Source organism: Setaria italica, chromosome I (genome assembly GCF_000263155.2).
Source record: "Setaria italica strain Yugu1 chromosome I, Setaria_italica_v2.0, whole genome shotgun sequence".
NCBI lineage: Eukaryota > Viridiplantae > Streptophyta > Magnoliopsida > Poales > Poaceae > Setaria > Setaria italica.
Window position 1 is genome coordinate 5,550,311 of NC_028450.1, and position 137,956 is coordinate 5,688,266.

General features: G+C 47.2%; 15 protein-coding genes and 1 pseudogene across 18 annotated transcripts; 6 read left to right on the top strand and 10 right to left on the bottom strand.

Annotated features, from left to right (window-relative positions):
- Positions 1-4,510: 4,510 nt before the first annotated feature.
- On the bottom strand, positions 4,511-6,461 carry LOC101774094 (premnaspirodiene oxygenase). The gene is made up of 2 exons (XM_004951584.2): positions 5,342-6,461; positions 4,511-5,217 (listed from the first exon to the last, which is right to left on the bottom strand). The coding sequence occupies exons 1-2, from the start codon at positions 6,257-6,259 to the stop codon at positions 4,600-4,602; spliced, it is 1,536 nt and encodes a 511-aa protein (XP_004951641.1). The 5' UTR covers positions 6,260-6,461; the 3' UTR covers positions 4,511-4,599.
- A 544-nt stretch (positions 6,462-7,005) lies between these two features.
- Positions 7,006-8,976, top strand: LOC101774500 (premnaspirodiene oxygenase). The gene is made up of 2 exons (XM_004951585.4): positions 7,006-8,100; positions 8,185-8,976. Exons 1-2 carry the CDS (start codon positions 7,195-7,197, stop codon positions 8,800-8,802), a joined length of 1,524 nt encoding a protein of 507 aa, XP_004951642.1. The 5' UTR covers positions 7,006-7,194; the 3' UTR covers positions 8,803-8,976.
- Positions 8,977-11,068: 2,092 nt separating this feature from the next.
- LOC101774897 lies at positions 11,069-13,250 on the bottom strand. Its single transcript, XM_004951586.3, has 5 exons — positions 13,039-13,250; positions 12,703-12,755; positions 11,755-11,943; positions 11,589-11,669; positions 11,069-11,513 (listed from the first exon to the last, which is right to left on the bottom strand). The coding sequence occupies exons 1-5, from the start codon at positions 13,090-13,092 to the stop codon at positions 11,348-11,350; spliced, it is 543 nt and encodes a 180-aa protein (XP_004951643.1). The 5' UTR covers positions 13,093-13,250; the 3' UTR covers positions 11,069-11,347.
- A 5,997-nt stretch (positions 13,251-19,247) lies between these two features.
- Positions 19,248-23,041, top strand: LOC101775307 (PTI1-like tyrosine-protein kinase At3g15890). The gene is made up of 4 exons (XM_004951587.3): positions 19,248-19,282; positions 19,999-20,158; positions 21,680-21,942; positions 22,020-23,041. The coding sequence occupies exons 1-4, from the start codon at positions 19,248-19,250 to the stop codon at positions 22,684-22,686; spliced, it is 1,125 nt and encodes a 374-aa protein (XP_004951644.1). The 3' UTR covers positions 22,687-23,041.
- A 799-nt stretch (positions 23,042-23,840) lies between these two features.
- LOC101775715 (putative F-box/FBD/LRR-repeat protein At1g66290) lies at positions 23,841-25,995 on the bottom strand. The gene is made up of 3 exons (XM_004951588.3): positions 24,820-25,995; positions 24,544-24,687; positions 23,841-24,396 (listed from the first exon to the last, which is right to left on the bottom strand). The coding sequence occupies exons 1-3, from the start codon at positions 25,882-25,884 to the stop codon at positions 24,013-24,015; spliced, it is 1,593 nt and encodes a 530-aa protein (XP_004951645.1). The 5' UTR covers positions 25,885-25,995; the 3' UTR covers positions 23,841-24,012.
- A 174-nt stretch (positions 25,996-26,169) lies between these two features.
- Positions 26,170-29,801, top strand: LOC101776380 (citron Rho-interacting kinase). The gene is made up of 2 exons (XM_004951590.4): positions 26,170-26,473; positions 27,020-29,801. Exons 1-2 carry the CDS (start codon positions 26,381-26,383, stop codon positions 29,252-29,254), a joined length of 2,328 nt encoding a protein of 775 aa, XP_004951647.1. The 5' UTR covers positions 26,170-26,380; the 3' UTR covers positions 29,255-29,801.
- A 926-nt stretch (positions 29,802-30,727) lies between these two features.
- LOC111257269 lies at positions 30,728-32,377 on the top strand. Its single transcript, XM_022826529.1, has 2 exons — positions 30,728-31,899; positions 31,987-32,377. The coding sequence occupies exons 1-2, from the start codon at positions 30,853-30,855 to the stop codon at positions 32,200-32,202; spliced, it is 1,263 nt and encodes a 420-aa protein (XP_022682264.1). The 5' UTR covers positions 30,728-30,852; the 3' UTR covers positions 32,203-32,377.
- Positions 32,378-35,552: 3,175 nt separating this feature from the next.
- LOC101778844 lies at positions 35,553-37,058 on the bottom strand (annotated as a pseudogene).
- A 3,017-nt stretch (positions 37,059-40,075) lies between these two features.
- On the bottom strand, positions 40,076-41,943 carry LOC101776783 (premnaspirodiene oxygenase). The gene is made up of 2 exons (XM_004951591.3): positions 40,972-41,943; positions 40,076-40,887 (listed from the first exon to the last, which is right to left on the bottom strand). The coding sequence occupies exons 1-2, from the start codon at positions 41,878-41,880 to the stop codon at positions 40,261-40,263; spliced, it is 1,536 nt and encodes a 511-aa protein (XP_004951648.1). The 5' UTR covers positions 41,881-41,943; the 3' UTR covers positions 40,076-40,260.
- A 3,471-nt stretch (positions 41,944-45,414) lies between these two features.
- Positions 45,415-47,065, bottom strand: LOC101779252 (premnaspirodiene oxygenase). The gene is made up of 3 exons (XM_022827847.1): positions 46,133-47,065; positions 45,785-46,041; positions 45,415-45,730 (listed from the first exon to the last, which is right to left on the bottom strand). The coding sequence occupies exons 1-3, from the start codon at positions 47,063-47,065 to the stop codon at positions 45,415-45,417; spliced, it is 1,506 nt and encodes a 501-aa protein (XP_022683582.1).
- Positions 47,066-70,597: 23,532 nt separating this feature from the next.
- LOC101777195 (BRCA1-associated protein) lies at positions 70,598-75,085 on the bottom strand. 2 transcript variants are annotated; one of them, XR_002678132.1, is made up of 13 exons: positions 74,811-75,085; positions 74,614-74,729; positions 74,220-74,328; positions 74,003-74,117; positions 73,156-73,253; positions 72,721-72,827; positions 72,393-72,639; positions 72,235-72,288; positions 71,967-72,110; positions 71,779-71,843; positions 71,363-71,417; positions 71,041-71,255; positions 70,598-70,968 (listed from the first exon to the last, which is right to left on the bottom strand). XR_002678132.1 is itself a non-coding variant. In XM_004951592.3 (12 exons), the coding sequence occupies exons 1-12, from the start codon at positions 74,985-74,987 to the stop codon at positions 71,042-71,044; spliced, it is 1,458 nt and encodes a 485-aa protein (XP_004951649.1). In that variant the 5' UTR covers positions 74,988-75,085; the 3' UTR covers positions 70,598-71,041. The 2 variants fall into 2 exon arrangements, 1 of the variants encoding a protein (XP_004951649.1); XM_004951592.3 differs by having other exon boundaries at positions 70,598-71,212.
- A 6,677-nt stretch (positions 75,086-81,762) lies between these two features.
- On the bottom strand, positions 81,763-83,338 carry LOC101778152. 2 transcript variants are annotated; one of them, XM_004951595.3, is made up of 4 exons: positions 83,209-83,338; positions 82,865-83,110; positions 82,621-82,761; positions 81,763-82,291 (listed from the first exon to the last, which is right to left on the bottom strand). In XM_004951595.3, the coding sequence occupies exons 1-4, from the start codon at positions 83,215-83,217 to the stop codon at positions 81,977-81,979; spliced, it is 711 nt and encodes a 236-aa protein (XP_004951652.2). In that variant the 5' UTR covers positions 83,218-83,338; the 3' UTR covers positions 81,763-81,976. The 2 variants fall into 2 exon arrangements, with proteins under 2 accessions (XP_004951652.2, XP_022679439.1); XM_022823704.1 differs by having other exon boundaries at positions 82,865-83,113.
- A 30,555-nt stretch (positions 83,339-113,893) lies between these two features.
- On the top strand, positions 113,894-117,230 carry LOC101778553. Its single transcript, XM_004951596.2, has 8 exons — positions 113,894-114,244; positions 114,340-114,470; positions 114,594-114,781; positions 114,886-115,170; positions 115,310-115,368; positions 115,746-115,782; positions 115,895-115,966; positions 116,241-117,230. The coding sequence occupies exons 1-8, from the start codon at positions 114,157-114,159 to the stop codon at positions 116,995-116,997; spliced, it is 1,617 nt and encodes a 538-aa protein (XP_004951653.1). The 5' UTR covers positions 113,894-114,156; the 3' UTR covers positions 116,998-117,230.
- Positions 117,231-118,414: 1,184 nt separating this feature from the next.
- Positions 118,415-124,915, bottom strand: LOC101778964 (protein S-acyltransferase 24). The gene is made up of 13 exons (XM_004951597.2): positions 124,519-124,915; positions 123,318-123,458; positions 122,621-122,733; positions 122,433-122,512; positions 122,154-122,317; positions 121,409-121,547; positions 121,233-121,332; positions 120,652-120,709; positions 120,434-120,511; positions 120,249-120,347; positions 119,918-119,996; positions 119,690-119,838; positions 118,415-119,392 (listed from the first exon to the last, which is right to left on the bottom strand). The coding sequence occupies exons 1-13, from the start codon at positions 124,810-124,812 to the stop codon at positions 118,967-118,969; spliced, it is 1,920 nt and encodes a 639-aa protein (XP_004951654.1). The 5' UTR covers positions 124,813-124,915; the 3' UTR covers positions 118,415-118,966.
- Positions 124,916-126,239: 1,324 nt separating this feature from the next.
- Positions 126,240-128,929, top strand: LOC101780164 (glutamic acid-rich protein). Its single transcript, XM_004951601.3, has 4 exons — positions 126,240-126,401; positions 126,743-126,881; positions 128,125-128,183; positions 128,317-128,929. The coding sequence occupies exons 2-4, from the start codon at positions 126,762-126,764 to the stop codon at positions 128,672-128,674; spliced, it is 537 nt and encodes a 178-aa protein (XP_004951658.1). The 5' UTR covers positions 126,240-126,401; positions 126,743-126,761; the 3' UTR covers positions 128,675-128,929.
- A 1,063-nt stretch (positions 128,930-129,992) lies between these two features.
- LOC101780838 (pyrophosphate-energized vacuolar membrane proton pump) lies at positions 129,993-136,123 on the bottom strand. 2 transcript variants are annotated; one of them, XM_004951605.3, is made up of 8 exons: positions 135,688-136,123; positions 132,706-133,280; positions 132,137-132,516; positions 131,865-131,951; positions 131,444-131,774; positions 130,782-131,192; positions 130,644-130,703; positions 129,993-130,519 (listed from the first exon to the last, which is right to left on the bottom strand). In XM_004951605.3, the coding sequence occupies exons 1-8, from the start codon at positions 135,932-135,934 to the stop codon at positions 130,313-130,315; spliced, it is 2,298 nt and encodes a 765-aa protein (XP_004951662.1). In that variant the 5' UTR covers positions 135,935-136,123; the 3' UTR covers positions 129,993-130,312. The 2 variants fall into 2 exon arrangements, with proteins under 2 accessions (XP_004951662.1, XP_012703369.1); XM_012847915.3 differs by lacking the exon at positions 135,688-136,123 and adding an exon at positions 135,036-135,257.
- Between the last annotated feature and the right edge of the window lie 1,833 nt (positions 136,124-137,956).

The following is a 137,956-nucleotide window of genomic DNA, read 5'->3' on the forward strand; positions in this document are numbered from 1 at the left end:
CTGAGCAGGTGCACCCTGACCTCTACAATGTTGTGATGCTGACCCCTGGCTTCTCTGAGGAGGCCCTCATCATTGTTTTTAGTCACCTCCTGGACAACAAGTCACAAGACAATGCCTTTATGAAGATGGGCGAGAACCACCGCATCCTCTAGCTCAGGACCTGGCTAGGCAAGTACTACTACATGTGTTGCTACTACCTTCTGGCTCAGGGAAAACAACTGAGCATGTCTCCATCCCTGATCACTCCCTTCTTTTGTGCAGATCTCTATATACGTAGGTCTGATCTAATAGGGTGTAGCCTCACTTGCACCTGGGTTTTTATGTTGGTTTTTGGATTCACATGGGGGGGTGGCTAATTACTAATTAAGTTCTATGGCAGCATGACAAGGTTAAGAACATTAGAACTAACTATTTGCTAAGGAACTTCATGGTAAGTATTGTAATATGATGGATCTAGCACTACTATATGCTTATGATGTGATGCCATGTATGCCTAAGATGCATGTTTGCTTTACTTTAGTAATTTGCCATCTTGATATTTTTCAGATCTGCTTTACTTGGTATTTGTTTTGTTTTCATGATCTTAGTCTATTTTTTGCCTTGTTGACATGTTACTGTTGCTGTTTAACTTGATATTTATCTTGGTGACAGTTCCTGCTATTATTTACCTACTTGTTTGGCATGATCACATGTTGGTTATGTTGTTTAATTTGCTATTTAACTTGTGATCATGTTCCTTTGTTGTTCAATTATGTGTTTAACTTGATACCATTTTCCTGCTGTTCTTGACCTATTTGACTTGTTACCTTGCTGCTGCTGTTGTTTCCCTCCTTCTTTGGCCTATGATGATTACTACTAGGTTGGGCAATGATGAAGTGGCATTTCTGTTATTGTTTTTGCACACAGTGTTCTCTGTTTGGTGTCTTTCAGCTTGAGAGATATGGGTACCCCATGGGTCCCTTCCGACCAGGATACTGGCCGGACCTGACAAGTGGACCCGCCCAACCAACGGGTGCGGGGTAAGGACGTGAAGATACTTGGAGTACACGCCAAGGAGCCGGACGATTCAAATCAGCCCAGATAGTGCGGGATACGTATTGTAGTCCGACTCAGATTACCTTCCATGTAACTACCAAGTTGATTAGATTCAAACCGACTTGTAACCCTAGGTCGTCAGCCTATATAAGGCGGCCAAGGGAGCCTCCCGAGGGCAACCCAACAATCACATCTCAACTCTCAAGCAATACAAGTCACCAAGCATACATGATGTAGGGTATTACTCTCCGGAGGCCCGAACCTATCTAAAACCGTCGTGTCCCTTCTGTTCTCACGATCACCTTCAAGTTCTTGGTTTCGCAATCCCCTCCACCTACAAATCAACCACTTGGGTAACCCCATGGTGGACTGCCGGGCTTATAAATCCAACACAGCTATATTACCTCTGTTCTTCTCTTTCTTTCTGCTCTTCCGCTACCACTTTGGAGTCCACCTGTCTGTATGGCAGTTTGCGGATATTTGACTTATGATCTGAGGCCCCTCATACTTTTTTCTATGACTGTGATGCACTTGTACTGAGGCAATCTCATGTTGCCTGCCAGTTCTGCTATGTTTGCTTATTTGGGGATGATGAGTTAAGTTATTTGTGCTCTGACCCAGCACATTCTTGATCTGACTTTGTGGTTTTTGATGATCGAATTACAGTTTTCAATCCAACTATTTCATGAACGATTTCAGACTGGTGAGGCAACTGCTTTCAGCATGGTGAGGCTCCTTTTTTTGCCACTTTCTTTGCATGTCTTACTCATGTGTGCGGATGATGATAGGATAGCTTGCGAGTGCCGAGGTAGGGTTGTATTTCCCAAGCTCGATGTGGACCTTGGTAATATTGCGTATGGTAACTTCACCAACATCCACTTGAGCTTGGTGAGTAGGACCTCTCGGTAGGACACAAGCAACCCTCTCTGACACCTCCGTGTTCCTTGTGGCAATGATGTAAAGGTGTGTAGCATGCATGCCGCAAGATGTTGCCTACATACTAAGCCAAACAAGGTATACCTGGTCGGTAGCATGCATGCCGCAAGATGCTGCCTACGTACTTAGGCAAATAAGGTATACTTTGCCTCGATTGCCTCACTATTAGGCAGCTCCTTGGTGCGTACATCTGCACCTAAGCTGAGCCTAAAGAAGAGGCCATGTCTCTTATTATGCTGCCTTGTTTGTTTTTCTTCAGTTGAGATGATTATGTCCATGGCGATGATGATGCACGGCGATAACCAAACGCATTAGCAACTGCAAGATCCTTGCAGGTGTTAGCTCCTAGTGATGCAGTCAGGGGTTCCTCTGACTGCCTCAATAGGAGGCAACTCCTGCATGTGTCATATTTCGTAGGCAAGTACTGAATTTCACCTGAGCCATGCTTTACTTTCTTCCCAATGATGGAAGAATTTTCTTTTCCCAAATGCATTCTGTCTAAGGCTTTTATTCACACATTCCCTGACTTGTGAATTTTGTTTTTGTTCCTTATGTTGGTGGTTTCGACTGGTAGCAATGGTGCTTGGAGATGTTGCCCGCTGCTGCCCCAAGTTCATGCCTCATCAGTTATTGGTTTCTTCTTGTTCTACTGTTCCTATTGGAGTTATGGGTGGGAGGCCTTCACAAGATCGGTTTCTTACTATTGTGGTTCTAATTTCGTTTCTCAAAGTCCTGTGTGCGAGATGAAAGCGTACATTGTTCCTTCTTGGTTCACATGCAACTATCATGCAATTCCTCTTCATGATGTTACCATACTTGTTAATTACTTTCTGAAACTGATGTAATTAGCTTTGTATGTAAATTTGTGTTATATTTGAACTGATGACCTCCCTAATTAGGTGTTTCGAACAAGAGTTTATGCAATCATACTTTGATGTGTGCATTTCTGGGCGCCTGTAGCTGGGTGGTAACCTTCACCAGCACCTGCACATGTTGAGGGCACCTGTCCCTTGTGCAGGCTACCAAACGCCATCTCTAGATGGTAGTTGGGGTAGTTATGGGGGCCAGAGCTGGCCCACCATAACAAATATAATCCCGATACAGCCAGTACCATGGGGTACAGATTTGCCAATCAACATCTCTACACCCTATGGGCTTGGCCCGCCTAGCTCAATCCGAGCTCATGGGCCCGGCTGAGGTTATACAGGCTTCCAAACGCACCCTCGTTGCCCAACTAGATCCCTACGCGCCGCGAGAATGGAGGAGGAAGTGGGAAGCGCACAACGCGTGGCTAACAGCTAACTGGCGCTATGTAACTCTGATTTGTGATTTTTGCGCTCATGATTCGTGATTCAGAAGCTCACCGCCTAGATGTCTAGATCGAGGATGCTCCTCCGGGCACATGACGCTTCTTCTGCTAGGGTAGAGTTCATGGACCTGCAATTCAACCTGGCTCCTCTTCGGCTCACATTAACCTTGGGATCCATGCATGGCCGTAGCATTATCAGAATCCCCAGCAACGCACACTCTGTTAGATCAGGAGCAGATCGAGCTTTTTCGTCCTCCAGCGTGCCCACTGCTGGGCATGAGATTACATCAACGGGAGCCGAAGCACCACCGGCTTGGCAAGCTTGATGGGGCGCTTTTGACGCTAGGATGGCGGCGAGAGATGCGGATTTCAAGAAGTTCACGAGGAATCAGAAGCTGCTGGTTGGTTTTGCTTGCGTCTCTTCTGTATTCGGATTTTTTGCGGAAGAGGTGATGCATCACGTACGTAAGGAACATCAAAGGCCAGAGCGTTGCGTGCGGTTGCTGCTCGGTTCTCCAGGCCTCTACGGGCTGCCGGTGGTGCAGCGTAGAAGCCCAAGGCGATGTAAGAGAGGAGCTCCAAGTTTGTGGCGAGCTTGGTTTGTTTAATATATACAATTTATTCAAGTATATGTGTATCTTTTTTATTTAATCTGTAAACACTATGGTAAATGGTTTGGCAAACATCCGTTTGGAGTATGAATTTTGTTTGGTTGAAGGGGAAAAAACACATTCAGCGTGTGTGAAACAAAAGTCAAGCCGTCCCTCATGCTATTATATATGTTAGTCATCCATGTCCGAAGTTGCTCCTTTCATTTCAAATTACTATTTCGTATCTAGACATAATATATATTTAGGTGCATAACAGAACTATGTACCTAAAAAAGTTAAAACGAATAATAATTTGAAGTTGCTCCTTTCATTCCAAATTACTATTTCGTATCTAGACATAATATATATTTAGGTGCATAACAGAATCTATGTACCTAAAAAAGTTAAAACGAATAATAATTTGAGACGAAGACAGTAATAATATACAACTTGGTGAAAAGCTTCCCTTCTTGATTTGGCCTTGCATCCATCTTTTCCTGGTCATTTGATTTGATTGGTGGCCGCCACTTTACCACCAATTTTTTTTTCTTCGCAACCTATCAACGGAGTTCAGTGCCAAGGTGATGTAAGTCGCCACTTTGACCAATTTCGCCAAGGGCAATCCTTGGTGTCGATCTTATTACTCTCGCCGACGATTTTAAATATAAGTCTATTTAATTTTTTATCATAAATCAAATTATTAATTTTAACCATCAAATATAGATCGAACTATAGGGCACGAGAGGTTGCGACAACCAAGAGGTCATAACGCCGAGGTGTTGCAATCCCGAACGCCTCGGTCATGTCGAGCTCCTCAGCCGCTACCCCACCCGGCAAGGCCCAATCGAAGTGGAACAGCAGCGCCGCGAGCGCGAGCTCGATATGAGCCAGCCCGAACGTCATGCCGGGGCAGATCCGCCGCCCGGCGCCGAACGGTATGAACTCGAAGTCCGCGCCCTTGAAGTCCTTCATGCTCCGCTCAAATCTCTCCGGCAAGAACCTCTCCGGATCGTCCCAGTGATCCGGGTCCCTGCCGACCGCCCACGCGTTCACGAGCACCGTGATGCCCGCCGGCACGTCGAACCCGAGCACCTGGCACGGGCTCTGGCACTGCCGTGGGACCAGCATCGTCGCCGGCGGGTGCAGCCGGAGCGTCTCCTTGACGACGAACCTCAGGTAGTGCAGGTCGCCCAGGCTATCCTCCGTTACCGTGTCGTGCCCGGCGACGGCGAGTGCTTCCCTGACCTCGCGCTGCGCCTTCTCCATGGCTCCCGGGTTCCGCAGGAGCTCCGCCATCGCCCAGTCCAGCGTCGTCGCCGACGTCTCCGTGCTCGCGCCGAATATATCCTGTGGTACACGATCAACGGCGACGTCGATATTTATATATCTGTGTGTGTGTGTGTGTGTGTGTGTGTGTGTGTGTGTGTGTGTGTGTGTGTGTGTGTGTGTGTGTGTGTGTGTGTTAGGTTACCAGCATGACGGTCTTGATGTTCTCGGTCGTGAGCGGGAACTGGGAGTCCACTTCCTTCTGAAGCCTGAGGAGCACGTCGACAAAGTCCTCCTCGTCGTCGCCGTCGCCGGCGGCCGCCGCCCTCTCCCGGTGCTCCTGGATGATGCCGTCCATGATCTGCCTCATGCGGCGGCGGTAGGCCTGGATCCGGGCGGGAGCGCGGCTGACGAGCATGGCGAGGCGCGAGGACGGGAAGAGGTCCGGCAGGCTCATCCCGGGCATGATGCCGAAGAGGCCCTTGAGCATCTGGAGGTACGCGTCGCGGTCCTTGAGCCGGCGGCTGCCGATGATGGCGCGCACCGTGGAGTCTGCGATGTAGGTGGAGATCGTCTCCGTCAGGTTGACCGGCCGGCCGGCCGCCGAGGCGGCTGCGACGGCGCGGAGGAGGCGGCGGAGCTCGTCCTCGCGAACGGGGCGGAAGGCCTGGACGCGTCGGGCGCTGAGGAGCTCCTGGGTGCAGACGCGGCGGAGCTGGCGCCAGGCGTCGCCGTAGGGCGCGAAGAGGATGCCGTCGGCTCCCTGGAACCAGAGCCGCGACATGGGGCCCATGGGCCGCGACGCGAACGCCGCGTCGTGGGTCCGCATGACCTCGCGCGCCGCGGCGGGGGACGAGGCCACCACGACGGGGACCTCGCCGAACCGGAGCATCATGAGCGGGCCGTGCCGCCGGGCCAGGTCGCGCATGGCGCGGTGCGGGAGCGCGCCGGCGAGGTGGTGCAGGTGGCCGATGACGGGGAGCGCCCACGGGCCCGGCGGGAGCCGGAGCGGCCGCGCGCCGCCGCGTGGCGTTCGTGCGCACTTGGTGGCGAAGAGGAAGAAGAGGGGGGCGGCGAGGAGGGCCGCGAGAAGCAGGAGGTACAGCGGGAGCTCGGAGGCCATGGCGGCTTGAATCGAGAATGGAGGATTCCTCCTCGTCCTCGGGGAGGTAGGAGATCGAATTGTAGAGAGCTTCAGTTCTTGAACCAAGCCGTGTACTCTTGAGTTATGCGTCGTTCAGTGATTCGGGAGGTTAGTTGCATTGTTTGGTTGTGTCCGGATCGGATCACGCAATTTCTATGCCATTCATGGCCCCTGAATCTCTCCTCAGAGTACCAGTGGATTGGATGATCTAGAACGCTTAGAAACTTGAAACTTTTCAAATTCTGAACTGAAAGGATGGTAAACTTCAGTGCCGACCGGCTCAGTCAGAGGTGCATGGCATCGCAACCAAAGCCGTTATCACCCTGAATGGTTTGGTCAGGTTATTTGTTAGCACGGTTATGCCTGGATGGCACATTTCTCGTGCATCCATGGTTCGAGCCAGCAGCACAAGGCCTTCCGATCAACACGCGCAGTGCCACGTCTCCGCCGCGAGTACGGGGCGGCGGAGATGACCTGGCCGGGAGACGGGTGACCTTGAGGAGAAGTCAACTCATTGCGATTTCGTCGTCTTCTCTACGCTCGCGCCGCAGCCGGCCGCAGAGTCAGCCGCCGGGATGGACTGCGACGGCGAGGCTGCAAGCCCAGGCGCTTCCCGTCGGTCGACGACGACCGGACGAGGGCCTGGCATGGTCCGTGGAGAGCTATCCTACAAAACAATCGATTGTACGGCTGCTAGAACACATAGACAAAAGATGCGTCACCAAACTCTTGTTGGACTTGACCACCGAAATCTTGGAACGGCGAAATTTCCAAGTGCTCATAACAAATTAAAGTCGCGAGCCGCACAGCGCGATCACAATCACAGACACTTTAAAGTCAGGCAACCACAACCACAAACTCTTCTTGCGTTCAAACCATCAGAGCAATAAACGGAGCAGCACCGAGAGACCGCCATGGCCGCCGACCTGCCGGTCTACCTGCTGCTCGCGGTCCTCCTCGCCATCCCGCTCGTCCTCTTCATCGCCAGAACACGCCCGGCGCCTCGCAGCCCAGGCGCCGGCGCGGGGCGGCTCCCGCCGGGCCCGTGGGCGCTGCCGGTCATCGGCCACCTGCACCACCTCGCCGGCGCGCTCCCGCACCGCGCCCTGCGCGACCTCGCGCGCCGCCACGGCCCGCTCATGGCGCTCCGCCTCGGCGAGCTCCCGGTCGCGGTGGCCTCGTCCCCGGACGCCGCCCGCGAGGTCATGCGGACCCACGACGCCGCGTTCGCGTCGCGGCCGCTGAGCCCCATGCAGGAGCTCGCGTACCAGGGCGCCGAGGGCGTCATCTTCGCGCCCTACGGCGAGGGGTGGCGCCGGCTCCGGAGCATTTGCACGCTGGAGCTCCTCAGCGCCCGCCGCGTCCAGTCCTTCCGCGCCGTCCGCGAGGACGAGGCCGGGCGCCTCCTCCGCGCCGTCGCGGCGGCCGCGGCGGCGGCGGCGCCGGTCAACCTGAGCGAGCGCGTGGCGGCGTACGTCGCGGACTCCACGGTGCGCGCCATCATCGGCAGCCGGTTCGAGCACCGCGACGCGTACCTGCGGATGCTGCAGGAGGGGCTCAAGATCGTGCCCGGGATGACCCTGCCGGACCTCTTCCCGTCCTCGCACCTCGCCCGGCTCCTCAGCCGCGTCCCAGCCCAGATCGAGGGCCATCGCCGTGGCATGCGGCAGTTCATCGACACCATCATCGCGGAGCACCGGGAGAGCAGGGCGTCCGGCAACGACAACGACGAGGACTTGCTCGACGTCCTCCTGAGACTCCAAAAGGAAGTCGACTCCCAGTATCCGTTGACTACCGAGAACATCAAGACCGTCATGCTTGTAATCTCCTCCTCCTGAATTCCTGATCAATCCCCAACTTCCAAATCTTGTTGCTGCAAAATCTGAAATCAATTTCATTTCCAGGACATGTTTGGCGCCGGTAGCGAGACGTCGGCGACGACACTGCAGTGGGCGATGGCGGAGCTGCTGCGAAACCCAAGAGTGATGCGGAAGGCGCAGGACGAGGTCCGGCGAGCCCTCGCCGGCCACGACAAGGTGACAGAGGACAAGCTAGCCAGCCTCCACTACCTCCCGCTCGTCATCAAGGAGACGCTCCGGCTGCACCCGCCGGCGCCACTACTCCTACCACGCAGATGCGGCAGCGCATGCCGGGTGCTCGGGTTCGACATCCCCGAGGGAACCATGGTGATCGTGAACGCATGGGCGATCGGCAGGTACCCAGGGCACTGGGACAGGCCCGACGAGTTCTCGCCGGAGAGGTTCGAGGAGAGTGGAAGGGACTTCAGAGGGACGGACTTCGAGTTCATACCGTTCGGCGCCGGGCGGCGGATGTGCCCCGGCATGGCGTTCGGGCTGGCGCACGTCGAGCTGGCCCTCGCGGCGCTGCTGTTCCACTTCGACTGGGAGCTACCGGGAGGGATGGCGGCCGAGGAGCTCGACATGACCGAAGCGTTCGGGGTCACGACGCAGCTGCGGTCTGACCTTGTGGTTGTACCTCGTGTCCCGGTGTCCACTGGGTGAACATAGATTTTTTTTTTCCAAGGAGGTTACAGAGTTAGCGTAGCTTTATTCGAGAAAATTTAGTGTCACGCTTGTGACAAAAAAGGAGAAGGAATTAGTTGTGGCGGGAAAAGCTGAATATTGGGTTAAAAAATTAGGTAGGGGTATACTTTCAAGGTTTTTTTTCCCGAAACATACGTACACGCACGCACACTTACCCTCTACGACACACATTCATGCAACCCAACCCCTAAAAACACCTAAAATACTGAACTGACAAATCTTCGAGATTGACAAAGTCACCACTAACGTCTCGCCGTCAACGGTATCTTGGAATAAATCCAATTTCGAGGATTTAGGCCTATTTGTTTGAGCTTTCTTGCAGCTTTTCAGCGTGAAAAGTCAGAAGCTCAAACAAACATCAAATTTCTCGTGCAACTTCCGAAAATCTGGAAGCCCAGAAAAGTTGAATTTATATAGAAAGCTGAAAAGCTCAGTTTTATGAGCTTTTCGTAGCTTTTTAAGCTCAGAAAACTAAACACATCTTCTAGAAGCTAGTATTGACTTTTCAGGAAAAAGAAGCTAGCAGCAGCTTTTCAGAAAAACTCAAAAGCTGCAGCTCAAACAAACAGACTCTTAGTCCTCAAGAATATCACATGGCCATGTCATCTCTAAGCCACAATGTAATAGGTTAAGGCAGTTTGCAAATTTTAGGAAAGCATGTTGAAAATTAGGCCTACAATCAGCATTCAAACTTGACGAAGTAACAGGAAGTCAAGAACGCCAAATGCCGTAGTCAAATATTGAAGAATGGGAACGATACAGAAGCATGATAGCTGGGAGCGGTGACGAGAATACGAGAATCATCCGAAGCCTATGACTAGGGGTCGTCCTCCCAAGTAACAGTAGCTCAACAACATTTTAGAAGTGTCAATGACTTTTAGTGGTCACACTAATGAATCAAGCAACGCAAGATGGATTCAGTTTTTTTTTTTAAAAAAAACGTGAATTTGGCTTGACGAACGTTAGTTCTAATTCTCCAATATTAACAACATTAATGCTTATTAGCTTAATAATTAGAGGTAATATCTAGCAAACGTGGGGGACCATTGCCCACCCCACCCCAACAAATAAACCACACCCATTTTACAAATCTAACATCTCTAGCGGATCTTTTTTTTTCCTTTCCTCTTTCTTTTTCCAACCATAAAAAGAGAACTGGGGAGAAAATTTTGCTCCAACATATCCCCTTTCCATTCCCCTTTTCCCTTATTTTTTGGAAGGCTCTACCTAACTGTCGACAGAAATTGGCCAAAAATCTGTCGCTTTTTCAACCTTCTAATAGACATCCAATGGCCCAAATCCTCTCCACCCCCCACCCCACCTCCACACACGCCTTATCCCTTCGGTTTCCATCTTCCCTTCCGACTAGACACCAGCACACTGCCCAGGCCGCCCAGCTCCGACAGCGCCGCCGCCGCCGGAGCTGCCGCCCCATGACCTCTCCCTCACTAACCCGAGCGAATCAATGCCCCCACCAGCGGCTTCACCCAACCGCCATCCCCATCACCACGGCAGGCGGCACCCCCGCCACCTCACCGTCCCGCCCGCCACCCGCCTCCACCGCCATGCCGGTGGCTCCCCGACGCCCCTCTACAGTCGGGAAGTTACAAGAACCTCCAAACCCTGCCATAGAGTGTCAGGGCTCGACAGAGCGTGATTAAAGAAATGAAAGCGTGGATCATGAATCATCGCCGATCTGATAAAAAAAATATTCTTCACGAAGCACGCGATATTATGATAGAAGACGACTTCGATGCTTATCTAAGTATAAGCTTCAACCATTAAATTTAAATCGAACAGGTCTGCTTTTCCTTTTATCCCTACCCATCATAAGGCGGCTTATATTTTTCCTTGAACACATTCTAATTTCTTTTGTGATATGGTACTGGCACTCAATAATCAGTCATAATATGGAATCGCTTCCTCTTTATTCCTTTTTAATACTGGAACAATTCTGCATTGTTCTGATCAAACATCTTCCTAACACATGGATAATTTTCCACAACCTTAAAGAACACCTTTGACACTTTGATTTGACACGTCCTGCTACAAACAGAACAAACGTGTTGTTGATGCGTAAGGAAATATGGAGTGCTATCGCCATGCTGAAAGCAATGCAAAATGCATACAACAGAGCATCAATTTCTCAGGTAAAATATTTCCTGAGGAATGTCAATAACAAAAAAAAAACATGCAATATGATATGACCTCTGTAGGTGTTACGTTGATATCAAAATTTGGAAATCTTTCAGGATTTTCTTTTAGAAGTTTGCAACACAAGATCCATAAAAAAAATACTCAAACACAACCAACATACAGACCTTGTAGTTCTTACAAGGAACAGGAGCAACAATTGTTACACATTTTCACACCAAGGATATGATGCATCACACCTCACATGCCAAGTCGATTCCTTTCAAACATATTGATCATAAGTCTCTTGACCACATCAGCTGTTGAGATGTCTACAGACAGATTCAGAAAATGTGCTATTCTATCACTCTTAACTTAGAAAGTTACCTTTCGAAGAAAGGAGACGCAAAGCCTTATTGGCATTCTTCAAAACTGCATTCGATCTTGGCACCTGGTTCTTCCTTTGCTCCAAGAAATCAAGGGCATTCTTCACGTGTTGAGTTGACCGGACATCCTTCAACAAAATAGTTTCAGGCCTGAAAACATTAACGAACACAGGCATAAGTGTCATTTCAGAAAGTTCATATTAGATGCTGAAACATTAAACATACCCAGAAGTTTCTGTTCTCTTCTTCTTTTTCTGAACCTTCTGCTTTACATTTTCTTCCTCAGAGTCAGATGAGAAGGTTTGCCTGGGGGAAAATGAAGCCAAAGTAACCAATGAAGTTCTGTCATAAAAAAATTGAATAGCTGATAGTGCAAGATAAGTGCACATACTTCTCACGAGCTGCTAGCATTTCAATTACACTACTGGGGAGCATGCCAGGCATAGTATGTGTCTCCTCATTCTCCTCACGCTGGTTGGTACCTTGATCTTCTATTTCCTCTGGCGCGGGGTTATCTGGTTTAGAGGATGTTCTCCGTTGGGCCCAACGTTTTCTCCGCTCCTTTCCCTCCCGTGTTACTCTGCAAGGACAGCACATGACATCATTATCTCAGAGATACTAAAATCTGAAGAAAAACTTATAGGACCCTGACGATCTTGAGACAAACAAGATTCAGACAGCTAATTCCTATTGATATATCAAGGAAAAAGGTAAGAAAGAAAAAGCCTGACCACAATTCCATAAAGATTATATATCATTTGATGACCGCAGAACACACCATGGGTTATACACAGAATTATATAAGCATCTAAAACAAAGATATTGAGCAAATGAAAGCTTTAAATGTAAGCATAAACATTACAAACGTATCTGTACTAAGAAACCAATTTCTCCAGATTAATCGAGCATTTTGAAGCCATTTGGTTATGGTCCTAACAGAATTTATGAGGTGCTTGCATGATTGCATCTAGTGAAGCTAAGGAGAACACATAAGTGTAGTTCAAGACAGGGCATAAGGTACTATCTAGCATAGTACTCCCTCCGTTTGAAATATAGGTCGTTTTGGCTTTTATAGATACATAGCATTTGATATGTATAGACATGATCTATACCTAGATGCACAGCAAAAAACTATGTATCTAGAAAAGCCAAAACGACCTACAATTTGGTCTGAAGGGAGTAGCTCACTAACACGAGCAGAAAGTCTCCACTTTGCAAGTAATGAATAGAAACTACTCGTCCACTCATGTAAAAACTACAGAAACAAAAATAGATTGAAGTAGCACATTAGGGAGCAGAGTGTCAATCCAGCCAGTCGTAGCATATTACAGAAACACACCTGATGGCACTGTCCTTCTCAACTTTACTGATCTTTTCGTGCTTCTCAACACCCTAAAGACAATAAAAAGGATATCACTTAGTACTTTCTGCATATTCCAATATGAAGCTTGAAGCGTGAGCAGCAAAACAAAATGAATAGCAAGGTTAAACTAATCCAACAAAATTAAGTCCTCGACTAACCAAATCGACGGCACATAGCAGTAAAATCCTCTTACGAGCTTATCTACGCGTCTATCTAGCATCTGCTTGAGCGGGATACACGACCGAAGCGTGCGGAATCGTGATCTGCTCTCGCGTGGGGGTGGGGTCCTCGAGCGGGGAGGACTAGATTTACCTGGACGGCGGTGAGTTCCTCCGGGGCGCTGTCGGAATCGCTTCCGCTGTCCATCTGACCCAGCTGCTCTCTGTATTCCCCCTTTTCCTTCGCTAGAGGAGAGCGCCGGGAGCTTCCGCTGGTGAAACCCGCCGCCGCCGCCGCCCAGAGGGTTTTAGCGTTTGGGGTGTGGAGACGAGATGATGCCCCAGGTCAGCCCTTCAGCTAACCGGGCATGTGCTGTGGGCTAGGCTTTGCTACTTTTCTCGGCTCTCTCTCTCTTCTCTAGCTAGGGCCGGGTTCCAAAAATTTGTGAATCGGGCCTGTTGGGCCTAGTGTAGATGCGGCTCGACTAGTAAAAGCCTGCTTTGGCCTTTTTGGCTAATGTGAAGAACAACAACCTATAATTTGTTTTCTTAGGGGCCTGTTTGGCAGAGCTCCACGCAGCTTCGAATCTAAAAAATAACTCCGCTCCTAATTTTTCCAGCCAAACGGTTTTAGCTCTAGCAACTCCACCGCAGATCTGCTTCACAAAAACGGTGGATCTACCCCAAATCCATGGATTTGGTGGAGCTCCTCAGGGCAAGTACATTGCTGCACGTCAGCAGTTTCATAGGTCGTCTCATGCAGTGCCACGTAGGATTTTTGATGATGCGGAGGAGAGAGAGCGAGGAGAGAGAAAGAGGTCGTTGCTTCGCGAAACAACCACCTCATGAGCTAAATTGTAGGACTACGAGATAACTTAACAACCATTGTACGAGTTATTGTTGCCATGCAACTCATAATATTTTATTTTTCTTATGCACAAATTAAGGAATTATATACCACTACCAAACAACTTATAGGACAACCCATTGTACAGGTTATCTGTTGAATCGTCTTAAGATTATGTGTCAATGCATGAGACCGTCTATTAGACGACACCAATGTACCAATGTACTTGCCCTCAGGGGGTGCTCCACGAAATCAAATTTGGTGGAGTTGGATAAAATTACCCACCACTGCCACTCTTAGAGGAAAATGACCGGTTCGTTCTATTTTTTTTCTTCTTCTCCGTGCAAAACGCTGCCGTCCTTCTCTTCCTCTGCTATGCCGCCGTTTGCCCCTGCACGCCGGAGCATCGCCCGCCCTTGCTCGCCCTTGCCCGCCCGAGCCCCGCTTGCCCTTGCCGCCGGAGCGCCACCCCTGCTCGCCTCTGCTCGCCCCGCCCGCCCCGCTCGCTCTGCCTGCCAGAGCTCCGTCGCGCCTGCCGCCGGAAGCAGGCGGCTAACGCCGGCGGGGGCTCAGAGCTGAACATCAACATCTAGCCCTTCTCCCGGAGCCGCTCGGCCGGCGGCGGGTCCGGGTCGTCGAAGCCGCGGCCGCCCGCGCGGAAGGTCAGCAGCGCGCCGTGCTCGGGCAGCGGCGTGCCGGTGGGCCGGTCCAGCCCGGTCTGGCAGATCCGGCGACCCGCGGCCAAGCCCGCCCCCGCGCCCTTGGCCTCGGAGCTGGCGTTTGCCGACAGGAGGGTGCCGCCACCGCAGACGCACAAGGACAGCAAGCCCACTGGCGCTGCCGGCGGCGGTAGGAAGCCCGGCCTGGGCGGCGGCGTCCAGGGCTTGAACCTGAGCGTGAACTCGTGCATCGGGTACCAGCACCAGGTGAGCTGCCGGCGGGCGGACGTTGGCGCCGCCTGCAGCCCCGACGGCGGCGGGCTATTCGGCATCAAGGAGCGCCGCCCCTGCTCGCCTCGGCGGTGGCGACGCTTGGCAGGGAAGTCAGTGGCGGCATGGAGAGGGTGCGGAGCCTGACCGTCGATGACCTGGAGGAGCTGAAGGGTTGCGTTGATCTGGGCTTCGGCTTCAACTACCACGAGATCCCCGAGCTCTGCGGCATGCTGCCTGCGCTCGAGCTCTGCTACTCCGTGAGCCGACGCCAGCGCGCGAGGTCACACTCGCGGCGACGAGGAAGGAGACGTTTTTTATTCTGATGCATGGGTCCAAATTGTCAGTGAGACAAAGATAAGAGTGGAGCTGAGCTATTTTTTCAGAGCTGAAGCTGTGCCAAACAGGCCCTATAGCCTCACTTACGAGAGTACTTGTAGTATCTGAACTTACATGTACACACATCCCACACGCATATGTACAAGTTAAAGCCTACATCCTACACTCACACTCACAAGCTTACCTTAAAGAGATGGTCTTGGACATTCAGGAAAAAATCCTGGAAAATCCCTCCAAAATCCGCTTCCTAAGGAATTTGAACCTAGGACCTCCTACTAACACCGGTGCTACTTGAGCTTATGGTGACCAACCGGTCCAGATCCGTTCTCACATGTCCTACTTTGCTTCGATGTGAGAATTTCTCTCGAAAATTCGGCGTGAGAATATAGTTATTAATTTATTATTGATGAAAAATAATAACTTATCCGAGTATTTCCCACATGTGACAACTATTGGCCTAACTTTGTGGGTCCCATGCGAAACAGCGTGTGTATCGTCGTTGGTCGAGGCCTCGAGGGAGTTCCCACAGGCGCCGGACAGTGGCATCATTCGGTAAAACACCGGGGGCACTGTAGCAATGCATTATCGCACTTATGCTCAGCTTATCCGAATGATGATTAGGCTCAAATCATGGAAACCTGTTCAATCAATCCGCCTAACATGGATGTAGCCATTAACACACGGGCGACGTGCCATTGGAATAACCCCCAGTAACATTCGGATTAGGTCAACAATAGATGCAAAGGATACGTATATAGTACTACGACGTACGTGGCAAAGTTCACCGGATCAGTTGAAAACAACAAACAGGGTGTCTCTTTCAGTCCGACAACGACATCACCTGTCATGTGCGGATGTGCCGTGTAATCGACTCATGTGAGAGCATGTGACGGCTGCGGCAAATGCTAGGATTGGTCAGAGCAGCACAGCCCGAGCTTCCGGCGGGACTTGGGGATTATTGCTTGATGCTACTTTTTTTAATCTACATGCACAGCAATAATATCGCGATCTGGATGATGGGTAGCGTCAAAGCACCAAGCGTGCAGATCATTTGCTTGATTGCTTTGTCACATTGATGTATCGTGATGGCGAAGGCTGGATTTTTAGTGGCGGGACACTCAGCTTCTCTGCTTCGTGTTCTTTTTTCCTAACCTTTCGCTTTGTGTGGGCAAAGACCAGTTAGCAAGCGAAAGCAATACTCACCAATTTCCCTATTCGTCACCGACACAGGCCGCCTTATAAATCATAAATCTAACTGTGGATTCTAAACGTTATCAACAAGTCTCAAAATTGTTTTGAAATTTGTACAATCTACGGATCCACGCTAGTATCCTCTTGGCTTGGGACGACATCTACGAACAGGTCATTTGGAGAAAATCCAATGAGGGAGCTCATTTTTTCCCCCGAAGCAAATGAGGGAGCTGATTGAAACGGTCAAGAACAGCACCTAACAGGGCGGGCGAGGTGGGGTGGCCGTCCTAGCTACCGGCATGCGCACCCCAGACCACCCTCTTCGTCGATCCGTGTATGCTCCTTGCCCCTTGGTTTCTCTGCCCAACTAACGCTCAGACTGCCATGGCTGCTGGCAAAGATTGAGATGAAGATGAGAATCAGCTACAGCCAGACATGGAAACTCATGGCTGTGTCTAGTGTGGCCAGCCTCCCACTAGCAGCAAAGGGTGAAAAATCCATACCTTCTCGTGAATTGTTTGGCTAAGAATACTTTCCATAAACAACCGAAGATAGAACTTGCCAAAGATTCCCTAATGATCTTTCTATTCTCAGTCCTTTGCTAGTGATTTTTTATATTCTCATATATTGACCAATGTTTGGGGGGCATACGATCACTTTACTATCACTCACTAGTCAAAATTGATCTAAAATTCAACTTAGTTTCATCCTTTTTATTTTTCTTTTCTATTTTCAACATATGGTACAAGTACTATCAATTCATTTTTCAAAATTAAGGTAGAGTAGCATCTAAAGACTTGTGATTCACATTCACCTTTTTCCTATAATTTGTGTGATTGCAATATGTGAATTTGGTATAAATCGGTTCACACTACATGATTTTTTTTTACTCTTGATTTAGTCTCTTCAATAAAATTTGCTCCACCTACATTTTTTTTCTAGCTCCACCACTGAGCACGTTGCTTACAAATCCATTAAAAACTCACTTGATTTTGTTTTCTAAATAGTATAGTACCGCATAGCCCACAATTTGTACTTATTTCAGCAAAGAAATTTATTATAATTTTCTTTTTCTTTCATGAAGGGTGTGAATGGTCACGGCATCCCACTTGGAAAAGGAAAATTATAATAGTATCGGTACCATGACCAAAAATTTGTGCGTTTTGCAGGAGATATGAATCCCCTGATGTGAAGAGAGGGCAAGGGTGAGAGGAGAATTGGTCAATGCATCCAACAAAACATCTTATTGCCTCACTGGTTCGTTAAAAAAAAAGTGGGCCTGTTCGCTTCAGCTTATAAGCCGGCTGAAAAGCTGAAACGGCTGATTTGTTGTGAGAGGAAAACACTGTTTGGTGGCTGATAAGCCGACTGAATAAGCTGAAGCGAACAGGCCGAGTGAGTACTGCTTGGACACTTTTGCGAGCGCAAGGATGAATCAATTCATGATGGATGGGGGCGTCGAGCGTGCAAACCATTTCTTGATTGCTTGGCAGCACATGCTTAGCTAAACCAAACGGGGCCAGCGAGAGTTGATCGTCGTGTTGCTAGCTGCTCGTGATGCCTTCCGTCCCTGGATTTTAGTGGGGGCACACTTGCATTGCATCCGCTCCTTGCTTTTCCCTTTTGCTTTGTGTAGAGATAAGACCAAGCAACGGACAAGAGTAATCAATCGCTAACCCGTTTCTAGACCATCACTTTTACCAACTCTGCTTAAAAGAAAACACGAAGTTACACCATGCAAGGCGCAGTGAATCTCACTGAAATGGAACCATTTTCTTTTATTTAATTGTATAATTAACCTCCTCAAATAAACTACGGGTTATAGAAATTCCACCTGTTATTCATGGTGAACCAAGTGACGCATCGGATGATCGGTCCATGCTGTTACGGAGGAATTTGAAAAGTCACACGGTTTCCCTCGTTTCCTCACTTCCATTCAGATTGATATCATTGACTACACAAACAATCCCCTGTTGCTAACACCAAGATACAGATTTTCTCGACGAAAACCTGTAGCGTCCTCACCCGTTTACCGTAGGGTACTTTGAAAATCCCAAGGAAGGAACTTTGAAATGGTCAAGAACAGCGAGCATTCAAAATTCGCATGAATTTCTGTCGTAGAGTATAGTGCTCACCCGCTATCTCAGCGAAGGGGGTGTTTGGATACGAGGTGCTAAACTTTAACAGTGTCACATCGGATGTTCGGATACTAATTAGGAGCACTAAACATAAGCTAATTCTAAAACTAATTGCAGAACCCTGTGCTAATTCGCGAGACGAATCTATTAAGCCTAATTAATCCATCATTAGCAAATGGTTACTGTAGCACCACATTGTCAAATCATGTACTAATTAGGCTTAATAGATTCGTCTCGCGAATTATACTCCATCTGTGCAATTAGTTTTGTAATTAGCCTATGTTTAATACTCCTAATTAGCATCCAAACATCCGATATGACAGGTGTTAAACTTTAATAGGGTGTTCCCAAACACCCCCGAAGTCTCCCGCAAGGATCTTTTCTTTTGGTCAAACGTAGCCATCACCCAACAACTGGGCCCGCAGAGGCGTCCGGGTCCGGCAGGACAAACCGCCGGGGAGGGGCCCTGGCCCGCACCGGCGCCAGGTCATCGCCACCGGGTCCACAGCTCAGTGGCCGCCGGACCCCGTCCCCGTCACCGGCCCCGTGACGTTACCCCGCCGGTTTAGAACCGACCGTTACCGCAGCCGGTTCAAAACCGGCCAAGCGCGCGCCGCCACGTGGGCGCGGCGGCCCCGGCGACCGGCAGCCCGCGGGTGACCCGACCGCGCCCGCATGGCTTTGCGTATGCGAGTGGGGGAGTGGTGGTGCGCTCAGCCGACAGACACAGACAAACCCCTGAGAAGGAAGACTCCTCTCCCCCCGCCCCGCTCCGCTACTCTATTCTTCCTCTCCTCTCCGTTCCTGTCCCGGGGGCCGTCGCCGGCGTCGAGAGGAAGGGCCGTCGGGCGAGCTAGTGGACGCGGCGGCTCGTGCTGATTTGGGGGTACTGGAGGCGCTGCAGGCTGTCGGACGGGCGATGGGGTGGGCTTCCTGCTGCAAGCGGTCGGACGGGTGAGTGGTTCAGGTCCTCAGGACAAGTGTTGCTCGCGATTTTTGGTCTTGGAATTGAGGTCTGGGTGCGGGTCTGGGGTGTGATCTTGGGTTGTTCGGTTTGGGGGAGAAGGGCGGGACGACTGAGAAATTGGGGTTTTGGGGGAGATGGTGAAATGGTCGTGTCATTTTTCTTCCTTGCTTATTTGGTTTGTGTTTCTCTGTTGGACATTGGGATTTAGGGGAGCTGGTACATGTGCCTCACTGCAACTTTACCTTTGCTTATTACACAGAAAATTTGGTGTATTTGGGCGATGACTTTGGTAGGAATTGATTTTGACATTTTTTGCATCGTGAAAGGCTGATTGTGAACTTGATGTGTTTTTCTGTGGGTTAGTTAGTACTTCGGTGAGGAGTTAAGTTATATTCAGTAATCACATCTCGATTGGACTGAATGGAAGGACAACAATTAGACATCTGAACTTTCATCAGTTCAAATTTCACTGTTTCCATTGCGCATATTGTCTCAGTTTTGCTTGGTGATCTGCAATCAGGTTGAAAATGGCATAATGTTAGATTTATGTAGTCCGTTCAGAATGTGCTGCTTTTAGGGGAAGGGGAAGAGTTGGGTTGGGTGAAGTGATGACCTTTAGGGGGCTCCATCAGTACCTTTCCTTTTATTACAGTACAGTCTGCTAGTAACTCAAAAGTTTTTCACTTCATTGTTGTGTTCTTAGGGCCGAACCGGGTAGGAAGAAGAAGAAGAAGGACACAGCATGGCGGGTTTTCTCGCTGAAGGAACTCCAGTTGGCGACGAACAATTTTAATTACGATAACAAGCTTGGCGAGGGTGGGTTCGGCAGCGTCTACTGGGGCCAGCTCTGGGACGGATCACAGGTGCTGTCTTTCTCTTGAACTATGAACCACAGGAATCCTGCATTCTGCTGTGTGCAACCTTTTTTCCCCTGCAGGCTGCAGTTTTAGCATCTGTTGTTTCTGTTATTGTTGTTAGGAACAGGACAATGCAATGCTGATGTTGATGATTGTATCTTAGCTGATTCAATTTCACCCTGTTGCGCCTTTTCTGTTTCTAGTAGTTTTCAGAGCCGTTCTATGAATATTCTTTTGAAGACGACAGAAATCCAAACTATAGCTTAGCTTGAGACCATGCCAAGCACGGGCGTCCTGGTTCTATGAATTTTCCTTTCTACAACTATTATAGCCACAGTCTTGTTGTAGATCACATTATCATTTAACTAGATAGTATCATAATTGTTAGGTGGAATACAATTGAGGGATATAATGAAACCACACGGACTGAAATAAGGCAATCAACACTCCACAACCAGCCAATACAGGGTCTCGACAAATTCAGACTACCCTACTTTTTTCTCTCTCTCTCAATGTTTGTTTCTATCCTCTTGATCACCTAATATTCTCGAAAGCAGGAAAGACAAATAACATGGTATGATATTTGGATGATAGATAAATAACTTGGGAACTGGGAAGGACTCGACCATTGAAGTCCCCCTGTTGGATTTATCTTCATATGAAAATAAATATGATAAACATGATAATATTTTTCATATTCATTATTGAGGAGGATGGAGTTGGGTTGTGCTGCACTAACAGTGATATCGCACCTAACTAGCTTTTGGTGTAATGGCATAACCTGAAACTGCTATAGTGTACTGGTTTGTGACTTCTTGTTTTCAAGGAAAAAAACATTCAGACATATTGTTGGTGTTATATACTTGTATATGCTTGAGCTATTTTAGTCAATTATATGGCTCCACTGCCAGATTGTAGCCAAGTAAACTACTATTGTACCTGGATGTGCCTGAACCTTGCTATTCCAAAGCTTAATTTTGTAGTCTATTCACATATGGGCCACTTCAGCTGGTTGTTTGTGCTCTATAGCAAACCTTGTGCTTGTAAAAGCTTGCATTGTTCTTGCTATATGCGCCGAGGCTATTTCCATTATGGGCATGGCTAGATAAATAATTGAGGTTCCTGACACATGGGTATGATCTGTTGCAACAATCTGTCTACTTGAAATTTCATTTGCACCTATTTGGTAGTCTAAATCAAAACAAAGCCTCTACATTGGAACTTTGATTCCTTCCATATTTTCAAAATTGCTTACAAATATAAGTGGTTTGTGCTGATTTGGACAATAGCATTCATGTGACAATAGTTTACTTACATGCTGTAACATAAGATTTATATTTTTTTTGGGTGAGATTTTGAGCTATGTGGTCCTTGTGGGCTCTTTGCATATTTGCCGTACACTTTGAATTCTTTGATCCATTAGAGGTTTCATTAAGGGACCAAGTAGGTTGTATTTACTTATTTACTCCATGAATGGGATTTCATTTTCTCCAACTAACGCTTCACTCATTAATGACACATGAACAGATTGCAGTAAAAAGGCTCAAGAGTTGGAGCAACAAGGCTGAAACTGAATTTGCTGTCGAGGTGAAGATTTTGGCACAAGTGAGGCACAAAAGCCTTTTGAGCTTGCGTGGATATTGTTCTGAAGGCCAAGAACGGTTGATAGTCTATGATTATATGCCAAACCTGAGCATACATTCTCAACTTCATGGACAGCATGCAGCCGAATGCAATCTGGGTTGGGAAAGAAGAATGAAGATTGCCATAGATTCTGCAGAAGGGATCGCGTAAGCCTCACAACATCAGTTTATCATGTTCATCAAACTGCAGTAACATTAACATTTAAAATTCTTTCATCTTGCAGTTATCTTCATCACTATGCAACACCGCACATCATTCACAGAGATGTCAAGGCAAGCAATGTCCTCCTAGACTCAAATTTCCAAGCTCGGGTCGCTGATTTCGGGTTCGCTAAGCTCATTCCAGATGGTGCAACACATGTCACCACAAAGGTAAAAGGCACACTGGGTTACCTTGCACCAGAGTATGCGATGCTTGGGAAGGCCTCCGAAAGCTGCGACGTCTTCAGCTTTGGAATCATGCTCCTAGAGCTCGCCAGCGGGAAGAAGCCAGTCGAAAAGCTAAACCCCACCACAAAAAGAACCATAGCCGAGTGGGCTCTTCCTCTAGCTCGCGACAAAAAGTTCAAGGAAATCGCCGATCCAAAGCTCAATGGTAACTTCATCGAGGATGAGCTGAAGCGAATGGTGCTTGTGGGACTCGCATGTTCTCAGAACAAGCCAGAGCAGAGACCGATAATGTCTGAAGTTGTTGAGTTGCTCAAAGGAGAATCTGCCGAGAAGTTGTCCAACCTGGAGAATGATGAGCTGTTCAAGCCTGAACAGACCAGCTCGTTCCAGGGCTCATCCGGGCCTGATAGCTCGGATTGCATCACCGAGGAGAAGAGCTCCAAAGCAGATGCCATAGAGGCAGCAGTTGATTCAAGTGAGACAGTTCCCTCGGCAAGGTAGTAGATGCATAGAGTGGTATTGTCAGCAGGCGTCCTGAGCTCCCTGCCTGGGAGAAATGTTTTTTTATATGAGTGCATCTTTATTACTAGGAGGTTAATTTGGGTGCTTCCTTGCCAGTTCACAGATATGCTTATCTGCGTACTGTCAATTTGTGTTGGTATGGTTTTCCTATGGCTTGTAAAATTCTGTACATCTGGGGCTGATTCTGACAGTAACAAACTGTTCACTGTACTGTCGTTAGCGTTTAGCTACCTCAATCCATGAATGATTTGTGTGCCACTGCCAATCCGTAATTCATCAGGTTATTTGGTACTTCCAAGGCATTCATATGTAAGGGAAAAAGTTTGAACTTTCATCATGTAGAACCTATCGTGACTTCCATATGTATTTAGATGTTAAAGTGCTTCTTTAGCAAACGATCATCGCCACAAATGAAAGACTGGTTTATTCACTCTTGGCAAGAAAACTGTGCAACAAATTAAGCAAACACAACAGCCCCCATGGCTGAAACAACCTGCCGCCAATCATGCTAGTCCACCCACCTTTCCCAGGCAAGATTCAGAAGCTGGAGAAACATGCTTGTCTCAAGAAACAATCAAAGAAGTATGCGTGGGCCATACCCATATGACAATAGACACCCATAACCATGTGGGTAGTGCAGTGGCATTTCCATGCATCTCCTAATGTGGTTAACCACAGACCTGAGAGAATTGTTGGAAGAAATGCTGTACATAACTTGATGCACAAGGTTTTCAATTACTGTTAGTATGAATGAAAAGGGCAGCAGCACAAAGAAACAGTTAACAAATAAGAAACAAAGCAATATAATTTGGCACAATCACCCGACATACATCTGCTAGAGCAAAAAGGACATTCTTGTGAATCGTCTTTGGAATAATCCTAGTGTCTATGCTACAAGAAAGCAGAAATGCATGCATGACACGAGTTCAATCATACGCAGATAAGATTTAAGGATAAATGTCACTCGCAGGGGCCTGGCATTTTAACCCACAAGGTCACAAACAAGCATTCCCTAGCTTGATCCAGCTCAATTAAGCCTCTGCTACAGAAATTAAAATGGATTCAGGGCAGAAATCATAATGCCCAAAGATGGATAGTTATGATAATTGTGTAAACAATCAGCAAACACACAATGAGAAAAAGTGCTGCCACATGGAAATATGGCACATTATAAAGCAACGGTAATTAAGTTATTAAATAACTAGCTGCAATATCTCTAGTTCAGATGTGCATCCAGGAATCTGCTTAACAGTGGCAAATTTAGCAGTTGTGTGCAACTTGATTGTTTATTTACTGGTTTGAGTTCTAAACAAGGCAGAGAAAAGGATCATTGCACTTAAAGTCAGAACCAGCCTTCAGACACCAAGCGCTGCCTCCTCCTACACCAGGCCGGGAAAGCAAGTACCCCGCTTTGTTGCTCCCGCTTGCCCATCTTGCAGTCTCCAGAGCCTTCATTTTGGCGGCAAGATCTTCTGGCGCAGAGGGCGTTCGAAGTTCCATCACAAGAACCATGTTCTCCAACACCCGGGCATTTTCCGCGATGAAAATAAGGAAGGCGAATTCATTTTCCTCACCATGAAACTCACGGAAAACTAGCCTCTTGAGTTGTGACTGGACACAGTTGATGGGACCGGTCTCCTGCCAGTACTTCAGGTTCCGCTTGTCACTAGGCTCACTTGTTTCTTCAGACTGCAGTTTTAAGGCAGTGGACATTTCAGCTATAAAGTGATGGAAGAAAATGGATTATGCAAGAAGAATGTAATGCTACAAAGTGTTTAGCAATGACGACAATGGCCATGCAAATGTCAAATGAAGGGAGAGGAGAGGTCAGTGTACCTGGATGCACAGCGTTTCTACATTGGGAAAGCACCTGAGGAAGCTTGGAAGCATTTTTACTTCATTGCAAAGTTTGAAATGCAGGTGCAGCGCCAACATCTGCACACTTGGAACAGTGGTCTTTGGACTCGGCCTGGTTCCAGACTGCAACACACAAAACAACAGATCCATGAAGCACCATCACGTTAAACTCCTCAGTCGGCCGATATTTCTAATGCATGCATGCCAATTATCGACAGAGAGAACGAACGAAAAAGGAAATTGACTAATTGAGACATTGATGACGGTGTTGCCAATCTCCAGTGCATGCACACCAGGCTGTAAGTAACCCAGCATGCTCAACCGAGGGGCACAGCCAATCTTGATCCTCCCGCCGCGACGTTGGTTCAGGCACCGCCAGAAGAAGAGCCGCTCAAGGGATGGGGCGTCCACTACCGCCACTTCTTCATGGGTAGCTAGGCAGAACTGTGCGCAGCGAAGGCTTTGGCTGGCAAGACGGGCGTTCAATTTGTGCACGCTTCCAATGATGGCGAGGATCTCAAGCACGGGGCTCGTAGCGAGCAGGAAGTCGAGGTCGCTGTCCTCCAGGGCGACGGCGCCGAGGACGAGCTCCTGCAGCCTGGGGAAGGAGGCACCGCGCGGGAGGGTGGAGGTGTCGACGAACCTCCACGCGCCGAGGTACAGGCGGCGGAGGGAGGCGCAGCTGAAGAGCGCGGCGGGGAGGCGCAGGCCGGCGAAGGGCGAGGGGCGGTTGACGAAGACGAGCTCGTCGACGCCCTTGGTGGCGAGGAGCTGGAACCAGCGAGCGAGCACGTCGCGGTCCCTGTCGACGGCTTTCATGAACCCGCAGGAGAGGCTGACGAAGGGGAACGGCCCGGGTGCGCGCGGAGGGCGGCGTCGACGGCGCGGCGCACGGCGCGAGGCGGGGCCGGGGCGAGGGGGCCGGCCCTCGGCGCCGCCGCGGGGGAGGAAGTGGGTGTCGACGAGGACGAGCGGCGCCGAGCGCCAGAGGCCGCGCCAGCGCGTGGAGAGGGTGGCGGTGCGGGCGCCGTCCTTGGCCGGGAGGCGGGCGAGGATGCGGCGGAGGAGGATGTCGGGGAGGCCGCTGATACGGTCGATCCCTTCGCCTCCCTCGGTGGCCGCCGCGCCGGAGAGGGCGGCGGCGGCGGAGACCGGCGGCTTGGGGAGGAAGGCGTAGAGGAAGCCGAGCACCGTGTCCTGGTAGACGTTTAGCGTCGCCGGGTCCAGCCCGTGGCGCATCGCCGCGGGCGTCATGCCGTCCGTGCTGAGGGTATTGCCGGGGGGCGGCCAGAAGAACTTGGCGGGGATGGTGGCCGCCATGTTCCTCCGCCGCGAGTGGGGGCCGCCGCGGAGTAGGTTTTCGACGCGTGGAAAAGGTTGCTGCAGCAGGCGGCCGCCGCACGCACCACTGCTCCGCCGATGGTGAGGACTGAGGAGGGAGGTTGTTGAGCTGCCAGCTAATTGGGCTCGACCCGTTCATGGGCTGGGCCTGACCAGAATAAGCAGGTCTCGGAACTGGAAAGCCCAGCCCTCTTGCCATTTCTCAAAAGAAAAGGAAATAAAAACCATTCACAGAAAAAGAAACGAAAAGAAAGGAAAAGAAAAAGAAAAAGCACAGGTCTCTCGTGCTCCTCGCGTCATCCGCGCTGCGCTCCACACGCGGCTGGGCACTCGACTACCCCGGTTCCACCACCTCTCATCCCTCCGCAGCCGCCGCTCTCGCGTCGCCCGCATCCACCCCGCGCGCTCGCGCGTCGCCATCCGTCCGATCGAGCCCGGGCGGCCGCGATCCCCGTCCCGCCCATGTTCCGCGGCCATGCCCCTCTCCTCCACCTCCTCGCCGGCGGCGCGGGCGGCCGCCGCTGCCGCTCTCCGCACGGCCTCCGCGCCTTGCCGCGCCGCCACTCACGTGAGCACCCTCTTACCTTTCCTGTCTCTCATCGCGATGTGTCTTGGTATCGGATGGCTTATGAGTTCAATGGCGAATCGGCGATTCGTGCTGTTGGAGAAGCGTTCCAGATTGCGGGGAAATCGTATACTGATTGCTAGCTCGTATTCTAGAACAGACATTGCTAGCTCATATTGCTGGAACTGATTTTATGGCGGTTAATTCGGGTTTTGTATCAGGTTAATGAAATCGTCATTTCAGTAATGTCTGTTGTTGCATTAACTACACATCATCTTCAAAATAAAAGATATTTATGCAGTAATAGATGTTATACCAACATACATTAATTATGACACTTCATCACTGCAAAATTAGCAGCTCTGGATTGTGATCTTTCAAGTAGATATAGTTGTGAATTTGTATGCAGTTCATTTGAGTTCTTCAGCACAAAGAGTAATAATTGTGATAGTTGTTTATGGTAACATCTAGATATAATTGTGATAATTTGTATCAGCTCTGGAAGCTCTTTCATTGTGATAACAAGCATTGTTTCACGCAACCTTTCAGGTTTTGTTCAGGCAGAAGCTGAGCTTCCTGGCAACTTTTCAGGCCCAACATATGAAATTTTCACACCCTTTGATCAGATCTGTTGTAAAAGGTGTTAGATCAGATATCACTAATGGTGACAATGAGACCGAGCCCGCTAGGGAACTATTGGAACGATTGTTCGCAAAGACAAAGAGCCTAGATCCAAGTGCTTCTCAGGATGGGGAGCTGAGCATGAGCATTGAGGTCCTGAAGACTGAATTTGAGGCTGCCCTATCAATCCTAAGGAAGAAAGAGAGAGACCTTTGGGATGCGGAGAAGAAAGTTTCCATTGATAGGTCAAGGCTGAACCAGACGAAGCAGGACCTTGATCAGAGAGAGGAAGACATCATCAAAGCGTATTCAAGACAACATGAAATGGAGAAAGCACTGATGAAGGCGAGTAGGGATTTATCTTTACAGGTTAGGCAGATCAATAACCTGAAGCTTCTGGTCGAGGAACAAGACAAGAAAATTATTAGTTCACAAGATGCGCTTTCTAAGAAGGTGATTGAAGTGGATAAGCTTAAACAAGATATGCTGAAGAAGAACGAGGAAGCAGACTTGATGCGCTCAGAGATTGAGTCCAAGGAACAAGAGCTTCTTGTAGCCAATCAGGCCCTTGCACGGCAAGAAGCAACAATTAGGGAGCTCCAAAGTGAAATTAAAAGAAAGGAAACTGAGATTGCCAGCTCAAATGAATTGAGGAAAGCTAATGAAGAGAAACTGAAGGTTGTAGAAAAGGAACTTGAGAAGCAGAATTTAGGATGGATAGCAGCACAGCAAGAGTTAAAGGAACTGGCACAAATGGCATCCAAGGATAAGGATAATATCAAGGATACTATCGATGACTTCAAACGCGTGAGGTCTTTGCTGGACGCTGTGCGTTCCGAACTAATGGCTTCAAAAGAGGCCTTCACCTTCTCGTGCAGGCAAATTGAAGACCAAGCGGCACAGTTGAGTAAGCAGGTGCAGGAACTCGCAGACCAAAAAGCATTGCTTATTTCTTATACTCAGAATCTGGAAGTTGCTCAACTGGAGATTCAAGGAAAGACAAATGAACTCAGTGGTGTACAATCTCGCTGTAGTGAACTCGAATCACAGTTACTTGAGAAAATGAAGAAGGTTGAGTCCCTAGAGGCTATGTTAACTAAAGAAAGGGAGAGCTTGGAACAAAAAACCAAGGAGGTAGACTTGCTTCAAGAGGAGCTAGCTCAGAAGGAAAATGAGTACTTCAATTCACAAAAGCTAGTCGATACAAAAGAGAGTGAGTTGTTAGAGGTCAGACACGAAGTCGAAGATATGAAACTGAAGGTGGACTCCATACAATTTGCGGTTCATAAGAAGGATTTGGAGCTTCTGGAGACACAACGAAGACTTGACGAAGTTAACAATGAAGTTGTTGAACTTCAGCAGATGATAAGTACCAAGGAGGATCAACTTGTTCAGGTTAGAACCAAACTACATGATAAAGAGCAACGTATACAATTAATGCAGGGTGAATTGGATAAGATGAGATTAGGATGCTCACAAGCTGAATCTGTGGTGCAAAAGATAGTTGAGCTCACTGGCAATCTTATAGGTTCTGTAGAAGGTCAAGAATTTGACATTTATAACTTGCTCGATAATGAAATTTTAAACACAGGTACAGCCCTTGAGTCCAATTTGCATAAACATAACCAACTGGAGGCTGACATCGACATGCTGAAAGAATCCTTACAACAGAAGGACATGGACTTAAGAGTTGCCTATAAAGCACTTGACTCAAAAGACCTAGAGCTGAAGGCAGTACTTAGAAGGTTAGATGTTAGGGACAAGGAACTAGACAAGCTGGATGAGCTATCCATAGATCCCAATGACGTCAGGAGATTGTCTAGCCTTGCTGATGAGGCGATGGCAACCAAAGACAACAATGTGGAAGAAGTGGAGCTCCAAAAGCATGAAATCGAGCCTGTGGAGGTGGAGGCACTAGCTGCTACTACTATGTTGAAGAAGCTTGCAAATATAGCTAAAGAATTCTTGAGAAGTGGCAGAACCGATTCTGGTACCAATTTGCTTCCATCTCGACATACAAATAGTAGTGAAGATGCTTCTGAAACGGAACCAAAGAAGAAAACGAATGTGATTCTCGAAGCTAAAAAGGAGATTGCTGGGCTATTTTCTTTGACAGAAGAACTCGTCGCCGATGCTGGAATAAATGATGCTGTGGGACCATAGCATCATAACCGAAACATTTCTGCATCATAAAAATGATGTATGCCAACGGGAATATGCAGCTGAAATTGTTACATTCGTTCTTTTCCTTCTGGGGCTCATGATTTCTTTTTGTTCCTTCGTTGTGGATGGGATATACAAGTATCATAAAAGAAAGGTCATAGATTGTTTGCCTTATCGGCAAAGGAAGACAGTTTTGTTGACAGACCTTGTGTGTTTACGTACATAATACGATACGCAATGGTGTTTACATCATATATTGCCCCGTAGCAAATCTGGAGGAAAATATTTCTTTTCTGGGTGGTTGACAAAAGATTTGGTAATAAGTGCATCATCAGCTGGTTATTGCACGGATCAAGCTGCGAGCACCTAGAGAAGGGTACAATTACAAAGGTAGCAGTAAACTTCTGTTTACGATGATATTCTGTTAGTGCCGAAAAATTTGGTCACGCGTGTTCTTATTTTCACATGATTGTTGAATGTAGACGGCCGGTGGCTGTTAGGCCATCAGCAATGGAATGCTCGATATGAAATCTGTCTCATTCATAGTGGTCTGTGGGTGCAAATTTATCAAGTAAAACTTTCCTTGCACAATATCTTATACTAGAGATCTGTAAGGTCCCGTTTGGATCCTTGGAATTGAATTCCATTCTAATAATCATAATTTAGACACAAATTAATTAAGCTAATATAGTTGAACATGGAATATATTTGTATATTATTATTGGCTACTCCCTCCGTACTCGCAAAGCAAGTCGTTTAGGACATAATTGTGCTTACCAAGGAGTAGTTAATTAGGGGTATTTTTCCTTGTTTGCCCCTATTAAAATCATGTTGCGGGTGCATTCCATACGAGAAACAATCATGGTTCAGATGGCTAGTGTAGCGAAGTGTTGATCTTGGCCCGAAGACCCGGGTTCGATATCGGGGGACGCCATTTTTTTTTTGTTCTCGCTTGATTTTGGCTGGGTGCTGCATGGCACTGTTTGGCTGGCGCTGAACGACATTCGTCCATTTTTTTCGCTTGGTGCTGGACGACATTTTTTCGCTTGGCGCTGGGTGCTGCATGGCAATTTTTTCGCTAGGCGTTGGTGCCGCATGGCACTATTTGGCTGGGCGCTGGGTCTGGGCGCCATTTTTTCGCTGGGCGCTGGATCTGGGCGCCAATTTTTTTTGGACGTTTTCGCTGTGCCTATTTCAACGGCGCCATTCCCCCTGCCTCTCTTCTGTTTCCATTAGAGTTTGCTGCTGCTCTTCTCCTTCCTCAGTTTCCCTCTCTTCTCTACACTACCGCAATGCAAATGGCTGATCCTAGAGTTGCTGCCTTTGATCTAAATGTTCGCTTAGAAGAAGATGACAACGACAATATTGCTTTCGATCTTAACGAGCCAATATTGGAGTCCAGCAACGACAATAGTAATCACCTCTCTTGTTTGAGTTTGTTGTTTCTCTCTAGCGTCAAATTTTCTGATTTTTTTTGTTTCATTTTATGGATAGGATTTGATTTGAATTTACCATTAGATGAATATGGTGCGGTTGACTTTGATTACATACAAAACCTCATTGAAGTTCCCGTTGAAGTGCACCATAGAAGGAAGGATATGACAGAAGAAGTCACAAGACAAGTGTACCCAGCATTGTTGGCTAGAAGCAAGAATGGGAGACTAGGCAAAAAGGATACAAGAATTGTTGCTGATCAATTTGGAGTGCACATTCGGTCAGTTCAGCGCTTATGGAAGCGAGGTAAACAACAACTTGCTCATAACATTCCTGTTGTGGTTGCAAGTAAAAAGAAGGGTAGATGTGGCCGCAAGTTAGTCCCTCTTGATTTGGAACAATTGCGCAATATTCCTCTCAAACAAAGAATGACCATAGAAGATGTGTCTAGTAAACTTGGTATGAGCAAAGCTAGGATACAAAGATACTTGAAAAAAGGTTTGCTTAGGCGGCACTCTAGTAGCATCAAACCATACCTCACAGATGCTAACAAGAAGACTAGGTTGAAGTGGTGCGTTGACATGATTGAGCACTGTTTGCTTGGTGAGCCAAGATTTAAGGATTTTTTTGATTTTGTGTTCATTGATGAAAAATGGTTCTACGTCTCTCAAAAATCTGAAAAGTATTACTTGCTACCCGAGGAAGATGAACCACATCGCACTTGTAAAAACAAGAATTACATCCCTAGGCTCATGTTCTTATGTGTTTGTGCTCGGCCAAGGTTTAGGAATGGAGAATGTGTTTTTCATGGAAAAATAGGTTGTTTTCCACTTGTCACTTATGAACATGCTGTTAGAAGAAGTCACAATCGTCTTCGTGGAGAACAAGTAATCAAGCCAATTACTTCAATCACAAGAGAGGTGATTAGAGATTTCATGGTAAACAATGTGTTGCCTGCCATTCGAGCCAAATGGCCAAGAGAAGATGTGAACAAGACAATTTTCATACAACAAGATAATGCACCTTCCCATTTAAAAGTGGATGATCCTATTTTTTGTGAGGCTGCTAAGCAAGAATGGTTTGACATTCGTCTTATTTGTCAACCGTCCAATTCTCCGGATTTTAACTTGGGATTTTTTCGAGCTATTCAAGCTATTCAATACAAGAAGGATGCAAAAACAATAAAAGAGCTAGTTCCAGTAGTCCAACAGGTAAACTGATCAGTTGTTCACTTGTTCCATTTTTTCTTGAACAACTAATATACTCATTGATTGGATTTTTTAACACATGTTTTGTAGGCATTCTTAGAGTACTCTCCATGGAAAGCAAATAGGATTTTTGTAACACTTCAGAGTGTGTTGAGGGAAGCCATGAAAGTTAAAGGGTGCAATAGGTTCAAGATTCCTCACATGCAAAAAGAAAAACTAGAAAAAGAAGATCGACTGCCATTGCAAATCTCTTGTGAATCTTCCTTGCTAGCCGAAGCAATTGCTAGCCTTCCTGCAGCAATTTAGAAGAAGCATGTTAGTCTTTGTAGCATGCTAGCCGAAGCAAAAATATTACTAGCAAATTAGTTTCTTTGCAAGTACCTTACTGTTCTTTCTTTCCATCTTCCAACTTCTTCATATTGTACATCTCGTCCAACTTCTTGATAACGTGCTCAGGAAGAAATATTGTGTCACCATCCATTTAAAGCTTCTCCACATCAGAAATGTAAAGCTCACAGTCAAATTTTTCTATACCATCAAGTATCCATGTTGTGAGATCGTAGTCTCTGTGTACAATACCGCAACGTGCACACCTGCTAGCTTCGCGGCGAGCTTGGTAGCATCCTTTGTCGTCGTTCTCGGCATGGAAGGTGCCGCAGCGAGCACACAGAGAGTCCGGCATCACGTCGACGGAGTCCGGCACCACGTCGGAGTCCGGCGCCGTCTCGACCGAGTCCGGCGCCACCTCGACCGAGTCCGGTGCCTCCTCCATGGCGCGAGCGACCTCCATGAAGCCGGACTCCATGGCGAGTGCGGGCGCGGCGCGTCACGAGGACGGGCGTGGGCGCGACTGCGGGCGCGGGCGCGAGGACGAGCGCGGGTGCGAGGGCAGGCACGGCGCGGCACGGAAGAGCAGCGCGAGCGGCGCGAGGGAGATGTGGAAGTTAGTGCGCGAGAGCTGAAACGCGAGATTAATGCGGACGGAAGCCGAAGCGCAGGGGCAAACGCGTCCGACTCTTCCCCTCCGAGCGTGCGACGACTTGCTTTGTGAAAACGGGCCTAGAGCCCAGAACGACCTGCTTTCCGAGTACGGAGGGAGTATATGGATACTTATATGCTGCACTTCTGCTACAGGGAAGCGAGTTGAAGAACGTGCTATAAGTTGCATATTCGAAACATAGCATGAGGATCTATATAATCAATTTACATCTCCCACCCCTATGAATTTAAGATAGACTTATATCTAAACTTTGGAAAGTTATGGAATACCACATTCCAAGAAAAATAGCCTACTCCATTAAGTAGATTCCAATTCCTTCAAAATGAAGGGATCCAAATTCTTTGTAAAGGATTCCATTTTACAGCTTTGCTCACTCCTCACTGCAGCTCACCGCACCTACAACCACTTCTAATCTGATCAAGGAAGCATTCCTTCATTCTATCATCACTAGACGAGGCGATGGCGACGGCTGCGGCGGCGGGCACTGCGGGTTGCACCGGGGGCAACGGGCCTGGCACTCCTTGAGCGTTACGTAGCACGGCGGCTCCGGCACCGGCAGTCGGCTGTTCTGGCAGCAATGGCAGAACACCAGGACGAGCTTGGTCGCATCCAATGGCGACGAAGCCGGGCTGACTGCTGCAGTGGCGTTTTTAGCACTTCGGGCACGAGTAGCCACTAGATGAGGGCGACGACCTGCTGCAAATAGTGTGTGTTAGTCATCACTAGGCTACAAAATATCTGTACTAGTGGGTAAAAATTGGTCGGTGCTAGCGGGCCGAGCACCTGCCAGCAACCTTGAGCTAGCACAAATGGCATCTGTGCTAGTGGGTGCTTACATCACCCGCTATCATATATGGTTTCTATGTTGGCGGGTGCTTATGCCACCCGTCAGGAATATGTATTTTCCCATTCAATATATTATTTCCTATGAATTATTTTTAGCCGCTAAATTTAAATATGTATCTCCAATAATAAATATTTCACATTATTAAAAACTGAACGCACATAATAGATAATTCACATTATTCAACAAACTTGAATAATAAATAATTCACATAATTCAACATTTGGAATAGAGCTATTCATTGCCACGTTAATATTAAAACTACACAAAGACCTTTGCATTCGTCCGCCATCAACATGCCATCTTTATCAAAAAATATTCCATCCTCATGACAAATCTCACGTTGGATGAATTTCGCCATATCCCTACAAATGTTGTCGATGCCTTTGTCTTCGAGCGCCGCATCGCGAGTGTCGATTCTAGACGTCTGCAGGTATACAATAAATGAAGATTAGAATGTATTACCATTAGGAAGTTAGCACATGGTAGTATATAAGAGACTTACATGTTCGGGGTTCGTTCGGTACCTCCCATTATTTCCGAGGAACTCGCACACGTAATATCCATATAGCATAGAGCCGGGAGGTTGCCTGTGGTACTGTAATCAAATAGAAAAATGATGAGTTGTTATTAATGACAAGTCTACATTATATGAAAAAAAACCAAGTTTTATGTTCTTACGAATCTATGATATATTATTTTTATAGCTTTCTTTTTGTTTTCAGGGCACTCCCTGAAAAGCTTGTACGCACTTTGAGGATATAAAGCCAAGAGTTAGTAATACAAGTTAGGTGTATAGAATTTCAACATGCATTTAAGTACTGCCAAGAAATATCTTACTTTTGTATAATGCCTATGATTTCCTTGTAACTATCTCTACTAAATCTGGCTGAGTCGAGAACCACTGCTTCTCCATGCTTGGGTAAAATAATGATGCAAATGATGGATAGAAGTTGAAAAAGAAGGTTGGAATGGCACAAACTCACCTTATATAGCCACCTCCTCCAAAAAAATCAAGAGCAAAACCTTCCCACTTAGATTTGGTGTTTTTGGGGCTTTTCCCGAGCTCCTCTCGGGCAAGCTCTAAATGGAAGGTTGCCTGGAGAAGAAGATGAACAGGAGCATCTGTACTGACGGGTGCATCTGTACGGGCCACTGTGCTGGCGAGTGCTCCCCCGCCGGCTCAAGGAAGCTTTGTGCTGGCTAGTGCTAATCACGCCCGCCAGCACGCTAATTTACCTGTGCCAGCACAAATCAAATCTGGCGTAGTCAATCATCATTTAACAAAGTTTTTTTTCATACAGGAGATTAGTGTATATGATTGACAAGAAGGAAAATGTTGATGCCGCACACATATGCTTACATTTTGCAGGCGAGGCGAGGAATCCAAAGATGATGAACAAGAAGACGGTCACCGCGTACGCTTGGGCACCACCATGGCCACTGCTCCTCATATTGGAGGACTTTTGCCTCCTACTAGCTAGGTCGACTCCACTAGAGTCTTGGATGGGATCTGAGTGGTGACCATGGCTTCCTCGAGAGCATGAATATATAGTAGAGGGTACAATTTTGATTGCATGCTATGTGTGCTGATTTGGAAACGTATCTGGTAAATTTCCAGTGGTGATAGAAAAGAATGGCACGTATTTATGATGGGCATTGATATATGCGACCAACAGCCCAGATACGTTCATTGATCGCAACTGAATGCCAGTTGTGTGATTATCCTTTCCAGTAAAGAAATGAATAAATGGTATGTACAAGCTTCAAATTCTTGGGTAAATATTAAAGGAAAAAAAAGTGAAAGGACCTCTAGCCTATGGTGGCTTGCGCAAACGTCATGCCGGGGCAAATCCTTCGTCCTGCTCCAAACGGCGTGAACTCAAAATCCCTGCCTTTTAAATCGACGGTCGTAGACTCAAACCGCTCCGGTCTGAACGTCTCAGCGTCGTCCCAGTACTTGGGGTCCCTGCTGATGGCCCAAACGTTCACCAAGACGGTGGTGCCCTTGGGTACATCGTACCCCATGACCTTGCACGACTCATGGCACTCCCTTGGAAGAAGCAACGGCACTGCCGGGTGCAACCTCATGGTCTCTCTGATGATGAGCTTCAGGTACTTGAGATCAGCCATGTCGTCTTCGGTCACCGTCGGCTTGCCATGGAGGCTGTCACGCAGCTCGGCTTGCGCCTTGTGCATCACCCTTGGGTTCCTCATGAGCTCGGACATGGCCCATTGAAGCGTATTTGCCGATGTCTCGCTCCCCGCTCCGAAGAGATCCTATCAAATGTTACAAGAAGATGCAAATGATAAATCTCTAAGAATCATGTGTAGACTAAAGCAAACTATGTGCAAACGTGTCATGGTTACTTACTAGGATGACAGCCTTGATGATACTCATGGTGAGGGGCACCTCGAGGCCACCTTCCTTCTGTACCCTTAGGAGCACGTCCATCAGGTCCTCCTCTTCTTCCCCGGCGCTGTCTGCGGCAGCGGCCATGGCCGCCCTCCGCTGCTCGTGCTGCTTGATGGCGTAGTCCATGAGCTCGAAGTTCTTGCGGTGGTTCGCCTCCGCTCGGCGCGCCGTGCCGCCGACGAGCCTCGCGAGCCTCGACGACGGGAACATGTCGCTGAGGTTGAACCCGGAGGTGATCTTTATCGCCTCGTCCAGGCCCTCCAGGAACTCCTCCCGCCTCTCGAACCGGTCGCCGATCATGATGCGCATCACCGAGTCCGTGACGAGCATGGCGACCCGCTCGCTGACGTTCACGGCGGCCTCGCCGCCACCATTCGCCGCCGCCGCCGCGACGGAGGCGACGAGGCGGCGGACCTCCTCCTCCCGGACGCGGCGGAAGGACTGGACGCGGCGGGCGCTGAGGAGCTCGAGGATGGTGATCTTGCGCATCTGCCGCCACAGCGCGCCGTAGCGGGCGAACAACAGGCCCTGCCCGTCGACCATCATGGTCCGGACGGTGGAGCTCCACGGTCGCGAGGCGAAGTTGGCGTCGTGCGTCTTGAGGAACGCGCGGGCGGCGTCCCGGGACGACGCCACGACCACCGGGACCTCCCCGAGACGGAGGTAGATGAGCGGCGGCGCGCCGAGCCGCCGCGCGATGCCGGCCATGGCGCGGTGGGGGAGCGAGCGGTTGCGGAGGAGGAGGTGGTGGAGGCTGCCGATGACCGGCAGCTGCCACGGGCCCGGCGGCAGAGCCTCGGGCCATCGTTGTTGCCGCGCTTCTTGGTCAGCTTGCGTGCTGCGAGAGGGAGGAGGAGGAGAGCCAATAAGAGGCACATGCAGTAGAATGTGAGCTGCTCCATGCTGGCGTCAAATTGCTAGCTAGTAGCAACCAAGAACAACCGATGGCCAGGTCTTGGAATTGTATGTGGATAATGGTGATCATATGCTGGGAGCTTGGGACGAAAGGATGTGTAATGATGCACATATATAGCCAGAGAAGATGATCGAGAAGCCAATTTCCATCAAACAGCTCGTATTAAATTTGGCGTCATGCCCATGGTGCCGTGCGTTCCGAAGTGCCTAATGCTAAGGAAACAGGACATCTGGGGTTTGAAGCAAACACAGTAGCACACGCACGCACGTACGCACCGTGCGCTGATACTTAAATGTCCCAGGATAAGAACCGTGTAAACCTCTAAGGACGAAGATAGTGTAATGCCATAGGACATCAAATCCTAGGAGGCGAAACAGCGGCAGGTAGCGTCAGAGGCTCAGAGAGCTCTGTCCCGGAAGCACAGTACGTAGAGAGCACGAACGGAGAGCCGCTGCAGCTGGGCAGGCAGCAGAGAGCAGCGGAGCTGTGGTGATGATGCATCTGCAGAGCGTGCGGAATCCGACCAGAGTGACCAGGATGTCGAGGCCGGCGACGGGGAAGAAGGGCCATGGCGAGCTGTTCGCCGGAGTCTCATCAGTTCAGGGAGCATCTGTCGAAGCAATTTCGGCTCGGCACCAGCACGGCCTGGCTCGCCGTTACACGGGTCCGTGTCGGCACGGCCTGACGCAGCAGGCCAAACCTGGGCCGAAGAGGCGGCACGTCGGGCGGCCTGGCATAGCCTGTGTAACAGTCGTGCCGACCGAGGCCCGTATAACCCCCCGCGGCCCACCCACCGGCCACCAGGCCACCACTAACCCTAATCCCCTTTCCCCTCTCTAGCTCCCTCGGTCCCTCTTCCCTCTCCGCCGCAACCCGCAGGCCGCCATCGCCACTCGCCGTCTCACCCTCTCGCCTTCACCCATCCTCTCTGCCTCCCTCCCTCACCACCGCCACCGGCCCACCGTCGGCCGTGGCCCCTCGCATTGGCTCGCATCGCCGGCCGCAGGGCCTCCGGCCTCCCCACCTTCGCGTCGTCCTCGGCTCCTCGCTCGCCGGCTGCACCTTCGCGGTCATGGGCCCTGCGCCCCTGCCAGCCCCGTCCCATCCTCGCCGGCCTGGGCCTGAGCTCGCCGGCGCTCCACGCCTCCACCCCGCCTTCTCCCCTTCCCCTCCGGCCCCTCCCCCTCCCTGGCTCCCTCCCTCACCGGGCACCACCAGTTATTGGCGCTGCCCCGCCTCTGCCATCCACCTCCTTCCTCTCCTTCTCTCTAGCTCTCTCCCTCACCACCAGGCACCGACCACCGCCAGTCCTTCACCGGTCACCGGAGCCGCGCCACCGACCTCCGCCTATCCTCCTTCCCCTTCTCGGGCCGATGGGCGGCCCGACCTATCTGGGCTGTTGGGCTACCTTGCCGACCCGGCCCGTATAAGGTTTAAAGAGGCCGAACCTGGGCCTCTAAGCCGGCACGGCAAACGGCCCAGCTTGGCCCGACACTGTAGTTGGGCCGATACAGGCCGGGCCAGGACGGGCGCATGCTAGGCTGGGCCAGGCAGCCCGTTTGGCCATGTATAGTTGGGGAACGAGGCACCGACCGCCCCCTTCGCTGGGGTCACCGCCACTCCGGCTGCTGTTAGCTAGCTGCACTGTTGGAGCCGCGCTGCGCCGTGGGTTAGAGGACGGGGTGCTCCGCGCGAGGAAGACCGGCCTCGCGCAGCCGCCTGCCAGCTGCGCGGGGCGCCGCTCGCGCCCTTGCATGCACTGACGGCAGCCCGCACAACAACAAGCCGCGCATCGGGCCTCTGCCTGCTTCAGGGCGGCGAAGCGCCACGGCCGCGCACTCCGGACTCCGAAGCAGAAGCCTATCTCTCCCCTCGGTCACGCGCCTCCTGCTCCGGCAGCTCCAGCCGTGGCGGTCTGGCGGGTGGAACCGACGCGTGCACTGATCGAGCCACTGACTGGCTGCTGAATCGCTGACCGAGCTGCGTCAACAAGATTACAAGACCGACGTCGAGCAAGCTAGTTACACACTGGAGATGTCAGGATGATAAAGAATTCATCGTAGACTTCATGGTCGCCTCGCTATCCCTTTGTGTGACGGAATGTGAAACATTTATCTGTCGAGATCATGATTTGGCTCGCCAGTTTGATGCAATTGCTCGTGGAGATGCTTCAGTTTTGAAACGAATGCACTTTGGTTTCCAAGAATGCTCAATGAGATGGTAGAAAGAAACAACGACCCGATATCGAGAACGAGAACCTGAGACTGCTGAAGCCTATTAGCAGGATGGTCATACCAATGATGAAGCACGAGATCGCCACTGATGAGATGCGTGTGGAACAGGTACGGAACCTTTTCTTCACTCGTCAAAGAAGCTCGGAAACTCATGGGAGAAGAAGGTGCAAAAATCGGCGTCTGTAGTGGGTATAGCTCTTCAAGGGAATCCTGTCACTCATGCTGGCTGAGTGTACCTGTGACTGAACCGCTCACTTGAATCTTCATGGATGCCGCAGATAAAGTTTTGATGAGCATATGGCACATTTTGGTTATTCTACCCTTAAAAATAGTTAAAACGCACTGAGGTTGCCCTCTGTCAAAGCAAGAGAAGTCTGCTGCCGGAGCATTTATCAGCATCAATTTTTTTGTTATTTGTTTTTTTCTTTCTTTTACATTTGAGGTTTGGACATCTTTGTATACTGGCTAGTTTAGTAAAATGATGTCGGGATGTTTTTTAGCCTTTATTAATAATGGTAAGATCCTTTTTAATTACCGTGAAGGGAAGGAGTCCATTCATCAGCGTCATTCGTCGGCGGTGTGCAGGCCCCTAGCTTTGCACACACACACTCCCTCCCTCCCTCCCTTCATCGACCATCATGTCGCATCCAATGCAAGCAACTACACATGATGAGCGTTCTCCACCATACTCACTTGTCACTTCATAAACCATCAACATCTTCTGTTGGTTCTAAAATAAACACGCAATGCCATGCATCACTCTGATCCATTAACGACATTACTCATGGCACTTCAACACACAACATGTCTCCTCATCATCAGTGTTTCACAAAGGAAAACAATATCATGCTGCGTGTACTTATTAGTCAAGTCACAGCCAGCTCGCAAACTCCTCCTGCACGTACATGGCGTGAAAAGCAAGAGAGGCTACGGTGACAAAGACGTGTAACGCATCTATGGTGCCACATGTGGTGGCACACGGACAATTGGACGCAGGTAAAGGTCGTGCTTCCTTCGGACGGTGATGCCCATCTCCTCCGCCATGTCCAACTCGCTCGGCAGCATCTCACCCGGCAGCTCCCAGTCGAAATGGTACAAGAGTGCGGCGAGCACAAGCTCCATGCTTGCCTGTGCAAACGCCATGCCGGGGCACATCCTCCGTCCTGCCCCAAATGGCGTGTACTCAAAGTCTGTACCCTTAAAATCAACTGTACCAGCCTCAAATCGTTCCGGTCTGAACGTCATAGGATTGTCCCAGTATTTGGGGTCTCTGTTGATCGCCCAAACGTTCACGAACACGGTGGTTCCCTTGGGGACATCGTACCCCATGACCTTGCATGACTCGCGGCACTCCCTTGGGAGAAGCAATGGCACCACCGGATGCAGCCTTAGGGTCTCCTTGATGATGAGCTTGATGTACCTCAAGTCGGCCAAGTCATCTTCGGTCACCGTTGGCTTCCCTTGAAGCTTCTCGCGTACCTCGGCTTGTGCCTTCTGCATCACCTTTGGGTTTCTGACGAGCTCCGACATGGCCCATTGGAGCGTATTTGCCGATGTCTCGCTCCCAGCACCGAAAAGATCCTGTACATACAACAAGGGTACCAATGAGCTCATGAGTCATGCGACTAATCAGTTAGCTCTAGATGTTATATGTTTAGTACTTACAAGGATGACGGCCTTGATCATTCCCATGGTGAGCGGCACCTCGAGTCCACCTTCCTTCTGAACCCTCAGGAGCACGTCCACCAGGTCCTCCCCTTCCACGGTGCCGTCCGCAGACGCGGCCATGGTCGCCCTCCGCTGCTCGTGCTGCTTGATGGCGTAGTCCATGAGCTCAGTGTTCTTGCGGTGGTTCGCCGCCGCCCGGCGTTCCGAGCCGCCGACGAGCCTCGCGAGCCTCGAGGACGGGAACAGGTCGCAGAGGTTGAACCCGGAGCTGATCTTTATCCCCTCCGCGAGGTTCTCCAGGAACTCCTCCCGCCTCTCGAACCTGTCGCCGATCATGGAGCGCACGGCCGTGTCCGTTATGACCACGGCGATCCGCTCGCTGACGTTCACGGCGGCCTCGCCGGCGGCTGCGGCGGTGGCGACGAGGCGGCGGACCTCCTCCTCCCGGACGCCGCGGAACGACTGGACGCGGCGGGCGCTGAGGAGCTCGAGGATGCTGATCTTGCGGAGCTGCCGCCACAGCGCGCCGTAGCGCGCGAACACGAGCCCCTCCCCGTCGACGACGAAGACCTTCATCGTCGGGGTCCATGGGCGCGTGGCGAAGTTGACGTCGTGCGTCTTCATGATCTCGCGGGCGGCGTCCGGGGACGACGCCACGACGACGGGGACCTCCCCGAGCTTGAGGTAGACGAGGGGCGCGTCGTCGAGCCGGCGCGCGATGTCGGCCATGGCGCGGTGGGGAAGCGGGCTGCGGAGCAGGTGGTGGAGGCTGCCGATGACCGGCAGCCGCCACGGGCCCGGCGGCAGCCTCAGGCCGTTGTCGCCGTCGCGCCTCTTGAGCTTGAGAAGCAAGAGAGGGAGGAGGAGGACACAGAAGAGGTGCAGGTAGTACGTGAGCTGCTCCATGGCAATGGAGTCGATCTACTAGGGATCAATGGCTAGCTGTTGAGGCTAACCAAGAACTGAATGGTTTTTGAATCAGAGTTTAGAGGAGGCATATATATATATACATACATACATACATATATATATTATTAGTAAATCTATATATATATATATATTATAGTAAATCTATATATTTTTTTCTGGAACAGGGGAAAATCCCCTGGTGGTTATATTATATATTTAAAAGGGAAACCACGTCAGAAATTAGGAAACAAGAACGAAAAGAAGATAAACAAAAAGATTTTCCATCGTAAATAGGAGTTTTTAATTTGCTTCGGCGTTTAGCATATGGCAAGGAATTCTCCATCGTAATTCGTAAGCAGCTCGTTTGGCGCCATGCGTGTGGTCGTCTCGAACTTTTCGTAGCGACCACTACCAAGTACCAAGGCTCCCGAGGCAAGAGATAGATGTTGGCGCAAATAGGGTCAACACACGAACACACTCGAACATGCGGTGTGTGGAAGGGCTCCTTGCTCCACATAGGTTGGTTAGACTAGTTCGATAGACCGGTCAAGTCGGTTCACCGGGGCAACCCGATGATGAACCAACGAACGCTCGTCCGGGAAGGATCCTGTCGGGGTAAGCGCACACAGGGTTGCTCTAGGATCGGCAGGCCACCTAGAGCGCCCTCAATCGACGTAGAGATAAAGGAGGAATAACAAGTAATAGGTTGGAAAAGTTAGGGCAAAGGGAAAAGGTAAAAAAGATAAAAGATGTGTTTTTAATCGATTGGATACCCTCAATCGACCATGTCCTTTTATATTTATAGAGGGGGGAGGTCTTGCCCCATGAGGAGTCGAAACCCTTACAAATCTCGTGCAAAAATACAACTCCTACTCGGACTGTATATACCCAAACTGGTCTGACCAGTTTGCAGGGGATAGGTCTTCCTGAGGTCATAACTCTCTCATCCGAACTTCAAATTGTATGTTCTACATATGCATTTTGATCTACTCGATGAGAACTACACAATGGTAAAGTCTAATTTGCATTTTGAGCACCTTGATCAAACCGGTCTGACCTGTTTGGTGACCAGTCTGCACTGGCGGATCAGCTACAGGGCCACCACCCGGTCAGACCGCTTCAACAGACCGGTCAGACCGGTTGGCCTCGCCAAATTAGCCAGATCTGCCAATTTTAATTGTCAACAATACTGCGATATTTTTTTACAGCAGAGTGTCTACCCGTGGATTGGTCTTTGTGACGATATCACACCGTCAAATATAATGAGTGCATTGTGGATGCATAATGTGCAGCTTGTTTCTTAGAAAGCCACCCAGGGGTGAAGCACAGGTCAGCTACTAAGGGGCTCATCTACGCCCCCATCTTTCTTATTCTTCCTCCTCTCGTTCCTCTTCCTCTTCTTTTCTTCTTCCTCTCCTCAATCTATGAGAAAAATTGTTGGAGAAGTTAAGGGGGTATCCATAGGCTGTGAACTGGTAAAGGGGCAAGAGCCCCCCTATGTATCCGCCCCTGGCTGCACCGGTGCTGGAGAGTGAACGACGTGAAGGGGTGGTGGTGGGGTCTGATGCGCCAAGTCTCGAAGGAGGCCGGTGGTTAGGGTACCTAGACCGTTCAGTCCCCAATTCTTCATCCAATTAATGGTGGACAAATTTGTCAAAATTGGAATGGGTTAGATCTGTGAATCAAATAACTTTGTATTAGACCATGCAACATCAGTTGGTTAACTCCATTCCCCTAACCAAATGTAGGGCGAGAGCAGGACAATTACATCAGCACACCTCCTATGCTTCAGATCACTAAATTACGAGTTTTTCAGCCGGCATTGCACTACCCCAGTAACCACACACACTCCAAGTAGTGACATTCGATCGTGATGTTTTGGATCTAAGGTCCAGCCAATTGTCTTGAAAAACCACATATACTGATATACGTGCTCAAAGGTTCTTCCAGCGTCATCGGTGAGACAGCGCGAAGACGACAATAAGAAGCTTTGATATGCGTGAGCGTCGGATTCATCGTTTAATAATGTGTTTGTTCCGGAACTATACGAGGCAGGGCCGGGATCTACCTCAAGAAGGCCTGAATTGGTGTCGCTGTACTTCTCAGCTGGAAAGCTGCCTTTTTCATGTCGATGGTACAACCTCCCTGCCAAACACATCAGCGTCGCGGTCGCCGTCGAAGGGGAACAGGGGATCATACCTCAGCCAGCCGCCGGCCGCCGGCTGCGCATGTATGATGCTGCCGCTCCTGCCGGCCGGCCCTGCGACAGCGGCAGCGTTGACGATGATGGTGCACGTCATCTCATCATCGATGATCGCCATCTCGCCCGTCGGACGTACACCATGGGGCATGGGTGATGGGTGTATCATGTATGTGGATCCAGTTGGCGGGCCTTGCATATATACGTCACTCGGGTCCACGTGTCAGCAGGTGACTTTTTCAGTTTTATATTTTCCATCGATTGTTCATTATATGGTCAATTGCTACATTATCAGCATCAAAATCTTAACAATAGTTCTGCTAAAAAAAATCTTAACAATAGTTCGAATACTAATAATCAAGGAATGCAAATTTTGTACACCGAGCATAGTTTGGCCAACTGCAGACCAAAACAGTAAATTTTGGCCTTTCAAAACAAAATACACTGCATTGATGAAATAAGGAAGTACATCACAAGTCAAATTTATGTATAGCATATGATCGAACGTTGTTGTTAGGAACAAACAACACTTTGCAATTGGTAACTACTTCCTCTGTTGCTGTTTATAAGGTGTGCACACATATCAAGATTCAAACTCTGCAATCTCTAACTAATAATTTACCCAACAATTTTTTATTTTTTAATATAAATTTGACATGGTTGGATTTGTAATTAAATGTACTTTTCCATGATTATAAGTTTATAACCATAAATAATATAATATAAGATAAATGAATGGTCAACATGCCATGTCACATTGGGCCTTATAAACAGGAATGGAGGGAGTATTGCTAAAATTTTCAATTTCATTTTCATTTCATTCTAAAATATATTAAAAACTTGAGAGCAAGCTCCAGGAAACAATAGTTTCTGTCCTCACTGTTACCCCTTGGAGCCAAGAACTCCGCTCCATCACGACCATTTTGCCACTGCGTGGGAGTGCGCAGCGCGTTTGGTTGCACCGGGTGCAGTTTAATTGGGACGCAGAAGTATTAGCTTTTCTAAATATAAAATTTTTACTATGCATTTTATATTTTAAAACGGAGGAAGTGATTCATTATATGTTTATATGGCACTTGATAATGAGAGATGATAGAGGTTTCATCTAGATAAATTAGGTGTGTGCAACTTTTTTCATAATCAAACTACTCCACACCAGCGTTGGGGCAAAATTTTCATTTAGTCCGACGATCCACTTATCTCGTGTGTCGTGCATTAAATGCCATAGCTAGCCCAATACTCGACCGTAGCTATCAATACATATAATAGTTTAATTATTTAAATTGCATATCAACCATAGCTAGGCACATACTGTTACATGCTTTAAGAAGCTAGTCTGTTGATTGGAGTGGCACACGAACAATGGGATGCAGAAGCAAGTCGTTCTTCTTCCGGACAGTGATGCCAATGTCCTCAGCCATGTCCAACTCACTCGGCTTCAACCCATCTGCGAGCTTCCAGTCGAAGTGGTAGAGCAAGGCTGCGAGTGCGAGCTCTATGTTGGTTTGCGCAAACACCATTCCCGGGCATATTCTTCTCCCCGCACCAAATGGTATGTACTCAAAGTCCAGGCCCTTGAAATCGATCGTGCCGGACTCAAATCGCTCCGGCTTGAACTCTTCCGGGTCATCCCAATATCTAGGATCCCTGCAAATCGCCCACGCGTTCACCAACACCGTGGTGCCCTCTGGCACGTCGTACCCAAGAATCTTGCATGACTCCCTAGCCTCCCTTGGGAGAAGCAATGGTGCCGCCGGATGCAACCTCAATGTTTCCTTGATGACCAGCTTCAAGTACTTCATCTGTGCCAAGTCATCTTCGGTCACTTTCGGCTTCCCGTTAAGAGCGCCACGTAGCTCGTCTTGTGCCTTCTTCATCGCATCCGGGTTCCTCATAAGCTCCGCCATGGCCCATTGCAGAGTTGTTGCTGATGTCTCGCTTCCAGCGCTAAACAGGTCCTACCCAAAGTTTCAACAAGCCATATAAGGAAACATAATTGATGAAATGGAAACAATTAAACGAACTCCCTTGTTGATTAAATGCACTTACGAGGATAACGGCTTTGATGATTCCCATGGTGAGAGGCACGTCGAGGCCACCTTCCCTTTGTACTCTCAAGAGCACGTCCACCAGGTCCTCCTCCTCCTGGTCAGTGACAGTGCCGCTCGCCGCCGCCATGGATCTCCGCTCCTCGTGCTGCTTGATGACGCATTCCATGAGCTCAAAGTTCTTCCGGTGGTTCTCTTTCGCACGCCGCGCCGCGCCGGTGAGGAAGTTCACGAGCGGCGACGACGGGAACAGGTCGCCGAGGTTGAACCCGGAGACGAGCTTGAGCCCCTCCTCGAGCAACGCCAGGAACTCGTCCCGCCTGTTGAACCTGTCCCCGATCATGGCCCGCACCGCAGAGTCGGCGACCAGCACGGCGATCCGGTGGCTAACGTTGACGGCCTCGCCCGGCGGGGCGGCCGCCGCCGCAACGGCGGCGACGAGGCGCGCGACCTCGTCCTCCCGGACGCGGCGGAACGACTGGACGCGGCGGGCGCTGAGGAGCTCGAGGACGCTGATCCTCCGGAGTTGACGCCACAGGTCGCCGTAGGGCGCGAACACCAGGCCCACCCCGTCCTCCATCATGATCTGGATGGTGGGGCTCCAGGGCCGCGTCGCGAACGCGACGTCGTGCGCCCGCATGACCTCGCGCGCGGCGTCCCGGGACGTGGCCACCACGACGGGGACCTCGCCGAGCTTGAGGTACATGAGCGGCGGCGCGCCCAGCCGGCGCGCGAGGTCGGCGAACGCGCGGTGCACGAGCGGCTTGCCGACGAGGTGGTGCAGGCTGCCGATCACCGGCAGCCGCCACGGGCCTGGCGGCAGCCTGATGCCGCCGTTGACGTCGACGTCGCGCTTCCTGAGCTGCCTGAGGAGCAGGAGAGGGAGGAGCAGGACCAGGAAGAGGCAAAGGTGGTAGAACGCCGCTTGCTCCATGGAAATGAACTGGCTGCCTAGCTTCTGCAGGCTTCGCGATGCAGAACGGATCAGGTTTGGTCGGAGGACGCAAAGTTTATAGCAGCTGCGAACGGACAAAACTTTCGGTCTGGGGGCGCTGCAGCGAATATGCCCCTTCTCTGTGGAGCACGTCTTAAAAAAATGTTATTTTTTCATATAAACTTGATGGAAATAGAATTTATATATATGAAAATTGTAGAGCTTTCACGAGGTTTACTAATTCACAACCTTTTTCTTTGAAAGCATATTGATCCCGAAATAATCGATATAATACCATATCTATAATTGCAGATACAAACAATATATCGATTATTTCAACACAAAGATAGTTCAAGCAAAAAACAATCTTTGAGCTATAAAGTTGTACTAGAAATGACGTCGATGAGAAATGTAGTGGCGGTTATAGATACCTGGGTACCCTTATGGAGGGCCCAACCAACCGATGGGCCGGTCCGACTTGATGAAGAAGGCAGAAAATAGAGTTCAGCTAGTGCTCCCTACGTGTTGTAATCCGACTAAGATCTCATCTATAGTAACCGACTAGGGGTCCTACCATGTAATCCTACATCTCGGAGTATATAAGGGGAGGTAGGGGTACCCCTAGGAGGAGAACCGATCCAATCCCTCAACACAACAACCAATAACCGAGCGCAGGGTGCAATACAATTCCCAAAACAGGACATATGGTATTACGCTACGCGTTGATGGCCCACGGGCACCAGGCGCGGTCGGGGTTGGGGCGGTCGGGGCGGCGTCCAGTTCCCCCCCACGTGTTGACGGCCCACGGGCGCCAGGTGCGGTCGGAGCCTGGACTTCAGCTGCGGGCGCGGGCGTTGTTGAGGGTGCCGTCACGATGGCTGGTGGCGTGGAGGGGGCGCCCAGTGCGGCGCCAAAGGCCGGCGCAGGGCGGGGGACTGGCGCATGGGCCCGCGCAGGCGGCACCTAGGGAGCGGCAGGGGCCGGCGCGGCAGCGCTAGAAGCCGGCACGACGGCGCCAGGGGTTGGCGATGCGCCTGACGAGGAGGCGGCCGCATGTGGCAATGCAGCGGTGGAACCTGCACATGAAGAAAACGGTGACATACTAGCAGAAGTCGGCACCGGGTTAGTAGAATCGTCCAGGAAGTCGAACGCCGCAGGTGAGAGTGGAGAGGTTGCGGAGGTGAACGGGAAGATGGACTCGTCGAAGACGACGTGTCGAGAGATGATGAGACGATTTGAAGAGAGGTCAAGGCAACGGTATCCCTTGTGATGCGCCGAATAGCTGAGGAAGACACACAGCGTGGAGCGAGGTGCGAGCTTGTGCATGGCTGTGGCGGATAGGTTGGGGTAGCAGGCTGACCCGAAGACTCTAAGGTGATCGCACATGGGTTCGAAACCAAAAAGTGCAAGGTGTGGTGTACAAAACTGAAGAGTCGAAGTGGGTAGAATGTTGAGGAGGTGGGTGGCAGTGTGGAGAGCCTCAACCCAGTAGGACGGAGGGGCACTAGGCTGGAATAGGAGGGTTCGGATGACGTTATTGATGGAGTGGATCATACGCTCAATGTGGCCATTCTGGGAGGAGGTGTAGGGGCACAACATGCGAAGGTGAACTCCATGGGAGAGGAAGAACGTGCGCGTGCTGGAGTTGTCGAACTCACGGCCGTTGTCGCACTGAACAACCTTGATGGTAGTGCCAAACTGGGTGGAGACAAAAGCGAAAAAGTTAGACAACGTGGAGAACGTGTCAGACTTAAGACACAAAGGAAAAGTCCACAAGTAGTGTGAGCAATCATCGAGGATGACAAGATAGTACTTGTAACCAGAGACACTAAGAATAGGAGATGTCCATAAATCACAATGTATAATGTCAAACTTCGAGAAGTGGACACAGCAAAGGGTAGGCGAACATGTTTGCCTAACTTACACGCATGACATAAGGAGGCGCCTGGTGAGGGAGCAGCAGCAATCGACGACTAGGTGAGTCTCGAGAGGATGGCGGCGCCAGGGTGACCGAGACGTCGGTGCCAGGCAGACGCAGAGGGAGGCCCAACATGGAGGGCGGTGGCAGCAGGGACGCACAGCGGGTACAGGGGTCCGGAGCTATTGCACCGAACGATCTCTCTTCGGGACGGAAGATCCTTCACAGAACAACCAACGGGATCAAATTCCACATAGACATTATTGTCAGCAGTGAACTTGCGCACAGATATAAGATTCTTAATAATGTGGGAGGAAACCAAAACATTGTTAAGACGAAAAGGACCAGGAAGATGTGCAGTGCCAGTGAGAGAGACGGGAAGCAACGTGATGTTGCCGACAACGGTGGAGGAAGGAGTGGGATACCGCGGAGGGGAGGGATGGGAGAGAGTACCAGGGTCGGAGGACACATGGGAGGAGGCACCTGAGTCGAAGTACCACTTCTGCTGCTGCTGAGGCTGTTGAAGTGTCATGGTGTGAAAGGAGTTGGTAAGCGATTGCTGATCCCATGACGGCGCGGTGGAGAACCCTGGAGGTGGCTGTCTCCAGGTGTAGAGGGCCTACGGCTGTAGCTGAGCTGCAGGCTGGGATGCCGGGTGCAGGAGAAGCGCCAAGGGGGGGGGGGCAAAGGGACCCAGGCCACATCTGGATCGTCCCCGTCCACGGATTGTAGAAGGAGGACCAGGTGTCGGTGGGATGAGGTGCAGTGCCAGACCCGAGCACGGCTTGCTGCTGGTGGTGCGACTGCTTGCCCTTGTTGCGGTCGCGGCCGCCTCGGTTGTTGCGGGGCTGCTGACTGCTCTTGGACGGCTGGTCGACCGAGCCTGCTTGGCCCTGGCTAGCGCCTCCCTGCGCAGGCCAGGAGGAGGCAGAGCCCGAGGATGCAGAGTCATGGCCGCTAGATGAGGTGGTGGCGAGAGCAGTGGCTGCCGCGGTCTTGGACACGGTGAGCTCCTCTAGGAGCAGGTCTGCGCGAGCCTCCAGGAAGGAGGGGAACGGACGGGCGCGACGAAGGTGCATGACGATGGAGGAGAAGCGATCAACGAGCCCATGGATGAGGTTGAGGATGAGGGTGCGGTCGGAGATTGCCTCGCCGAGGTCACCGAGGGCGTCGGCCATGCTCTTCATGCGGCGGCAGTAGTCGGTGACGCTGAGATCACCCCGGCAAAAAGTGCGAAACTCGATTTCCAGAAGAAGAGCACGAGTCTCGCGGTTACCGATGAACTGTTCGTCCAGGGCCAACCAGCATACGCAGCCAGTGGTGTGCGGGGAGACGGCAGCTTCCTCCAGGTTGGCGGAGATGGTGCCGAAGAGCCACGTGAGGACAATGTAGTCCATCCGGACCCAGTAGGGATGGGTGCTGACGGTGTCGATGAGGACGTGGCCAGACAGCGAGTACTTGCCGAGGGTGAGAAGGAACTGGCTGCGCCACCGTGTGTAATTGCCGGTCCTAATGTTGAGATGACGGTGACAAGGGCACAGATATTCTGGACAGCCACCGTCTAAGCATGGAGCGCCAGGAGGTGGGCGGCTTCCTGGTGGAGGAGGGTGTTGTCGATATCGTCGCCGAAGATGGCGTCGTTGGGAAGAGGGGGACCGAGAGAGCGTTTCAGTGCCTCATGCTCACGGGCAGCGGTGGTGATGGCGGCCTGCTCACGAGTGGTAGCCTCCTCGCGGGTAGCGACGATGGTGGTGAGGGCGTGCTCGGCGGCCTGCTCAAGAGTGGTAGCCTCCTTCCGGGCAGCGACGACGGTGGCGAGGGCATGCTCGGCGGCCTCCACGCGAGCGCGGGTGTTGGCAGCCGTGTTGGAGGTATGCCCTAGAGGCAATCATAGAGATGATGATATTCCATTTGTATCCATGATTTATATTGTGCTCCTTGAATATCCATTAAAGGCTACTTGAATTGATTTGCATTTATGTGAATTGTGTGTGAAACTCTTTACTTGTATGGTTATTCTAAAATTGTGCCTAGTCGGAGTTCATGTGAGGACACACATGAATATTAGACTAGCACATGTATTAGTTGATGACTATGTTTCACAAGTCATGGACATGGAGATGTTGAACTAATAATGTGGGCACATGTGGAGACATGTGCTAGGACTGACCCAACAAGAGAAGTAGTTCTCTCTTTAAACAACATATACGCTTTGTCCTTAGACCTGAGATTGTCGCATGTATTCAAGATGTGGATCGACCTACTTAGGGGCTATCAAACGCTACGCCGTAACAAGGTAGTATAAAGGTAGCTTTCGGGTTTGTCAAGAAGCATGCTATGAGACATGGTCAATCAAGATGGGATTTGCCCCCCTCTGATTAAGAGTGATATCTCTGGGCCCCTCGAGTGATCGGATTCGAAAATGCATGGCCATGCTACGTACGGTTAAGAGTTAACCTATAAAGGGATTCCGAATCACAAGATCGAGAAAGAGCGGTCGGCTTGAAGCTAGACCAAATATCGTGAGGCAAAGGGAATAGCATGTATATAATGTTGTGATGGTTCGTCTGATATGATCTTCGTGTGCATATAGGAGTTGGCACGTGTTGCTAGAGGCCGCTACCGACTATTGGGCCGAGCAGAAGTACTCGGGCCATGTCTATATGTATCCGAACCCATAGGGTCACACACATAAGGGGCTGGAAGCCCAATTCGGATGTGATCCGAGTTGGATTAGGTTTAGAAGTACTAATGGGCCTCGGACCCAGAGGCCCGTTAGGAACCTCTATAAATAGAGGGGTGGGAGCGCCCTAGGGTTCACACCCTTTTGGCGAAACACATCTGCCGCGCCGCCCATGCCCTTGCCTGTTGCAACTCGTGGATCTAGCAATCCGGCTTGCGACGCTTCCTCCCTGCACGTGTGGATACCTTGGAGGTGTTGCGCCTGCAGCACTTGGACGAGCCGCCGATGAGCCACGACGAGCCGCCGACGAGCCGCGGCACGAGGGAGATCTTGCTGCACGTGGACGAGGTTCTGAGGAGCTGCTGTACGTCGACGTGATCGACTACGTACGACTACGCTGATCCACTTCGCTGCATCGACGCGAATCTACATCTTCCGCACCAGTAGTGCGTCGAGTGGTAATCCCGTGATCCTTATACGACAGTTTTCCTGGTTTACACAGTAGAAATTTTTGTTTTGCGCTAGTGTAGCCTACCTCGTATTCCAACAGTGGTATCAGAGCTGTAGCTGCTTTGTTTTGGATTCGGGATGTGTGCATATGGAGATATGCGAGTTTTCAGTTTGATCTATGTCCTGGTTTTGTGTTCTTGCTGCAATGGTAGTGTAACGACATACTCCTACCGGTCGGTTTCCGCCGTCGGAGTTAAGTGATACACGTAATTACAGTTGCAGTGAGCGAAGATCAATGTGATTGGTCGAATCGAAATCCAGGTTCATACACCAGGCGCATGAGATGTGCAATAGTAGATGAGATCTACTACCGGGGTGGGATTTTTGCCGTGTGCGTATGCTTCGGTAAATCAGCCGTAACTTTTCGGTACGATCTCGGATTGGGGCGAATTTTATATGAAAATTAATCTACAAAAAAAGTTACACATGAAATTTAATTGCTTCGCCATTTTCGGCGAAATTAGATTTCCCAAATTCGGCTTGAAAGATGGAGTTTCGGGCCTCCGAAGTTTGGAACGTTAGGATGCTTAACTCGTTTTGCAGGATGTATGTATCTTGTGATCAGTATGGCCCCTTTATGTATGTGATGCATGTGTGTAACTCATTCGTGACCTGCGTGTCGCGCGTACGGCAACACGGCAGGAGCCATATGTGTTGTCACTTTAATGTATTTAGTGGTCTGCGTACCAATTTGTGATGATCCAAGCAACTATGTAATCTTCATTACTAGCTTTTTACTAGCTATTAGGCGTAATAGCATGTTCTAGTTCTTGGAGGACTCATCACCAGGAGGATGGCGCACATGAAACATGGAGATGGAGATCACCATGGTGAACAGGTTCTATGGAGATGGAGATCACCATAAGAAAACGGGTCATACTGTGTCACATCTGTGTGAATGTTATTCTGTTTATGTTTTACTTTCTACATGCTGTGATGTTAGTAGTAGAACGATCCCTCACAAAGTTGAAGTTAGTATGCCCTCCCAACTAAAACTTGCACCGTCCCATGTCTTGTACAATTAGTGGTGGGTCTATGAAATTAGGGTGCCACTAATTTTCCTTGGTTAGACAGGTTTGTGTCGGACACTTACACGCATAAGGGTTGGTTTGCTTAACAAGGTTAACTTAACGGTTAATGACCTTGGGGCATAAATGTTGGGCGCCGAGACATGGAGATGTCACCCAACAACAGGAGTCATATGTGATATGATTAGCAAAAGTTGCTTACCGATCTACCTTGTTTGCTAGCGGTGATGCTAAAGCTCACTAGTAGACTTGTTAGTTGTGGATTCTGAATCACTAAGTATCGATAGAGGGATATTGATTTTAGTGGGAGCAGATTCTGTTAAAATAGTTTAATGTGATTTGCTCTATCATGGATACGTTTGTCTTAGTGTATTTTGCATTACTTTTGTTGTAGATTAAACGGCACCTAGCAACACCACACCGTTTGCTTTGCGTTCGGTCCTTGAGAAGGACAAGTTGAATGGAACAAACTACTCGGATTGAATCCGTAACCTGAGAATTGTTCTCAGGGCCGATAAAAAGGAAGATGTTCTAGACACCCCACTACCACCAGTACATGCTGATGATGCATCTGCTGCCGTTAAGGCTGCTTACAAGAAGGCATTTGATCCTAATCTTGAGGTAAGCTGCCTTATGCTTGCTTGCATGGAACCCGAGCTGCAGATGCAGTTCGAAACAAATCATGAGGCACACGATATGATCGTGGCGCTCAAGGACATGTTCCAGACACAGGCTAGGACTGAAAGGTTCAATGTGTCCAAAGCCTTTCTAGAGTGCAAGCTAGCAGAAGGCGCAGCAGTAGGACCACATGTAATCAAGATGGTTGGTTACACTCAGCGATTGGAGAAGCTGGGCTTCCCAATGGGCAAAGAGTTGGCCACTGACTTTATTCTTTCATCTCTTCCGCCTAGCTATGGGAACTTCATCTCGAACTACCATATGTATGGGACGGAGAAGGGTCTGAATGAACTGTGTGGTATGCTCAAGACAGAAGAGGTAGACATTAAGAAAAGCGCTAGTACCAGCCATGTGATGGCTGTACAGAACAAGCCTACCTTCAAGAAGAAGGACAATTCTTGGAAGAAGAAGGGTAAGGCTGGAGTGTCCAAGCCAAACCCAGCGCCCAAGGCTAAAGCTGGACCTGCTCCAAATAAAGAGTGCTTTTATTGTCACAAACCTGGTCACTGGAAGAGAAACTGCAAGCAGTACCTAGCTTCGTTGAAGAATGGCGGAAGTAAGAGTACTTCTACCTCAGGTACGCTTGTTGTTAATGTTATAGACAACATATTTCTCGCTGATACAATTATTAATTCTTGGGTATTTGATACCGGATCGGTTGCTCATATTTGCAATTCGATGCAGGGAATGATAAGAAGTAGAAGCGTGGAAAGAGGAGAAGTTGATTTCCGCGTGGGCAATAATACAAGAGTTGCTGCGTTGATCGTCGGGACGATGCAACTCCACCTCCCGTCAGGATTTATTATGGAGTTGAATAATTGTTATTTCGTTCCTAGTTTAAGTCGAAACATTTTGTCTCCTTCATGCTTGATGAAGGATGGTTACATTTGCGAGTGAAAACAATTGTTGTGTGATCTCTAAGAATGATATGTTTATCGCTTTTGCACCCATTGTGAATGGATTATTTGTTTTAAATCTTGATGGTTCACCTGTCTGTAATGTAAGTGCTAAAAGGCCTCGGCCTAATGATTTAAGTCCTACCTACTTATGGCATTGTCGTTTGGGTCATATAAGTGAAAAACACATGAAGAAGCTCCATTCTGATGGACTTCTAACTTCGTTTAGTTTTGAATCATACGAGACATGTGAGGCTTGCTTGCTAGGCAAGATGACCAAGACGCCTTTCACAGGATTTCCTGAGAGAGCAGTAGACTTTTTGGAACTCGTACATAGTGATGTATGCGGACCAATGAGCACGACGGCTAGAGGAGGATTCCAATACTTCATAACTTTCACTGATGATTTTAGTAGATATGGCTGTCTACTTGATGAGGCACAAGTCCGAAACCTTTTAAAAGTTCAAGGAATTTCAGAATGAAGTTGAAAATCAGCGTGGCAAGAAAATTAAGGCCTTACGATCTGATCGTGGAGGCGAGTATTTGAGCCACGAGTTTAGCAATCATCTAAAGAGTTGCGGAATTGTTCCACAACTTACGCCGCCTGGAACACCTCAGAGAAACGGTGTATCCGAGCGACGTAATCGAACTTTGTTAGACATGGTTCGATCAATGATGAGCCAGTCGGACCTACCGTTGTCGTTTTGGGATACGCTCTAGAAACAGCAGCTTTCACACTTAATAGGGTACCATCTAAATCCGTAGTTAAGACACCATATGAGATGTGGACTGGAAAGGTTCCCAGTTTGTCTTTTCTAAAGATTTGGGGATGTGAAGTGTTTGTCAAGCGACTTCAGTCGAACAAGATCACACCCAAGTCGGATAAGTGCATTTTTGTGGGATATCCAAAGGAAACTTTGGGATATTATTTCTACAACCGGTCAGAGGGTAAAGTGTTTGTTGCTCGGAACGGGGTTTTCCTAGAGAAAAAGTTTCTCAAAGGAGAAAAGAGTGGAAAGACAGTGCATCTTAAAGAAGTTCAAGATGAGCCGATCGGGCAAGAATCAATGAGTGATGCTAACGTAGCAGAACAAATTGAGATACCCATGGCAAGAGAAGCACCGCCACAACCACGAAGGTCAGCAAGGCTCCGCGAAATGCGGGAAATATTATTGTTGGACAATGATGAGCCTACAACATATGCAGAAGCAATGATGGACCCAGACTCCGAAAAATGGTAGAGTGCCATGCAATCCGAAATAGAGTCCATGGGAGACAATCAAGTTTGGAACTTGGTTGACCCGCCTGATGGTGTTAAAGCCATAGAGTGCAAGTGGATCTATAAGAAGAAAAAGGACATGGATGCAAATGTTCACATCTATAAAGCATGACTTGTCGCAAAAGGTTTTCGACAAGTTCAAGGAGTTGACTATGACGAGACTTTCTCGCCCGTAGTGATGCTTAAGTCCATTCGGATTATTCTAGCTATAGCTGCATATTTCGATTATGAGATATGGCAGATGGATGTCAAGACAGCTTTCCTGAATGGAAACCTAGCTGAGGATGTGTATATGATACAGCCTGAGGGTTTTGTCGATCCGAAAAATGCTGGAAAGGTATGCAAGTTTCAAAGATCCATTTATGGATTGAAGCAAGCATCTAGGAGTTGGAACATTCGTTTTGATGAAGTGGTCAAAGGGTTTGACTTCACCAAAAACGAAGAAGAGTCTTGTGTTTACAAGAAGGTTAGTGGGAGCTCTGTAGTATTTCTAATCTTATATGTGGATGACATATTACTGATTGGAAATAACATTCCTATGCTTGAGTCCGTAAAGACTTCACTAAAAAATAGTTTTTCGATGAAGGACTTAGGGGAAGCGGCATATATTCTGGGCATTAAGATCTATAGAGATAGATCGAGAAGGCTTATAGGTTTAAGCCAAGATACTTACATTGACAAAGTGTTGAAGCGGTTCAGCATGGAAGAGGCAAAGAAAGGGTTCTTGCCTATGTCACATGGCATACATCTCAGCAAGACTCAGTGTCCTTTGACTGCTGATGAGCGGGATCGCATGAGTAGAGTGCCATATGCCTCGGCTATTGGATCTATCATGTATGCAATGATAAGTACTCGCCCAGATGTTTCATATGCGCTAAGTATGACAAGCAGACACCAGTCTAATCCAGGTGAGAGTCACTGGACAGCGGTGAAAAATATTCTTAAGTACTTGAGAAGGACTAAAGATATGTTCCTCGTCTATGGAGGTGAGGAGGAGCTCGTTGTAACAGGTTACACCGATGCCAGTTTCCAAACCGACAGAGATGATTCAAAGTCACAATCAGGATTTGTGTTCACGCTAAATGGTGGTGCTGTTAGTTGGAAGAGTTCCAAGCAGGAGACGGTGGCCGATTCTACGACAGAAGCCGAGTACATCGCGGCTTCGGAAGCCGCGAAGGAGGGTGTTTGGATAAGGAATTTCCTCATTCAGCTTGGTGTGTTCCCGAATGCATTCAGCCCATTGAATCTCTACTGTGATAACAATGGGGCAATTGCGCAAGCAAAGGAGCCAAGGAACCACCAGAAGAACAAGATGCGCATTCGTTGACCGGGGTGAGATCAAGATATGCAAAATACACACGGATCTGAACATTTCTGATCCGTTGACAAAACCACTCCCGCAGGCTAAGCATGATGCGCATGTAAGAGCTATGAGTATTAGGTACCTTCTAGATTGACTCTAGTGCAAGTGGGAGATTGTTAGAGGTATGCCCTAGAGGCAATCATAGAGATGATGATATTACATTTGTATCCATGATTTATATTGTGCTCCTTGAATATCCATTAAAGGCTACTTGAATTGATTTGCATTTATGTGAATTGTGTGTGAAACTCTTTACTTGTATGGTTATTCTAAAATTGTGCCTAGTCGGAGTTCATGTGAGGACACACATGAATATTAGACTAGCACATGTATTAGTTGATGACTATGTTTCACAAGTCATGGACATGGAGATGTTGAACTAATAATGTGGGCACATGTGGAGACATGTGCTAGGACTGACCCAACACGAGAAGTAGTTCTCTCTTTAAACAACATATACGCTTTGTCCTTAGACCTGAGATTGTCGCATGTATTCAAAATGTGGATCGACCTACTTAGGGGCTATCAAACGCTACGCCGTAACAGGGTAGTTATAAAGGTAGCTTTCGGGTTTGTCAAGAAGCATGCTATGAGACATGGTCAATCAAGATGGGATTTGCCCCTCTCTGATTAAGAGTGATATCTCTGGGCCCCTCGAGTGATCGGATCCGAAAATGCATGGCCATGCTACGTACGGTTAAGAGTTAACCTATAAAGGGATTCCGAATCACAGGATCGAGAAAGAGCGGTCGGCTTGAAGGCAGACCAAATATCGTGAGGCAAAGGGAATAGCATGTGTATAATGTTGTGATGGTTCGTCTCATATGATCTTCATGTGCATATAGGAGTTGGCACGTCTTGCTAGAGGCCGCTACCGACTATTGGGCCGAGTAGAAGTACTCAGGCCATGTCTATACGTATCCGAACCCATAGGGTCACACACTTAAGGGGCTGGAAGCCCAATTCGGATGTGATCTGAGTTGGATTAGGTTTAGAAGTACTAATGGGCCTCGGACCCAGAGGCCCGTTAGGAACCTCTATAAATAGAGGGGTGGGGGCGCCCTAGGGTTCACACCCTTTTGGCGAAACACATCTGCCGCGCCTCCTACGCCCTCGCCTGTTGCAACTCGCGGATCTAGCAATCTGGCTTGCGATGCTTCCTCCCTGCACGTGTGGATACCTTGGAGGTGTTGCGCCTGCAGCACTTGGACGAGCCGTCGACGAGCCACGACGAGCCGACGACGAGCCACGACGAGCCGACGACGAGCCGCCGACGAGCCGACGACGAGCTGCCGACGAGCCGACGACGAGCCGCGGCACGAGGGAGATCTTGCTGCACGTGGACGAGGTTCTGAGGAGCTGTTGGACGTCGACGTGATCGACTACGTACGACTACGCTGATCCACTTTGCTGCATCGACGCGAATCTACATCTTCCGCACCAGTAGTGCGTCGAGTGGTAATCCCGTGATCCTTATACGACAGTTTTCCTGGTTTACGCGGTAGAAATTTTTGTTTTGCGCTAGTGTAGCCTACCTCGTATTCCAACAAGCCGCGGCGGCCACAGCCTCATGCTGCGCCGAATCGTGCTTAGAGGCAGCAGGGGTGGAGACAACGGCGCCGCTAGGGGCACCAAGAGTGGCGGCAGGGGCGCCCGAGGCGCCAGCAGGGGTGGCGACAGGAGCGCCAAGAGAGCCAGCCATGGGAGAGAAGGCGCAGATGTCGCGCGAGAAGCGGAAGCTGGAGATCTAGGGATGAAACCTAGACGCGTGATACCATGAAAGAGATATTTAGGCGAGGAAAGATTAGATTAATTATACAGGAGCATAGGCTACAACTATATATAGGCCTGGGAGACCAGGCGTAGGGGGGACTCGCTAGGGTTAGGAACCGTAGCCGGCACCTATGACTCGCCAGGGCCAACGGCACCTATAGGCAGGCTGCCAGCCGACCCATACACATAACAGGGCTTGTGGGCCCATAGATAATTACAATCTAACACTGTGTAATAAACAAGGTACCCACCACACGCATAGGGGGGGTGGAGAGAGACCGGAATGCTCTCTCCTAGCTAGTCACTCCTCATTACCAACCGCGGCTCACTCCTGCCAAAACATGGTAAGGGATCACACTCACCCAAAACACACGTGAGAGTATACAAGGAATCCCGTCACCAAATCCATGGCAACTGCCCATCCATAACTCAAAAGCATGTATATGGATATAAGTAAGGTGGACTAGCTAGGGGTCTATAGCTAGTCCACAAGTAGGTAACAAGGAAAGCAGGATAAACAATTATCGAGGCATGGCTAGAATCATAGGCTATGCAATTAATCATCATCTAAGAATCATAAATAAAGCGCTAGCAACTAAGCACGCATAGGATCTATATGTTTGGGAGTGACATGACACCTTGTCCGTTGTCGTAGATGTCCTCCTTGTTGTAGTTGGGATCTTGAGAGTCCTCCTGGTCGTAGCTTGGGTTCTGGATAAACGAGATACAACACAATATAAATTATCATCACTATATCTAGGCAAAAACTCTAATAAAACCAAATTTATAAGATCCATATAACTCCAAACTAACTATAAACAGCACGAGCTCGATTTTACAAATTTAATGTAACTGGTTTCATATTTTTCTAAGCTTTAACAAAATAGTTATGAATTATTTAAGATTAAAGGATTTATTTAAATATTTAATTAATTCTAGAAATTTATTAATTAAAGGGACACGTGTCAGCCCTTGGATGCGCCATGTGGCAGCACCAGGACATGCCATGTGTCTGCTGATGCCAGCGTTGACCTGGTCAATAGTCAATTGGGCCTCACCAGTCCACCGGTGGGCCCCACAGGGTTAGTGGGCCCGTCTGTCGGTTAGTGGGCCCACACGTGGGCTCAGCCCTTGCCACATCAGCGCCACATGGCAGCCATGTGGGTAACTATCCTATGTGGCACTGCCACGTGTCGCCCACGTGGTGTACACGTGACGGCTCGAGGTTGGTCAGGACCCGGTGTGCCGGCTGGATCCCGTGTGCCACGCCCGTGTAGCCGGGCGTGTGGCGCGTGTCCGGATGGCTGCGGCGGCACGCAGCGGTGGCGCGCCGTGGCATGGCGAGGGCTGGAGCGCGGCGAGGCTGCGGGTGGCGTGGCGCAGCCGGCACGGACGGTGGGGACCGCACCCACGACGTCGCGACACAGCGCGACGTTGTGGCGCGGCGTGGCTAGCGTGCGGCGAGTGGCTGCGAATGGCACGGCGCATCGCGCCATGGCGCAGGATGGCGCGCCAAGGCAAGGCTGCGAGTAGTGCGGTGGCCCAACCTGGCCGCGGCAAGGCTGGCGCGGGGCATCATGACTGCACGTGCGCGCGGGCAAGAGTACTCAATAATTTTGAAATTAATTTAGGATTTAATTCTTAGGGAGTTGAGATAAGGGTAGCATCTGTATTCTAATTTCACAAGAGCACACATCACAATACAAAAAGTTTTAAATTTTTTTGAAAACTCACCCATGCTAATATTCTAAATTTTAGGAATATTACTGTCTCCCCCCATATGGGAATCTCGTCCTCGAGATTATGCTCCAATCTCCTCCTCGAACAAGTGGGGAAACTCTTTCTTCAGATCGGACTCCTTCTGCCAAGTCACTTCTCTCTCAGTATGGTTGCTCCAAAGAATCTTGCAGTAGGGAATAGTGGTCCTTCTTGTCTCCTTGGCTGCGCGATCCAGAATCTTGATTGGGCATTCAGCATACTTGAGGGTGTCTTGCAAATCCAAAGCCTCGGCGTGAACTTTCTCCTTGGGTACTCTCAAACATTTCCTTAGCTGAGAAACGTGGAATACTGGATGTACTCCGGTCATTTGTTCCAATAGGGCGAGCTTGTAAGCAAGCTCCAACCTCAAAAGACAAGTCTCTCCCCCTCTTCTCTGCGTAGCTTTTCTAGCGACTCCGAGCAATCCTTAGGTTCTCTTAACCTTGCTCACATTCTCTTCAGCCTCTTTAATAGTAGCTGGCTTGAAGAGTGTCCTCTCTCCAACCCTAGACCACATCAGAGGTGTTCTGCACTTTCTTCTATAGAGGGCCTCAAAAGGCAACATCTGCAGACTGGCTTGATAGCCGTTATTGGAGGAAAACTCAACAAACGACAGACTACTCTCCCAGTCGGTGCTGTGAGTAAGAACACAAGCTCTCACCATATTCTCCAAGATCTGGTTCACTCTTTCAGTCTGTCCATCTATCTGGGGGTGAAACGTTGTGCTGTAGTCGAGGGTAGTACCCATAGCCTTTTGGAAGCTCTTCAAAAACTTAGCAATAAACTGTGGACCTCTGTCTGACACAATGCTCTTGGGCACTCCATGTAGCCTTAGGATGTTGTCAACGTATAAGTCTGCAAGCTTCTCGGTGCGATAGTTGCTTCTTACGGGTATGAAATGAGCGACCTTGGTTAGCCTATCCACAATAACCCAAATGGAGTCGTTTCCTTTCTAGGTTTTGGGCAAACCCACAATGAAATCCATGGAGATGTCCTCCCACTTCCAAACTGGTAACTCCAAGGGTTAATGTAATCCTACCATTTTGTGGTGTTCTGCCTTCACTCGCTTGCAAATATCACAACAGACGATGTGGTTGGCTATGTCTACCTTCATATCCTTCCACCAAAATCTCCCTTTCAAGTCTTGGTACATCTTGGTACATCCTGGGTGGATAGAGTACCTAGAATCATGGGCTTCCTTCAGGATGGTCTCCCGTATAGTCTGATCCTTGGGTACACAAATCCTGTCTTTCAACTAGACGGTGCCTTGGTCGTCCATACGGTAGTTGGTTGCCTTGCCTTTCTTCATCAGTTCTCGTAGGGCCTCAATCTCCGAGCATCGGCCTTGTGCCTGTTTAATTCGTTCATCCAGATCGTAGGTCACTTGTAATTTATTTATCTACCCTAGCTCAACAATCTCCAGCCTTAGCTTCTCCAATTCCTTATGCAAGGTTGGTTTTCCTTCTTTCACCATTAAGTTGTTGCAGTAGGCCTTCCTGCTCAGGGCATCTGCCACCACGTTAGTTCAAACTTGTTACTGATTAGGTAGTGCCTCTAAATCTTGAGAGCATGCACTACAGCTACCAACTCCAGGTCGTGCGTCGGGTAATTCTCTTCGTGCTTCTTTAGTTGTCTCGACGCATAGGCCACGACCTTTCCTTCCTGCATCAATACACACCCTAGCCCTTGCTTGGAAGCATCATAGTAAACCACAAAATCCTTCTTGATATCCAGTAGGGTGAGTACTGGGGTAGTGGTGAGCTTCGACTTAAGCTCCTGGAAGCTCTTCTCACAAGCTTCTAACCACACAAACTTCATGTTATTCTTAAGCAGCTCGGTCATGGGCTTGGCAATCTTGGAAAAGTTCTCAATGAATCTCCGATAGTACCCAGCCAATGCATAGCTACCAAATGATTAAAAGGCTTAGATTATTTGTCTGAGGAGATGTGATTTGAAAAATCCCATGACCGACGGGTCGAACTAAAATTTAGGAATGTCCTTCAGCAAACTTTCTACTATAACTACAAAAAGCTATCCACCAAACTGTTTGAGCACAATATTATAAACTGGGATCATATGCACATGGCCGTGGGAGGAGAGGATATTAAGGGATACTTCGATCAACATGACGGATTGGCTGGTTTGGTCTCAGGGCATCATCAGTATATTTAGGATTGGGTCCGAATTTTGTATGCTACGGTGTACAATCCTGAGAATAGACAGTACATTCAGGTCATGTTTCAGGGACCTCCACATAGAATTTGGCGACACCAAATTGCTAATTGTCTTGGAGTTGGAGACAACTCTTACATAGTTTGCTTGGTGGATCATTCCCTTCTGACGAGGATATGGCTGAACTTTCTGTGGAGGTGTTCCCTTCTAGCCAAGCATATCGCACGCTTGAGATGCTTACCCCTGAGGCCAATGTGGTTCACTGGGCACTAAGGAAGATATTGTTACCACGGATTGGCAATGCAGAGTCCATCACTAGTCTTCAGCAGTGGCTTCTTCTTCACATCATGACTGACCGGGAGTTTGACATCATGGACTTTATTCTTTGTGAGATTCAAGATGTTATCCATGACGGGTTGACCGTGGCCTAACATATGCCGTGTGCTCACTAGATCTCCGTCATCCTGAGTCATCTTACTAAAAAAGATGAGAATGGTAGAGAGGTGCAAACCGGACCCAAAAATTGGCGACATGAGTAAGTAATGCCAACACACAATTCAAGGTATACAAGCCAGAGAGACCAGGAGACAGACGTCGTGGCCTAAGGGCTAGGAATGAGCCATCTCCTGATGAGCATAGAAATGAGAACGATTGCTTAGACAGCGAAGGTAGTAAGGAGGAAAATACGTATGTACCTTGTCTCCAAGTCACTCATGACACGGAGGCAGGTGCATCACGATCCACTAAAGAAACAATACCGGTCACTCCAACAACAGCCAGTCAACCGACCGAGCTTGCCTTAATTCTTCAGGGACTGGTTGATAGTCAGGCAAAACAAGCAGAAAGTAATCTCCGATTGGTCGAGCTACAGAAACGGTTGGATGAGAGACTGGCTCATCACGAGGAGAGACAATTTGCATGGCTAGAGTAGGTGGCATAGAGGGCAGACCAGAACATCAACACTGTGATCACAACCTTCTCTCTTGCACTCAATCAGGTGTGCCAGCAGGCCGAGTTAGCAGCACTGTAAATTTAACTCCCACATGCTGGTCAGACCCCCTTGCTAATCATGCCTCCTACTGAACAGGGTAAATCCTCTGAAGCCTCTGAGCCGCATCACAATTTAGTTGTTTATCCACAATTGTTGACATCAACGACGATCCTGACAGAAAAAGATTCCACACTTGTTCCTACAAAGAAGGGTGGCAACGGTGAGGAAGCAGATGCATCAATACTCATGGTTCTATCTGATATTGCAGCCGCCTCGCAACAAAAAAAGGAAGATCCTGTGGCGGAAACAGCTACAGATCCGGATGATCGTGAAGTATCTACCACTACTACTCCAGATGATCCTGGTTTCACTACATTGCAAGCTAAGGATGATCCTGGTCTCACTACTTTGCAAGCTCAAGAAGATCCTGTGGAGGCTCCTGCTCCTAGTCTTGCTATGTTGGAAGGGTCTCATGCAGCTGCTCCTTGTCTCGCTACGTCGGAAGGCTCTCCTGCACCGGCTCCTGCTCCAACTACGTTGGAAGGCTCTACTACACCGGCTCCTATTCCAACTACGTCGGAAGGCTCTGCTGCACCTACTCCTAGTGCTTCTCCTCCAAATAATCATGTATCTCTAGCTCTCGATGACCATCTTCTATCAACCAATCTTGCTACGTCGGCACCTTCTTCGAACCCCGATGACAAAGAGGTAGAATGTTAAACAACCCCGATTGCCATTCATTGTTGTATTCGATTTGAACAATAAATGCTTCATTGTCATGTACAAACCAACAATAAATATTTTGTTGAGCCATGTGATAATATTTGCTTGGGCTTTGTGCTCAGGGTTTTACAATTAGTGATGTGGCGGAATTTGTACCGAAGTTGGACGAGTCTTTTAACTAGTCTGGTGCCAATGGGGTGCAGAATGAGGAAGCGGATAGGCTGGCACGTCGTCTTCAAGTTGCGAATGAAGCTAGATCATCAAATTGCTCTAGGGGCCTTCAAGACTTGGAGTTCCATGTGTTTGAGTCACCGGAGTGGATTAAGATGATGGATACATGCGGGAGTACAAGCGTGGTAGGGTCTAGTTTTACACCACCCAAAAAGGAGACTTCTCCGACCTCGCCATCATATAATCCATGAGTGATGCTATCATGTGGATCTTTGATTGGAGGAAGGGATGTGTTGATCTCCAATGTGCGCATGATTGAGTAGTTATATTAGCAAATCCAATCGGGAAAAGGGCTAGTATGTGGATGTCCGGAGCTACTTAATCCATGGGAGCACATCCAATTGGGATAAATGATGTTAATGTGCGCATGAATAAGTAGTAAGCTACCCAATCGAAGGCAGATTTCTTTGGTTTCCAATGTTGACATGTAAGTAAGCACATGAAACTAAAGGGAGGGTTGTTTGATTTTCAATGTGCACATGATTAAGTAGTAAACAAATTCAATGGAAGGCATGGTACAAGGATTTCCAATATTACCGGGATGGTGAAAGGATTTCCAATAGTAAGCACACCAAATAGACGGAAGGTTTCTTTGGTTTCCAATGTTGACATGTAAGTAAGCACATGCAACCAAAGGGAGGGTTGTTTGATTTCCAATATCGAACGCTGTTTGGCTAGCTGTTTATCCGGTTCGTTGTATTATCAAACACTGGAACATCCTGTGACGACTTCCAAAATCTTCGAACGCCCATTTGCCTGGCTGTTATCCGGTTTAGTGTATTGTTTAATTTCCAATGTGCACATGATTAAGTAGTATACACATCCAACAGAAGGTATGGTACAAGGATTTCCAGTGTTGCCGGTATGGTACAAAGATTTCCAATCGTTGTAAGCACACCAAATAGATGGGAGGTTTCTTTGGTTTGCCAATGTAAAACTCAATATTTATAGTAGTTCTCCATCCTAAATACACCCTCTGTTCTTGTTTATAAGACGTGATATGATATGACACTGTCTCCTTATTATACTTATGCGCATACGCCTTATAAAAGGAGGGATTAGTACCTAACAACGGACTTCAATATAAGCAGAGCAGTACATAAACGGAGGGAGTGGTACCATATAATGGAATATCCGGATGTTTTAAGGTGTTCTCATGATATACCAAACATTTCGAATGATAATTTGTTGAATCTGGGTCCAAATTCTCCTGATTCTACCAATAAAGTTTTGGGACAGATTACACTGATTGTACCAAGAATAAGAAACATCCAATGAATAGACTACTAGATAGACATTCCACTAATTGGATTTTTTGTCTGGCATATTCTATTAAGTGAAACATCCTTTATCGCCATTACCTGGTGCGGACCAGCCCCAAAATTGAATCGGCGCACTATTCAAATATTCGGACGCCCGGACCAAGCCGTGTGACAGATGTGAAATGTCAATTTTTCTTCTCGTTCCCAACAGCACCCCGTTTCATCCACCACCATAGTAAAAGGGTATATTGGAAATGTCACAGGGCCATCCACCCAATTGGCCAAATACCCCCGTCCCTTCCCTCCCTCCGCCCAAATCTTCAGCATCCAAAAACTTTTCACCATTAGTTCCCCTTCCCTCCCTCCGCAGTCCGCACAAATCTTCACCTTCTCCTCGCCCCCATCCCAAATCTTCACCTCCTCCTCACCGCCATCCACAATCTTCCCCTCATAGCTGCCGACCCTTTCCCATCTCCCTCCGTAGGACCAGCGGCAACACAATGGCACCAGGCGGGAAGGTCGTACAAAGGAAACATCCACAATCAAGTACAATGTTTTTCTCCACAGTTAAGCTTTCTCGGTGATGCGATTAAAGTGTTTCCTTTTTTGGTTTTGTTACTGCTTTTACTTTGTTGTTTGTTTTAGATCTGGCACTTCCCATGTATACACTAGTTTGTTTCTTTTACTAGTTTCTCCTTTGGGCATACAAGGTTGGGTAGGAATATCCTATCTTGAATCTTGTTTTGAGGGGCAGTACCTTTACGATTTTACATTAATTTATTTCTTTTACAGTAATTTGACCTTTCGACTCATATAAGGATGGGTAGAAACATCCTTTCTTGGATCTTGTTTTGGCTAGGAACATCCTATATTGGATCTTGTTTTGGTGCGCTCTACCTTTAGATTTTGCAGCAGTTTGTTTCATTTGCAGTGGTTGAAAAAGTTTACAGAAGTTTCGTTCTTTTTCTAACATAAAGTACCAAAGGTCACTCCTTACGAGCACCAAAGGGCTGCAAATATCCTAAGGAACAACAATGTACTATCTTCCCTCGGCGTTGGAAAACTCGCAACCATATTTAAAGAGCCTACAAACTGAAAAAGAAAGGATACCGATGAAACAAGAAGTAGAAGAAGAAGTGAAGATCTATATCCGGAGTATGACCCATCTCAAGAACAGCATGAATCTGACCAAGAGACATGCCAACAAAGAGGTATCTACTGTTGCCTACCAAATTTCTTATATCAATTATGTAGGATTGCTTCTCAGAATCTTTTTTTATGCATTTTGTCCAATCAGATCAGTGCTAGCATACCTGTCAGCGGGGAAAGAGGGTTATCCAAGAGAATTCGAGCACCTAATGCCTCTACCAGTATGCCTCCTAGAGTGACTAGGACCAAGGCAAAGGAATTGACTTTAGCTCAGGCTAGATTTTCGGATGGGATGACTCCTGATTCACAAGAATTGCCAACTGAAGGTCAAGCAACAACCACCCACATTGAGGACATCATCGACATGATGACTGGCGAAGGCAAGTCATTTGATCTCTTTTTCCCAAAAGCCAAAAATTTGGAATGCCGCAATTAGCAACCAAATAATTATTAACACACACCACCTATATGACCATAATAAAATTGTTAGGTGAGGCACGCCCTTCCAGAAGAGCACAAGTACCACAGGATTCAAGAAGGTTGGGCAGAGATCTGGATAGGATAAGCAAAGGGTTACACAGCAAGGTTTCGATCTATGTTTGAGAAGGGCTCAAATGGACAGAGGCACCAATGCAAGCTGCAAAGTTTGCATCAGAAGTTGGGATCATAGTGCGTGGGCATATACCGATCCTTACTCACTGGAAGGACTACAAGACCAAAGATAATGAAGACCATCTCAAGAACTACATTGGTAAACTGGCGGTGTGTATATATCGACTCATCTACTACTATAGTTCTTTGCATCCTTTCTTTCCATCCATTTTTCTGACTACTCTTGTGTTGTGCTTAATAGAGACAATTGGACATTGACACCACCAGTGAACCTGCCATAGTGGCATGCACTGACATGCTCAAGTCGCAACAGAGACAGGGGAGGTACCGGCTCAAGAAAAAGTTCTTCAATAATGTTCCAGCAAATGAAGTCCCAACCAAATCTCCTGTGACCAATGTGAATGACGACCAATGGAAAGCTCTAGTTACGCTATGGTGTAGCCCATCTCACAGGGTATGATAGAACTTCAACTTGCCACTACCACATTTCCATGTACTGATCTGTTACTCTTATTCATGTATCTTACACGAGTTTTTATTATTGTAAAGGAGAGGTGTACTACAAACACCAGTAATCAAGGACAGGTCAAGTTTCCTCAGTGTACAGGATCTCAAAGCTACATTGCACATGCTCATGTTGTGGTAAGTAACTGAACAAGTCATGTTTTTGCTCTGTACTTTATTTGATCAACCTGCTCATGCTCCTTGTTCAAGGCTAACACGTTATGCCTATTTTAACATCATATTAGAGGCAGAAGTATGTTGAAGGAGACCCAACTCCAATTGATCTTTTCAAGAACTTCCACTGCAGCAAGAATGGCTACACCGCTCCAGCACAGGTAGCCATTGTAAGTACTTGTTTACTTTCCATTCTTCTTTGCAACAACAACACTAGAAACATTTTGTAAGTACTTTTGTAAAACCTTTCATTTTCTTTATTTTGAAACATTTGTAAGTACTTTTGTGAGACCTTCTATTTTCTTTCTTTTATTAGGCTCAGACGGAACAAATTGTTGCCCAACTTGGAGACGACCAACAACCAAAGATTGCTGCTGAAGCAATGGCTGAAGTTGTCCAATCTAGGATATTTCGGGAGGTTGCTGGCATTCACCCACCCTTCAAGAAAAGGATTAGGGTTGGTACTACGCTGCAGGTTGAAGAAATACAAGCTGATCTTGAGAATGAGAAATAAGAAGGGGCACAACTTCGGCAAAAGATTGCTGAACAGGAGTTTTGAGATGGGCGCACTGAGATTGACGGCTGAAACACAAGAGACAACATTGAAGTCTCAGACAGAAGAGCTCCAAGCTTTGAAGAGAACCACAAACCAGTTGCATTCTCTGATTTCTAACCTGCTAAACTTCAGCACCAGTCAGAGCCAGGTGAATCCTTCCCTCAACTGAAGTGTGTTCCTAGTGAACTTGTTTGTTGCTGATGAACTTTTGTTGTATGTTGCATAATTGTTGCTGGTGAACTATTCAATGATTGTGATGTGAATTATATGGAAGTTGGAAAAGAGCAGTTTTTATGTATATGATTGTGTGATGGTGATCAGCAGCCAAAATTGAATATATGACACTGTGAAATGCAATAATGGCTAGGGCTCGGAAAAAAAAGGCCCAATATGGTACTGCAAAATGCAATAAGAGCTCTTCGTTAGATGGGCTAGGGCCCAGAATAAAACGACCCAATATAGCGTGCAACAAACATTTCTCGGCCCAAAAAATACCGCGGAAAAAATGGCACAACAAAATTGGACTCATAAAGGCTCTTACATGGACCGGACTTCAATTTGTGACGAACCAAAATTGTCATAACCCCCTACCACGTCGGAGCCACGTTGGATACCTGCCCAACGTCGCGCAACCTCCGAAACAGTTTTATGACAACATGTGGGATGAATTTTCATTCGTCATTATCTTAGTGACACCCGAAATAAGAAACGTCACTATTATCTCCGGTGCACACTACTGCTTCCGCACCGTAATAAGAAATTTCCTTTCATTATTATTTTAGTGACGCACCGAAATAAGATAGCGGTGCGGAGGCAATAGTGTGCGGCGAAGGTGGCGGGGGAGGCTGGCATGGCCAGAGGCGGCGGCACGGGACACCTGTTCGGATCGAACAGCTACGAGACCCGCGCGAATCTCAAGTACCGAAAGCACAATGAATCTCAAATACCGAAAGCACAATAGCTATTGGACTTCCGGAAGTTGTATAGGAAACCCGATGGCCCAATGGCAACCCAGTTATACAGTCGCGGAATAGTAGCGTCTTCATGAGCCTCCTGGCGTGGGCTTTGTTTCATTTCGCCATGACGTGGCTGAAGATATTTGGAAGCAGTCAATTCCACCGGGCTTCCTACGTAATTTTCGAAAGCCCGATTGTTATTAGACTTCAGGTGTCTAATGGCTCAGCCCGTCTGGGTCTTGTACATTAGTGTCAGCGATCTTATGCATTGACATATATTTTTGGATGATTCAACTAACATGTGTAATAGTTATCCTTTAAGTTATGTTGTAGTAATTCTATTTTCTCAATTTGTGTGTAAAAAATATTACAAGTTGCATGACAACCACAATTCATACAATAGTATGATTCATACAATAGTGTAGTAGCCTCATATTACTAATATTTAGCTTATAAGTCAGTTATTTTGCGAAACATCTTTCTCTCTCCTCTACATTAGCAAAATTCTATGCAGTATGAAACAAGCTATGAGACCCTGACGTGTAACAATTTATTTGCTACATTGGTCAGCCTTAGAATTCGGCGCCCGCTGGATTGGTTGTTTAAGCTTCAGAAAATTCTCCGCCCTCTTTTGAGTCTTGAACCGGGGGGGTGGGGGTGGGAATTCCTACTATACTGTCCTGTAGTCTGCGAACAAACGAAAGAAATCAATTCTCACTGGTTCACAGCGTTGCAGCTTGCAGCGGGTGCAGATCTCACTTCAGCTTCCCATTTTCATCGTGCCAGGAATAGGGCTGCTGCTGTCGCTGTTGCTTGAGGATGTCGAAGATGCTACAGGAAGAATAGTGCCCCCTTGTATGTCGCCTGAGATCGAGTCAGGAGCTTGTGCAATGGCATATTGGCACTCGAGATGAGCTATCAGGTCTCTTGTCTATCGCAGGAGAACAGCAGATCAGTTAGCCGCAAACCAGAATCTATATCACACATTGCATAGCAGAGCATTGGCTAGGATGACGGAAAACAGAACATGAATATATCACATATTCTGAAAAGAAACAAACATTACTTTCAACACACTAACCTCTTCGTTCAGTTTTTCAATCTTTTCATCTTTTAATTTAAGGGCAGCTTGCTCCCTGAAATAAAAGCATGCCATCTTAGATGAAAACCAAAATAAGTGTAAGTTCTAATTTGTAAATTGCTTTAAAATCATTGTGTTCAACACCGGCAACAGTGGCTAAAGAACAGAACACAATCCAACAAATGACCGCTCATGACTCGTGAGATATGGAAGCTCGTGGGCCTATACCAAATTGAGCTGTCCATGGCATTTCTGGCGAGAAATATGAGATCAATTATTGTGAAGGCAACGAAAACAAAGATGTTTAATCCTGTTGATCCATATACTATAGTAGCTCGAATAATGTCAGGATTGCATCAAACAAGAAGCAACGATTAACAGATTGATTCTGTATTTATTTGAAACACAACAATTACCTTGCTTGTGCTTTTCGTATCGTTTCAATCCACTTCTCCTGATTCCTGACAAGATTCTCATGAACCTGAGGAAAAGGATACAACCCAAGCAACTATGAGCACAAATGAAAGGCCCCAGATAACACCAGTTTTTAAGCGCTAACATTCAGATTTAGCTTTAGCAAATAGCCAAGTACTCAAGTGCTTACTTCATCAAGAAACCTTTTCTCTTCCATGCACTTCTCGATCTTTGCTTCCAACTTTTGGATTTTTATGCTCAAAGCTTTCTCAACAGCAGCAGAAATTTCCTCAGTTTCCTCTTTGTCTTCTACTAGTAGACGTGACTCATAGTACTGCATTAGCACGGAAACCAAATAAGAAACATGGCTTAATATAAAGTAATCTTCTAGGTACAAAAACACCATCAACAGAATAATAAACATCATTAAAGAAAAGCAAATCAACGTATTAACTTACATTTCTTTGCTTTTCAAGCTGAGATGTGACGAGATCATTGTACTCTTCAACAATCTAAAAGAAGGGAAAATCAATGTTGTAATGCAAGGCACACAGAAGTCTATCAAGATGGTATTGGATAACAATCAACAAAATAAATTATTTACTTAACACATTACAGCTTCAAATTTACTGTTCAGTAGAGCTTCACTCATTGCGGCATCACCACTACATAGTGAACACGTGTTCTCTGCTGTGTGACCACCATGGCAATTGTACTCAACTAGCTTTCCATCTGTTTTTGACTGAATAAGACGATGGACATAGTTGTCCCCAGCATAATCCCAAACTTTCTGTGTCTCTAATTCAAGTGAATAGCAATGTTGAGTTTCCTTCCAGTGTTCAATAGCATGGCCGCCTTTGTACCTGTGCACATCCCCAGCAATCAAATTAAATATGTGATTTAGTAAAATTCACAATTTCCAGAATGAACATGAAATATTTTACCTTCCACAGCCAACATGGCCACAAATTACACATATCCAAAGATTCTCCAAAGTTCCGCAAATAGAACACATGGACTTCTCTGGTTGTTGCTGACAAAATCTACAGACCTGAAAGAGACTTTCAATGTAAACACAACCTTCACATGATGCCTGTGTGCCTAAAAGAATGGCATAATATGCTTTTCTTTTCTTAAAGCCAGGGAAAACAGATTAGCAACAAAGTTCAAATCCAATTCATTTTCTAGCAAATGCAACTTTGCGATACTGCTAATTTGGAGATAAAAGATATTCCCAAAGGCACCGATAGCATAATTGAGTTTCACATTTCCATTTTGAATTTAAATGTAGAAACGTTCATGGCACAATCAGTATAATACTGAAGTTAGTAAATTAATCTAGAAAAAACACTACTAAGTATTTCATCTTACTCTCTTACCGGGCATGAGGAGTCTGTCCATTTTGATATGCACGAGCAGTGGAAAGAATGATTGCAGATTGTTGTGAGAATGCCTCCAGGATCTTGGTCAAGTCGTTCTATTTAAAGATAGAAAAAATAGATGCTGTGACCAACATAAACATTAAAGAACACCCTGTTTAGACTCAAATATACTAGTGAGCTGATGAAATGCATGGCAATGAGCTTCTGTATTGTGAAGTGAACATAAAAAAAATAATGGATTTATTACATGTAACAGCTACAAAGTTGCATGTACTGCGCACTGCCAAACCAACAAAAAAGGGAAATGTAAAAAAAAAAACCTAGCCTCCTACATTATAGTAAGCATGTTTAAAACATGATATGCATGAAAACCCTAAATTTACATATTTCTAAGCATGGATAAACCTTCTGTTATCAATTAAATATAGGACAGCGACACAGAGGCTATAAATCACAACTGGAATGAGGGTCTGAAATTCAACAGCCACATCATCATGCAAAAACTTAAAATATGGCCCAAGTTTTCTTTATGGAATAAAGAGATAGCAAATGCATGTGTCAAAATCAGGTTTCACTTAGCCAAATTTACATCTAACTGGACACGATCGCAAATGTTTTCTTTCCCATTAACCAGTGAATACACACACACACACACACACACACTGTACAAGCAGGAATCATGATTAAATGTGTAGGTACTGAAAAATTCTAATCATTTCAATGCAATACAAAAGAAAATTCAACAAGAGGCTACAAGCTTTCAAAGTTTCAATCAAACAGAACAGAACACTCCGCCTTTTTTTTTTGAAAAACTGATAGAGTTGTTTAAGACAACTAGACATACCAAGACATACTGGACATGTAGGTTGCTCAGCCAAGCTTGTAACCGAGCTATGTGCATGCTCAATCAATTGAGTGTAGTGCACATCTTCCACAAAACGGACATGGCAAACATCCCCCTGCACCATATCAACCTCCAATCAATTATCATTGTAAAATTTAACCACAGCACCAGGAGAAAAACACAATACTAAATTCAGCAGATTCAAAACAATAAACACCTCCAGCGAAGAAAACTGCTTCCCATTGAAGTGCTTATAGAAGTTGTCTGTTGAGTTCTGAGTGTCGAAATTTATAAGAACACTATACTGGTCCTCTGCACCATCAGTCCTGCAACATAACCATCAATTAACACCCCAACCCTCATCCATGTAAATCACACAAGAACATCAAGTTGGCCAATTCGTTTCTTTGACAGGATTATAAGTTGGCCAATTTGGAGGTTCAGTACTATAAATACAACAGAACACAGCATCGAGGAAACTAAACCAACAAATTAACTCGAACCAACTATGGAGACTACTCAGATTCCATCGGCTGGACTGATTGGACTCTACGGAAGCGCAGCAGCATGAAGGGTAAGCAAAGCATAGTAGTAGCGATCAGGCGAGGCACCTGACAATGCGCATCTCGAGCGTGTGGGGGACGAAGGCGCCGCAGAAGCGGCAGAAGTCGGCGTAGGTCATGTGATTGGGCACGGCGAGCACGCACACCCGCGGCTTCCTCCCCACCTACAAACACACGCACGCGAGCCAGATGTCAGGTCACCAACACTACTATACCAGTACGGAACCCTTGAAGGCGTTGCTTACCGGGAGACGAGACGAGGAGGCGGCGGCGGGCGGTTCCGGGTGGAGGAGGACGACGCCGCGGGTCTCCTCGATGCGGGGGTTCCCCGAGGAGAAGTGGACCGAATCGAGCGCGTGTGCTGAGGTGGAGGGCGCGGCGGCAGGGGGCAGAGAGGCGGCGGGCTTGCCGGCGGTCGCCATGGCCGGAGGAGAGCGGCGACGGGCGACGGGCGACGGGCGACGGCGAAGATGAAATCAGCGAGGGTATTTTCGACAGCTTCCAAGGGACCCAGGGACAACGCCTGGGGGGAGGGGTCTTTTCTTTTTATGAAAACATGGAGGGGTCTTTTCTGAAAACGTGTTCCTTTGGTTTCCTTGTTCGCCCGGCGCCCCACGGTCCCACCTGATCGACGGGTTTAGGTGGGCCCCACTTGTCAGTACCGAAAGGACGACGCGCACGCGATCATGAGAGGCAGAACCGCCGCCATGGCGGGCACGCGGCCTCGCCTTCTGCCGCCGCCGCCGCCGCCGCCACCGCCTCCTACTGGGGCAGCCTCTTCCGGAAGCTGCGCCCCAGAGCGGCGATCGTGTTGGGAACGTTGGTGAGGGTGAGCACTGCTCTAAACTTTTTGCTGCCTGCCAAGTGTTCGATGTAATGCCACCGCGCGGCGGACGGGAGGACTAGGATTGGATGTTTTGGATGTGCATCCTCTGGGTCCGGGATTGAACTAGCGATTATTCATGTTGGTGTCCTCGACTCGTTGTGTTGAAACACGCTGAGACGTTGAGATGATGAGCTCATTTCCGACTTCAGAGGAGTTGCTGTTTGTCTTGCGGCTTCTCATGGTGAAGAATTGTTTCATCTTTGCACGCGCGTCTGTGCACCATTCACTGGATTGTGATTTATTCTTGATGAATCCTTTCATCTTTGCACGCGCGTCTGTGCACCATTCACTGGATTGTGATTTATTCTTGATGAATCCTTGACACTTCTCTTTTAGGATTCACGGTCTTGCTCTGGAAAAAGCAAGGAGGCTGATCTCTGCAGGATAGGGCTTTGAAATGCCAGTGTGTTGTTCACATCTCCAGCTTTCTAGGATCACTGACATGGACAGGTCCATTGGGCTTGGACCTCCAGGTTGATAATCTACGTCTCGTTTCTTATGTGCAGACTTTGCTTAATCATCTTCTATCTACCTGTGACTTTGTGCATGCTCCAGGTAAGAAATTCCAGTGTTCAAAGTGGAACAAGGTTTTTACCTATAAAAGCATTTTAATCTTGACCCCTGAGACGGGCAAATCGACCAATAACAAAAAACCACACATTTTTTTACAGGAAGTACTGAGCTAATATATTTTTGTGCAAAGCTCTAATTTCTGAAGCTATAATATTTTTTCTTGAACAACGCAGGAGAGCTGCATGTCATTTCATTAAGAAGATGAAGCTATAATATTTGAATGCAATTTGCACGCATATTGTCCAGTTTCCTGGAACCAGTACTTTATCTACTACTGCCATTAACCCCCGCTTAGAACTTTTGCATCCTTGCTAGTTATATTGCATTGATCTCTGTTGTGATAAAGAAGTTGTTGGCGGGAAATGGTTAAATAGATCCCATGTAAAAGAAACTCGGTCAACACTGTAATCTTCATACCTGTCTGGGATCAGATGATAGATGGTATGCCAGGTCTTGACTTTGCGATTCCTTAGTGGAAAATTAATTTACTTGGTTTTAATATTTACAATACATCAGCTTATTACCACAGCCAGTTTATTTTAAATCAGAATATCTGGAGATCTTCACCAATCTTCTTTGGACCATCATCTGTCATATGGCATTAGTTGACTGTGCATCCCTAGAACAGAAAATGGTAGAACTTCTTAATTTAGTTGACTATTTGAGTTCACTCATGAGCTTGTATGGAATAAATGCATTTCGTTGACTTCACCTGATGTGAGTTGCTGAGACCTTCAGTTCTCAATCTCTTCCCATGACTATGGGAAGGACTGATAGTTAGACTCGTTACTCCTTGGCAGAGATGCCCCAGCCGAGGAAATTACTGTACAGTAATATTTTCTGCTCAAATAAATTATTAGTTCATTTGGGAATCGAAATTATAGATTTATAGGGACTCGAGGAATAGGGCGTGTGCCATGCTGGACTCGTGTAGGACGAGAAATCTGAGGTTGACAAGGCTTATGCAACAGTCTTGCTTGTTAGACAATATGTTTAGGCCGGCCCTTTGGGCTGTTGGGCTGGGTGCCGCACAGGCCCATGGCCGTGCGCCTCCCCCTCCCTGGGATGACTTGATTGCCTGGGTCTTCAGATTAGGCAAGGATCTCCGTTAATTGGGTGTTACTATAAACCCTAGGACGTCCTTGCCTATATAATCTGTACCTGTGCTTTGCACATCAATCAATCTATTATCCCGAGCCAACATTGCTTTCATGGTATCACGAGTCCAGGTTCCCACGCTGCCGATGCCAAGGCGCGCGACGCCGCCACCGCCGACGAGGCTGAGCGCGAGGAGCGCACTCCCCATGCCGCGGCCAAGCGCGACGCCGTCACTGTAGAAAAGTAGGCGGCTGATGCCTCCCAAGCCCGCGACGCCGCCACCAAGCGCGCCCGCGAAGCCCTAGCACGCGCTGCCGCCGAGGCCGTCCCTGATCCAGATGCGGAGGACCACAGCAACGGTGATGGCTCCCACGTCTCCGATCAGGACCGCGGCGCCGTCCACGACGCCATGCTTCTCCATGAAGCCGCCGCCATCCTCAACCTCCACGCCCAAGCCGTCACCGTCCAAAACATCCGGAGCCTCATCCACAACGTCCTCGATGTGAACTCAGGCAACTACGCACAGTGGTGTGAGCAATTCCTCCTGGCCGTCGCGAAGTACTCGCTCCAGGACCATGTCCTGCGCGACGATCCCGCCCCTGCCGTGCCCGACTGGGTACGAATGGACTACGTCGTCCGCTCCTGGATCGTCGGATCCATCTCCAACGACCTCGCCGACGCCGTCCTCGAGCGCGACTCCACCGCGCACTCCGCCTAGCTTGCCATCGAGACCCAATTCCTTGGGAATCGGGAGACGCGCGCCCTCTTCCTCGACGCCCAGTTCCGAATTTCATCCGAGGTGATTTGTCCATCACCGATTACTGCAGGCACTTCAAGCAGATGGCGAACTCGCTTCGTGAGCTCGACGAGTGTGTCACCGATCGCACCCTCGTGCTGAACGTGATACGCGGCCTCAACGAACGCTATGCCACCCTGGGTCTTCATCTCCGTCGCGGCCGCTTGTTCCCCTCGTTCCTGGAGGTCAGGAACGACCTCCTCCTGGAGGATCTCACCGTTGCGCACCGCCCTCCGCGCCCTCCTCTATCCTCGTCGCCTCAGCCCCGTCACGCTCTCCCACGCCAGCCCAGCAGCAGCCCAAGTCTCACGGCGGCTCCCGCGGTGGCTCAGGTGGCTCCACCGGCTCCTCCAAGTCGCGTCGTAGCAAGGGCGGCAAGAAGTCCGGCGGCGGCGGCGCCGGCGCCCAATCCTCAATGTCCGGTGGCGGCGACGGCAGCAGGACAAGCGGTCCCGCACGCGCCCCTGCGCCTGGCATCAGCGTGCAGGCTCCCATCGGCGGCTGGCCATCCCTGCTCAATCCCTGGACAAGGTCCATTTAGATGTAGCCCGGCCCGCACGGAACAGCACCACGGCCTGGCCTGCAGCCGCAGCAGGCCATGCTAGCCCAGCACGCCCAGCTGCAGGCGTAGGCTCACCTTCAGGCCCAGGCACAGCAGGCCCACCTCCTCGCCCAGGCGCAGCAGCAGGCCCACCTCCAGGCGCAGGAGGCCATGCCACCCCAGACTGCTTTATGGGCTGCGCCCGGCTTCTACAACCCAATCGCGAGCCTGCCTTCATGGGACCAGAAATTCAGCACCATGACATTGAACCCTCCACAGAACAACGAATGGTATTTTGATTGAGGTGCCTCCTCTCACATGACCTCCGACCCTAGCACCTTGTCTCATGCATCCTCCGCGTGGTATCCCTCTCCTTCATCAATCGTTGTTGGTAACGGGTCCTTACTTCCTGTCACCGCCACTGGCACAACACGTCTTACTCGGTCTTTCTCTCTTAATAATGTTCTTGTCTCTCCAAGTCATATTAAGAATCTTATTTCCGTGTGCCAGTTTACTTCTGACAACAATTGCTCTGTTGAATTTGATCTCGTTGGTTGTTCTGTTAAGGATCTTCAGTCCCGGAGAGTGATCATCAGGTGCAATAGCTCTGGTCCGCTATACCCCCTACAGCTGCCTGTCACCTCCTCTTTTGTTGTCGGCGCCCCTCATCCATTTGGCACCGCCGCCTGGGTCACCCTGGTCATGAAGCTCTCGCCAAGCTAGCTCCTGTTATTCCTTCATGTAATAAAGACATTAGCAATTCTCTTTGTCATGTGTGTCAGCTAGGCCGTCGCCTACCCTTTTACAATTCCACTTCGCATGCTTCAAACAATCTTGATCTTATACATTGTGATCTGCTTATTGGGTAGAAGCGCTCGCCACTATGACCTATCCTCACCCACCAAAACGCTGAAGTTCGCTACCCCACACCTTGCTCTCCACGGCACAACACCATCCTATGAGCATCTTCGCGTTTTCGGTTGTAAGTGCTACCCCAATTTATCTGCCACCGCTAGCCACAAACTCGCATCGCGTTCTGCCCTCTGCGTTTTTCTTGGCTACTCTGCTCATCACAAGGGATACCGCTGTCTTGTATATGAGGAGCGCGGATCATCTGTAACAGGCACTTTGCTCTACAATTTTCAGAATGATCAAATCAAAGGGCATAGGCCACAAATTAGTTCTGAGACACTGATTATGCAAAGCTTCTAATTCATTCTAAGTTATGAGACTATAAAGTTGAGGCCTGAGGTATCTGATTAGACTGTACAGCTCATCTTGAAATGGGTCTGCAAGAGGAAAAACCATCCTTTTCAGATTACACTTGAGTCCTCCATGCTCGCCACCTCTATCAGAAGCCTCGATTCTGAGTTTTCCAAGACCCACCCAGGATAATTAAATTCTGGTGCAAGTTTTCATCTGTCATGTTCATTAGAAGACCATGGAATGAAGCATATTTGGCCGAGTTACCATGATTACTAGTTGGAGCCATCGCATTAGTAAATTAGTTTTTTATGAGTATATGGTCACTGCAAAACTGTTGTGGTTCAAAGGCAAATAACTTAAGTTGCATATTTCATCCTTGAAGGTTTAAGACGTAAAGATATGGCAGTTTTTCTCCATCCAAAATACTCAACAGTACGGTTCTTTAAATGTCATGTCTTTCTTATCTTTGCTGCCAGTAGCTATTCCTTTTCCCATCACAGGATTTTATATTAGTATTGCCGCTTTTTACTATTAGACTACTGTCTTGTTTTGCGCACCTGATTTGTCCAAACATGACTAAATATGTTTAACTCTGTTGTTTGATGCTAACTTGAACTCAGAAAGAGTAAAGCACCCATTTGGTCTGATCAAAGTGGTTTATTAGTGATCCTAGATTAACATCCCAACATGACATGATCAACTGCCACTTAGCTTTTTCCCCTTCCCAAATGAATACACCAGACACATATAACCATATTTGGTGATATTTGAATGTAACATCTGAATTTTTTCTTTTGTAATTGTTATTTACTTTTGACGATACTAATTTGCATGAATTTGAGATCTGCCATGGAACTAGATAATGCATGCATCTGGATTATAAAAGCGAGAACACATTCGACGCTGCTAAGAAATTACAGGGGTTGAAACTTGAAATGCAAATGCTTACAGAAAATTCAAGGGAAAAAACAGTTCGGTCCCAGTCAAAGTCAAGGGGGAGAGGGTACCTACAACTAAGCAGATCCTTTTTAATAATCATCATCATGAGAGGATGACAAAGATTTCACTGTTTTAATCAACACTAGATTATCTTAATGCGCTTATAATATTTAGTCGATGACGCGCACGAGTGCACTTCCCGAGCTTTCCAGCTATATGTGTCGAATCATATCACGAGCTGCATGGGAAAAATATTAGTCTCACGTTCTGATCTCGAGATGATCTGAGTAGGCATCACTGAGGCCTTCATTAGTTAAAGCTAGAATTGCTCAGCTTCCAATGGTTGAAGTTTATTTTAACTTTGTGTTGTTAACGCTTCCCTGCAAAGCAAAATGTAATCAACAAGATCCAACCGTGTTGTCTTGCTACAGTACTATTGCTTTCATGGAAACTGCTGTATCTCAAGAAGTTTGTATCCTTTTCCTCTAAACATTGGGTTGTAGGAAATTAGGAATGATAGTGGGCATTTTTTTTTTATTTTCTACTACATTGCAGCATGAACTTTTGAGATAATAGAAGATGTTTTCTGAAACAAGGAATAGTGGGAAATTCTTACTTTGTCATAGTTACTTCATGACTTTTCATTTTTACTAAACCTGCTATGCATAATTTCACTAATATTCTTTCCTCTTATTTATGTTTTAAGTGTAACAGCCAGTAACGTTCTGAACGTGCTAGCAGTATTTTCTGCTAGAGTTGAGGCTATAGTAAAATGTTTCGCTTTCACTGATCTTATTGCTGATTATAACTGACAAAATACTAACTATATATGCTTTCACATTCCTTTGAAAACATTAAACCCATTCAGAGAACCCCTCTATTTTGTCCACAAATTCAGGTTGTGAATGCAAAAGGGAAAAAATATAAACTCTTTCCTTGTTAAGATGCAAAATTACATCTTGAGACTTGGCTATTGAATTTATATACAAACCAATATTTTTATTACTGGACGTAGTTGTAGGCATGTCAAGCATTAAGAAAAATGACATAATGGATACCATGTCTAGATATTAATCATAGTTAATGATCTACTAAAAAACTATGGACAGCATTTGGTTTTCTGAACAATAAGAACAGCATACTTTAAGAATTTGGGAAAAGGAGATAACATGAACTATGTTAAAACGTACATATATATGAACTGGTGCACCTACTTGAAGAATTTGAGTACAATTGCCTCTAGTGATGTACATTAAAATCACATGGTTCCATTGAGACAAAATTCTGTCAGTATTGCACCAGCTTAGTCCAACAGATAAAGAACATGAAAGAAGTAATAAAGAAAAGGAAAAAGAATTAATTATTGATTTTATTAGCACAAAGGCGATCTATGAGGAACCCCTTTCCTTCTGCTCATATTTGTGGCCATGTCTTCATCAGACACTCTATTCGCAGATCGTGCACAAATATATGGTCCACTCCTTTTTTTTCGAACAAAATTTGTGCATGGGGCACTCAAATTCTCAGAGTCTGATGATCCCATAGGCTCATCAACATCAACGAGGGTTGAGTGAGTTGTGTCATCATCAGCATCATGAGGAATGAAGAAGTCAGGTCCAAGCTGCAAGATCTTGCATGGGCGCAAGTATGCTGACAAATTTTTCTTCTGCCGTAGTATATACTCTACCTGAGAAAGATGCAGATTGTCAAATAATTTTCATAGCATGTGTAGAAATTTCATGGTGAGCTTCATCGCATGTCATATCTCTCCAAAATATTTTTTTTATAAATTTACTGATATAATATCCAAACTTGTGTTTGTAGTGCTATCCTAATTCCCTGGGAAAATTCCACAGATAGAAGCATACTTCTCTTGCTGAGTACCTTTTAGATCATAATTGTTCTGCTCCTCTCATTTAGCATGAATTATACTGTATCATTTTCTCAACCACTATAATTCAATTATATAAAGTCACATAGAACAACTATGCTTATTTCTTCGAGCTAAGTAATCACCTTGCAATCCAGAGAGCAGTGGAAATAGGGTTCTTGAAGGCTCCTGTCGCAGGAGGTGCAAATATTCCCTGACCCCTTGAATTGCCTATTCTGTGGTCTCTTCTTCAGGAAAACAACCTTAGAGCTGTTAATGGTATAAGACTGCACCATGTTGATACAGAATTGTAAGTCTTCTTGCATATTGAACCTCAGACATCGATTCTCAGACTCGCATGCATGCACGAACTATGCATAATTGATGTACCTGGACGCTGGAACAATCAATAAGCTTCTCAAGGTCCTCCAGCCGAACGACGTCGTGGTAGACATACCGCCGCACCTGCAGCAGCCGGTGTACACGGTGTGCTGACACACAGTGTGGGCAGATGCTGGTGCAGCAATCAAGGCAACAGATGTTCTTTTCATTCTTTTTGGCATGCTCATGGAAGGAGCATGCTACAAAGAACTTCTGTGTGTTGAGTGCCTCTAACCATGCCGGCTTCCACATTGCCTGCTGATGTTGCGAAATCCCAAACAGTTTTTGCATCAGTAAATGGTGAATTCATCTGAGAATTCGCAGGAGAGCATGAAGAAGGTTAGAGTCCTTACCATGATCATGTATGTAGGTGAAAAACCCTCTGGTGCTGTGTGTGTTCTGGGTTGGATGAGGCAGGGAGTTTTGAAGAAGAGAGAGACGCTTATGAGAGCTTATGAAAGATGGAGGGTGGGGTGTTTAGTGGGCTAAGAAGTATTAATGAGACAACCAGGAGAGGGGTCTATATATCTGCATCAGTATGGCTTTTGACAATTGACTCCTTAATCTATGGCACTATCATGGAATGCACCTTGCTTTATGACAGAGTTTTAGGCATTTGTAGTTACTTTTTGAATCAAATTTAAGACATGTTCCGTAATTGCTGTTGTAGGTGCTGGGATGCTATACTTCAAAAAGGGGAGCTGATTTTGTAATTTCATTGGAAGGGGCTGCAACATCAGTTTGTACCAGGTTTGCCTTTCATCGAACTTGCTGGAGTCGATCCTATTAAAATTTCAATAGCTGTTCTGAGATCAATCAATAATTGTGACAGAAAGTGCCTTTCCGTTCTCATAGAAAAGTCTGCCGATTTCGGTGATAATTTCATCAGTTTAATCCTGAAACAAACAATACCTTTTTAAAAATAATTTTACAGTTGAAAACTCTGTTTCAAAATTGGTACGAGTGAATTGGCAGCATAAATATTTAGTTTTGCATGACCACAATCATGAATCCTGATGCCCAATGTGATAACATGGCCAAGTGGTTATTACTGTTTACAACATAAATTTATGTGGTATAATGGTTTTGAGTATCAAAACAAATTACTATGCAAAGCAGATTATTATAGCTAAAACCTTATTCATTCCAGTAAACTCCTGATGTGGAATTCTAAAGACAATGTGATAACATTTCCCCTTTCCTTCAACAAATAGAAAAGGAAATATTTCACAAGTTCAACACTTCAATTGTGTTGACATTGGAACATGGCAAGGCCAGAAGTTTTACCGTATAGATCCTTTGCATCTCTTGGAGATTGGGCTAATGTGACATGTACATAGTGAGCCAACAAAACGTACAAAAACAATTCTGGAGGAAGGAAAGGGGAGGTGGGGAGGTGAGGAGAACGTGGATGCTGTTTCTAGTGTTTCCCAACCCTTGTGCCAACTTTTTAACTTATGACTAAAGCTCAAATCTCTAGCCTTGGCACCAGAGCTCACCTCTCTTAAACAAAAAAAGAAATGCAGTGCCCAAGGAGCCCCTTTGATTCCTTGTTTGGAGCCTTATGTGTGGGGGCGAGTACGGCCTTTCCTGGGCAACACATGCATACAATACAAATCGACAGCCTCCACTAACAAATTACTGCCTTGGGCTTTGCCCCATCGTGTTTGCTACAGGATAGGTTCTGTTTTACTCGAGTTTTAAACTTCAAATGGTACACTACAAAATCTGCTTGAGTAGTGTGTTCTGTGAATTTATTTGGGGAATCTGCATTCTTTTTCACCCTTCAGCTGTTTTTGTTTTTTGCTTTGAATACAAATTTGTATGGTTTTGAATTTATATGTTTGAGTGGAATTGCTAAAGTGAAATTACAGTTACTTTCTCTGTGTTTAGACTTTAGAGTCCGTTGTTATACAATGTAGAGTATAGACTACTGCTAACCTTCAACATTGATACCATTTTGAACTAGTTACTACAATTGCCATGCCGTGGGGGCGGTCTTTCCCCTGGTCGAGTTTTTTTACTACAATTGCAATAAATGAATAAGTTGTCTCTATTTGACCTTTATAAGTATGTATTCTAGATTCCAAAAGATGAATATTGGTTGAATCTAACAGTTAGTGATCTGGTTCTGACTTGTTCCAGGTGTGGATCTGATAGATAGGTTTTGTAATGGCTTATCTCAGGTTGGGTGTGATATGGTTTGTAAATGATGAATCTCTTCACCTAGATGCATTGAGGCACACTTTTTTTCCCCCTGTACTGCCTCATGGTTACACTCTAGAAGCTTTGACATGGCACTGTACCATCCATCAAACTGTTGATGAGATGTTTCTGATGATACATCGAAAAAGCCTAGACTGTTTTGCAGAGAATTGTCCAGTCCCTGGGAAGGGTGGAGTTGATGGACAGGAAATCCCTAATAAACCGTCTGATTGGCTCCAGCTCTGGAAGTCAAACAGACATGAAGCAGTAACATGATCTAACAAACGCAATTGCTCGGTTTCATATCTGAACTGTTTTTTATTAGGATCTTGACCATGATTGCATTTATTCTTGCCTCTTGTACCTGGTCTTAGACAGGCTTTTTTAGTTCTATAGTTTGGTCAAATTATGATGAATTTCAGGGAAAGACATTTTGCCATCCTTTTCTTATACGTAACGATGATACTGAATGACCATAAAGTGAGATTAGAGGAGAGTGGTTGAGCATGACGTGGCTGAGGTCGGTGTAGGGTATTTTTGGCATGCATGGATGAACAGAAACCTACAGTAAGATTCTCATTCTGTTCGCTTCAGTGTTGCCATTCTTTAGAGACTTCAGGTTTAGTAGTACTTTTATATATAATTCCCTAAACCAAAAAAAGCTGACGTGTTACGCTGTGTGTACTAAACTTTCTAGCGTGTTTGGACGAGGGAACTGCTCTAGGGATTTTCGCAATTTGGCGTCACAGGTGGGAATTTGAGCTGTGCTCAACCTGAAACTTCACATATCAGGTTGAAAGTTTATTTCTCCCGGCCTTGAGAACATTTTCTCAAGGAAACATCGCTATAATACAAGTCCTCAAATTGCTGCACTCGAAGCATTCCTCATTCTCGAGATACTGAAGTGTAATAGCAAAACTCCAAGCCTAATAAACCCGGCCTTAATAAGCCCTTATAAGCTCTAAAAAAGCATCAACTTGATCGTAGGATTTGACCCAAGGACGGCGGCTTAGCTTGGTGACGAATTAGGATTACCAGCTAGTAATATTTAGCATTTTTTTTCTAGACGTGTTAGGACACTACTCCTAATCTAGTAGCCAAGAGTAGTGTCGAAGCAATGGATGTCTTCTCTTGTTTGTAGCTGTAGGTGACCTATAATCATGAACCTAGCTTGGGTCACACAATACCCAAGTAGACTCTGCCTGATTTTATATCGCTGAAGCTCTAGCAAAAGGAGCTTTGCTGCTGGAGTACCAGAATAATCTTTCATGGTTCTAACTCCGCTTTGTCGGTCTCATGAGCTTAATCTCTGGTCAAATCGCTCTCCACCCAGTTAACAAAAGCCGTTCACGCCGTACGGAAGCCGAACCGGACTCATCACACCAACCTTTACCATGACGTCTGGATCCCACAACTTGGCACCCAGATGTCAGTGAGCGAGCGGCTGCATCGTGACGTGGACAACGAAGCAAACGAGATGCCCTGGTCCACGACGAGATCGCCTGGCTTTTGCCTTTCGCCACAGCCGGACAGGAAGCAGGGCCGGCGGTGCATGTGCACGGCCGCCGCACGTGTGCGCGCACGCCCTTTGCGTAGACAATCCGGGGGCACGCACACGTGGCGTAGTGGGGGCGGGGGGCCGGGTTGGTGCCCGCCACGTGAGGGGCGTCTGACACAAGGTTAATGCGGGGAGGCCGCCTCACGTGCCGCGCATCGGAGGACGCGTTGGGTGGGATGCGCTGTGGCGGTTTTCCCTGTGGACCTCTCTGCCGGTTGCGGCCGCTGATACAAAGCTTCGGGGGGTAAAATGCAAAATGGGTCGCCTCGCTCTATTTTCTCTTCTTTTTTTTTTCCCATCTCTCTCTCCTAGGAGATTTGGACGGCGTATTATTGAAATATGCAGGTACTTGACGAAGGTATATACTATATGATAGTATTATATATTCTAAGCATACGGTTAAACCAGTGTTCGGCCGGCCCAAGTAGTGTACTGTCCAAACGAAAAGTTCTTCGAGGCACAATAGTTTGTGTCACGAACCTCGATCAATGTTTAATTCAACTAAACAAACTACAGCAGCGATCAAACTAGTTTTTATAACGCTCTAGGTACAAGGGATAGTAGTTTTGGGAGGAAGAAGATTGTTCAGCCCATGCTACCTTCAAGGCCCATTCCAAGTCCAGCCCATGCTACCTTCAAGGCCCATTAGTTGTTCCATGGCGCCAAATAGTTCTCCCCGATCAAGGGGCTCGAGGGCACGAAGCCACAGAAACCTCATCTTAGCAAGCTCTTTTGCACTCCGTAGATGGAGGAGTCGAGTCATGCTGAACGACTTGTATGCTTGGATCACTATGCAAAGTTCTTCGAGTACGTGGTCTCTTTAATTTCTTCACCAATCCTCCCTTCATTCTAAATTAATTTGTCACTATAGTTTTGTTATAAGTCGAGGTTGTCTAGTTTTGACCAAATTCCTAAAATATATATCAACATCTCAGATAATATACGAAGTGTTCATCTAGAAATGGATTGAAAGTGTAATTTGATAAGCTAACTCTCATGTTGCGGCAATGCTCTTTGGTAACTTTCATCCTACTAGCTTGAATTTAAAGGCAGATACAAAAAAAAAACTTTCCTTGATATTTATGAATTTTTATAAGATAAATTTCTTTGTTCTAAATTAGATATTTTTCTATAGGTTTAATATCCTACAAATTTTTCGACTTCTTTGTCTTGAAGGGGTTTATTGGTAGGTGCATATATGTGTAAATTGAAATCCAATGAACTTTCTTGAAAATTATAGTTCTGTAGGATCTCTGGTTGCGCATAGCTAGAGCAACTCCAAGAGAGTTGCTACCTGACTCCCCAAGTCAAAATTTGGCAAGTTAGTAAGAAAATCGTGGTTCGACCAGTGATAAAATTTCGGCTGAAATTTTGTGAATTTCGTGAAATTTCGATCTTTTTCAGTGGCGACCAAAATTACTGTTCACCGAAAGGTCATCTTTTTAACCTGGATTTCAGCTGAAATTTTGTGAATTTCGATGATTTTGATGGGGACCGAAAAAAGAGTGAAAACAAAATTGAGAACCCTGGGTCCAACAGAGTTGTTATCTAGCTCTTCATCCCATCCGACTTGCCAAACTTCCCCTCACACTTGCCAAACTTGGCAAGCCAATTTGCCTTGCCAAAGTGTGGGTCCCACGTGCAATAATTGTCAAAATGGAAGTGCAAAATAGGGAGGCTGTTGTAGTCCGAAATGGAGAGGTTGTTGGAGTGGATGGAGAGTATATATTTTTGAAAGGAAACTAGCTGTTGAGATTTGGAGAGTGAGAAATGGATAGTCTGTTGGAATAAGCAACTCAATATGCAGAGGAATCTTTTTACCAACTTAGATAAAAAAATAAAATAAAGAGTTAAAATGGATAGTCTCTTGGAGTTGGAGTTGGAGTTGCTCTTGCTCTGCTTGACAGGCCTCCCGCTACCTTCTTGAGGTCCGCTGATGAGGGGTGGACCCTCTAACCTGGAAGCCGAGCAGCGAGGCGAGCAGCGGGGGTCGACGACTTTCTCTCCAACGAGCAAGCGGCCCAGCAAAATGCACCATGGATCCAGGCCGGAACCATTGTAGCTAGGTTGCAGCCCAACGGCATGTTTACACCTGGCGCGCGGTGGTGGTTGGTAACTAGGTTACGTGCCGGTCGCCCAGACGCCGCCGTTGTTGACCGTTCGCTTAATGCTGCAGCCGGGCCGAGGACCGAGGGGCACCTTGTCCCGGATCGTGCCTAGGATCGGATGAACGGACCAGGCACGTATGCTAGCTAGCTTGGCGCAAAGAGCTTTGGCACAGCCACCACTACTAGCACAAATCATAATATAAATGTGTAGTTGTAGTCTTGTAGAGTATCGGTTCTGATCGATCCAAAGCTCGACGTCGTAACGACCTCGAACGAACAAGGCGATCGATCGATCGAGCACCGGCAGTTTTGTACGGTGGCCTGGGGTCTGCTAATTTGCAGTTGGTGTGAGATTGTTATATTTGTTTTCTTTTTCATGGAGAAAGAGAGAAAGAGGCTGATGGTGTCGTTGTTGCGTGGTGGACACAACCAACGACGGTTAGACATGGTTCTATCTCTAAGACTATAGATATCATCTAAAAGACCCTGCATACTAACTACTAAGACTATTTTTTCAATAAACTATCTCCAAAATTGTCTCTTGTTGCTTTTACTTAACGACGACTACATGCGTATATATAGAAAGAAGATGATGAAGAGTCAGCGAAAAGTTAGCAGTCGGCATCTTGGAGCCTTGTTTTTCTAAGTGAGACCGGCCAGCGTGGGAATAGGAGATAGCTCAATTGTTTTCCTTCTTTCTTGTCCTTACACATAGGACATAAAGATGATATGTACTTGTATATGCTAAGAGATAGTAAAGCATGCACATTTGAAGGAGTTCCTAAAACACAAAAAGTAATCTTGCGCACACTCGGAGACAAAAAAAAAGAAGAAGAAGAAGAAGAAGCGTGTGCGCCATGCTGCTACAGTGTCACAAACGCTATATTTATCGTGAAGCTACCGGAGCGCTCATGCAACGCCGCTCGGTGCTAGAAGAAGAAACTGACGAACCGGGCTGCTTGGGAGGAATTCTTCCAAAATGGCTTCACTAGTGAAGCCAAAAATAGTGGTTTTATCTAACTTCTAGGTCATTTTAACCTCAGCTTACAAAACGGCTTCACACTACAATACCTCATTTTGCGTAAAATAGGTGAAGCTGAAGCCGAAGCTGAAATAAGCTCTCCCAAATGGAGCCTTAGTGTTTTTGGGTGTTTGGAGAGGGCTTCACGGTTTAAAAGGCTTAAAGGGATATCTAGCTGTGGATCAAGAGCGGTGAGGTGAGATGATGGAGGCATCATTTGCCAAGTGGTAAGTGACCACTGGTGAATAGTGTTAGCGATATGAGTTAACAATAGAAGCAGTAATGGTAGATAAAATGGAAGTCATGGGTGGTCATGGTGCGGATGTCTATAGAGACGCCATCGGATGAGGAGGGAGACGAGTTATGGGGGTGGTAGATTGAAGCTTCGGTGATCAGAGGTGGATCTAGATCTGGAACAAAATGGGAGAGTCATCTTTTTTTCGAGGAAAAAGAGTGCATTCCATTAATTAATCAAATATAGGATTACAATCAAGTTTGAGAAGCTCATTTACACAACTAGGGGCCCTCATTCTCCAGACAGCACAATTTGTTATAAGTTTTGCTAATTGAGCTAACTCATAAGCCACTCTATTGCACTCTCTCCCAATTTTTCTAACTCTCACCTGCAGCAATAGTGTCATACTTGCCTTCAGCTCCTTAACTATGTTGGTGATGCCTGACCTGTTAACACCCATCTCATGCAGCACTTTCACAATGGTCAAGCAGTCTGATTCAATGATCGTAGGCTTGTTGATCCATTCAGCGGCTAACTGGATACCCTCCAGGCATGCTTCTACTTATGCTACTTCCACTAATGCACAATTTTAGATGATCTTCCATGCCGAGAGCAATGGCTATCCCATATGGTCCCTAATGATGACACCGACTGAGGGATATGGGTACCCCATGGGTCCCTACCGACCAGGATACTGGCCGGACTTGATAAGTGGGCCCGTCCAACCAGGGCGTGCGGGTCGAGCACATGAAGATACTTGGAGTCATGTCAAGGCAACAAGACAGTTGTTGACGCCAGATTTCGTCACTAGTAGAATCGGCGCCAAGAAGAGAGGGAATCGGAGAAGCACAGTTGGGAATCGGCCGAATGGTGCTACAGTGTGAGATCGGCCGGTGACTTCTGTCTCGCTTCGGGTCAAGTATACCAGAGTCCCAATCGGTAGCCTTTTGCCGATAAGGAATCGGTCGATTAGGAGGATGGGCTAATTGGGCCTGTATGGGCTCGGAAAGGGATAGGAGGATAAGGTGGAAGTCAGCCCACGAAGCGTGGAGTAACCAACTTAGCACGAATTGTGCTTGTAGATATTCGTTTTCTGTTTGAATTAGGGATAGAATTCTAGTCGGTTAAGAAGATATCTGAACGGGGCTATAAATAGCTGCCTTTGTAAATCTGTAAGCATCAACCAATCAATACAACAAACTACTTTTTCTTCGTACTTACTTTCAAGCAGGCGACTTCGCCATTACTTTTCTCTTCTCACGAGTTCGTGCGGGTTGGCAGGGCTGCATCATCTTGATCTCCGGCCGATTCTGTAAGTTCCGTTTATCGAGTAATATCTAAGCTTTAACTTCGGGCGTATCGCTGTTGTTTCGTTTAGATTTATTCACTAGTTATCGATATTTGCTAGATCCATAGGTTTTACCTGTTTTCTAGTCTTTATCACCAGTTATCCAACTAGGAATCGGTAGCCTCGGCTCTTTCCATATTCTGTTATTAAATTTATCTATTGCCGATTAGATCTGTTCCTAGTGTCGTTATCATAGCTTTGTACCGATTACTTCAGCAATTTCCTGTCTACAAAGCTACAGAAATCAGGCTGTCTTATAGCCGATTTCATTACTACAGTAAATCGGCCGATTCGCTGATAAACTCTCTCGAGATCGGAAAACTTAGCCGATCGTGATTTCTGGACCTGACACGTATTCTTCCTTGCCAATCAACAGGTCAGATTGGCTGGCACGCCGCGTGAACCGCACCAGGGCATTCACCCGAACAGGAGCTAAGCAGATTCTCCCGGGTCGTGTGTCGGTCGTTGGGATTCGGTTGACCGGTTTCTAGCGCCAACAACAGTTCAAATCTACTCGGTTATCGTGGAACGCGTGTTGTAATTCGACTCAGATTACCTTCCATGTAACTACCGAGTAGATTAGATTTAGACCGACTTGTAACCTAAGGTCATCAGTCTATATAAGGCGGTCTAGGGCACCCCCCGAGGGTATCCCAACTTTTCCACACACCAACGCAAAGCAATACAATCCAACATACAGGACGTAGGGTATTACTCTTCGGAGATCCGAACCTATCTAAAACCCTCATGTCCCTTGTGTTCTCGCGATCACCTTCGAGTTCTTGGTTTCACAATCACCTCCACCTACAAATCAACCACTTGGGTAACCCCCTGGTGGACTGCCAGGCTTATAAATTTGATACAATACTAGCCTCCCCCGATGCAGATTGAAAGGCGGGAATGATGTTTAGCTTCACCCACTCCTCAGGTGGCAATAACCAATTCTCCTTCCTGCTTTTAGGACTTTGGTTCTTCATTCGTTTCAGTGACCAATCATTGACCACCGGATCCTTCCCTTTCACATTCTCCTATTTGGCATCCAGCCCTATACCAATCAGAGCTGTCTTGGAGGAGTCGCCGATCTCAAGGTCAATGGCTTTGAAGTCCAAATCACTCGCCGGCTTGAATTTAGTGGCTCCCGACTTGTTCTCCGGGATTTCAAATTCTGTCGGGGAGAGGTTTTTTGAAGCGGTGAAGACTTGTTGTATCGAGCTAGGTACTTGAGTAGTTGCCACCAACTCAACAGCTTCTGTGTCGCATTCGGATGATCTTCGTAAGTCTCCATGGAGGGAGAGTACTCCCTTGGGTCCTGGCATCTTCAGGAGCAGGTAAACATTGTGTGGGATTACCATGAATTTGGCCAGCACTGGTCTTCCGAGGATAGCGTGATAAGAAGTCTCGAAGTCCGCCACCTCGAACCAGATGTATTCAGTCCGGTAGTGTTCTTTGGTTCCGAAAATAATCGGTAGGACTACTTGTCTGAGCAGTATAGCTGCATTGCCTGGGACGATCCCATAGAATGGGGAGTTCGTTGGGGTAAGCATGTTAGTAATGTCAAGGCTCATCTTCTTTAGAGTTGTGGAGAAAATGACATTGACGCTACTGCCACCATCGATGAGTAATTTGGTGAGTCTTGAGCTAGCAACAACTGGGTCCAGGACGAGGGGGAACCGTCCTGGTTCTGAGAAACTTATCCATTGGTCTTTCCTGAAGAAGGTAATCTGTACCTCGGACCACTTGAGGGGTGTGGGAGTAGTGGCCTCAATGGACATGATCTCTCTGAGTATTACTTTTTGGGACCGCTTAGAGGAAGTGACTGGGATCCCGCCAAAGATGACGTAGACGGTCTAGGATGAGGTTTGGAATTTGTTGTCGCCGTCTTCACCTTCGTCTACCTTGCCTTTCCCCTTGTCATTGTTATTGTTTGCGGGTTCTACAAGTCTTTCATTACCCTGCGCAGCCTGTAACAATCTATTGCAGCGTGCTTGCTGTGCGGGTGTTATGAGAACTGCTTTTCTAGCAGTTCGCTGAATGCAAACCTATCTTCATTTCTGTTGGACCCTTTCTTACTTGAGTTTGTCATTGCTGTGACACTATTTCCAAGCTCACACTTGCGATTTTAGTTGCCCGAGTAGTTATTTCGGTGATCGCCGTTACGATTCCTGTCATGCTCGTAGTTGTTGCCGTGATAATTGTTGTTGTCACGGTCACGATTGTGGCTTGAGTCAAACCTCTCGTGTTCTTTATCCTCCTCATCTGCCCATGACTGGGCCATGATCTTGAGTGCCTTGACATCCACGGGGCGACGCCTACCGAAGTCTTGGAACATGCGGCGATCATAGAGGCCATTCTGGAAGCATTCTATAACGTTTGGTTCTGAGATGTCCACAAATGTGGCCTTTTTATCAAAGAAATGTCATAGATAGCTGCGTAGTGATTCATCTCGTTGCTGCTTGACTTGTGCTAAGTTGATCCTGTTACCGGAGCGTTGCATTGCCCCTGCGTAGTTGCTAGTGAAAGCTCGTTTCAAGTCTTGCCAGGAGTTGATGGAATTGGGCTTTAAGGATTTGAGCCATGTCAGTGGCGCAGCTTCCATGCATACAGGAAAGTAGATGACCTTTGTGTCGTTAGTCCCTCCTGCAGCCTAGACCGCCAGCGAGTAGCTGCGGAGCCACTGAACTAGATCTTGTTTGCCATCGTACTTGGAGATACCCGAGGTTTGAATTTTTCTGGTAAGATTGTACTCCTAACCCGACTTGTAAAGGTGGGAAAGTGATCATTGTCATCACCCTAGTAATCTTCTTCGAGTTCATGCTCCCAACGTCGGTTGTTGATGATGTTGCGTGCATCACGGTTGCTGTTGATTTTATTCCTGAGATCACCATCGATGATCAAGGGTTCGGGGTCAGCTCTATGGTGGCGAGCACCTCCCCTAGAAGCTGTTCGACTACCCTCAGGTGCACCTCTGTGTTGTCTTGGACTTTCGAGTACATCTCTGTTTTGCCTTGGAGCCCCAATTGTGCTCCCGTATTGTCTGGCGTCTTCGCGTGGTCGAGCTAAAGGTCCTGTGTGGTCTCTGCTGCCGCCATGCTGACTACACCCCGATGGGGTGCGAGATACCGATGGAATTGGAGTCACTCTATCGAGTAGTTCATAAGCGTGTTCCGCCAATTGAGCTATCAGAGTACTGTACTTGTCTTGAGGCATAGCACGAGTAATGAGGTCGATGGAGGCAATAGTGGCGAGTGGCGTATTGTGTTGCCGCATTTGCACTGCTTCGAATGCTCTTTCGAGGTTCATAATTAGGAAATGGGCGGCTAGTTGAAGACATTGTTCTGCTCTCTACGCATTTCTTGCCCTCCGTCGAGTCCTTTGACTTTCAGTTTCTTCAACAATGTTGGCAGATAATTCATCTTGTGACACATCATCTGGGTGATGCTCTCGTCGGGGGGTTCTTGGGTGATGTTGTTCACCTTCTTTCCCGTTTGTAATTAAAGAGAAAAGTTCTCTTTCTGGAGTATAACTGTCAGAGCTTGAGGTAATGACTTCTGTAGAGCCATCTTCTTCATAGATTGGTGACAGGGGTGTTCCCTCTTGGTATGGTAGGATCTCAAGGTTGGCGATCATCCGTGACTCGTCATTCTAGTCAAGGAACGATGGCTTCATGCCTGGCCAGTAGACGAATCTGCCTTGGGGAGTTGAAGTAATCACCAGACCCTGCTGCGGACCTGATAAAGGGATTTCTTTGATGGAATTCGAGTAGAAGTCAAGGTTGTGGTCTTCAATCGTCTCCAATCCGAATTGTGACTTGGAGAGAGTTGCTTGATAAACCAAAGCCGCGTCTTGGAGTCCAAATGGGAATTGACTCAGAGTTTGATTCAGTCCACATGATGACTTGTTTGCCTGCTCGTGGGAGCCAGTCCGAGTTGTTGTAGAGTCCAAGTTGTAATCGAGCTCGTTGTTGGTCAGATTGAAAATTTTGCTGAATTTCTCGATGAAATCCTCCGTAGCTTGTCGACGAAGAGTGACGTCGAGTTGCTTCTTCTTCGGGGCCTCTGCGATGTAGTGGTGGAAACCTCTAGCGCCATTGGCGATGAAGACCCAGGAGCCAAAAACGAACGTCGCGCTAGCTTCGAACGCGATCGTAGGCTTGATGATGATTTGAGCCATTGAACTCGCCTGGAGAATTTTAGCGACTTCCCCTACCTGGCGCGCCAGCTGTCGGTGTTTTAATCCGGCAACCTACCAAGGGAATCCCCAAGGTAGAGTTTTGGTTGGTGGGTATCATCGAAATTAGGAGCTCGATAATGTACGTAGATACGCGATTTATATAGGTTCGGGTCGCTAGATCACGTAATACCCTACATCATATGTGTCGTTTTGCTTGTATTGGGTTGAAATTGTTTGGAGGGGGTCCCTGCCCGCCCTTATATTTCGAGGAAGCAGGGTTACAGGGTAGTTGTTTTACAAGAGTACTAGTTGGATACGACTATAGAGTTCTACTCTAACTTAGAGGAGTAGTTTCCTTGTTTATGACTTGTCTCCTGGTAGTTCATGTAGACTACACCACCCTGTACCGTAGTCTCCATGTCCTGATATGTTTTGGTATACTTCTCCTTGTATGGATCCGTACAAACCTTTAGGTGGGTCCATGGATGTATGCCCGACAGTATCCATTCTTGATCCTTCTATTTCCATCATGCCTCCTATACATGCGCCACCTACACCACCACCTTCATATGCGCCGCCTACACCTCCTCCATCACCTTCCCATACGCCACCTACACCGCCACCACCTCCACCTCGTCCTTTTTCAAAACAACCTATCACACATTTTTTCAGTAGTCGTCGTCCAAAAACCTCCCACCGAACATCCTTCTACTTCTTTCACCTTGGCCAGTCCTGATGTGCCCGTTGTTGATAGTCCTAATAATAATATTGATGAGTCACATATTGTTTCTAATGAGACAGAGGCTGGTCCATGATATAATCTACGAGATCGTAGTACTATTCGTCCTGAAGACAAGTATGGTTTTCCCTATGTGACTGCTGCTGTTGTTGAGCCAGTCACTTATCATGAAGCTGCTAGTATTCCAGAGTGGCAGCTTGCAATGTCTCAGGAGCTCGCTGCCCTTGATCGTACAAGAACTTGGGATCTTGTTCTATTACCATCCCATGCTATGCCTATCACATCTAAGCGGGTCTTCAAAATTAAGACCAAGTCAGATGGTTCCATCGAGAGATATAAAGCTCGTCTTGTTGCAAGAGGTTTTCAACAGACTCAAAGACAAGATTATGATGAGACATTTGCTCCAATTGCTCATATGACTACTGTTCGGACTTTGATTGCAGTGGCTGCCACTTCTTCATGGACTATCTCTCAGATGGATGTTAAGAATGCTTTTCTTCATGGTGATTTGCATGAGGAAGTTCATATGCAACCACCCCCAGGTGTTGATGCTCCTTTAGCATATGTCTGTCGTCTTCGCCATGCTTTATATGGTCTTAAGCAGGCTCCGCGTGCCTAGTTTGAGCATTTTGTCTCTGTGATACATGCTGCTGGTTTTACACCTAGTGCTCATGATCCTGCCTTATTTATTCATCTCTCTCCACCCGGCCGTACTTTGCTTCTTCTATACGTCGACGATATGTTGATTACGGGTGATGATACGGAACACATTTCTGTTTTGAAAAAGCAACTTGGTGAGCAATTTCAGATGTCAGATATGGGTCCTCTGAGTTATTTCTTGGGGATTAAGGTTCAGCACTCCAAAGAGATACTTTCTCTCTCAGTCTAAATACATAGAGGATCTTCTTGGTCGTTCAAGCATTAGTGATAATCGGACGGCTGCCACACCTATGGATCTACGCCTGCACCTTCGTCCTACTGATGGTACACCTCTTGAGGATCCCTCTCAATATCGGCATATTGTGGGCAGTCTTTTTTTATCTTTGTTGACGCCAGATTTCGTCACTAGTAAAATCGGCGCCAAGAAGAGAGGAATTCGGTGAAGCACAGTCGGGAATCGGCCAAATGGTGCGGAATCGGTCGGTGACTTTTGTCTCGCTTTAGGACGAATGCGCCAGAGTCCCAATCGGTAGTATTTTGCCGATAAGGAATCGGCCGATTAGGAGGGAGGATTAATTGGGCCTGTATGGGCTTAGAGAGGGATGGAAGGATAAGGTGGAGGTCAGCCCACGAAGCGTGGAGTAACTAACCTAGCACGAATTGTGCTTGTAAATATTCATTTTCTGTTTGAATTAGAGATAGGATTCTAGTCGGTTAAGGAATTATCTGTACGGGACTATAAATAGCTACCTTTGTAAATCTGTAATCATCAACCAATCAATACAACAAGCTACTTTTTCTTCGTACTTACTTTCGAGCAGGCGACTTCGCCATTACTTTTCTCTTGTCCACGAGTTCGTACGGGTTGGCAGGGCTGCATCATCTTGATCTCCGGCCGATTCTGTAAGTTCCGTTTATCGAGTAATATCTAAGCTTTAACTTCGGGCGTATCGCTGTTGTTTCGTTTAGATTTATTCACTAGTTATCGATATTTGCTAGATTCATAGGTTTTTACCTGTTTTTCTAGTTTTTATCACCAGTTATCCAACTAGGAATCGGTAGTATCGGCTTTCTTTATTTTCTATCGTTAGATTCATCTATTGCCGATTAGATCTGTTCCTAGTGTTGTTGTCACAAGCTTTGTTCCAATTGCTTTAGCAATTTCCTGTCTACAAGGCTATAGAGATCAGGCTGCTTTATAGCCGATTTCATTATCACAGTGAATCGGCCGATTCGCCGATAAACTCTTTCGATCGGAAACTTAGCCGATCATAATTTCTGAAACTGACACGCATTCTTCCTTGCCAATCAACAGGTCAGATTGGCTGGCACGCCGCGCAAACCGCACCAGGGCATTCACCCGAACAGGAGCTAAGCAGATTCTCCCGGGTCGTGTGTCAGTCGCTGGGATTCGGTTGACCGATTTCTAGCACCAACACACTTTTGGCATGCCCAGTGGGACCAATACAACCGCTATCATGTCGAAAGCTGCTGAAGTCTCTGAAGATAACGTCATCGAAGTGACGGAAGCAGATCTAAAGGACGACCAAAAGGAAGATCTGAATAAGTATATGGAACAAGTCCGGAAAACTTGCTTGAAATCCTTCAGTCGTTCCAGGAGCAGGGAAACTGTTAAGAAGACTCCTTTCCCTACTCCCCGTCAGATCACAATTTCTGAGGATTCGGATAAAATGTCCGATATGATTCAACAATCTCTTCATCACGCCTTCATCAATCAATCCCCGGTGCTTTCAAACATGGTGCACAATGCCGTTGTCAACTCCTTCGCCGGAGGCATACCTCAAGGATACAGGGGACCGACGTATTTTCAGCCGATTCCACCAAATCAGGCTTATCCGACTTCACAGCCGATCCAATCTTCTGTTGGAGGATCCGGTGCTTCTGCGTCATCGACTCCTTTGGGATATGGTTCCATCCAACTGTCCTCTGCACCGTTCCCTCCAGTTAGCCCTTCACCCTGGGGGGCACCTTTAAACACGGCCGGTCTGAATCAATCGGCCAGTTAAGGGAATCCTCTGTTCCAGGCACCCTCCCAAGCGGCCACCCGGCCGACCATACCACCATACCAGCCTGTCGCTCCGGAGGTCAACAAGACGGCAGAGCTCATGCTATATGATGATACGAGTGGTTCATTCAAACAGCCAACCTTTACTACACCGCCGGCTTATACTCAGATACCACCTTTTCATCAGTCTCCTTTTATTCAGCCTCCGATTTATCAGCACGTGCCGATATCGCAGCCAACTATTCCCCAGCAACAACCAGATTGGTCGGCGCAAATTGCGGAGGTGATGCAAGAACAATTCGGCTTGAAGCCAAAAATGCAAACTTATACCTATAGAACACCATACCCATCTACATATGACTTGTTGCCGTTCCCCCATCGGTACAAAGTTTCTGATTTCACTAAATTTTTGGGGATGGATGACACTTCGACCGTAGAGCATGTGAATAGATTCATCATCCAATGCGGGGAGGCAGCTACGCAAGATGCCCTGCGGGTACGGTTGTTCTCGTCATCCTTGTCTGGATCGGCCTTCCAATGGTTCACGACTTTGCCACCAAACTCAATTATCACATGGGCCGATCTAGAAAGACAGTTCCACAAGTACTTCTATGCTGGGGTCCATGAAATGAAGCTGTCCGATTTGACTAGCCTCCGGCAAAGAAGTGATGAGCCGATACCCTCATATATACAGAGGTTTCGGGAAATCAGAAACAAATGCTACTCCCTGGCTCTAACCGATGCGCAGTTGGCCGATATAGCTTTCCAAGGCCTTCTGCCACACATTAAAGAGAAATATGCCTCACAAGAGTTCGAGAGCCTGAGCCAGATTGTTCACCGATTGTCCGGACAGGAAGTGCGTCCATTCGATCCGCGAAGGAATTTCCAGAAGAAAGTGGCATTCCTGGAAGAATTAGAGGATGAGGAAGATGTCGAAATCGGACTTGCGGAGTGGATTAAGGGAAAGAAGCCGATATCATGCCCATTCGGCAAAAAGGAGCCAGAAGCTTTCGGTTTTGATACGACTAAGGCCGATAAAATCTTCGATCTCCTCCTCCAGGAAGGACAGATTAAACTCTCACCGTACCATACAATACCTTCCGCCGAACAATTAAAAAAGATGAAATATTGCAAGTGGCACAATGCCACGTCACATGATACCAACGAGTGCAAGATCTTCAGGCAACAAATACAGTCGGCCATTGAGCAAGGCAGGCTCAAATTTGAAGTGCCAGCAAAATCGGCTAAACCAATGAAGATCGACCAACACCCCTTTCCTACCAACATGGTTGATGCGGGGAAGAATTCTCTTCAAACCAAAGTGCTGACGTCCGAATCGGCCAAAAAGAGTGGCGTTGTTGATCCCAGAAATCAAGCTACGCCTGAAGATGTCAAGGGAAAGCGGCGGATGGAAGACGATGATGGTGAGTCAGAAGGGCCACGCATTACTTCCCAGTTCCTGCTCCAAAAATACCAACGACAACATGAACGCTCAAGGTCCCGAGAAAAAGTGATGCGTCGGCACGAGGAGCAATGGAGGTGCCCGTTCTTCATCCATTGTTGGGAAAATAATCTCAGGCTACCTTCGGCCGATACTTGCCCAGAGTGCAACGGTCCCTATCGAGGCAATCGGCCGTTCAACAGGTCCCGCTCCAGGGACGGAAGACCAGAACCGATCAGCAGGAATTGGCGCAACCAAGATGATCAGCGCCCTCCCGTGCGTGATCGGCTGGGGGGCAGAAGTGACCGATATGATCGGTCGGAAGATAGACGCCGTGATAGGCAGGAGGGCAGGGCTGATCGACATGATCAGTCAAACAACAAAGCCAGCGTGCACAGCCGGCTCGAAGACATGGCCGATGCTCGAGTAACGGACGAGAACCCGTTAGGACGCGAACCTGAGTGGGAACGCGCCAGGGCAGAGGGGAGACCAATAAACCCCAGGTGGTGCCCCGACGGATTGACCAAGTCACAAAAACGGAGAATCCAGCATCTCCGCCAATGGGAACAACAAGAGGAAGAGCAACAGAGCACGGCAGACAAGAAGGAAGGAAGGCCTCAGGTGTGGCGCCCCAAAAGGAACGGTAAGAAAGACGATGAATCGGCGGGCGACGAATCGGCAGCCGAGATCGGCATGGTCTTCATACTGCCGATGGAATTCATGACTCCCGCCGATCAACAGGACGTATCGGCGATAGAAGAACAGACGGCGCGGTTAGCTTTGGAGCCAATGATGGCCACGTTCGAAAAGCCCGAAGATGACGAACGACAACATATGAAGGCATTGTTCCTTAAAGGGCATGTTGACGGTCGCCCCCTTACTAGATTGATGGTCGACGGTGGAGCTGCTGTCAACATTATGCCGTACGTCGTACTCCGGAAGCTGGGGAAAAGCGATGACGACCTGACCAGGACGGACATGATGCTCAAGGACTTCGAAGGCAAGGTGTCAAACGCTCGTGGTGCTCTCTGCGTCGACCTCACCATCGGCAGTAAGACCCTTCCTACCACGTTTTTCGTTATTAATGGCAAGGGATCCTACAATATGCTTCTTGGCCGAGACTGGATACACGCAAACTGTTGCATCCCGTCAACTATGCATCAGTGCCTCGTACAATGGGTCGGCGATAACATCGAGGTGGTCAAAGCCGACTCCGCGTACAGCATTGCAGCAGCCGACACACAGCAGTGGAGCTGCGAAACCGTCAGGTGCATATCAGGTAGAGTGTGGGAGACCGATTTTCTGAAGGTCACCGATTTTGGCCTACAGCCGATCCGAGCAGTCGGCTCCGAAGACTCAGAATAGATGGATCAGTTCGCCCGAGAAGATGGGAAGCTAGGGCACGGATTCACGTCGGCCGATTCATTAGAGATGATAGACTTAGGTGATGGAACCAAACCAAGGCCGACTTTTATTAGCGCAAATTTAGATCCAGAGTACAAGTGTAAATTGACAAATTTATTAAGAGAATTCAAGGATTGTTTTGCTTGGGAGTATCACGAGATGCCCGGTTTAGATCGATCTATTGTTGAACATCGGCTACCCATAAAGCCAGGGTACCGGCCGTACCAACAACCCGCACGGCGTTGCAATCCTAAAATTTTACCAGACATAAAAGCTGAAATAACTCGGCTAATCGAAGCAAAATTTATTCGGCAATGTCGTTATGCCGAGTGGATTTCTAATATCGTGCCGGTATACAAGAAAAATGGAAAGTTACGCGTTTGCGTTGATTTCAGGAATCTTAATTAGGCCACACCGATGGATGGTTACCCCATGCCTACGGCCGATGTACTGATCGACGCCGCCGCGGGACACAAGGTCATTAGCTTCATGGATGGAAACGCCGGATACAATCAAATACTTATGGCCGAAGAGGACATACCCAAAACGGCTTTCAGATGTCCAGGCCATCTTGGTTTGTTCGAGTGGGTGGTGATGACTTTCGGCTTGAAGAATGCTGGCGCTACATATCAGAGAGCTATGAACTACATTTTTCACAAACTCATTGGCCTCCTGCTGGTAGAAATCTACATCGATGATGTTGTGGTCAAGTCCAAAAGCCACGAGGAACATCTGGCCGATTTGCGAAAGGTGTTGGAGTGTACCAAAAAGCACGGTCTTAAGATGAATCCCAACAAATGTGCTTTCGGCGTGTCCGCCGGACAGTTCTTAGGATTCATGGTGCACGAACGAGGTATAGAAATCAATCAGAAAACCATAGCGGCTATCAACAAAGTCGTGGCCCCACAGAACAAAACTGAGCTACAGTCTCTAATCGGCAAGGTAAACTTCATCAGAAGATTTATATCTAATCTATCTGGACGAATTCAAGCATTCACGCCACTTCTGAAGTTGAAGCCAGACCAGGAATTTATATGGGGAGAAGAACAGCGCAAGGCGTTAGAAGATATCAAGCGATACTTGGTCTCACCGCCAGTCTTGGTTCCCCCTCAAACTGGTAAGCCGTTTAAACTGTATTTATCAGCCGATGAAAAAGCTATCGGGTCGGCTCTAATCCAAGAGTTTGAAGGCAAAGAGCGGGTAATTTATTACGTCAGTAGAAGACTCCTGGATGCCGAAACAAGATATCCTCCGGTAGAGCGTTTGTGCTTGTGTCTTTACTTCTCATGCACCAAACTCAGGCACTATCTACTGTCGACAGAATGTGTAGTCGTATGCAAAGATGACGTAGTAAAATACATGCTATCACTGCCGATGTTGAAAGGACGAATCGGTAAATGGATCTTAGCTTTATCGGAATTTGACCTGCGGTATGAATCGGCGAAAGCCGTCAAGGGTCAAGTCATGGCCGATTTCGTCGCCCAGCACTATGGACCGGAGATCGCCCTCGTGGAACTGGCGCCTTGGCAATTATTTTTCGACGGATCATCATGCGGGGTCGGATCAGGAATCGGCATCGTTCTCATATCGCCTCGGGGGGCAAGCTATGATTTTTCTCTGCCGATAGAAACCGCCGCTACTAACAATCAAGCGGAGTACAGGGCTGTATTAAAAGGCTTACAACTATTGAGAGAAGTCAAGGCCGATTCTGTTGAGATCTTCAAAGATTCTATGCTTATTGTGGATCAACTGACCGGAAGGGCTGAGTGCAAAGATGACGTATTGAGAATTTATCACGAAGATTGCTTACAACTTTTAAAAGAGTTCAGATCGGCAGTAATCGAGCATGTTCCAAGGGACCGCAACGAAGAAGCAAACAAACTCGCCCAGCACGCATCTGGGTATCGGCCGATTCTGGGCGCTATGGCCTTAGAACTTGCAGCCGACGACTGGCGTAAAGAAATTGCCGATTACCTGAAAGATCCGTCTAAAAAGGTGGAGCGACGAGTACGCTTTCATGCCACCAAATACGTATTGCTCGAAGATGATCTGTTCTACCGAACGATCGACGGAGTCCTTCTTAAATGCCTTGGGACAGAAGAGGCCAAGACTCTAATGGGAGAAATCCATGAAGGGGTATGTGGAGCACACCAATCAGCACATAAGATGAAATGGATGATCAGGAACAACGGGTACTATTGGCCTACGATCCTCGAAGATTGTTTCAAGTATTATAAGGGTTGTCAGGAATGTCAAAAGTTTGGAAATATCCAACGTGCACCCGCGTCGGCCATGAATCCCATCATCAAGCCGTGGCCGTTCAGGGGATGGGGAATAGACCTTATCAGCCAAATTTACCCACCGTCAAGCAAAGGGCACAAGTTTATTCTGGTGGCTACTGATTACTTCACCAAATGGGTGGAGGCGATTCCGTTGAGAGCCGTGACATCGGCTATCATGGCCGACTTCGTAAGAGACCACATCGTCTACCGATTCGGCATCCCTCAGACTATAACAACCGATCAAGGAACAATGTTCACATCGGGGGAATTTGAGGAATTTACGACTGATATGGGCATCAAATTGTTAAATTCTTCTCCGTATTACGCCCAGGCCAATGGTCAAGCAGAGTCCTCCAATAAAGGAATAATCAAGTTGATCAAAAGGAAAATTGAAGAATATCCGAAGAAGTGGCACCTATGTTTGACTGAGGCCTTGTGGGCATACAGGATGGCCTGTCATGGGGCTACTAAGTTGTCTCCCTATCAGTTGGTGTACGGTCACGATGCGGTACTACCATGGGAGTCGAGGGCAGGATCGAGGCGTATTTCGCTTCAGAACCAGTTATCGGCCGATGATTACTCATCACTTATGAAAAGGGAACTTGACGATTTGGCTAGCCAACGACTGAGGGCCCTGATAAGCATTGAAGAAAATAAGAAGAGAGTAGCCAGGTGGTACGATAAGAAGGTCAAAGTTAAACAGTTCTCCCCCGGAGATTTGGTATGGAAGTTAGTACTGCCGATCGGGTCGAAAGATCCTAAATTCGGAAAATGGTCCCCTACCTGGGAAGGGCCGTATAGAATCGGCAGATGCGCTCCAGGAAATGCTTACATTTTGGAAACAATAGAAGGAGAGGAATTCACTAGAGCTTTGAATGGAAGGTACCTAAAAAGGTATTACCCTAGTATATGGGTCGGAGCGTAAGAAATCAACAATACCACAATCACACATAGCCGATACAAGTCGGTTTAGGAAGCACATAAAGTCGACCGGATCGGCCGATTACATTCATTCGGTACGGGCGACGGATTACATGGCCGACAAAACATTAGTTGCCCTTAGAACAAAAAAAATACAAACTAATTGTTCTTCTTCTCAGATGCTTTCCCATTCCGCTCCAGCTCATTCACAACACGAAGGCGCGAGGCCTCTGCCGCCGCAAGGATGACTGGCCGAGGAAGCAGATGGGTCCTATCAGCGGGAAGTCGCTGGCTGTCGTTCCTCTCTATGAAGTCCAGGACCGTGCGGGCTACCGAGGTGACGTCATCTCCAAGCACGCCACGACGACGACCTCTCACGGTTGGAGATCGGCGATGGCCTTCACTCACCACGGAGTCCAAGACCGCACGAGCCTCTGCAGTAATGTGGTCTTGGAGATCCTCTCGGTGAGCCAGAATCAGCGCCTTGTCCTCCGGGGTCAATGGATCTTCAGAGTGGATGCACTCGATGGCGCGCACGAGCTCCGGACTAAGGCGTTGGGGCTGAAACAAAGAAGGGATAAGGCGAAGCATTCTTTTCCTAAAGATCTAAGAGAAGAAGTCGGGGCTTCACCTGGTTAACAGAAGAAGATGACGATGAGGCCATGACGAAACAGTTGCGCTGATGAGAAGAAGAAGAAAAGTGAAATGGGAGCCGAGTCGATACTATCGGGAGTAGGCACCGAGGTCGATATTTATGGGGAAAAATACGTGGAAATCTGGTGAGGCCACGTCCCATCGGTAATAAGGAAGGCAGTAAATAGAGAGGGCGTCGCGAGGGACGGTCAAAGAAGATAGTAAATGTTCGTACAAAACGGTCAGTGTTTTACAGATTACCCAAAAGGGTATCGATAGCTGTGATGGCCCGGCGCTGGATCTGATCGGCAGAGTCAAGAACCCGTTGGTCTTCTTCCGCCGATCCAGGGACCTCCGATGCGCTGCGGTGGAGTCTCAGAGCCTCATGAGCAAAACGCTGCCTCTCCCGTGTTAAATCGGCAATAGCAGAGGGTAACTCTTGAAGTTTGTTCTCTTCGGCACTGATTGCCTTGGTCACTTGCTCCATCTCTTTGGCAAGTTCCGCCCTCCGACGTTTGAGGCGGTCTATTTCACTAATGATCGCCGGGCGTGAGCCTTCGAGAACATGGATACGCCGATGCGCTTCTTGAGCCTGACGCTTGAAAGCGTCTTCATCTTCACGAGTCTTGGCCAGTTTCGCGCGATCGGCCATGTGACGAAGGGCCCTAAAGACTGGGATCCTCATGGACTCGATGAAGGCCGCCGGTGCCAAGGCCTCTTCCGCTTCCTCTGGTACTCATCCGCTGACGTCACTGAAGAGCTGTCGAATCGGCGAAGCATCTTCTACCAATCGGCCGATGTCCCCTTGTAGGAGGGATCGGATGTTGGTAAGTTTAGCTCGGACGTCATCAGGAACGGAGCTTAGAGCAACTTGGCAGGATGCGACTTCCTCGTCATCAGAAAGAGCAACCGCGAAGGAGAAGAGGTTGTTGACAGGGGAGTCTTGTTCCTAAGAAAATAAGGAAAAGGGATGAATCGGCGGAGAATCAGAGCAAATCGGCTGGTTGAAAGCTGGTTTAGGAACTTACCATTTTAAAGCAAATTTCTTCATGCTGCGCTTGTAAAGCCGTCGTGTCTTGCTCAGTGGCCTGCGCCATAGGTTCATCTGATGAAGAGGACTCCACGACAATCGGCGCGGTGCTCGGACCAGCCCCCTGAGAAGAAATCGGTGGTTGAGAAGCGCTCGGTGTGCCGATGGCCTGCGTCGAAGAATCGGTTAAGTACATTACGCGAATACCCGAAGGAAATCCGTAAGATAAGTACCATACCTCAATGGATGAGGGCAGGGGCGCATTGGTGTCCGGTCGAGTTGTCGCCGATTGTGGTATTTAAATAGAGGTGCTCTAAGAAGTACAAAGTTAAAAAGAGCTAATATCAAAATGACAATCGGAGATGGTGAAGCTCGGGCTTACTTGTATAGCTTCCAACAATAATGATGCGGCAGCCACTTCGGCTTGTGTGATGGCTTAAGTATCGGCACTTTGTGTGACCTGGGAAGGCGGTACAGTCAAAGTTTCTGCCGATACAACAACAGGAGGATCCGCCGATTCCGTACGAGCCCGGACTCGGCGACTGGTTTTCTTGATGATCCTCTTATGAACCTGCTTCGATCGGCCAGCGATCATGTCAACTGACGGGGCGTTGTAGCCGATATGAGGATAGGTGGTGTATGGATAGCTCTCTATTAACCGTCCGATGCGGCTGTGCGTTGGAGGGGTCCGATTCCCGGCCTTAAGAAACAATAAAAACATTAGTGTTCAATCATGTTGAAAAGAATAAAAAATCAGCTATGAGAAGTACCTCGGCGTTTGGATCAATGTTGGCCGGATCCAGAAGATTGCAGTATGCCGATGCTGAGTTACAAAATAGAAATTGCTTCCATTCGGCCCACCAAAGTTTGAACGGCTGGACGGCAAATGGAAATAATAGCCAGTCATTCAAGTTAATTGTACTGGAGTCCGGAATTCGGTCTCGCAACCGACCGTAATCCAGGCCAGATGTGAGCACATCTCTGAACTTGATTCGGCCAGCAAAATACGAATAGTCCTGGTTTGATCAGCCCTTCATAAAGATCTTCATCAAATCGGCCAGAAGTTGAATCGAAGCACGTGGGGAGCTCAAAGACTGGGTTGTCTCGCTGGTACGGAAACCAAATAGTTGCGTCTTCATTAAATCCATTGTAAAAACACCGAAAGTACTCGGCTACCTTCGTAGCGGAATACGCACAACCTGGAAAAGCTGACGCTGCTTCACCAAATGACATGCATCGGCGACGTTCGGTGGGGTCCTCCGCCGATTCGATATTGGGGAACGTCATGTGGTCCACCGGCTGCCGGGTGATTCTGCTCATGTAAAGGTTCAACCATAGATTGACAAACCACCAAGGCCCGCCTTGGTTGCCGATCGGCTCTCCCTTGGAAAGTCTTATGCCGATTTGATGGAGCATGTGGTACACGGCCCCCAGTAGATGTTTCCCGAGAGGGATATGATCCCCTTTGGATAGCGCTTCAGCTAAGGACTGGGTGTTGGTTGTTGGGCCAGCGGCTCTTCCGCAAAAGAAGTGTTTTTCTAGCCACATCATTAGGAAAGCTGTGTGCTCTCTGTTCTCAACGGTCCCGGTCTTCTTATTACTTTTGATAAAGCCTTTCCAACCGCCGATTCCCCTCGTGTCCAGCCGATGTGACGTTGTGGTCAAAAGGCGGAAGGGTGTGTCAGGAGAGGATATGTTCAGGCCGGTCAATAGGACTACATCGGCCAGTGTGGGGGTCATAGGACCGTGCCCAAATAAGAATGCATTAAGTGCATCAGACCAAAAATAAGAAGCTGCCATTACTAACGGCTCATTTCTCTCCATTTGAGACAGGGAAAGGTTGATGCACTGGCCGATTTTGAGCTCGTCCCATGAAACGCTCCTGGACGCAGCCACCCGTTGGTACCATTCCCTCCAACCTGGGGTTTCATTCGGCCAGGATCTAAAAGTACCCACCCAATGATCTAAGTTCATATCAGATCGTTTGAAAGGTAATCGGTCGGTTTCCAAATTTATAAGATCTGTTGGATCTAGGTCTCCCATAGGACCAAGACAAACAAGGCCAGGACTTCCTGTAAGGTGAATAGTAATTCTATGCCTAACCGCCTAAAAAAGAAAAGAAGTATGGAAATGTAAGAAACAGATCTAAGGTAAATACATTGCCGATAGGAGAAGAATTCGGTATTTACCTCTGGGATGAAGTTCTGAGTAATCGGTGTGGTAGCTGATACGGATGCGGGTGATGGACCCGTGATGGGGATCGCCATTGGGATTTCTGATGAAGCTCCTTCATCTGTGGAGGGAATGACGATCGTCTCCGCCACCACCGGAGGCGCTATCTCTAGGGCATCGCGTGTGGGAGAGCTGCCGGAGGGAGCCGCCATTAGAAGGAAAGAGGGAAGAAGTAACGGGAGGTGGAGCTAGAAAGCTTCGGTAGCAAGGGAAAGTGTTGAAAGAAGAAGGATGCGCGCGCGTTGGAAAAAGAGACGTGAGCTTGAAGATGAGGTGCGGTGAAGCGCTATTTAAAGGATGCCTGAAGAGGGGGGTAAAAATGGAATTTTCACCGCGCCGGCGTTTCGAGTTTTTCGGGGGTAGTGGCTGTCGTGGGCGCCCGTTTCAAAAAATTGCAATGATCAGCTGGGAGACCGCGAAACGGAAGGAGATTTTCACTGCAGCTGTTTCGGAGGGGAGGTTATAAAGAATTTCGAAGTAAAAGACTGTGTTTTACTCCGAAACTGGGGGGCATGTGTTGACGCCAGATTTCGTCACTAGTAAAATCGGCGCCAAGAAGAGAGGAATTCGGTGAAGCACAGTCGGGAATCGGCCAAATGGTGCGGAATCGGTCGGTGACTTTTGTCTCACTTTAGGACGAATGCGCCAGAGTCCCAATCGGTAGTATTTTGCCGATAAGGAATCGGCCGATTAGGAGGGAGGATTAATTGGGCCTGTATGGGCTTAGAGAGGGATGGAAGGATAAGGTGGAGGTCAGCCCACGAAGCGTGGAGTAACTAACCTAGCACGAATTGTGCTTGTAAATATTCATTTTCTGTTTGAATTAGAGATAGGATTCTAGTCGGTTAAGGAATTATCTGTACGGGGCTATAAATAGCTACCTTTGTAAATCTGTAATCATCAACCAATCAATACAACAAGCTACTTTTTCTTCGTACTTACTTTCGAGCAGGCGACTTCGCCATTACTTTTCTCTTGTCCACGAGTTCGTACGGGTTGGCAGGGCTGCATCATCTTGATCTCCGGCCGATTCTGTAAGTTCTGTTTATCGAGTAATATCTAAGCTTTAACTTCGGGCGTATCGCTGTTGTTTCATTTAGATTTATTCACTAGTTATCGATATTTGCTAGATTCATAGGTTTTTACCTGTTTTTCTAGTTTTTATCACCAGTTATCCAACTAGGAATCGGTAGTATCGGCTTTCTTTATTTTCTATCGTTAGATTCATCTATTGCCGATTAGATCTGTTCCTAGTGTTGTTGTCACAAGCTTTGTTCCAATTGCTTTAGCAATTTCCTGTCTACAAGGCTATAGAGATCAGGCTGTTTTATAGCCGATTTCATTATCACAGTGAATCGGCCGATTCGCCGATAAACTCTTTCGATCGGAAACTTAGCCGATCGTAATTTCTGAAACTGACACGCATTCTTCCTTGTCAATCAACAGGTCAGATTGGCTGGCACGCCGCGCAAACCGCACCAGGGCATTCACCCGAACAGGAGCTAAGCAGATTCTCCCGGGTCGTGTGTCAGTCGCTGGGATTCGGTTGACCGATTTCTAGCACCAACAATCTTACTGTCACTAGACCTGATATTGCTCATGATGTCCATATTTTGAGTCAGTTTGTGAGTGCTCCTACCTCTGTTCACTTTGGACATTTACTTTGTGTGCTGAGATACTTAAGGGGGACCTCATCTCAGTGTTTGTTTTATGCTCATGATAGTCCGCTTCAGTTTCATGCTTACTCGAACTCCACTTGGGCGGGTGACCCAACAGATCGTCATTCCATCACAAGTTACTGCATTATTCTTGTCTCATCTCCTCTTGCTTGGAAGTCTAAAAAGGAAGCAGAGGCCGAACTTCGAGCATTGGCTACTACTACTGCAGAAATTGTATGCTTCGATGGTTGTTAGCTGATTTAGGTATTTCTTGTGATGCTGTCACACCTATTCTCTATGATAATACAGGAGCCATACAAATTGCCAATGATCCTGTGAAGCATGAACTTACAAGCATATTGGAGTTGATGCCTTCTTTACTCGATCTCATTGTCATCAGAAAACCATTGCTCTACAGTATGTGCCCTCTGAGTTGCAGTTAGCGGATTTCTTACTAAAGCATAAACTCGAGAGCAGCATCAGCTTCACCTGCTCAAACTCAACGCTTCAGATCCTCCACTTCCACCTTGAGTTTGAAGGGGGGTTTTAAATATATAAAATCTCTCTATATTCTCATGAGGCTCTCCAGATTCCCATTAGACTCTCTATATTCCTATATGGCTCTCTATAAATGTATGGTCATCTCTACAGATAGCGGTCTTCTCTTTTCTCAAATCTCCAAGGTTAGTAACACTTTCATCCTCATTCTCTTGCTTCATCAACCCCACTATATCCTGCTTAACATTTTCTAGTAAATGTCTCTACATGTTTAGAGCTTGACTTAGTAAACAAGTCGTCCCAACCTCCTGATCTTTAAGCCCTTTAAGGGATATTTCCACTGTAGCATTTAATTGCACCACACTCTTCTTACTTTTCCCATTTTTCTTGGTGTCTTTAGAAATTTAGCCTTCGCTTCTTCTCCTACAATTCCCCTTTGGATCCTAGCCTTTTATTGGGCATCCAGTCTAACAACAAATATTAACATGACATCTCCTGGATTTTAACAACCGGTTCAATCACAGTAGCCTACCCCGACGGCAAAGAGCCAACATCCAGTGAGTCAAACTCACTACTCCTCGAGCATCTTGCCTTCTAACTAAATCCTTCTGGGTTGTCTCTGTCCACAAGCCTTGGCAAGTTCATCTGTATCTCCTTTTGTCCTTATCCTCCCTCCCTGACCTCTTCATTGTAGGCACATTTAGTGCCACACATGAAAGCATTCTTGCTTGATGTACAATCATGAGATGAGCACATACCAAAACATACACGAAACTTCTGGTTCCCACTTATATTCAGTACTCCATTCACCTATCTTTGGAAAGCAGGTGAAATGATCGTAATAATCTTAGCATCCTTCTTTGGTGATGTGCGCACCCATTTTCCAAAATTAGCCACCTTTTCTCCCATCTCCTTCTCAGGGTAATCTCGTTTCATGTGCCAAATGAAACAGCAGTTAAAGCATAAAGATTGCACACTCTCGTACTGCACATCGAGATCCATTACCTACTTTCCTGAAAACTTAAACTTCAACCATGGTGGATATGCATACTTCACATGTAAAGATACTTTTACAATCCCTCCCACCTACTGTACATCTCCCAGCTTAACTCTCATGAATTTTCCATAGTGTCCATCCATCAACACTTTTAGCAGGTCACTACTCCTACACCATAATGCAATTGATTCAAAAGCCACCTCTGATAGACATTGCAATCCATTGATGTGCACAAAGATTAGCATGTCTCCCCTGTACTTCCATGGCCTTCCTTTAAGCACATGCTTAAAAACCTCCTCCAAGCCAAAATCTGTAAGAAACTTGTTACCACCCAAATCCCTCGTGGAAATTGGCTCCGTCAAACCCCGTCCTGTGCCCATATCCATGAGCATAGTATGTTGAACGCAGTTCTGGCCTGAATAGTATCTTCCGATCGCTAACCACTTCCTCACCTCCTTCACATCCCCCAGATCAATCTCAATGGCATCTTCCTCTTCCTCCTGCAACTTCTTGATGAAAAGTGCCAGCAGAAGTCCACCAGACACCTTGAGGCAATTTAACAAACACCTTATATGCAGGGTGGAACAAGGTTCAAAATGAGTTAGCGATAATAGTAGATTTTGGAGGTAGATCTTCTCTCCATTTATGGATTCATCTTCTCCCTTGTAACCTGCCTCAAGACACCTCAAATTACTACCTGTAAACAACTATATGTTTTCCTTTTTGAAAAGTGCAAGGGCTGTGACTTCCTTCCTCTCTTCATGAAGGGCTTTAGCAGCACCAGGTTGTGATTGTGGCTAGCTCCCAGGGCTCGGATCAGGTGGCATCTTGTACACATCTTCAAGAATGCTAGCTACTTTGATCTTCAGACCGTCTACTCTCTTTCTTAGGACCCGTAGTCAATCTACAAGGTTACTTGATATTTTGGCGGCTCTATTGCCTCTGGTCTGGGTTCTAGCATGATCTTGTGATTTTGCTCGAATAGGGCTGTTGCTTTCGCTCTTGGGGTTCGATTTCTGTTGGTTTCGGGTTTCAAGGGATTGGCTGTGTCGATTTGTGGAAAGAAATTTTAGATCACCTCTGGTATCGCCTGAGAGAGGAACGAACATCGCGGTTCCTCACCTTTCAAGTACTTCTTCTGGCCTACACCCCTTGAAGACGCGCAAAGGGGAAAGATGGAGAGAGGGGCATGACAACGGTACCATGCATTGAGTTAGGATGGGGGTTGGCAAAATGTGAAGGTTAGGTTGCTCAACCCATGGTAACACAGGCAAGGGAAGATCTTGGAGAACTGGGCGAAGCTCACCGAGAGGGTCATCTTCCTCTTCCTCCTTTCTCTCTTTCTCCTCTTCTTCCTCCTCCTTTTCACCTTCTTCCACTTAGCTCCTTCGGCCGTACGGGAACAGGGGAGCTCCAGCTCCATGCTGGATCCGTACTGTAGGGAAAGAAGAGGAGGATAAGAAAACCCTTAAAATTAGCAGTATCATCCATGTAGTTTTGAAAATTTCTTATGTGTTGCCTCTAAACCCGCACTCATTTATAATCAGAAATTAATGCGATTAATCACGTCCCGTCACATGGCACGGAGCCCGATCCTCCCACGCAAACGTCAGCTGCAATTGTGCATGCACGCACTACTGCTCCGCCCCGCCCGCGAACCGCGTCATGAATCCCGGAACGCGCAACAAATATTCCGCCAACAACATGCGGCGGCACGTACTGCTCCACTCGGTTCCCGTTTGAATTTCGCGTCCATTTCTTGACCGCACTCTTTTTATAAAAAAATCGAAACTTTTTTCCCTTAAAAAAAAGTACGAGAAAAACGAGCTTTCTCAAGAACCGCGGCCGTTTCCTCGCGAGCAAGCAGTAACGCTCGCTAGCTGTAAGCCTGTAACCTGCCGAAGCCAACTCGTCTTCTTCTCGACGTTGTCTTCTTCTATCCCCTGCGTCTTGTTCCCATATCCCCAAGCAACCGAGCGTTCCACCGACCAGCCGGACAGTACTCGTCAGGATTTCATGGCCCACGGCACCGTCCTCCTCCCCAGTCCCGCCGTTTGAACTCCGACTCACTGACGCCGTGCTGACCTGCAAGGCTGCAACGAACGACTCGAGCAGGGAACACTCTCCCCACGGCCATGGCGGTGGTCGTGGCGGCGCGTCGCGCGACTCCCCTCGTCCTGCTCTTCCTCGTCTCCGCGTCCTTGTTCCCGGCCGATGCATCAGGTTGGTTTGTTTTCTTTTTCCTTTGATTTTGATGCTTCGAGAATTTGGAAAGGCGTTTAACTTCGGTGAAATGTTCGGATCGTCGTCGTCTTCAGCGGCGGCGGCGGGGCCGGGGGCGAACTTGTCCTTCGTGCTCGCGGCGGAGAAGACGCATCGGAAGGATCCCCTCGACGCGCTGAGGTACTACACCGGCGGGTGGAACATCAGCAACGAGCACTACTGGGCCGTGAGTCCTTCCTCCTTCCGGATCAGATCGATCCTCTCGTTTGTTGCGCCTCTCTCCTCGACAATTCCTGGTTTTTTGATCGATTTCGTTGTTGATTTCCGCGGCGCGATCTCCGTTCCACAGTCGGTCGGCTTCACCGCGGCGCCGGTCTTCGCGGCGGCGGGGGTCTGGTTCGTCGTCTTCGGCATTGCGCTCTTCCTCGCGGGCTGCTGCTTCTGCTGCTGCCCGGGCGGCGGCGCCTCCGACTCGTACTCGCGCGCCTGCCTCGTCGTCTCGCTCCTGCTCCTCCTCGTCGCCACGGCCGCCGCCGCGTAAGTAATCCTCCGATCCCCGCTCATCTCTTCCCCTACATCTCGATCACCGGCGTCGATCAAGTAGAGTACTAACCGGTCTCGTGTCTCGTCATCTATCGCAGCGTCGGGTGCGCCGTGCTGTACGACGGGCAGGGCCGCTTCCACGGCACCATGGCGGCGACGGTGGACTACGTGGTGCGGCAGTCGGGCGACACGGTCGCCAACCTGCGGAGCTTCACGGGCTTCCTCGAGACCGCCAAGGCCGCCGGCGTGGGGCCCGTCACGCTGCCCGACGATGTCAAGGGGAGGATCGACGACGTCGTGCGCAACGTGGGCGCGGCCGCCGACGTGCTCGCCGCCCGCACGTCCAGCAACGCTGCCAAGATCCGCGCCGCCCTGGAGACCGTGTACGTCACCGACCCAAGCATCCATACCCAGTGCTTTTCTTCTTTCTTGCAAATAAAAAATTCACAAGGACCTGTTCCTAATCATTTTGTCGTTATCTTTTTCGTAAGAGAATAAATTTGTTCTCTTGCTCCATTGCAGAAGGAAGGTTCTGATTGTCGTCGCAGCGGCGATGCTAATCCTTGCTTTTCTTGGCCTTGGTGAGCAAACCTACACTGCTTATCCACCTCTTACTGTTTTAGGGCATGTCTCGAATTTTAGCGGAAACAGTTCCATGCACAATGTCAGCTTTTGAGCTTTTTGAAAAGCTGCTGCTAGCTTTTTTTTTTCAAAGCCAACACTAATTTTTAGAAGATGTGCTAAAAATACTATAAAAAACTTATAAAACTTAGCTTTTCAGTTTTCCATATAAACTCAATTTTTCTGGACTTCCAGCTTCTCGGAAGCTGCACGAGAAGTTTACTGTTTGTTTGATTTGTTTGAGCTTCTAGCTTTTCACGCTAAGAAGTTGGAAGCTCAAACAAACAGCGCTTTGTTCGTCTCTACGTTTGCTTACAGTGGGGTTGCAATCTTGCAGTGTTCTCGCTTTGTGGATTGGAATCGGTTATCTACGTGTAAGCATCGACACATGGCTTTTTCAATGCTTTGTTACTCGCCAGAGTTCATCTGACGAAAATGCAGCATGAAAATCTGATGCCAAGCCCCCGTTTTTTTACTGACATGCAGGTTGGTGTTTTTCGGGTGGATCCTGGTTGCAGGAACCTTTGTCCTCTGCGGTACTTTTCTCCTCCTTCACAAGTAAGTGCCTTTGCTGTTATACTTACTTAGCTGTTGCTTACAAGTCAGTACTCTCACTACCACTCCAGTTTGGTGGCCACACTACTAGTACCTGCCTGAAGAAATTTTCCATTTACACAATGAAATGCTTAGCATACAACCTCTGTATTCGTATTCATACGGAATGACCAAGAATTGTTTTATTCTTATGTTTCGCTCCATGGCTTGGATTGTACTCCGTAAGTTGTAACGTGGGTTTAAAGGGAAAGAATGCTTGCGCGTGCCATGTTTGCAGCGTGGTCGGTGACACCTGCGTGGCGATGGGCGAGTGGGTGGCGCACCCGCAGGCGCGCACGGCGCTGGACGACATCCTGCCGTGCGTGGACACCGCGGCGGCGACGGAGGCGCTGGACCGGAGCAAGGAGGTGAACTACCAGCTCGTCGCCGTGCTCAACGGCGCGCTGGCCAACGTCTCCAACCGCGACTTCCCGCCGGGGACACCCCCGCCACTCAACTACAACCAATCCGGCCCGCCCGTGCCGCGGCTCTGCAACCCCTACACGCCGGACCTCCGCGACCGCGCCTGCGCGCCCGGCGAGCTCACCCTCGACGCCGCGCCGCAGGCCTGGCGGCGCTACGTGTGCGCTTCAACCACCACGGACGCCGCGTCGGGGGCGGAGGTGTGCGCGACGCCCGGCCGCGTCACGCCGTCCATGTACGACCAGCTCGCCGGCGCGGCCAACGTGAGCTACGGGCTCTACCACTACGGGCCGGTGCTGGTGGACCTGGCGGACTGCACGTTCGTCAGGGAGACGTTCGGGTCCATCGGCGGCGACCACTGCCCGGGCCTGCGCCGGTACAGCGGGCAGGTGTTCCGGGGCCTGCTCGGCGCCGCCGTCGCCGTGCTGCTGGCGGTGCTGCTCTGGGTCGTGCACGCGCGGGAGCGGCGGCGGAGGAGCGAGGCCAGGGAGCTCCTCCTGGCGCCGCCGCCGTACAAGTTCCCCGTGGAGGAGAGGGCGTTTCTCAAGAGCCCGGCGAGGCAGTACATGTGAAGATGAATCGCATGTAGCATCAGCTAGCTTGATTAGGCTCGTATTATACTTATACCTGTACATTGCATTCAAGTCGTCGGCATTAGTGTTTTATGTACGAAACACTATGCAATTTCGATAATTCTGGCGACTACATTATACAGTGATTCTATAGTACAAAATTTCTCCGAAGAGAGAACATCATCATCACCGGTACTCTTGCTGAGAGAATGGTGCGGTTTGCAAGGGGACCTAGTGGGAACGATGAGAGGCTGACTGGTGGGCCCATGTTTAGCACATGTCCATAGTGCCCGCTTTACATGAGGGAAAAAAGAAAAGCCTCTTAACAATTTTGTCCTGCACTGAACTTTTTCAATCTTGCGATTGCTTATTGTTCCATATCTTCTTTCCTTTGGATAAACACCCCTCTTTTGTAGGATCTCCCTTTGCAGTTTTATCCCTTTGTGCCACGAAACAAGGAGGCCGTTGCACTCAACAGCCACGAAAACTTCTCTGCCCGAGAGCATGCAGCACGCACATTAGGATCTACTACTAAGGGGGTCGACATTGACATCACCACTTTGATCAAACACTCGCGATGAGCTCCTCCTCTCCTCCGTGCTCCAAGGCCGCCGGCGCGCCGCCGCCGGCCAGTAAGTACTGCCTGTGCGCGCCGACGACGCACCCGGGCTCGTTCCGGTGCAGGCTGCACCGGTCGACGGCGGAGGCCAAGGCGACTCCGGGGGCAGATCATGAGGCGACGGAAGCGGCGGCCGCGGCCGCGGTCGCGCGCGAACTCCTCGAGCGGATAGCGCGGAAGCCGAGGCGGCAGGGTGTGGCTGTGACTGGGACTTTCCGGCCAGGACCTTCGAGACTGGGAGCCACCGCCACCGCCACCGCCATGGATGACTAGCTAGTAGGGCTCGGTAGAGTGCCCGCCATGTCGTGCCATGATATGTGGTTTGGACGAGCAGTCTTCTGTTTGTTTCTGTACATGTTCTTGAGTTCTGACCATAAGTACAGTGTACTCCCTCCGTCTATTTGGCCATATTTGACAGCTAATTAATGATCGCATGCACATGTACATAAGTAATGACTTGATTTTGAGAGAGATTTTGAATCCCAGAAAATTATTTGTTTTTTAACAAATTTTGAATCAAGAATGACTTTGTTTTTCTTCAACGGAGGGAGTAGGCAAGGTTTGGTTCCAAACAGTCTAGATCTTCGTCAGGGTTTGATAGGCGCAAACTGCAAATACTTGAATCCCAGGGTGGGCGATTTTGGTAGGCACTGTCTCTGTCGTCCGGCACTCCAGCTACATTGAGTATCTTACTGCAGGAAGAAGAGGCTCCTGCACTGCGCACAAGAGTCAAGACCGAACACCTAGCCATCGATATCGCAACTCGTAGCTGTAAAGGGGGAAAAAACGATCACAAACTGCATCAACACAACCGCCTAGTCAGCTAAAGCATTCGACATAATCCATCTATCGTGTTACATGAGAGGGGCAACACATTTTTGTACTAAAAAAAGATACAGGGGAAATCATGCCCATATGCGTTAGGTTTTTCTACAATTTACAGTTCTTCTAGTGTACTGTGTACAGCTATGCCTCAAAATGGGTTGGTACCTCAACTACAACCCCTGACATACAAAATGTCAAAGACATTGCACAATGGTGCACTTTTGCCAACAAAAAAGGAGAGGAAAAACTATACCTTTGGCAAAAAAAAAATGAATTGTGGTGTATATATGTAGGTGTAAGTCGAGGATGTTTATGAAGCCCTCAAGCAACTCCCATCTCATTTACCCTCGCCATTGCATTATTCTGGTGGATGGTGGGGCTCCATTTCCAGCAGCATTGCAATGTCAGTGCAACCGGAGAGAAATCACGGACCACCAACGCAGAAATAGCCCAAACAAAGCTGTGGCTGTGCAACAAGCACGCAAGAATGAAAAAACACCAGCACATCTGCATTCTCAAAACGAATCACAAGGGAAGAAGAGACCGCAAATAACGGCTAGAGGGGCTGTTACGCCCAAGGCCCAGCCCTAGGCCCAAAGGGGTCCTCTCAGATTTCTTACTGTTACTGCAACACTTGGACGAACTTTGGCGATGGGAATTTGAGTTCCCTTGTAAATGGGTGGAAGAATGGTCACTGCCATTCGCATGAAGTGGAACGCTCTCACTATTCTGCGAGACTGCGCTTCTCATCTGAATCGGTCCCATTTCCTCATCAGGCTGCAATGTCTGCACAACCTTCTCAATATCCTCGTTGTATCCCTTCAGGAAGAAGTCAGAACAGTTCTTGCGCACCCCATGGTCATATGGATTTCTGAATCTGCCACCTGGTCCCCTGAGATAACTGTACCTCATGGCATTTGCCATCTCATTTGTTGTTACATTCCTTGATATCTGCAAGGTAGGAAAAGCAAGAAATGACCAGCTTGTGGAAAAAGTGTGCTAAAGATACAAGTAAAGAAAGTTATAATGCCTCAGCAATCTTAGAAGCAGTGGATCACAACAAACAAACAAAAGCTCGATAAGGCAATAACTTTTAGTATGAACAAGACATATAACATGACAATATGAAGAATTATGTCATGTGCAGGAACAATCTACACAGTTATGTGCAAACATGGGCAGATGGACCAACAGAATCATGTCAAAGCCAAATACTTGATTGGAGGTGAATATCATCTTGGTTCATACCTGTGATGCTTGAATTACTGTTAGAGTTATAATGCCAAAGAAAAGGAAGAGGTCCATTATGACAAAAGACACCACCCACGAATGGTTTATAGCTGTATAGCCAAGCCATCCACCAAATGATGCTGGAGAAGCTGGGTCTCCTACACTTCCTGCAACAAGAAAATTAATATAGAATTATTTTTTTCTTAATACAGTAAATTTCTGGTATAGCAGAAAATGCAAACATACTTATGATGGCCGTTACACCAGTAATAATCATTGCAGAAACTTCTAGGATAAGGAACATGAAGAATTCCCATTTGTTTCTCTGCAATTTCAAACCATTGTAGCTTAGGCTGAAGAATATCACTATTTTTCGTTAATATTCATAGTGGGGTAACAAAAAAGAAAGATGCAATTCATCAACTAGAAGCAGAACTATGTTTTCTTGTTCTTCAGCTTCTGCTGGGTCTATAAGTGTAGTTTTTAGGATATTTCCCTTATCCTTTAACTTTTTAACCCTGTACCATTGATATATTGACAATAGGAGGTTGAACATATAAAAGGATAGAATGATTACCTTTCCAATGCAATTTGATACCCAAGGGCAATGATGATCAAATTGCTCAACACAGCGGTCGCATGTAGAGCAGTGTTTTGAGCGTACAGGCCTGACAATCTATTGATACTAGACAAATCAGGCCGCTTCAGAAAAATGTCAATTTCAGGAGAAAACCACAGATTGCTCAATAAAAAAAGACTTACTTTGCAAGTTATACATAGTTGAGACCAATTACCATCCAGAAGTTCAAGGTTGTCCAGGTCCCTCTTCAACAAAGGTTCCTAGAGGTGCAAAACAAAAGATAAACATTGCACATTTAGGACTCTGTTATTATTTAATTTTCTATAAGTGACACTTTCATAATCAGACAGGAGATAAACGTATTGACAAGAAGCCACAGTAGGTTTCCTTTCAAGCTTACGTCATCTCTTTGATTTTGTGAGTCTCTTACATTCTTGCTGATGTAACCAGGATCTTTCCTGCATAACAAACAGTACAGTCATTCCAGCGAAAAAAATAGATGGTCAAAATGCATAGTTGAGAAGTGAAAGAAGTAGGGTGCCGGGTGCTGCATATATAGATTCACAAGGAAAATAGACAATGCATTAAACAAATTGAAATCTATGGTGTTCACAAGTAACAAACTTTTTATAGACACCCATGAAAAATAATGTGAGACGTTAGATAAGGCATTGCCACAAAGACTTGAGATTTCACCAAAATAACATGGCATTCTAGTAATTCACCAAAATAACATGGCATTCTAGTAAACGAAGCATAATCTAGAATGCAAACTGATAGGGTCTGGCAAAAAAAAATCAGTGTTTACTTTTACAAACTGCATGTGGCTTAACTCAAGATTAGCACAGAATACGTGAGAATAATACATAACCCAGATTCTTACAAAAGCTGTTTCTTATAGGCCAATAGGTAAGGCATTTGAGGTCTATTTCTCTGCTTCTTAACTTTCTTTTGTAGCTAGTATTATAATAAGATGTCTACCTGCTGCATCTATAAAACATAACCAGGCCAGCAGTTGCAAGGAAAACTCCCAACCATGAAAATAACCCCAAAGGTAGAGTCATATTTGTGTTATAGTCTCCTGCATAGAAGGAATAAAATAAGTGCCACAATATGGAAGATTCAATCATCTGAAATACATCAAAATAGTAAGATACCTAAGATAATTGAATGTGTGTATACAAATATTAAGGCTATAATGATGCACCAAAGCAGGGGAGCAAGCCCAAATTTTGATAGTTTCCGAAAATAACCGTTCCCACCACATCCTCTTTCATGTACTCTTCTAGCATTCCCCTGCATAAACGAGCAAACCATCAAGTGAATTCTTTGTGTTTCCTAAATGCACTAGAGGACATTTTATGTTGAGGTCAATAATGGCCACCATAAGACCCTAACCAAGATGGTCTGGAACAGAAGAACTGCGAAAGGAGTATTCAAAAAGTTACAAGAGCATTTACAAACCACAAAAGCTACAGAAGAGTACTTTTGGATTTCGGCACTAAAGAGTTTGAGAAAGAAATCTCTTCCTCTTTTTGTTGCTTCCACGTTAATACATGACTTTTCTTGGAAAAAAAAGTTCAACCGTCTTTCATGTAAAATCAGCAACGTGAGATCAAATTCACTAATGCTGAAAATTAATTTTTGTATAAAATGCAAGATAAAGTTGTCAAGGAAGAGCATGTGAAAAAAAATCTGCCGCAATGCAAATAAAAATAACCCACAGCAACGTGTTTCATGCAATTTAGATTAAGTTTTATAGACAGTAATGCACTAATAGACTCTGCGTCAGATAACAACGCTTTATAGGCTTATGGACTTTGGACTCCAAAATCAAGATATGCTAAATATTTACTATAAGTACATTAAACAGAAAGATCAATAATAACAAATAATACTGACAAGAAAAAATGCAACTTGTCGGTGATTCTTATCAGCGGCAACTTGGGCTGGAGTCAAGCCAGTATTGTCTTGCACCGTAAGGTCCTCCTTTTTGCCAGCCTGAACTAGCACAGTGCATGACTCCAAATTCCCCCGAATAGCAGCCCAATGTAAAGGAGTACAACCTAAGGAGAGCATTTGCAATGGAAATGAGCAACAAGCTGGTGGAAACAAAGGCTCTTTTGATAGGAATATTTCTGTATAAAGACAGGAATAGTTCTGCAGTCATTCAACGCATACCTTCTTTGTCTTGCCGTGCCCTATAGGCACCTAAAAACAAGAGGAGACGTATGGTATCTGCAAATCCTTTATATGCAGCCCTAAAGGTGGCATGTTAATAGATGCATCAGTAGGGAAACTATGAAGTCAAGTTAAACATATATAATACCACCAGGCTCATATTAAATGTACAAAATAAAGGTACAAACCAGTGAAGAGGGCTTCTCCCATCGTTATCAGGGACATCGTGATCAGCATTCCGTTTTGCAATTATATGACAAAGAAATGCTGTCTGACCATACTGTGCTGCAACATGTGTGGTCTGTGATATAACAGTAGATTGATAACTGAATCATGAGTAAAACTCCGGCCACAAGCTAATTATGCTGACTCTTGATTTTTGAACAAATGAGGATTTTAGGGCCAAACAAGAACTATATTTCATCTTCTGACAATAACCTAGTATATTAAGAGGGAATCTAAAGTAGTTCTAGCACAAGGATTAGACATAAACTTTGAAAAAAAGGTGCAATCCATAAGTAAGCTAAATCAGCCATCTTCTTTCCAAAATTGCCCTTGCACTAATATACTGATATAAATTTAGCCATTCCTCAATTACCGACTTGTTGGACACCTCAATAGCATGCCTAGTGCAATTAAAAGAATGGCATAATTTGTAGTACAGCTTAATTACCCCATCTAAAGCATTCTTACAGCCAGAAAGAAGTCTGGTCTACAGTGATAAGGTGCCCTTTCTTGATCTGTGTGCCACTAAATAAACTTCATAAATTTTTGTACCAGATGAAGTGGGCCATCATGAGAAATTATGAAAATATACTAGACAAACAAAAGATATGATTATAGCGGGAAGTGTCATGGGTGCAATAGAGAAATCAAACTACAAACCTGGTATCCATATAAATCAGCGGCATCCATCTTAGCTCCTTCTTTCAAAAGTAATTCTGCAACTTGAATATGACCACGCACAGCGCTCCAGTGAAGAGCTGTTTGCCCTGTGTGGTCTATAGCATTTACATCCGCTCCATGCTGTGAAAAAAAAAAGTTCATAATCATCATCTGCAAAAGCTAACCCAAAAGGGGGGAAAATGCACATGCTTTAGTGCAGTAAACGAAACATAGAGTTAACGACAGAACTACATTGCACAACACATGACATGTATATATAATCAGAACAACAATTTAAAAGTGGCAGATTTTAACATTGTTAATAATTATGGTAGGGACTTGTATGATTACAAGGAGAGTAAATTCTGAAGATGACCATTACATCAGCCCAACTAGAGATTCAGGTTCAATTTGAGAATATCTTATATCAGCTAAGAAGATAGAAAATGCCATCTGTTTAGAGATAAGACTGCATGCTCAGCTTCAAACCGAACTAAAGGACAACGCCAGACAAAATCTCATTTTGCCTTTAACTTTAGCCAAACAGACTCAAACGCACCCGTCAGCCCTACATAAAGATGCAGATTGTACAGGGGTAGAGCTAGCCTGGGTGTCTTCTCCACACGAAGGCTGGGATCTGGACCGCTGAGAACAGTGATTTTCTACTGAATTTGCTAGACTTCATCAGGCTCAGACCAATAAAGTCCCCTAGCTCCGCCCTGATTGTATCCACCATTCAACATCTTCCGAACTGCATTGTAGCAACAACAGAGTGCTGCAGGCCTCTATAAGTGCAGAATCAAAACGTGTTGCTAACATGCCACACTACAACTACAACCTACGCATAAAACATGTGCATTAAGTCCTCAGTGATAGCCATGGCTCTGCCCAAACCTTACCCACCAACCATAACGCCCACGGCAGGCTCGAATCTCGAACAGACTACCCCGGATCAGAACTCCCAATGACAACAACTCAATGCCTACAAGATTGAGCTCAGCTGCGCAGTTCTCATCGAAGCAGAGGCTGGAGACGCCACACATACAGCACATACAATTCAGATAGAAGAACGCGCAGGTAGCTTAGCTGCACATTCCTCGAAAATCGCCACCACCAACAAGCGATCGCCGTTACTAGCAGCTGTGCCCAGCAGCCTACCGCATTGGTCACAAAGGAGAAGGGCCGGGAGTGGGGAACCAACCTCGAGAATGTACTGGGCGGCGGCGACGCGGTTGTTGAGCGCCGCCCACTGCAGCGCGTGGTACCCTAGCGCGTCGGGCTCCGTGACGGAGCGGCCCTCGCGCTCGACGAGGCGGTGCAGCTTCTCGAGGTCCCCGTACGCCGCGCCCGTGTACACGTCGTCCTTGAGCGCCGCCTCCTCCTCCCCCTCCTGCCCTGCCCCCGCCGCGACGACCGGTCCCGCCCCGTCCCCGGTGGCGGCGGCGGTGGAGACGGTCTCGGTGTCGTCGACCACCTCGATCTCCGACGAGGCCATGGGGGATCCGGCGGCCTCGCGGCGTGGGATTGGGTCGGGAGGACGCAAGGCGAGGACCCTGCTCGACGCGGGGCCGCTTTGACTCGGTATTTTCTTTAGGAATTTTGTGCGTAGCGCATGGTTTTGCAAGGGACACTATTCTTCAATTTAGGTGCGGTTTGGTTTCTCAGTGCTTATTTTTAGCAACCGTCACATCGAATGTTTAGATACTAATTAGAGTATTAAATGTAGACTATTTACAAAACCCATTACATAAGTGAAGGCTAAACGACGAGACGAATCTATTAAGTCTAATTAGTTCATGATTTGACAATGTGTTGCTACAGTAAACATTTGCTAATGATGGATTAATTAGGCTTAATAGATTCATCTCACCGTTTAGTCTCCACTTATGTAATGGATTTTGTAAATAGTCTACGTTTAATAATCTTAATTAGTACCTAAACATTCGATGTGACACGTGCTAAAAATAAGTAAAGGGAACCAAACGCCCCCTTAGTCAGCTAGACACTACAATTTTGCATTTTTATCTCCACCACACCGCAGCACGTAAAAAAATCATTTTGTCCTCATAAGTTTGGGTCAACCCGTTAGCCGTCTCCCTTACCTCCACATGTAGCTCGGGAGCACCCCACCGAGAAGGCAGCGCCAAGCGGGTGATGTGCGCCTCCCCCACACGTAGTGCTTGGCCAGTTGCAGGGTGGAGACCAAGGGATCTTCGTGAGGGATCGGGTGGCAATCGCGATGTCCACCCCCATTGTGCGGGACTGCTCAGCACAAGTGGTGAACAGCTCCGCCGTTAGCAAGCCGCCAGGGCTGCTCTACTTTGGATGGGTGGATGGCACCTGTTGCAGCGGCTCGCAGCGCGCGTGAAGGAGATTGGGCACGTGATGTGGCACGCGGCAGCGCGGAGTTGGAGCGCGGGAGGTGGCTTGTGGTGGCGGAGGAGTGGGGCGCGGGAGATGGCCTGCGGCGGTAGAGAGGCGGTCGGAGGAGGTAGGGTGCGGGACGTGGCCTGCGGTGCTGGAGCGCCGGTGCCGTGTAGAGAGGTTGGGCTCGGGACATGGCCTGCGGCGGTGCGGAAGGGTCGGGGCACGGGACGCGGACGGCGGTGGCAGAGTGGCTACGCGGAGAGGAAAGGGAAAGGAGGAGAGGGAGAGGGCTGACGTGTGGGACTGGTCCTTTGAGGGCAAAACGGTCTTTTTACGTGTTGTGGTGAGGTGGAGACAAAAACGTAAAATCGCAGTGTGCAGCCAACCGTGTCGCATAGAATACCACGTGTGCTACACACAAAATTCCCATTTTCTTTTGGCGTTCTTTTGTTTTTTTCTTTGTTTAAACGTCATTTCTTTAGAAAATTCTGAAAAATGAGAAGTATTAGAAGTTGTTATGGGCCTCCACCTCATCGTGTCGGGCCGCCACAGGCCCAATATTAGGCCCAGATCTGCAACGGACCCCAAAACCTCGACTGCAACCGCATCTCCTCTCCTCTCTTGGCCGCCCTCTCCGTCGCCGCCGGCCTCCTTCAACCGAAGACGGCAGCCAGCCGCCCGCAGTACTCCGCACCTCGCAACGTGCTCTTTCCGTTGGTAAGGGATCCTAACTTGCTTGTGTATTTTTTTTTCTTTCACAAAGACTTGGGTGAAGTAGAGATCTGTGGAGTTAGGGTTGTTCTTCGATGGAATTTTTTCGTTCTTCTAGATTTACTTGTTCTGGTAGATCTGTGACCCGCTATCATCTATTAAATCCAACTTTTCCAAAAAAAAAAAGAGTGAAAAACTAGAGTTCCACTTCCATGTCCAGTGTTAAGTCCGCCCTCTTCACTGACCGTAGGTTCTACCGTAGATCTCGCTTGAGTTCAGAAGGTTCCGAAATTCCGCCATCCTTCTCTGTTGTATGATTCGTTTGGTGAAACTCGGTCTTGGTGCAGAATTCTAGCTGCTTTGAATATGGAGGCGCTGCTTGGGAGCAACAACCATGTGGAGGCGAAGGCAGCTGATTTCGCCCAGCTGCTCGTTGCTGAGGTCGCCTTGGAGGTGCAAAGGTCGCTTGTTGGGCTCGTGGCCGTGGTAAAATGTTTTCCTTCTCCCATACTTCTTTTAGTTAATATTGTGTATTTTGTCTGCACAACAGCTGTGTTACTGTATGGAATGTAACGAGGTTCTTCTGTTGCTGTTTTAAATTTCTCTTGCTGATAGAGGTTCACTTGAGAAATCATTGATGGGTCACGCAGTCACGATGTTTTGTTTCTAGGATTTGTCGCATCTCCGTATTCTGTACTGTTCTCAATGATAGCTTACTGTGATATCGGAGGACTAATTTTGGGGAGTTTATGCAATTGCTGCATTATGGTTACGGTTGATTACCTGGGTGCCTGGCAATCTGGCAGTTGTTTGTTTCCTTTGCCAAAATTATCTTCTGTATGCTCGCGCCATCGCATTTGAGCTGGTACAAGTACAGGCCATGCATGGCAAATTTATCGGTCTGTTGCTTGGGTAGTGTTGCTTGGTTTGAAGGTTACACAGCTTAGAGATGAACCTGTACTCTGTTGATGTGCTCCTCTGTAACTGGTATAACCACTCAGGCATCCTTTCACTTTCAATAAAAGCAGTTCTGAAGGAGGTCTTTGGTCTAAAGTGGCATACTTTTCTTGCTCAACAATAGCCTTGACAATGCCTAGTGGTGTCTTTATTGAGCCAAATGATACAATGTCTTGACATACTTTCTGCATCTGGAGTGGAATTGTGAAAGCTCTACTGCTCTAGCATTTTTTCTTTCCTATTCTGTGTTTTACATCCTGTCAATGCCCATGAAAAACCAGTGGTCTGGTCTTTTTGACGAGCAAGTCAATTATTTAACTGTACTTGTATGCTGTTAACAGACATTAGGTTACCTGCTTTTCTGTTTGTTTACAGACATTTTGTGCTGTTAACAGACGTTTGGCCTAGCTTTTGATATTTGTACCGTCTGTACTTCAATGTCTCGCTGCCTAGTTGTTTCAATGTTCATTTTCAACATATTGTGTGACCTCTACTCAGAAAGTAGAGTGCAATGCATGTTTTGTGAAGATTTTTGTTGAGCCTGAAAGTTATGCAGAATAATTGATTCACTGCAGAGGGAGCTTGATGAAAAAAAGGAAAGCTATTAGAATTGGTGCCTTTACTAACATAATAATTTGGTGACCGTATTGTGCCAAGATGGTTGCCCTTTATGGCTTTGCCATTCTAAAAAAACATTTAGCATTGTTCGTGCACTTAAATTGTATACCTCTAGATAGATAATCTTGTCTGCCCTTTTGGTTTTGTTGTCCAGATGCTGTCACTGCACCACAAGATATTTACATCTGCTGAAGAGAAAGATTTGATTAATAGGTATGCCCCTATGCAGCTTCTCTCTCTCAACCCATTTGACACTGTCAAACGCGTGTTGCATTATTATTTGCCATAGCCATACTTGTTTCTTGTCTCTCGCAAAACTGAGTGTTTCTGTCCTTCCTTTCCCAAGGATTCTGGGTAAAAGCAAAACTGAAACTGCACCTGAGAACAAGGATGATGGTGAGTCTGATGATGATAATGAGGAGGAGGAGGGAGATGATGAGGATGCTGAAAACCAAGAGGAAGATGATGGTGGCGAAGAAGGATCAGATGATGACGGAAACGAGGAGGAGGAGGAGGAGGAGGAGGATCCTGCAGCCAATGGTGAAGGAGGGAGTGATGATGATGACGACGGTGGAGATGATGAAGAAGAGGACGGCGATGATGATGGGGATGATGACAATGAGGAGGAGGAAGAAGAAGAGGAAGAGGAGGAGGAGGAGGATGACGACGATGTCCCCCAACCACCTACCAAGAAGAGAAAATGATCAATGGCTTAGAGCGGGTACCTTGTGTGCAGGAAATGCAGCCTTGTTCGTCACTGCATAGCAGCCTACTGGTTAGTGAGTAGGGGTTTTTAGCTTGCTCGTTGTCACGGACGATTCATAGTCTAGTTTGCAAACAAAAGAGAAACATTTAATTGTGCATGTACTATTAAACCATTCCTTTAATCCTGTATCACAGATTGCTATCAACCCCTCCTGATACTCTGAATGGTTTATAAATCATGTTTGCTTCAATCCTGTACTGCAATCGGCAACGTTTGCTTATATTACTTGAGATTTGAGGCACATATGGTCTTCATGATCGTACTGCCTGTTGCAGTGCAGTTTGAATTTGATGTTCCTTTGCCTGTTTATCCCGGTGCCTCTGATGTGTGATGCCTGTATGCGTGACTGCGGGTACACTGGACAGCAGAATTTGCATTGCAGAGGTGTTGAATCTGCCAAATCATTCCAGGATGAACAGAGAATAGCCTGAGGAATTGGTCCTGACTTTTCGACATCGGTGTAATTTTGTCTAAGATCCTGAACAGCATAGATTCCCTTGTTGGGACTTGTGAGGCCGAGACGAGTTGAGGCTTACCCTAAAATCCCAACTTTGGCCATATGCAAAAAGAAGATTCTCTATCACATCAAACTTACGGTACATGCATGGAGTACTGAATGTAGACGAAATCAAAAACTAATTGTACAATTTGATTGTACTTTGCGAGACGAATCTTTTGAGCCTAATTAGTTAATATTTGGATAATAATTCACAAATACAAACGAAATGCTACAGTATACTACAGTATTCTTCGAAATCAAAAATTAATTGTACAGTTTGATTGTACTTTGCGAGATGAATCTTTTGAGCCTAATTAGTTAATATTTGAATAATAATTCACAAATACAAACGAAACGCTACAGTATACTACAGTATTCTTCGTTCCTAAAGATTTCCTGGCACATCAGGCCTTTGTTACATTATCTTCGGGTAGAACCTGTTTCTTTCACTACGTGAATCACGGAAATTGATCAGACTCGGTTCGGGTAGGCTTTGGCATGGAGCCATCGAAAGCTGTGAAACATCTGTAGTTCTATGCGCACCTTTTTATTTTTTTATTTTATGAAAAGTTATATATGACCATCGTCGTCGTCGTTGGGAAAACCAAATTACCTTTGTTAAAAGCCACACTGCGTTGTTCTTCAAAAAAAAAAGCCACACTGCGCATTTAAACAGTTTCAAGGAACTGCACTTCCATTTGACGTTTTGAGAAAAAGAAGAAAAATAGCATTTTTAAGCAAAGACTATTCTAATAAATGTCAAGAAAAAAATTGTTTGAGATTAACCAACATCATCAACATATATCTCTTAGAATCTTTAAATTTTCCGATGCTTCAATGTTCCGCAGGGGCTGATGACTTATGACGATATACTCGGTTACACGAAGGCTAGAGGAGAAATTATGGGATCAAAACATGGTTGGAATCTGGAACTAGAAGGCACGAAGAAAACGGAAACCACGCACACGACGGGGTTCATCAACTCGAGGAGCAAAGCATATGCCATAGATGCTGTATAGCTGACACACTGCTCTCCACCCTGCAAAACTACGGCCTTCGTCCCCAACTCTAGCCGGTTTAGAGCCATTTGAAGAGGATGCCACCATGAGTGGCAAAGAAGGGGGCGAACACGAGGGACTCGACCGCCATGAGCTTGATAAGGATGTTCAGAGAGGGGCCAGACGTGTCCTTGAGAGGATCTCCAATGGTGTCACCAATGACAGCCGCCTTGTGAGGGTCAGAACCTTTCGGGCCAAGGGTCCTGGCATGCTCTGAAACTCCAGCCTGAACAAACCAAAGATCAAAATGTTTTTGGATTTTAGTAGAGGCATTTCTCAATACCTTTTTACAGTAGGTAATATGCAGATTCAGACGGAAGCAATGGTTGGTAAATTCTGTGTAATTTTACCTCAATGTACTTCTTGGCATTGTCCCAGGCACCACCAGTGTTGGATGCAGAGATGGCAATCTGAAAAAAATGAAACGGATTAAGGAAAAAACTTGAATGCAACTATCATGCCAAAATTTGAGAAGAACTCTCACCAACCTGAACACCAGAGACGAGAGCACCAGCAAGGACTCCAGAGAGGGTCTCAACCCCAAACAAAATCCCAACGATCAATGGGGTGAGCATAACAAGAGCACCCGGGGGAATCATCTCCTTGATGGATGCATCAGTGGAGATCTTCACACAGGTTGCATAATCCGGCTTTGTGGTGCCCTCCATGAGCCCCGGGATGGTGTTGAACTGCCGGCGGACTTCCTCCACCATCTTGAGTGCAGCACTGCCTACACTCTTCATGGTCATTGCTGAGAACCAGTATGGGAGCATAGCACCAACAATAAGTCCAATGAATACTTTAGGAGACAGAACATCAACAGTGGAGATAGCAGCCCGGCTCACAAAGGCACCGAAGAGTGCAAGTGACACCAAGGCTGCAGAGCCAATGGCAAAACCCTGCAAATACAAAACCATAAGATAATTTTTCTAGGATAAACTAATCACACTGAAGGTGGTACAAAAATGATCTAAAAAGAAAAGGTGCACTTTCTAGGGGGTGTCCAATCTCTTTGACCAAACCACGAGTAAAATATGAACTATGTATGGCCCTAACCAAATTTGTAAATGAAAACAACAAGAGAACTGATTTTTTTTAAACTTGCCAGACAATCAGAACTGTTATACAACAAGGGCAGGCACATGTCTACCTTTCCAATTGCAGCAGTGGTGTTTCCTGCAGCATCTAGAGCATCGGTCCTCTCACGAATTCTATGGCTCATGCCAGCCATTTCAGCTATTCCTCCAGCGTTATCACTGATAGGGCCATATGCATCAATAGCAAGACCTGTGGCAATGGTGCTCAGCATTCCAAGAGCAGCCACAGCGACGCCATACATGGCGGCAAGGCTGAAGCTGAGGAAGATACTAAAAGCAATAGCAAAAATAGGTATAATGACTGATTTGTATCCCAAAGCAAGCCCAAAAATGACATTGGTGGCAGCTCCAGTTCTGCAGGAATCAGCAACATCTTGTACAGGGCTGAAATGGAAAACAACAAAGATGTCATATGTTGGAAGCAGAGAATGAAGGCTACCTCCATACTCACTGACAAGAAAAAATCGCTGATACCTGTAGGCATTGCTTGTGTAGTACTCAGTGACAAAACCAATGACTAGGCCAGCCCAGAGACCAACCGCCACACACAAAAACAATTGCCTGATAAATTTCAATAAGAATGAGACTGAAATACACAGTTGCTGTGTAACAAAATCAACAATTAGCCACCCAAATACTAACTGTCACACATAAGAACAGCTGCCTGATAAATTTAAAGTATACTGAGATTGTAATATGAAGTTTATATTAAACAAAATTTCAATGGCCAATCCAAAATTGCTTACCAGCTTTGCACTGTCTTCTGGACTCCAAAATTAAAAATGGTGAAGGTGTACGGGAGGCCTAGCCAACTGATGAGTGCAATGCCAATAGTCATCACAACAGTGGAAATTATAAGTTGTTTCTTCAGAGCAGGCTCTATTTCATTCACAGCCTTTATCTCAAAGAAATCAGTTGCAAACAGTGTTGTTATGAGACATGCTATAATACCCACAGAGCTGACAAGAAGAGGGTACACCATAGGAGTAAATTCATGGTTGATTCCAAAAGATGAGATTGAGGCCACAACAAGAGCAGCACATGATGATTCAGCATATGAGCCAAAGAGATCCGATCCCATCCCAGCAATATCTCCAACATTATCACCAACATTGTCCGCAATGACCTGCATGTATAACAAGGGATCATCCTTACAAGGCTACACCACGGTTCAGACGCCAACCTATTCCCATAGCAAGCAAAATGCAGTGCTATATGCTATAACCAAAAGCAAGTACGAACACTAAGCAATTGAAGTGTAACAAGATAGCACTTAACAATTGGAACTTTTCAGAACTTGTGAAAAAATTCTTACAGCTGGGTTTCTTGGATCATCCTCAGGAATGTTCCTTTCAACCTTCCCGACAAGGTCAGCACCAACATCAGCAGCCTTAGTATAAATACCACCACCAACGCGGCCAAAAAGAGCCATAGAAGAACCACCAAGGCCATAGCCGGTAATAGCCTCAAAAAGACCTTCCCAGTCATCACCATAATAGATCCCAAACAAATTGATAGCAATGTAAAGAACCAAAAGACCGCTGGCAGCAAGCAGGAAGCCCATAACAGCACCAGATCGGAAGGCAGTAATAAATGCTTTCCCAACACCCTTTCTGGCCTCTAAAGTTGTCCTGGCATTTGCATAAGTTGCAATCTTCATTCCAAGAAAGCCAGACACCAGTGAGGTGACTGCACCAAGCACAAAAGCAATAGTACTGAAGATGGCATTCGCAAGAGCAGGCTTGCAAATCTTGTCCTTGCTGTAGTGGCAAGGCTGACTCTTTGTGCTGAATCCCTCAACGGACCCAAGGAAGAGGAATATAAGTATTGCAAAGATGCCCATGAATAATCCAACGTACTTGTACTCAGTGAAAAGGAAAGATGTTGCTCCTGTTCATAACAAAGTAAGAAACAGGATGGCAAGTGATTATAGCAGTTGCAGACAATGTATTCATGCTTTCTAAATAAAAACTTGAAATGAGTAAAGAATGTCACAACAACAATATCGACTCTGAACTACCAATAAATATGAGTGTGATGCTATTATACAACAAACACCTCTAAATAATGAAAGTTTTGAGGATTTGCCATCATGTTCTGTGCTTGAGGATTGCCACTCAATCACCACATGACAGTGACACAATGGAGTGCAAAATCCCGGAATGACCTCAACTTCTATGTGCACGAATATATTCACTCAATGAGGAAGATAGAAGTTATTCAAAACAGTTCTACCATGCTGACACGGTTATGAACATACACCATATTTCTCTATTATTAACACACAGATGCGCAAATTTTCATCACAGTCCTTGCACTTGACTTTGGAGTGTGAATAAGTTGATGAATTTACATACTTTAGTTAGCCATCCTGACAAAAAAAAATATTCGAATTAAGATTCTGGCGATAGCTTAGCTACTACCAGTTTTCCACTTCTATGTTGTCACGGTCAACAACAGCACAAGGAAATGGGTCAGCATCAAACCAACTGGAACAAAGAACTACAGACAAATGGTAAACAGTGACAGCAGCCTGAAGGACAAATTAATCTGGTACTAATTTAAATGAAAACCACGGCGTCCAATGGAAACTTATCCATCAAACCTATCTGGAAAATACAACATGACACAGCCAATTGGCGCTGCAATGGGAACCAACCAAATCTAATCCACCAATCTTTACAAAATGTGTGTCAATACACAGCCTACTAAAGGACCTCTAAACAAATTAGGCAGTTATTGGTGAAAGCCAAAATAGCTACAGTAAGTTTCACTGCAATAGCAACAGAAACAGCATGGCTTGTCTCTGGCTCATCGTGGCATCGTGTAAGCAGTAAACCGCAAGCAATCACCTTCACGGAAAACGTCACAATTAACCTATACAATATCTAGCCTACATATCATCAGAGATGATTATGGAATATCATCGAGTCCTTAATTCAGAAAAATAGCTAATGCTTGTTTCTAGTTATATAAAGAGACTATCCGACAAACACTACTGCGACCACACCAACAAATAGCTTTGAAATGGTACAAGAACCCACTAGAAGCCAAGCTACATCGTTTGCCAGCATCAGCTGACTGCAACAGTTCTTTCCCTTTTTTTAGGAGGATGCCTAAGAGTTACATGAGGAGCCAAGGTACAACAGTACTTCCCAGCACATGTGCATCATGCAAGGATTGCAATGATTTATGAAATCACCAAAGGCAGCGGGATGTGGTTCCCACAAGATGGAGTCTGGACAGACTACAGTTAATATCAGCTGCAGTGAAGATTTGAGTAGTGAGGACCACGTGCAGCAAGAACTTATCTCTTTATCTGTAACCCCACTTGTGGGCTTACTTCAGAGACTCAGACTGCAAGAACTTATCCCTTCATCTCTTACCCTACAGGCAGCTTCTGACCAATTGGACTATTATATTATAACCACCAATTTTGACCAAGAGCTCACACATTCCCAAAAGATACGTCCAAAGAAGGTATCTGGTTGGACTAGAATTAGCTGGGCTTCAGAGAGCTTAATTAACGACACTTAGAACACATTAAACTAATGCTTAGTATAATCTCTGCTGCATAAAGTAGCAACAACAAATAGTTTAATGCCTTGCCTAGATCCAAATAGCCGGGAGCACTAGTTTACTCACCCATACATGAAGCCACAAACAAATAGTTTAATCACCCATACATGAAGCCACAAACAATTAACTTCTGAGAGGAATGTGAAAAGAGCACCGCCTTTACTTGTCACGTGCAAGGCGAGCAATCTCCTAACCACCTCCATGAAAGCTAGTCGATTAGAAGTCTCCTTTCGAGCTCAAACTGACTTGCATACGAGCGACGTTCTCATGCCACCAACAAAACCCAAAATCGCAATCAACGCTTCTTTGCCCCCTTCAAGTAATCACACAGCAAGCAAGTAAAAATCAAAGTCGGTTCCATAAACAGTGCGGTTGGGAGATCATTGCTCAGAACGGAATAGAATTCTCACGATTTCTACTTGAACAGACGGGATTTCTCGTAATCCTTTTCTCACGATTTGTATTTGAAAACCGGAAGGAAACGAAATCAAATCCACCCTACGAGGAGCATCAATTCGCGCCTAAGCCAATAGGCAAACCAGGTACGATTCTGATCATTTCCAACAGAATCCAACTAAAAAAAATGCTAAGGTCCTAATCCAAGCATCCAGAAAAAAACCCGCGCTTCCAAGTTGCAAACCTAAACAGAGAAGTAAAAGGGCAAACCCACGCGGGTGTATATGCACTCACAGAACCAGCCACGTGATCCCTCCCTCACCTTCGGAGATGGCGCTCTGGATCTCGGCGCACTTGACGACGACGTTGTGGTCGTTGAGCCCCTCCTCCTCCTCGATGAGGTAGTCGCTGGGGCCGGTCTTCGCGGCTCCCCCGTCGGCGCGGCCGCGCTCGGGGGTAAGCCGCACCTTGGAGACCAGCACCCACTGCAGCACCGCGAACGCGATGCCCACGGCCGCAGCGACCGGGATGACGACCTGCGTCGCCAGCTCCGGCAGGATCGCCGCCATCGCCGGAAGCTGCTCCGACCGCGCTAGGGTTCCTTTTCTCGAAGGCTTTGGCCCCTCCGCAAACCGGAGAGAAACGAGAGTGGTATGGGGAGGGAGGAGAGGCGAGCAGAGTCGCGGCCGGGCCTTATAAGGAAGGGAAAACGAGCGGGCGGAGCAGAGCAGCGAGGTGTGTGTGTGACTTGTGAGGCGAGTGACTGCTAGGTGGGAGAAGGGTATTCTCGGGCTTTCAGTTTCTCAAATTTTTTTATAGGGAAAGTCTCAAAACACTTTTGGGGGAAATTTCTCAAGTTATCATGAAATACGATGGGTTCTTTTATGTTTATTCGGTTTAACAAATTATAAAATCTAAAATAGTATTTTAGCCGACTTCAACCCTTGATTTCATTTAGGTTCGAAGGAAGGTCTTTCTCTAGCAGTGGCAACCGACATGGAAGCAGGTGACAAAGCAGGCGCCAGCTAGAACAGCGTAAGGGGGTGTTTGGGAGGAGGGGGCTAAACTTTAGCCCTATCACATCGGATGTTCGATACTAATTAGAAGGATTAAATATAAACTTATTACAAAACTAATTGCAGAACCTCTAGGCTAAATCGCGAGACGAATCTATTAAACTTAATTAATCCATCATTAGTGAATGGTTACTGTAGCACCACATTATCAAATTATGGACTAATTAGGCTTAATAGATTCGTCTCGCGATTTAACCTAGGGATTGTGTAATTAATTTTATAATTAGTCCAAGTTTAATACTCCTAAATTTTAGCCTCCTCCTTCCAAACACCCCCTCAGTCACGAGAGGAGGGCCGCCAAATAGGCGATGCAGCGCAATAGCGGCGCTAGGCATCGAGATTCGAGAAGCGCACAAACCCAATGCCGTGTCAAGAATGTGGTTAAGAAGCACAAAAGTGAAATGTTGAATGAAGCATTGCGGTACCGTGGAGCCGCGGCAGGAGAAAAACGATACGAACCCGACGTATTCTTGATGTGTAGAAGAAGACATGTGAAAAAACGAAACCTTTGATGGTACTATGAATCGACATATTCTTGGTTGTCGCATTAGAACCGCACCTCGCAGTCCAACGTTCCAAATACAAAATCACAATTCAGCAAAAATCCGAATAGGCTCGTGTGAATGATCTTTTAAAGAATCTCCTTCGCCGCCGTTGACAGCTAGTAGCTCGTGATCTCACTGCACGCCAGCTCCATTAAAACGGGCATTAAAGAAAAAGACGCTGACGTACCAAAAGGGCAAAAGCCGGTTGTATCGGGGGGTGGCGGGTGGCGTGCCGCCGCTCACCTCTTCCGATCCTTTTTCCCGGGCGAACGTACGTACGCGGCACAAACAGCCATGGTCGTCCTGTCTGTCTGCCTCGCTCCCCCAACAACTCCCTAACGACGTAGCCACGTAGACACGTAGGGTTACGATGGCGCGGCGTCTCCACAGCGTCCCCGAATCGACGAGCTGGGTGAGGCAGCCCCCTGTTCCAGCCTCGCCGGACTTACCGTGCGCCCGGGCGGCTCGCTGCCGGCCGCCGGCGGCGTCGGCTATGCTCTTCCAGCTCCTGCCACACGAGGCAACGCCGCTGCATCCTGATATAAGAGTGTTTGATTCAAATTACGAATTAATTAAATTTAAAAGATTCGTTTCGCGAATTAACATTTATTTATACAATTATTTTTTAATTAATTTATATTTAATACTCTAAATATTTAATGTGACAGGGACTAAACTTTAATCTAGAACCAAACACCCTTAAACAAACAAGCACGTGACGTAGTAATGAAATGGTGGTGAGATAGCAATCGCCCAGGCCAAGCGTCAATTCGTTACGTAACATTGAAATCAAAGAGAAAGGAAGCGAAATTAGGAGCGGAGATTATTGCACTGATATATCCTTAGATCCGATCTGTTTCGGATTATATAATCTAGATTAAGGGTTATGGGTACTATGGTAAAAAAATATTTTAGGATCGTCATGGGATTACAAATAATCTCAAATAAATAAGTAGATTATTTCAAATTA

Bases quoted from the DNA above. Each gene is read 5' to 3' on its own strand.
- LOC101779252 (XM_022827847.1), bottom strand. From the start codon at position 47,065: ATGGAGCAAGCGGCGTTCTACCACCTTTGCCTCTTCCTGGTCCTGCTC. The intron at 46,042-46,132 runs GTAAGTGCATTT...AACTTTGGGTAG, and splicing joins TCATCAAAGCCGTTATCCTC to GACCTGTTTAGCGCTGGAAG. The intron at 45,731-45,784 runs GTACGACGTGCC...GGCGATTTGCAG, and splicing joins GAGTCATGCAAGATTCTTGG to GGATCCTAGATATTGGGATG.
- LOC101775307 (XM_004951587.3), top strand. From the start codon at position 19,248: ATGGGGTGGGCTTCCTGCTGCAAGCGGTCGGACGG. The intron at 20,159-21,679 runs GTGCTGTCTTTC...ACACATGAACAG, and splicing joins AGCTCTGGGACGGATCACAG to ATTGCAGTAAAAAGGCTCAA. The intron at 21,943-22,019 runs GTAAGCCTCACA...TTCATCTTGCAG, and splicing joins GATTCTGCAGAAGGGATCGC to TTATCTTCATCACTATGCAA.
- LOC101776380 (XM_004951590.4), top strand. From the start codon at position 26,381: ATGCCCCTCTCCTCCACCTCCTCGCCGGCGGCGCGGGCGGCCGCCGCT. The intron at 26,474-27,019 runs GTGAGCACCCTC...GCAACCTTTCAG, and splicing joins CTTGCCGCGCCGCCACTCAC to GTTTTGTTCAGGCAGAAGCT.
- LOC101778553 (XM_004951596.2), top strand. From the start codon at position 114,157: ATGGCGGTGGTCGTGGCGGCGCGTCGCGCGACTCCCCTCGTCCTGCTC. The intron at 115,783-115,894 runs GTAAGCATCGAC...ACTGACATGCAG, and splicing joins TTGGAATCGGTTATCTACGT to GTTGGTGTTTTTCGGGTGGA. The intron at 115,967-116,240 runs GTAAGTGCCTTT...CCATGTTTGCAG, and splicing joins ACTTTTCTCCTCCTTCACAA to CGTGGTCGGTGACACCTGCG.
- LOC101777195 (XM_004951592.3), bottom strand. From the start codon at position 74,987: ATGGCGACCGCCGGCAAGCCCGCCGCCTCTCTGCCCCCTGCCGCCGCG. The intron at 74,329-74,613 runs GTGCCTCGCCTG...GTTATGTTGCAG, and splicing joins CTCGAGATGCGCATTGTCAG to GACTGATGGTGCAGAGGACC. The intron at 71,844-71,966 runs GTAAGCACTTGA...CCTTTTCCTCAG, and splicing joins AGAAAAGGTTTCTTGATGAA to GTTCATGAGAATCTTGTCAG.
- LOC101776783 (XM_004951591.3), bottom strand. From the start codon at position 41,880: ATGGAGCAGCTCACGTACTACCTGCACCTCTTCTGTGTCCTCCTCCTC. The intron at 40,888-40,971 runs GTAAGTACTAAA...TTGTATGTACAG, and splicing joins TGATCAAGGCCGTCATCCTT to GATCTTTTCGGTGCTGGGAG.
- LOC101774500 (XM_004951585.4), top strand. From the start codon at position 7,195: ATGGCCGCCGACCTGCCGGTCTACCTGCTGCTCGCGGTCCTCCTCGCC. The intron at 8,101-8,184 runs GTAATCTCCTCC...TTTCATTTCCAG, and splicing joins ACATCAAGACCGTCATGCTT to GACATGTTTGGCGCCGGTAG.
- LOC111257269 (XM_022826529.1), top strand. From the start codon at position 30,853: ATGACAGAAGAAGTCACAAGACAAGTGTACCCAGCATTGTTGGCTAGA. The intron at 31,900-31,986 runs GTAAACTGATCA...CATGTTTTGTAG, and splicing joins TAGTTCCAGTAGTCCAACAG to GCATTCTTAGAGTACTCTCC.
- LOC101775715 (XM_004951588.3), bottom strand. From the start codon at position 25,884: ATGGCGGCCACCATCCCCGCCAAGTTCTTCTGGCCGCCCCCCGGCAAT. The intron at 24,688-24,819 runs GTCTCAATTAGT...TGTGTGTTGCAG, and splicing joins TTGGCAACACCGTCATCAAT to TCTGGAACCAGGCCGAGTCC. The intron at 24,397-24,543 runs GTACACTGACCT...TTAAAACTGCAG, and splicing joins TAGAAACGCTGTGCATCCAG to TCTGAAGAAACAAGTGAGCC.
- LOC101778152 (XM_022823704.1), bottom strand. The intron at 82,762-82,864 runs GTACATCAATTA...AACATGGTGCAG, and splicing joins TTGATTGTTCCAGCGTCCAG to TCTTATACCATTAACAGCTC. The intron at 82,292-82,620 runs GTGATTACTTAG...CATCTTTCTCAG, and splicing joins ACTGCTCTCTGGATTGCAAG to GTAGAGTATATACTACGGCA.
- LOC101780164 (XM_004951601.3), top strand. From the start codon at position 126,762: ATGGAGGCGCTGCTTGGGAGCAACAACCATGTGGAGGCGAAGGCAGCT. The intron at 126,882-128,124 runs GTAAAATGTTTT...TTTGTTGTCCAG, and splicing joins TTGTTGGGCTCGTGGCCGTG to ATGCTGTCACTGCACCACAA. The intron at 128,184-128,316 runs GTATGCCCCTAT...TCCTTTCCCAAG, and splicing joins GAGAAAGATTTGATTAATAG to GATTCTGGGTAAAAGCAAAA.
- LOC101778964 (XM_004951597.2), bottom strand. From the start codon at position 124,812: ATGGCCTCGTCGGAGATCGAGGTGGTCGACGACACCGAGACCGTCTCC. The intron at 123,459-124,518 runs GTTGGTTCCCCA...TTTTTTTCACAG, and splicing joins CCGCCCAGTACATTCTCGAG to CATGGAGCGGATGTAAATGC. The intron at 122,734-123,317 runs GTTTGTAGTTTG...GTTATATCACAG, and splicing joins CTGATTTATATGGATACCAG to ACCACACATGTTGCAGCACA.
- LOC101780838 (XM_004951605.3), bottom strand. From the start codon at position 135,934: ATGGCGGCGATCCTGCCGGAGCTGGCGACGCAGGTCGTCATCCCGGTC. The intron at 133,281-135,687 runs GTGAGGGAGGGA...TGTTATGAACAG, and splicing joins CCAGAGCGCCATCTCCGAAG to GAGCAACATCTTTCCTTTTC. The intron at 132,517-132,705 runs GTAAGAATTTTT...TTATACATGCAG, and splicing joins ATGATCCAAGAAACCCAGCT to GTCATTGCGGACAATGTTGG.
- LOC101774094 (XM_004951584.2), bottom strand. From the start codon at position 6,259: ATGGCCTCCGAGCTCCCGCTGTACCTCCTGCTTCTCGCGGCCCTCCTC. The intron at 5,218-5,341 runs GTAACCTAACAC...CGTGTACCACAG, and splicing joins ACATCAAGACCGTCATGCTG to GATATATTCGGCGCGAGCAC.
- LOC101774897 (XM_004951586.3), bottom strand. From the start codon at position 13,092: ATGGACAGCGGAAGCGATTCCGACAGCGCCCCGGAGGAACTCACCGCC. The intron at 11,944-12,702 runs GTGTGTTTCTGT...CTGTCCTTGCAG, and splicing joins GAGAAGGACAGTGCCATCAG to AGTAACACGGGAGGGAAAGG. The intron at 11,514-11,588 runs GTATGTTTAATG...TAATGTTTTCAG, and splicing joins AAGAGAACAGAAACTTCTGG to GCCTGAAACTATTTTGTTGA.